Source organism: Pseudophryne corroboree, chromosome 6 (genome assembly GCF_028390025.1).
Source record: "Pseudophryne corroboree isolate aPseCor3 chromosome 6, aPseCor3.hap2, whole genome shotgun sequence".
Taxonomy (NCBI): Eukaryota; Metazoa; Chordata; class Amphibia; order Anura; family Myobatrachidae; genus Pseudophryne; species Pseudophryne corroboree.
In genome coordinates, this window is record NC_086449.1 from 212,657,223 (window position 1) to 212,801,401 (window position 144,179).

At 46.7% G+C, this 144,179-nt stretch overlaps 1 long non-coding RNA gene across 1 annotated transcript; it reads left to right on the forward strand.

Annotated features, from left to right (window-relative positions):
- Window positions 1–5,225: 5,225 nt before the first annotated feature.
- Window positions 5,226–102,253, forward strand: LOC134935134 (uncharacterized). Its single transcript, XR_010179923.1, has 2 exons — window positions 5,226–5,292; window positions 101,686–102,253. It is a non-coding gene; the product is annotated as an uncharacterized LOC134935134 (long non-coding RNA).
- Window positions 102,254–144,179: the final 41,926 nt, after the last annotated feature.

Below are 144,179 nucleotides of genomic sequence, written 5' to 3' on the forward strand. Positions count from 1 at the left end.
CTTAGCTTCTTAAAATTGCGACCGATGTATTCGCAATATTGCGATTACTAACTACTTAGCAGTTTCTGAGTAGCTCCAGACTTACTCTGCCTGTGCGATCATTTCAGTGCTTGTCGTTCCTGGTTGACGTCACAAACACACCCAGCGTTCGCCCAGGCACTCCCACCGTTTCCCCGGCCACTCCTGCGTTTTTTCCGGAAACGGTAGCGTTTTCAGCCACACGCCCCTGAAACGCCGTGTTTCCGCCCAGTAACACCCATTTCCTGTCAATCACATTACGATCGCCGGAGCGAAGAAAAAGCCGTGAGTAAAAATACTTTCTTCATAGTAAAGTTACTTGGCGCAGTCGCAGTGCGAACTTTGCGCATGCGTACTAAGCGGATTTTCACTGCGATGCGATGAAAAAGAACGAGCGAACAACTCGGAATGAGGGCCTGTGTGTGTAGTGGACAGGCTGTGTGTGTTTGGTCACTGGAGGGGACAGGGTGTGTGTGTGTGTGTGTTTGTGTGTTTGTGTGTGTGTTGGGGGAATAGGCTGTGTGTGTAGGAGACAGGCTCTCAGTGTAGTAACTGGAGGGGACAAGGTGTGGCTGTAACTAGGTGTGTGCCAGTGGTGCCTGGCATACAATGTATATGCAATGTGGGTACACACCACTGGCAACAACCACTGGCCTGCACCGCCGCTGCACTGTCTGGGGTCCACCCGGCCACCCGCCCACTGTGTATATCACCCACACTGCAACACATCGCCACTCAGCAGCTCGTCCACCCTGCCTCCCTGCTCTCCCTCCTCTGCCCCTGTCTTCTAGGAGAGATTACTCTCCCAGCCCGCCCCCAGCCCACCCACAGACTCTGCCTGCCATAATATGTAAAAAGGGGACTCTGCCTGTGTAATGTGTAAAAAGGGAGACTCTGCTGCCGTAATGTGTAAAAAGGGAACTCTGCCTGCCTAATGTGTAAAAAGGGGGACTCAGCTGCCGTACTGTGTAAAAAGGGGGGACTCTGCTGCGGTAATGTGTAAAAGGGGGCTCTACCTGCAGTAATGTGTAAAAGGGGACTCTACGTGCCATAATGTGTAAAAGTGAGCTCTACCTGCCGTAATGTGTAAAAGGGGACTCTACCTACCATAATGTGTAAAAGTGAGCTCTACCTGCCGTAATGTGTAAAAGGGGCTCTACCTGGCTTAACGTGTGACAGGGGCTCTACCTGCCATAATGTGTAAAAGGGTACTCTACCTGGCATAATGTGTGATAGGGGCTCTACCAGGAGTAATGTGTAAAATGGGTCTCTAACTGGCATAATGTGCTACAGGGGCTCTACCTGGTGTAATGTGCTAAAGGGGCTCTACCTGGCGTAATGTGCTACAGGGGCTCTATCTGGCGTAATTTGTAAAAGTGGCTCTATCTGGCATAATGTGTAAAATGGGCTCTACCTGGTGTAATGTGTGTAAGTGGCGCAACTGTGCGGCATAATTTGAATCATGGAGACCACTGTACAGCATAATATGAATAGGTATTTGTGAGGATACAGGGTTCTTCTAATCACCCAGACACAGAGCCGATGGTACCAAAGTGATGGTTTATTTCTCACTGCACACAGGAATAGATATCACACAGGAAACAGAGGTAAATATAGCCCAGAAACAATATGCAGGTAGCAGCCCAGATAGTAAGTCCCAGTAGAGGATTTAGGTCCACAGCAATTCCACACAGACGTTACAGATAAACAGGTCCACACAGCAAAACTATCACTGAGTCTACACAGCAGTGATAGCAGATTAGTCCACAGGAGAATATGTGTATAAGTCCATGCAGGAGTTAATACGTGTAAGTCCACACAGCACTCACTGGTGATGCGTTTCACAAGGTACCCTGGCAGAGAATCACCCTATAGCCAGAGTCCTGCAAATAACATCAGGAGCTGACCTGTGCAACCTCTTTTATTACCTTCCAAATGCCCATGATGCCGTGCTCACCTGGGGAGGATGCATAGGTTCCTGATTGGTGGGACCCCATTTCAGGTATTTCCCTACTCCCTCCCACAGCTGGCCCTCTCCTGCTGACCACATGCTGGGTCAGGATCCCAGTTGTCTGTCAGATCCCAGGGTTTAACAAAAGACAGTAAACAGAAGAAACAATGATAGGGAAATTGGTTTAAGTCCTGATTGTCCCCTGTGGAGGAGCATCTTCAGAGAGACATTACCTGGCCCTCAAATTTATTTCCTATGTGACCATATAAAGATAATAGATGGGTTAACAGGATTATCCATGATAACTTGTAACCTCGTACACAGAATGGCATCCTCCTACAATAAAATAACATGACAGCACTATGTGCCAGGTCACAGCACACCTGTATTTACCTGAGTACAATTATAGTTCAGAATATATAGGCTAATGAATGAACACACACATGGGGTAATAGTGACACAAGCCAGATAGATAATGGAACAAAAGGAATAAAAAGTACTTCAAATGCTATAAAGATTGAAACACCATAAATACAGTTTTACCCCCTGTCTCATATCTTTACAGTATTATTTCATGGCCACGCCCCTTCCCCATGAAGCCACGCCCCTAAATTTTGCCGCTTGCCTACAGCGCGCACTGGACCTATTTTAAATATGGGGGGGCACCAATGCTGTTTCTTGCACACAGCGCTAACATGTCTAGTTATGGCACTGACACTATGTGAAGAAGGTAAGCAGGCATTGTTCAGCCAGTAAACCTTGAGTTCTGGTATTCATGTGGATGTAATTTTGTGGATGTAATTTTGACATGTGCCACCTACCTACACATTGTTGCAAACCAAGTACACACTAAATAGCACCAGTATTTCCTGATAGCAGTGGCCTCTTTCAGTAAAATAATGCGCCCTGCCACACTGCAAAAAAAGTTGAGGAATGGTTTGAGGAACATGACAAAGAGTTTAAGGTGTTGACCTGATCTCAAAATTCCTCATATCTCCATCCAATTGAGCATCTGTGGGATGAGCTGGAAAAATTATGAATGTTACGGCTGATGGGTGTATAACTATCTATCTATCTATCTATCTATCTATCTATCTATCTATCTATCTATCTATCTATCTATCTATCTATCTATCTATCTATCTATCCATCCAAACAATCGTGTGCTCCACAGTAAATAGAAAGACATCCTAAGTACTCAAGAATAAATATAAATTAACTGAACATATATTTAAATATTACTACCCTGAGAGAACAGCGTGAGAACAACACATATTAAAATAAGATAAAAAAAGACAAAAAAGCTGGTCACTTCTGGGCTAAAAAAAGCACAAAATAATGATCTCAATTTTTTTTTATAATTGTTATTCTCATTTAACTCACGTGGAGAAATTGTATCGAGTACATAAATCCATCTCGCCTCTCGCTTCCTCAATTCATGCACCCGATAACCACCTCTGGCATTTGGTGGTATGTGGTCAATTAACATACACTTTAGGCTGGCTATAGAGTGACCAGCCAATTCAAAATGCTTGGCCACTGTCTCAATGGCGGCCCTGATAGTGGACCTATGGTTGGCCATCCGGTCTCTGAAGTTCCTTTTAGTCATGCCAACATAGGTTAAACCACAGGGGCAGAGTAGCATATATATAACGTGGTCCATCTGGCAATGCAATCGAAATTTAATGTGTATCTTCTTGCCACTGTGCGGGTGGGAAAATGAAGAACCAGTCAGCATCGACCTGCAAGTAGTACAGTCTGTACATTTGAAGCAGCCCAATCTCTTGCTGTGCAGCCACATATTTTGTACCTTGCTCGGTTGTAAGAGAGGGTGCATCAATAGATCTTTCAAATTTGGACCCCTCCAATAAGCGCATAAAGGAGTTATCTGTTTAATACTCGGTAATGACATGTCGCTGGAAACAATTGGCCAATGGCGAGTAATCGCTCTCTTTACCTGGTGGGAAGCGCTATCAAAGGTACTCGTAAAAATCACTCGCTGAGGGTCAATAGAACTACCCTGCTGGTTATTGGTCTGTAACAATGTAGAATGTGCCTTTTACAAACAATGTTTGATCACTTTTGGGGAATAAGCCCTTTCAAGAAAACGAGAGGACATCTCCATAATCTGTTTTTCCGCCAATTCTTTTGTAGAGTTAATTCTCAATATACGAAGGAATTGTGAAATAGGAAGTCCTTCCTTAAGTAAACTTGGATGTTGGCTATTGGCAAATAGTAATGGATTTCGGTCCATGTTCTTCCGAAACACAGTTGTAGACAATCCATTACCTGTCCGAAATATTTTAACATCCAAGGAATTAATTTCGGTTAACAAACACACAGCAGTTTATAGCACATCTATGAAACACTGCCACAGTGTATTGGGGTACATTGCACAAACAGTACAAACAATAGAACTATATATGTATTTTTTTAATTTTCTCTTTTAAACTTACAACTTGGTTTAAACTGTGTGGAGTCACAGAGCGTAAAACAAAGGGCACTAGGGTAAAGCACACCAAAAAGTACAAACAAGAGATCAATATATTTTTATTGCTCAGTATTTAACTTGCAGCTCGGTTCAAACTGTGGGATTACAGGGTTTATAGATGGACGTAACCAAAGCGCACTAGGATTAAGTGCACCAAACAGTACAAACTATATATATATATATATATATATATATATTTATTTATTTTCTTTTCTTTTTTTCTTTTCTATTTTTCAACTTGCAGCTAGGTTCAAACTGCATGGAATTACAGATCTTATAGATGCACGTGAACAAAGAGCACTAGGGTTATGTGCTCAAAATAGTAAAATTTACAGCAGAGTTCAGCTCAGCATACAGCAGTGTGCAGCCTGCCCCCTATACACTGTAGTCACTGTATAAGACCAATTGTGACATTTGCAATATACTTATACATATTAAGGTCCTAGTTCGTCAACTCTGCATGACCCTCAGAAGGAAAATCTTTTTGCAGAATGTTAAGTAAAGAACAGACTTTTGACTTTTTTCCGAATGGTCATCAAACAAAGAAGTGAATGATCTGTCAGCATATTTAGAAATATTTACAGCGCATTGTTTTTTTCCATAAAACTTGCTAAAATGTTAGAAATACATGCCATTCATGTGAATTGGCTGTATAGAGCCTTTTAGAGTTGAAAGGTGTTTTATAGCAGATAACTGTCATTGCCTATATGTTTTGTAACAGCTATTTACTTCCAGGTAAAATGATGCTTGCTTTCCAAATCTCCAGCACAGGTGTGTCCATCAGTGAATATACATCAATCAAGGAAATTCACTTTTGTGAGTGCCTAGAAAAGTGAGTGTACTAAGGGCTTTATTTATTGATCTGTGCTCCAGGGGTGTTGAAATGTTCAAATAATACAAGTCAAACACTGCTCTCTACTTTAACCTGTTCCTCTCCTTATCCCTATCTTGAGTATTATTCTACTTAGTTTTTATAGCAATTCACAGGTCTTGTTGCATCAGAGGGGATTTTGCCATTTGCAAAGTGAGTATTACATGATAATTTCCTGATTTTTGTAATGATATGCATACTTCACGCTGACTGATTAATCTCAATGACATTAGCACCATGAGCTATGGACGTAATATTTAATGAACTCATAGTGCCAGTCAGAGGCGTCACTAGGGTTGGTGTCACCCGGTGTTGTAACTCATGGTGTCACCCCCCCAAATGGACCTACTCTCATATCAGTCCATACAGAAACCCTGAGAGCAGGGGCCAGTGCTAGGGTGTTCAGTGCCCCCTGCAAATGACAAATTTGCGCCCTCCCTCCATGCGCAATGAAGGGACAGTGTATGCCGAAGGCACACACAGGAAAAAAGGGGTTGTGGTCTAACAAGATAGGGGCGTGACCACCAACGGTACCCCCCCAATTCAAATTACGCCACACAGTAAGTAGCACAATCTTATTCACATTACACTGCACGTAGTGCCCATGATTCATATTGCACCATATGTTACAACACACAATAGTGCCCCTTATAGACAATACCCACAGTAGTGTCCCTTATACACATAATAACCACAGTCAGGGCTGGCAACAGAAATCTTGGGGCCCCGTACATTGATATCTCTAGGACCCCCCACCCCCTAAAACTCTACCCCCCCCCCTCCCAGGAGCAAACGCAGGATTTATAGGGGGGATTCCAGATATGTACCTTATACACATTTAGATAGATAGATAGATAGATAGATAGATAGATAGATAGATAGATAGATAGATAGATAGATATGTATATAAATTGATTACACCAAACACAGAATGGCGGCACTCATAGTCTGTGTAGTAGCAAAAAAAGTGAGTTTATTCCTCCTTCACCTCCTACCTTTTGGAACAGAACCCGTCATAAGGGACCGGATACAATGATACAAAGTAGCATTTATAGATACAAATACAAAGACATAATTACCTGATACAGTGCAGCTATGATCTTCCGCCGTCAGACACTAACTGAGACATGTCGACTAGCAACCCTGTCAGACTCCCAGTGGCATCATCAGGTCGGATCCCCCAGCGGTGTCTGTCAGGTAAAATAGCAACGGGTTCAGACTAGTGATGAGCGGGTTCGGTTTCTCGGAAACCGAACCCCCCCGAACTTCAGCCTTTTTACACGGGTCCGAGGCAGACTCGGATCTTCCCGCCTTGCTCGGTTAACCCGAGCGCGCCCGAACGTCATCATCCCGCTGTCGGATTCTCGCGAGGCTCGGATTCTATCGCGAGACTCGGATTCTATATAAGGAGCCGCGCGTCGCCGCCATTTTCACACGTGCATTGAGATTGATAGGGAGAGGACGTGGCTGGCGTCCTCTCCGTTTAGATAGAGAGTGAGACACTTGATTTACTGGAGCATTAGGAGTACTCAGAGAGTGCAGAGTTTTGCTGATAGTTATACTAGTGACCACCAGTTTTATTTATTATTTAATATAATCCGTTCTCTGCCTGAAAAAAAACGATACACAGTCACATACCATATCTGTGCTCAGCCTCAGTGTGCTGCATGATAATATCATCTATGTATATCTGACTGTGCTGAGTGCTCACTGCTCACACAGCTTAATTGTGGGGGAGACTGGGGAGCAGTTATAGCAGGAGTACATATTTAACAGTGCACACTTTTGCTGCCAGTGTGACTGACCAGTGACCACCAGTATATTGTCTGCCTGAAAAAGTTAAACACTCGTGTGGTGTTTTTTTTTTTTATTCTATAAACGCATTCTGCTGACAGTGTCCAGCAGGTCCGTCATTCATTATATTATAATATATACCTGCAGTAGTGATATATATATATATATTTTTTATATCATTATCATCCAGTCTATACTAGCAGACGCAGTACGGTAGTCCACGGCTATAGCTACCTCTGTGTCGGCAGTCGCTCGTCCATAATTGTATACCTACCTGTGGTGGGTTTTTTTTTTCTATCTTCTTCATACTAGTAGTTTAGGAGTCTGCAGTGCTGACAGTGTCCAGCAGGTCCGTCATTATATAATATATACCTGTCCTGCAGTAGTGATATATATATATATATTTTTTATATCATTATCATCCAGTCTATACTAGCAGACGCAGTACGGTAGTCCACGGCTGTAGCTACCTCTGTGTCGGCAGTCGCTCGTCCATAATTGTATACCTACCTGTGGTGGGTTTTTTTTTCTATCTTCTTCATACTAGTAGTTTAGGAGTCTGCAGTGCTGACAGTGTCCAGCAGGTCCGTCATTATATAATATATACCTGTCCTGCAGTAGTGATATATATATATTTTTTATATCATTATCATCCAGTCTATACTAGCAGACGCAGTACGGTAGCCACGGCTGTAGCTACCTCTGTGTCGGCAGTCGCTCGTCCATAATTGTATACCTACCTGTGGTGGTTTTTTTTTTTCTATCTTCTTCATACTCGTAGTTTAGGAGTCTGCAGTGCTGACAGTGTCCAGCAGGTCCGTCATTATATAATATATACCTGTCCTGCAGTAGTGATATATATATATTTTTTATATCATTATCATCCAGTCTATACTAGCAGACGCATTACGGTAGTCCACGGCTGTAGCTACCTCTGTGTCGGCAGTCGCTCGTCCATAATTGTATACCTACCTGTGGTGGTTTTTTTTTCTCTATCTTCTTCATACTAGTAGTTTAGGAGTCTGCAGTGCTGACAGTGTCCAGCAGGTCCGTCATTATATAATATATACCTGTCCTGCAGTAGTGATATATATATATTTTTTATATCATTATTATCCAGTCTATACTAGCAGATGCAGTACGGTAGTCCACGGCTGTAGCTACCTCTGTGTCGGCAGTCGCTCGTCCATAATTGTATACCTACCTGTGGTGGTTTTTTTTTTTTTCTATCTTCATACTAGTAGTTTAGGAGTCTGCAGTGCTGACAGTGTCCAGCAGGTCCGTCATTATATAATATATACCTGTCCTGCAGTAGTGATATATATATATATTTTTTATATCATTATCATCCAGTCTATACTAGCAGACGCAGTACGGTAGTCCACGGCTGTAGCTACCTCTGTGTCGGCAGTCGCTCGTCCATAATTGTATACCTACCTGTGGTGGATTTTTTTTTCTATCTTCTTCACACTAGTAGTTTAGGAGACTGCAGTGCTGACAGTGTCCAGCAGGTCCGTCATTATATAATATATACCTGTCCTGCAGTAGTGATATATATATATTTTTTATATCATTATCATCCAGTCTATACTAGCAGACGCAGTACGGTAGTCCACGGCTGTAGCTACCTCTGTGTCGGCAGTCAGTCGTCATCCATAAGTATACTAGTATTCATCCATCTCCATTGTTTACCTGAGGTGCCTTTTAGTTGTGCCTATTAAAATATGGAGAACAAAAATGTTGAGGTTCCAAAAATAGGGAAAGATCAAGATCGACTTCCACCTCGTGCTGAAGCTGCTGCCACTAGTCATGGCCGAGACGATGAAATGCCATCAACGTCGTCTGCCAAGGCCGATGCCCAATGTCATAGTACAGAGCATGTAAAATCCAAAACACCAAATATCAGTAAAAAAGGACTCAAAAATCTAAAATAAAATCGTCGGAGGAGAAGCGTAAACTTGCCAATATGCCATTTACCACACGGAGTGGCAAGGAACGGCTGAGGCCCTGTCCTATGTTCATGGCTAGTGGTTCAGCTTCACATGAGGATGGAAGCACTCAGCCTCTCGCTAGAAAAATGAAAAAACTTAAGCTGGCAAAAGCACAGCAAAGAACTGTGCGTTCTTCGAAATCACAAATCCACAAGGAGAGTCCAATTGTGTCGTTTGCGATGCCTGACCTTCCCAACACTGGACGTGAAGAGCATGCGCCTTCCACCATTTGCACGCCCCCTGCAAGTGCTGGAAGGAGCACCCGCAGTCCAGTTCCTGATAGTCAGATTGAAGATGTCAGTGTTGAAGTACACCAGGATGAGGAGGATATGGGTGTTGCTGGCGCTGGGGAGGAAATTGACCAGGAGGATTCTGATGGTGAGGTGGTTTGTTTAAGTCAGGCACCCGGGGAGACACCTGTTGTCCGTGGGAGGAATATGGCCATTGACATGCCTGGTGAAAATACAAAAAAAATCAGCTCTTCAGTGTGGAAGTATTTCAACAGAAATGCGGACAACATTTGTCAAGCCGTGTGTTGCCTTTGTCAAGCTGTAATAAGTAGGGGTAAGGACGTTAACCACCTCGGAACATCCTCCCTTATACGTCACCTGCAGCGCATTCATAATAAGTCAGTGACAAGTTCAAAAACTTTGGGTGACGGCGGAAGCAGTCCACTGACCAGTAAATCCCTTCCTCTTGTAACCAAGCTCACGCAAACCACCCCACCAACTCCCTCAGTGTCAATTTCCTCCTTCCCCAGGAATGCCAATAGTCCTGCAGGCCATGTCACTGGCAATTCTGACGAGTCCTCTCCTGCCTGGGATTCCTCCGATGCATCCTTGCGTGTAACGCCTACTGCTGCTGGCGCTGCTGTTGTTGCTGCTGGGAGTCGATGGTCATCCCAAAGGGGAAGTCGTTAGACCACTTTTACTACTTCCAACAAGCAATTGACTGTCCAACAGTCCTTTGCGAGGAAGATGAAATATCACAGCAGTCATCCTGCTGCAAAGCGGATAACTGAGGCCTTGGCATCCTGGGCGGTGAGAAACGTGGTTCCGGTATCCATCATTACTGCAGAGCCAACTATAGACTTGTTGGAGGTACTGTGTCCCCGGTACCAAATACCATCTAGGTTCCATTTCTCTAGGCAGGCGATACCGAAAATGTACACAGACCTCAGAAAAAGACTCACCAGTGTCCTAAAAAATGCAGTTGTACCCAATGTCCACTTAACCACGGACATGTGGACAAGTGGAGCAGGGCAGACTCAGGACTATATGACTGTGACAGCCCACTGGGTAGATGTATGGACTCCCGCCGCAAGAACAGCAGTGGCGGCACCAGTAGCAGCATCTCGCAAACGCCAACTCTTTCCTAGGCAGGCTACGCTTTGTATCACCGCTTTCCAGAATACGCACACAGCTGAAAACCTCTTACAGCAACTGAGGAAGATCATCGCAGAATGGCTTACCCCAATTGGACTCTCCTGTGGATTTGTGGCATCGGACAACGCCAGCAATATTGTGTGTGCATTAAATCTGGGCAAATTCCAGCACGTCCCATGTTTTGCACATACCTTGAATTTGGTGGTGCAGAATTATTTAAAAAACGACAGGGGCGTGCAAGAGATGCTGTCGGTGGCCAGAAGAATTGCGGCACACTTTCGGCGTACAGGCACCACGTACAGAAGACTGGAGCACCACCAAAAACGCCTGAACCTGCCCTGCCATCATCTGAAGCAAGAAGTGGTAACGAGGTGGAATTCAACCCTCTATATGCTTCAGAGGTTGGAGGAGCAGCAAAAGGCCATTCAAGCCTATACAACTGAGCACGATATAGGAGGTGGAATGCACCTGTCTCAAGCGCAGTGGAGAATGATTTCAACGTTGTGCAAGGTTCTGCTGCCCTTTGAACTTGCCACACGTGAAGTCAGTTCAGACACTGCCAGCCTGTGTCAGGTCATTCCCCTCATCAGGCTTTTGCAGAAGAAGCTGGAGACATTGAAGGAGGAGCTAACACAGAGCGATTCCGCTAGGCATGTGGGACTTATGGATGGAGCCCTTAATTTGCTTAACAAGGATTCACGGGTGGTCAATCTGTTGAAATCAGAGCACTACATTTTGGCCACCGTGCACGATCCTAGATTTAAAACCTACCTTGGATCTCTAGTTCCGGCAGACACAAGTCTGCAGGGGTTCAAAGAACTGCTGGTGAGAAAATTGTCAAGTCAAGCGGAACGCGACCTGTCAACATCTCCTCCTTCACATTCTCCCGCAACTGGGGGTGCGAGGAAAAGGCTCAGAATTCCGAGCCCACCCGCTGGCGGTGATGCAGGGCAGTCTGGAGCGACTGCTGATGCTGACATCTGGTCCGGACTGAAGGACCTGACAACGATTACGGACATGTCGTCTACTGTCACTGCATATGATTCTCTCCCCATTGAAAGAATGGTGGAGGATTATATGAGTGACCGCATCCAAGTGGGCACGTCAGACAGTCCGTACTTATACTGGCAGGAAAAAGAGGCAATTTGGAGGCCCTTGCACAAACTGGCTTTATTCTACCTAAGTTGCCCTCCCACAAGTGTGTACTCCGAAAGAGTGTTTAGTGCCGCCGCTCACCTTGTCAGCAATCGGCGTACGAGGTTACATCCAGAAAATGTGGAGAAGATGATGTTCATTAAAATGAATTATAATCAATTCCTCCGTGGAGACATTCACCAGCAGCAATTGCCTCCACAAAGTATACAGGGAGCTGAGATGGTGGATTCCAGTGGGTACGAATTGATAATCTGTGAGGAGGGGGATGTACACGGTGATATATCGGAGGATGATGATGAGGTGGACATCTTGCCTCTGTAGAGCCAGTTTGTGCAAGGAGAGATTAATTGCTTCTTTTTTGGTGGGGGTCCAAACCAACCCGTCATTTCAGTCACAGTCGTGTGGCAGACCCTGTCACTGAAATGATGGGTTGGTTAAAGTGTGCATGTCCTGTTTATACAACATAAGGGTGGGTGGGAGGGCCCAAGGACAATTCCATCTTGCACCTCTTTTTTCTTTCATTTTTCTTTGCGTCATGTGCTGTTTGGGGAGTAGTTTTTTGAAAGGCCAGCCTGCGTGACACTGCAGTGCCACTCCTAGATGGGCCAGGTGTTTGTGTCGGCCACTAGGGTCGCTTAGCTTACTCACACAGCTACCTCATTGCGCCTCTTTTTTTTCTTCTTTGCGTCATGTGCTGTTTGGGGAGTGTTTTTTGGAAGGGCCATCCTGCGTGACACTGCAGTGCCACTCCTATATGGGCCAGGTGTTTGTGTCGGCCACTTGGGTCGCTTATCTTAGTCACACAGCTACCTCATTGCGCCTCTTTTTTTCTTTGCGTCATGTGCTGTTTGGGGGGTGTTTTTTGGAAGGGCCATCCTGCGTGACACTGCAGTGCCACTCCTAGATGGGCCAGGTGTTTGTGTCGGCCACTTGGGTCGCTTATCTTAGTCACACAGCTACCTCATTGCGCCTCTTTTTTTCTTTGCGTCATGTGCTGTTTGGGGGGTGTTTTTTGGAAGGGCCATCCTGGGTGACACTGCAGTGCCACTCCTAGATGGGCCAGATGTTTGTGTCGGCCACTTGGGTCGCTGAGCTTAGTCATCCAGCGACCTCGGTGCAAATTTTAGGACTAAAAATAATATTGTGAGGTGTGAGGTGTTCAGAATAGACTGAAAATGAGTGGAAATTATGGTTATTGAGGTTAATAATACTTTGGGATCAAAATGACCCCCAAATTCTATGATTTAAGCTGTTTTTTAGGTTTTTTTGAAAAAAACACCCGAATCCAAAACACACCCGAATCCGACAAAAAAAATTCGGTGAGGTTTTGCCAAAACGCGTTCGAACCCAAAACACGGCCGCGGAACCGAACCCAAAACCAAAACACAAAACCCGAAAAATTTCCGGTGCTCATCACTAGTTCAGACCTGAAACTTAAGAGGAATAAACATACTTTTTATGCTTCTACACAGACTGTCAGTGCTGCCATTCTGTATTTGGTATATTGGGGGTATATTACCCCATGAAGGGCACAGGAGCAAGATACTCCTTTATGGTTAGGAAAAAGTGCAAGATATATATATATATATATATATATACACACACACAGTAAGTATATATATATATATATATATATATATATAGAGTCACTGAGCCTGCGCCGGTTGTTATGCAGAGGCAGCAGCTCTGTGACAATGGCACGCTGGGGGGCAGGTGTAGTAGCGTTTAAAAGGTGCAGCGGGAGTGCGTTCTGTCAGCTGAGGGGGGTAGACTCAGAGTGCGGAAATGAGTACAGCACTTGGTGTCACCCAAAAGGAGGAGGACACCCGAGGTGCGCACTTCACTGCAGTACAGCCAGGTCCTTCATCTGGTAACGCAGCAGCAAGCATGTCTCCTCCCATTTTTCCTTCCCAGAATGGCATGCGGTGACGGCGTGCGTGATGACATCACGATGAGTGACGTACAGCACCCGGCATCATTTCCTGAGATATTGGATATACGGACCCCAGGGGCAAACGCAGGATTTCTGCAGGGAGGTTGCCAGATAGAGGCTGTAACATTATATATATATATATATATATATACACTGTTCAAAAAAATAAAGGGAACACTATAATAACACATCCTAGATCTGAATGAATTAAATATTCTTATTAAATACTTTGTTCTTTACATAGTTGAAAGTGCTGACAACAAAATCACACAAAAATTAATAATGGAGATCAAATGTATTAACCCATGGCGGTCTGGATTTGGAGTCACACTCAAAATTAAAGTGGAAAAACACACTACAGGCTGATCCAACTTTGATGTAAAGTCTTTAAAACAAGTCAAAATGAGGCTCAGTAGTGTGTGTGGCCTCCACATGCCTGAATGACCTCCCTACAATTCCTGGGCATGCTCCTGATGAGGTGGCGGATGGACTCCTGAGGGATCTCCTCCCAGACCTGGACTAAAGCATCCGCCAACTCCTGGACAGTCTGTGGGGCAACGTGGTGGATGGAGCGAGACATGATGTCCCAGATGTGCTCAATTGGATTCAGGTCTGGGGAACGGACGGGCCAGTCCATAGCATCAATGCCTTCGTCTTGCAGGAACTGCTGACACACTCCAGCCACATGAGGTATAGCATTGTCTTGCATTAGGAGGAACCCAGGGCCAACCGCACCAGCATGTGGTCTCACAAGGGGTCTGAGGATCTCATCTCGCTACCTAATGGCAGTCAGACTACCTCTGGTGAGCACATGGAGGGCTGTGCGGCCCCCAAAAGAAATGCCACCCCACACCATTACTGACCCACTGCCAAACCGGTCATGCTGGAGGATGTTGCAGGCAGCAGAACGTTCTCCTTGGCGTCTCCAGACTCTGTCACGTCTGTCACATGTGCTCAGTGAGAACCTGCTTTCATCTGTGAAGAGCACAGGGCGCCAGTGGCGAATTTGCCAATCTTGGTGTTCTCTGGCAAATGCCAAACATCCTGTACGGTGTTGGGCTGTAAGCACAACCCCCACCTGTGGACGTCGGGCCCTCATACCACCCTCATGGAGTCTGTTTCTGATCATTTGAGTAGACACATGCATATTTGTGGCTTGCTGGAGGTCATTTTGCAGGGCTCTGGCAGTCCTCCTCCTGTTCCTCCTTGCACAAAGGTGAATGTAGCGGTCCTGCTGCTGGGTTGTTGCCCTCCTACAGCCTCATCCACGTCTCCTGATGTACTGGCCTGTCTCCTGGTAGCGCCTCCATGCTCTGGACACTACGCTGACAGACACAGCAAACCTTCTTGCCACAGCTCACATTGATGTGCCATCCTGGATGAGCTGCACTACCTGAGCCACTTGTGTGGGTTGTAGACTCCGTCTCATGCTGCCACTAGAGTGAAAGCACCGCCAGCTTTCAAAAGTGACCAAAACATCAGCCAGAAAGCATAGGAGCTGAGAAGTGGTCTGTGGTCACCACCTACAGAACAACTCCTTTATTGGGGGTGTCTTGCTAATTGCCTATAATTTCCACCTGTTGTCTATTCCATTTGCACAACAGCATGTGAAATTGATTCTCAATCAGTGTTGCTTCCTAAGTGGACAGTTTGATTTCACAGAAGTGTGATTGACTTGGAGTTACATTGTGTTGTTTAAGTGTTCCCTTTATTTTTTTGAGCAGTGTATATATACATGTGTGTATATATATATATATATATATATATATATATATATATACACTGCTCAAAAAAATAAAGGGAACACTTAAACAACACAATGTAACTCCAAGTCAATCACACTTCTGTGAAATCAAACTGTCCACTTAGGAAGCAACACTTATTGAGAATCAATTTCACATGCTGTTGTGCAAATGGAATAGACAACAGGTGGAAATTATAGGCAATTAGCAAGACACCCCCAATAAAGAAGTTGTTCTGTAGGTGGTGACCACAGACCACTTCTCAGCTCCTATGCTTTTTGGCTGATGTTTTGGTCACTTTTGAAAGCTGGCGGTGCTTTCACTCTAGTGGCAGCATGAGACGGAGTCTACAACCCACACAAGTGGCTCAGGTAGTGCAGCTCATCCAGCATGGCACATCAATGCGAGCTGTGGCAAGAAGGTTTGCTGTGTCTGTCAGCGTAGTGTCCAGAGCATGGAGGCGCTATCAGGAGACAGGCCAGTACATCAGGAGACGTGGATGAGGCTGTAGGAGGGCAACAACCCAGCAGCAGAACCGCTACCTTCACCTTTGTGCAAGGAGGAACAGGAGGAGCACTGCCAGAGCCCTGCAAAATGACCTCCAGCAAGCCACAAATGTGCATGTGTCTACTCAAACGATCAGAAACAGACTCCATGAGGGTGGTATGAGGGCCCGACGTCTACAGTTGCTCGTGCCTGCTTTCCCCGCCATTGCCGATGCCTGCCTCTCCAGGAGCATCAGCCGCTGCCGGTGTCTGTATATCCCCAGCAGCACCAACCACTGCCGAACACCCGCAGCCGCAGCTATCAGTGTCTGCTTCCCTAGCTGCTGCCAGTACGTGCTGAGCTCCCGCCACTGCCGCGATCCTGAATCCACCGCTTTTGCAGAGAGCCAGCCTCACCTGCAAGTGCAGAGTGCCCTCAGCTTCTGAGTGCCCTCTACAGCTTCCCTCGGCCATCTGCTGAGGACATAGATGTGAAGTGAACCCTGAGGCACTACAAAGGAAATTTACTGGCTAGTGTTTGAATTGCTCTGGTTTGCAATTCCGTTTTGATTGTGAAGTCCAATTGGATACATTAAAAAGTAAACATTCACAGCAATTCCATACATTGTGTATATTGATACATATTGGTGAAACTAAATTGATAACTTACCCATTTGAATATTGTTACGGCTCTGTCTGGATGGGACATTGAGATTTGCAAATGCTGTTATTTGATGATAACCCCTGATGAAGTCCTAACGGACGCAAAGCGTTGGGTTTCTACGAATTTGTGAATAGATCTTGCATTTGAATTCGGGTTGAAGAACACTTCACCTAACAGATAACATCAAATGACTATATAACAGATTATTGCAAATGAATGTATTATTCAATTAACATGTATGATCCATCTATTCATGTTATGGAAGTTGTTATGACAATATTTTAATATATTGTTTTTTTTTAAATAAATGATAATTTTTTATCATATGTTTTAGATATTTGCGGTGGTTAAGCTCCCAAGAGAATACTTTTCTTTTTTCTATTCTATGTTTAACAGGAGGTATTTCTCAGTGGTTTGAGCTCATTGGTTATAGTGCAAGTTAGGGTCTTAATTGTTTTCTACATATATATATATATATATATATATATATATATACAGTATGTGTATATATATATATAAACGGTAAAGAAGAGGCGGCACTCGGAGACTTTAAGGTGCAAACAGTATATTCAGCAAATAAACCAACGTTTCGGGGTCAGATGCACCCCTTTGTCAAGGTGAATAAAAGTGTACAGTGTAGTTAACATACCTTAAATAGAGAGACATCCCTCCGTGAATCACGCCCGCCCGGCCACGCTGCGTATGACTCTGGAGAAGAATTACTTTCTTTTTAACGGTAAGTTTTACCGCCAGAAGACTGGGTGCGCGATGGGGAGCAACGTCTCCCCTTCGTTCGCCAACATCTTTATGTTTAAGGAGGAATTTGAGTCTTTTTTCAAGAACAAGTCCATGGCAGCCCACATCCTCCTGTTCACACGATTTATAGATGACCTCTTCATCTTGTGGACAGGGGGGGTGGACCAATTTAATTCACTGATGCTTACTATCAACTCCAGGGCCTCTAGCATCAAGTACACCTATCAGACAAGCACAAGCACCTTAAATTATCTGGATGTTCAAGTTACCATCCGGGATGGAACCCTGCACACGAGCCTATTCTGTAAGCCCACCGATAGGAACACCCTGCTTAAAGCAAGCAGTCATAACCCTAAGGCTCTGAAAGAAGGATAACCCCGATCACAGATGATCAGGGTATCGCGGATTATTAGTGATCGCCGCAATCTGGAACAAGAACTAGACCACATGGTTGCAAAATTCTTGAAGAGGGGATATGATTATCAACTGCTACTAAAACATAAAGAAGAAGTCATGCAGATCCCCAGGGAAGCCTTGTTAACCCCTAAGAATCCAGTGCAGAAACCAGTTATCATTTTTCCGACCAAATACAATACATCTAGCCCGGTGGTACAGAGGGCCACTAAAGCCTTGTGGCCACTAGTGGCCTCAGATCAAGCCCTTCATTCTCTTCGCAATAAAAGACCTATGATTTGTTACCAACGGGGCAGGAATATCAAAGATAGAGTGGTCCACTCGGATGTCACTGGTTTTCAAGCTGAAGCAAACAGGCATAGTCGACCTCAAGGTGCCTTTCTAGAAAAGAAACCTGGCTGCTACAAATGCATTAAATGCACAACATGTGAGTACATGATCACAGGCTCAAACTTTAAGCACCCCCACAGCGAAAGGATCTTTAGCATTAAATACGTATTAACATGCACCACCACCCATATTATTTATACCATCAAATGCCCCTGTAACCTCCATTATGTGGGGAAATCTATTAGATCCTTTCGGGAAAGAATGGCTCTTCATCGTTCAGCCATTAAACAAGCGCTACAGGGTAAAGAATCGGAACAACCAGTAGCGAGACACTTCGCAACAGCTGGACATACCATGAAGGATCTACGCTACCTGATTATTGATCATGTCCCCAAACATGTTAGAGGAGGAGACAGGGATGGTAGACTGTTGCAGTTGGAAACTCGGTGGATCTTTAAGTTGGGGACCACTAATCCAAATGGCCTCAACGAGAAATTGAGCTTTAACATCTTTTAATAACATTGCTGTTAGCACCTCTTTCTTTTGCTATTACAAGTAGTTTTTTTACATTTCTTTATCCTTAGTCTAGAGTTATCTCCACAAGTTGCTGTAGGCAAATTGTAAACTTTATGGAAGGAGGAGTCACTGTGTGATCTAAGGTTCTCCTTCTGTGACTATTCATAGGTAGTCCCCTTGGGATATTAGTAGGGATTTAGCGGTCCAGACCCGCTACCCCTTCTGATCCCCCTATGCTGATCTGTGATATCCCAGCTCCTTTAGTTTAGCAGCAGGGTATGCAATGTAACAGTTGAGTATAGCTGATCACATTTAGAATTTGTGGAGATCTCTCTTATGGCTTGCTCCGTTAGTGGTGATAGGGTACTGTTTTATTTTATTTTTTCACTCATCACTTTTTTCTGCTTCTTTATCATCACATAGCGCCGCAGCCCGGCCGCTCTGTATGCCTGGTTACCATAACAACCAGACGTGACCACGTAAGATCTAACAACCGGAAGCCAGCAGAGAGGACGGACTGTATCCCTGGTTGCTACGGCGACCACATGCGACAGCGCTGACGTCAGACACAGGCAGCCGGAAATGGTGTGGGAGGCAGCGTGGCCGGGCGGGCGTGATTCACGGAGGGATGTCTCTCTATTTAAGGTATGTTAACTACACTGTACACTTTTATTCACCTTGACAAAGGGGTGCATCTGACCCCGAAACGTTGGTTTATTTGCTGAATATACTGTTTGCACCTTAAAGTCTCCGAGTGCCGCCTCTTCTTTACCGTTTATGTGGATCTTCTTGGAGGGCACCGGAGCTATTCTAGCAAGCGGAGGAGGGAGTGCCGGTCCGTGGGGAACATATATATATATATATATACTGTATTCATGTACAGTACATAAAAATAGAAGCATAATGCATCTGCAAGTTTATGCCTCTCCCACAGTTGCTCGTGCCTGCTTTCCCTGCCGTTGCCGATGCCTGCCTCTCCAGCTGCATCAGCCGCTGCCCATGTCTGTATATCCCCAGCAGCACCAACCACTGCCGAACACCCGCAGTCGCAGCTACCAGTGTCTGCTTCCCCAGCTGCTGCCAGTACGTGCTGAGCTCCCGCCACTGCCGCGATCCTGAATCCCCCGCTGCTGCAGAGAGCCAGCCTCACCTGCAAGTGCCGAGTGCCCTCAGCTTCTGAGTGCCCTCTACAGCTTTCCCCAACCATCTGCTGAGGACAAGCATGGCGCGCGCAGCAGTGTGTAAAGAGCTGCCTTTGGCCAGAAACTCCAGTGCGTGCGTTACTGGACCCGGTGGCGCTGCAGCGGTGTACAAGCAGGTGGGGTTGCGGGGGCTTGGTGCCATGGACATGTCTGTGGTTGGGATGGGGTGTGTGTGTGCAGCTCTTTTTGGTGTCACCCGATTGAAGGGTGACATACGGGTGTAGTCCGCACCCCCTGCACTCCCCTCATGACTCCACTGATGCCAGTGCAATAAAAATGTTTCTACATGCAACTGAATGGAGGTAACTAGTGTAGGCGGTAGCAGGGCATTCACCAGTAGGCAAAGTTGAGTCAGGGTGTGTTGTGATGTCGTGGGCGTGTAGGCGGAATTGCTGGCTTTGCAGGGTTTTGTGTATACAGAGGTCCGTCTGATTGCAAACAGATCTCTAGCATCAGGTATAGAGCTGGTGTAAGTGAACCTTAGGTTATGATGACTGCTATTTGAAGAAGCACATTAATAAGGATGGTACGGCTGCAGAGATGTGTACAACTTCAATAGTTGCATTTAGTTCTGTGCATGCCATGTGAGTGTAATTGTGGCCCTGATGCAGCCCCTAAGTGAACATTACTGTCACGATCCGGGTATCTGGACGCCATTACTTACCCTTCAGATGCCTCCTGAGGCTGGCTCAGCGTTCCAGGACCGGATCCCATCCGTTACACTGATGTCCACATTCCTGCCTCCTCTCCTGTCACTCTGAGACGCGGTCACCGCGGCGCCATGTTACATCTGGAATGGCGTTCCCCGCGGCCTCCACCGCTGTCCCTGAGTTCCTGCATGCAGAGTGTCAGAGTGGCGATTACGTCAGCCGCGGCCTCCGCTGTGCCCGCGTGGTTTAGATGTGCAATCATCAGTCTGGCGTCTCCTGTCTCCTGTGGCCGGCGCCGCCATTGCTGTTTCAATTCTCACATGGATTACAAACCAAACTTCCCTCCAAGTGTCTGCATGGGCGCAGCCATCTTGGATTTTGTCATCTGATCATTTCCACCAATCTGCTGCCTGTATTGTTAATCTGCATAATTGCCTAGCCAACCCCTTCCTTGCTGCAGGTATAAATATGCTGTGCCTGAGCAAGGAAGGCGTCAGTGCTATGGTTGTCAAACCTAGTTCCAGTTTGTCTCTCTCCTGTGGTTGTTTTCCAGGTTCCAGTTCCTATCTCCAAACCTCCACTAAAGAGACCTGCACCAGCATTCCACCTGCGGTGTAGCCTGACTCTCCTATCCTCATTGGATTCATCTGCTTCCAGCTACAGAACCACCTGCTTTCAGCATCCAGCTTCCAGCAGAGGTCAGCTCTTCTTAAAGTGCCGGTACCCTTTTCTGCATATTATCATTTATCACCGGCATTATAATTTCACCGCTCTCAATCTCCAAACTTCATTCCATATTTCATCGCTCTCAAGTTACATTTATTATTTAACTGGTTCCAGCCAGTATTCACTCCGTGTCAACATCAGTCTGGTTCCAGCCAGTACCCACAGCAGCCGTTTTACCCACAGCAGCCCAGCTTTTCCTGGAACACCAGCTGGTACGATCCTGGGCTATTTCCATTGCTACAGTCGGGCCTGGTAAGGACTTTCCACCTAGAAGATTATAAGAACTATCTCACACTACCAGAGCCCTGTGGCCCTTGCCACCCTGTAGTACCCAGGAACTGTATTTATTCTCTGCTGATTTTTATGTTTTCTTTTTACTACTGCTGTGTTACGGAGTTTTGTCATAAATAAACATCATTGACTTTTATCCTGGTTGTCGTGGTCACGCCTTCGGGCAATTCTGTTACATGTTACTTACATGTCTAGGGGTCTGATACAACCTCCCAGGTTCCACTATACCTCAGCCCCTACAACTGAGGCTGCCTCCTGTCAGCTCAGGCCCTCAGTTGTGACAGTAAGCACTGACCATATGAATCCAGCCGGAGACCAGGATCAAGCGGCCAGGCCGATGCAAGAACTGGCAGCCCGACTTGAACATCAGGAGGCTGCACAGGGCCACATCATCCGCTGTCTCCAGGATCTCTCTACTCGGCTGGATGGGATTCAGACAACCCTCCGTGGATCAGACGCGTCCGGTGCGTCAACCACAGTGACTCCAGCTATAACCCCACCCACCTTACCCATTTCTGCTCCACGTCTTCATCTTCCAACGCCAGCAAAATTTGACGGATCTCCAAGATTCTGCAGGGGATTTCTCAACCAGTGTGAGATTCAGTTTGAGCTACAACCTGGCAATTTTCCCAGTGACCGTACAAAAATTGCCTACATTATCTCTCTTCTCAGTGGCTCAGCCCTTGATTGGGCATCACCGTTATGGGAGAGGTCTGACACCCTGCTATCCTCCTACACTGCATTCGTGTCAACATTCAGGCGTATCTTCGACGAGCCAGGCCGGGTAACTTCAGCTTCATCTGAGATTCTCCGTTTACGCCAGGGATCACGTACTGTAGGACAATATCTTATACTGTTCCAGATCCTGGCATCCGAACTGGCATGGAACGACGAGGCCCTGTATGCTGCATTCTGGCATGGCTTATCTGAGCGTATTAAAGATGAGTTAGCTACCAGAGACTTACCTTCCAAGTTAGATGAGCTAATCTCACTCTGCACGAAAGTTGATTTACGTTTCAGAGAGAGAGCAACTGAGCGTGGAAGATCATCTGCTCCAAAATCTTCTGCTCCTCCTCCTCGCCAACTGTCACCATCTAAAGATGAGCCCATGCAAATTGGCCGTTCCCGTTTAACTCCTGCTGAGCGCCGAAGACGTCTCTTTGAGTCTCTTTGTCTTTACTGTGCAGCTCCGTCTCACACCATCAATGCCTGTCCCGAACGTCCGGGAAAACTCCAAACCCTAGCTCGCCCAGGAGAGGGCCGGCTAGGAGTAATGATCTCCTCTCCATCTCCTCATGATTGTAATCTCCCAGTCTCGCTTCAAGTTGCTCAACGTTATCGGAACATCATTGCCCTCCTTGATTCCGGAGCAGCTGGGAACTTTATTACCGAAGCCTATGTTAAACGGTGGTCCCTACCCACCGAAAGACTTCCTTCATCCATCTCCTTAACTGCCGTGGATGGCAGCAAGATTTTTGATACAGTTATTTCTCTAAGGACTCTACCAGTTCGTCTGAGAGTGGGAGTTCTTCATTCCGAACTTATTTCTTTTTTAGTGATTCCAAGAGCCACACATCCTGTGGTCCTGGGCCTTCCATGGCTCCGTCTTCACAATCCTACAATTGATTGGACGACTACGCAAATTCTGGCATGGGGTTCCTCCTGTGCTGAGACATGTTTGTTTAAAGTATTGCCTGTCTGTTCTTCCTCCCCCAGGTCGTCTGATGTTCCACCTCCTCCATATCAAGATTTCACGGATGTGTTCAGTAAAGCTTCTGCTGATATCCTTCCTCCTCATAGAGAATGGGACTGCCCGATTGATCTCGTTCCAGGGAAGGTTCCACCTCGAGGCCGAACTTATCCGTTGTCTCTGCCTGAGACGCATTCTATGGAGGAATACATTAAAGAGAACCTAGCAAAGGGGTTCATTCGACCTTCTTCTTCTCCAGCCGGCGCAGGCTTCTTTTTTGTAAAGAAGAAAGATGGTGGTCTGCGGCCGTGCATCGACTATAGAGGTTTGAACGACATTACCATCAAGAACCGCTATCCTTTACCCCTGATTACTGAGCTCTTTGATAGAGTTAGCGGAGCTACCATCTTCACAAAGCTGGACTTGAGAGGTGCGTACAATCTCATCCGGATCCGTGAGGGTGACGAGTGGAAGACCGCCTTTAACACCCGTGACGGACATTATGAGTACCTCGTCATGCCCTTCGGATTGAGCAATGCTCCAGCTGTCTTCCAGCATTTTGTCAATGAGATCTTCAGAGACATTCTATACCATCATGTCGTGGTCTATCTAGACGATATCCTCATTATTGCCAACGATTTAGAGGAACATCGTTTTTGGGTTAAAGAGGTTCTGTCCCGTCTCCGTGTCAATCATCTCTATTGCAAATTAGAGAAATGCGTCTTTGAAGTCAAGTCCATTCCGTTTCTAGGGTACATTGTGTCCGGTTCCGGACTAGAGATGGATCCTGAGAAACTACAAGCAATCCAAAATTGGCCGGTACCCTTAAACCTCAAAGGGGTCCAGAGGTTCTTAGGGTTCGCCAACTATTACCGAAAGTTTATACGAGACTTTTCCACCATTGTGGCGCCTATTACTGCTTTCACTAAGAAGGGTGCTAACCCGTCCAAGTGGTCTGAAGAAGCCATGCAAGCATTTCATCTTTTAAAACAAAGATTCATCTCTGCGCCTGTTCTGAAACAGCCTGACATCGACTCTCCTTTCATCTTAGAGGTGGATGCCTCCTCCGTTGGAGTAGGAGCGGTGTTATCTCAGAGGGCTAAAGATGGCCATTTACACCCTTGCAGTTTCTTCTCCCGGAAGTTCTCCCCAGCTGAGCGCAACTATGCCATTGGCAACCAGGAGTTGCTAGCCATCAAGCTCGCTCTAGAAGAGTGGAGGTATCTGTTGGAGGGAGCTTCTCATTCAATCACCATACTTACAGACCACAAGAACCTTTTATATCTGAAAGGCGCACAATGTCTCAACCCTCGTCAGGCCAGATGGGCACTTTTCTTTTCCAGGTTCGACTTTAAACTCCAGTTCTGTCCGGGCTCTCAGAATCGCAAGGCCGATGCCCTTTCCCGCTCATGGGAGCAAGAAAATGAGTCAGAGTCTTCAGACAAGCATCCTATTATAAATCCGTTGGCATTCTCCACGGTAGGGATGGACTCTACGCCCCCACCAGGGAAAAGTTTTGTGAAGCCGATGCTAAGGAAGAAGCTCATGCATTGGGCCCATGCTTCCCGTTTTGCCGGACATACAGGTATCCAAAAAACCCTGGAGTTTATCTCTAGGTCCTATTGGTGGCCAACTCTGAAAAAGGACGTCATGGAGTTTATTGCATCTTGCCCAAAGTGTGCCCAACATAAGGTATCCCGCCAGTCGCCTGCGGGGCAACTGGTTCCTCTATCCGTTCCCCGTCGACCATGGACCCATTTGTCGATGGATTTCATTACAGACTTACCCATGTGCAACAAGTTCAACACCATCTGGGTGGTAGTTGACCGGTTCACCAAGATGGCGCACTTCATTCCTCTCACCGGTCTTCCGTCAGCTTCCAAGTTGGCTCAAGTATTCATACAAGAGATCTTCCGACTCCACGGTCTTCCTGAAGAAATTATCTCAGATCGAGGAGTTCAATTCACAGCCAAATTCTGGCGAAGTTTATGTCAAGTCCTCCAAGTCAAACTAAAGTTTTCCACGGCTTACCATCCTCAGACCAATGGTCAAACTGAGAGGGTGAATCAGGACTTGGAGGCCTTCCTCCGCATCTATGTGTCTTCCTCTCAAGATGACTGGGTTCAATTACTTCCCTGGGCCGAGTTCTGTCATAACAACCAGTATCATTCCTCATCTTCTTCAACACCATTCTTCACTAACTTTGGATTCCACCCTAAAGTCCCTGAGTTCCAACCGCTTCCAGCAACTTCTGTTCCAGCAGTGGATATCACCTTGCATCAGTTTGCAAATAACTGGAAGAGCGTACGATCAGCTCTGCTCAAGGCATCGTTCAGGTACAAGAAGTTTGCGGATAAGAAGCGTAGAGCAGTTCCTGCTCTCAAGGTGGGTGATCGGGTATGGTTATCCACGAAGAATTTGAGGTTAAGAGTTCCCAGTATGAAGTTTGCACCTCGCTACATCGGTCCTTTTAAAATTGAACAAGTCATCAATCCTGTTGCTTACAGACTCCAGTTGCCTCCCTTCTTAAAAATACCCAGGACATTCCATGTTTCCCTGTTGAAACCGCTGATCCTGAATCGGTTTCATTCCTCACTTCCTCCAACTCCGAAAGTCCAAACTCAACGAGGCGTTGAGTATGAAGTGGCCAAGATCCTGGACTCACGTCACCGTTACGGTCAACTACAGTATCTTATTGACTGGAAGGGTTACGGCCCTGAGGAACGCTCATGGACCAATGCTTCTGATGTCCATGCTCCTGCCTTGGTCCGGAGATTCCATTCCAAGTTTCCTCAAAAGCCAAAGAAGTGTCCTGGGGCCACTCCTAAATGGGGGGGTGCTGTCACGATCCGGGTATCTGGACGCCATTACTTACCCTTCAGATGCCTCCTGAGGCTGGCTCAGCGTTCCAGGACCGGATCCCATCCGTTACACTGATGTCCACATTCCTGCCTCCTCTCCTGTCACTCTGAGACGCGGTCACCGCGGCGCCATGTTACATCTGGAATGGCGTTCCCCGCGGCCTCCACCGCTGTCCCTGAGTTCCTGCATGCAGAGTGTCAGAGTGGCGATTACGTCAGCCGCGGCCTCCGCTGTGCCCGCGTGGTTTAGATGTGCAATCATCAGTCTGGCGTCTCCTGTCTCCTGTGGCCGGCGCCGCCATTGCTGTTTCAATTCTCACATGGATTACAAACCAAACTTCCCTCCAAGTGTCTGCATGGGCGCAGCCATCTTGGATTTTGTCATCTGATCATTTCCACCAATCTGCTGCCTGTATTGTTAATCTGCATAATTGCCTAGCCAACCCCTTCCTTGCTGCAGGTATAAATATGCTGTGCCTGAGCAAGGAAGGCGTCAGTGCTTTGGTTGTCAAACCTAGTTCCAGTTTGTCTCTCTCCTGTGGTTGTTTTCCAGGTTCCAGTTCCTATCTCCAAACCTCCACTAAAGAGACCTGCACCAGCATTCCACCTGCGGTGTAGCCTGACTCTCCTATCCTCATTGGATTCATCTGCTTCCAGCTACAGAACCACCTGCTTTCAGCATCCAGCTTCCAGCAGAGGTCAGCTCTTCTTAAAGTGCCGGTACCCTTTTCTGCATATTATCATTTATCACCGGCATTATAATTTCACCGCTCTCAATCTCCAAACTTCATTCCACATTTCATCGCTCTCAAGTTACATTTATTATTTAACTGGTTCCAGCCAGTATTCACTCCGTGTCAACATCAGTCTGGTTCCAGCCAGTACCCACAGCAGCCGTTTTACCCACAGCAGCCCAGCTTTTCCTGGAACACCAGCTGGTACGATCCTGGGCTATTTCCATTGCTACAGTCGGGCCTGGTAAGGACTTTCCACCTAGAAGATTATAAGAACTATCTCACACTACCAGAGCCCTGTGGCCCTTGCCACCCTGTAGTACCCAGGAACTGTATTTATTCTCTGCTGATTTTTATGTTTTCTTTTTACTACTGCTGTGTTACGGAGTTTTGTCATAAATAAACATCATTGACTTTTATCCTGGTTGTCGTGGTCACGCCTTCGGGCAATTCTGTTACATGTTACTTACATGTCTAGGGGTCTGATACAACCTCCCAGGTTCCACTATACCTCAGCCCCTACAACTGAGGCTGCCTCCTGTCAGCTCAGGCCCTCAGTTGTGACAATTACCTTATATGAAAGATACTGTGTTCCCTTTATTTAGCTTCAAAATATTGTGTTTAGAATGGATTTAATACATTATAAGAATGTAAGATAATATAAAAAGTGCATTCTAGCCCTTATTATGTATTTATGTAAGTCAGTCACAGCTTTGATGTACAGGAAAAATGTAAAACTTTGTTTTTCAGACCAAGGGTCTGATTCGGCCGATTTTCACAGTTGAGCGATTATTGGTGGTCTGCATATGTGTCTGATGCTGGGTACACAGTGGACGATATATCGGCTTTTCAATTGAAGGCAGTCGCAGAATGGATTATTTTGCAAAATGATTGACAGTTAGTCAGAGACCATTTGGGGGAGGTAATGGTGGAGTGGTGGCAAAAACGCAGGTCTGTTGGGACTTTTTGGAGGGCGTTTTACTGCTTGCGATGTAACAATATGGCCACTTAAAGCAGATAAAAAGGCACTGTGGTCTCTGCCTGTGATAGAAAGCTTCTGATAACTGGCCAGTCTTATCCACTCAAGTTCATTAATATTGCATAACTCGTAGTTTAACCTCCCATTCCCGCAGCCTAAACCTAGCCCTCCCCAAGGGTGCCTAAACCCCTCTCCACTTCCTGCAGCCTAACTCTCCATTTCTTGGAGCAAATCCCTATCCCTTCCCCTGCAGCTTAAACCTAATACCCCCTTCCCCTGCGGCTTACCTGTTCACTGCCCCGGCAAACCCTCATTCGGGATCCCGGCGGTCGGGTTTCTGGCACTGGGATTCCGATCCTTGTTGAGATGCCAGCATTCTGAGCAGTGTTGGGATTCCGGCGTCGATATTTCAACTGCCGGGATCCCAACCATACATGGGACGTTCCTTTCAATAAAAACATATTGCATTTGGGTTTGAGGAGACTTTATTGCAGGTGTTTATTGCAGACCTTTATTGCAGGTGAGGGAGGTTTTGATCCAAGGTATTTCACTTTGAACAGTTCATTCCCCCCAAGGCCTGCCAGGTTTTCCCATGATATTTAACAAATAATTGCTCCAGTGGCAGAACTTGTGAGAGTTGGAGCCAGGTGCAAAAATATGTGTTAAGCCCTCCTTCACCGGTCCATCCCAATTTTACAATATGCAACACAGCAGTGAGTGACCGAAAGATGCAGAGGACGAGTGGCAGGGAAAGGGAGAGTGTGGCAGGGAAAGGGAGAAGGTGACATAGAGAGGCAGAGGATGATGGGGAGTGGGTGACAGGTAGAAAGAGTGGGTGACAGGGAGAGGCAGTGGGTGGTAATGTGAAGTAGGTGAGGGGTAGAGGCAGATGGTGACATGGAGTGGGTGGCAGGGAGAGGCAGTGAGTGACAGGGAGTGGGTGACAGTGAGGCAGAGAGTGACAAGAGAGGCAATGGGTTTACAGGGAGAGGTGACAGGGAGAGCCAGTGGGTGATGTGAAGTAGGTGAGGGGGAGAGTGGGAAAGAGAGAGACAGAAGATGGCTTACTCAGCCATTTACCTCACCGCACGTCACTGCCGCAGACTGCAGTATTCTGCCATGACCTTACTGGGGACTTGGCAACAGGTGGTGCAGTGACTGGCAGTGGCATATAATGAGTCAGTGTGACTCATTGTAAAGCCACCAGCTGCAGACCTCTTCACTGTTACTGGCCCTGGTGCAATGCACCGACTGCACCGCCAAAAGTTTTGCCTCTGAATTGTTCATAATGTGACTGGCAGCGGCATATAATGAGTCAGTGTGACTCATTGTAAAGCCACCAGCTGCAGACCTCTTCACTGCGACGGGCCCTGGTGCAATGCACCGACTGCACCGCCAAAAGTTTTGCATCTGAATTGCTCATAATAAACATTTAAACATAAAAAAGAGAGAGACAGAAGATGGCCTACTCAAAATGGCAACTTCAAAATAGGTTCATTGGTGTGAAGTAGGTGCAGAAGATCACAAAGCAGGATGAGCACAGCTGTATATGTTTTATATTATATGTAACTCTCTATAGGCTGTGTGTAACTACTGACCTACTTATGTGTAGATGAACCATGATTTTTTTTTTCATCCAAAGCACAATTTTAGTGTTCCTTTGTTAAAGTTAGTCCTGTTTATATAATAGTGTTTTTTACCATTACATTTTGTACAATATGTTGAATAGATGTTTCCGTTCCAAGCAATAAACTCACGGAGAGTGTACAAAACACCAGAATCATGTAAGGTGATGTAAGCGGTGAAATAAAATTGGACCAGCAGTGAAGGAGTGGAGAGGTGATACATACTGTGACTGCTGTGTTCACAGTACACTGCTTCAGAGATTTCTTACTTACTATGTGTGAAACTCCAGCTCACTATCCATGTAAATTTATAAAGTGTGGAATTTATAAGTGTTCACGAAGAATGCCAGTAATGGTGGCAATGAGATTCTTCCTTTGTTTTTATGTCCTGCCCTGTGATTTTAATCTCTCTGATTTACTAAAACATAGCTTGCCAGTGTCTTATGTAACAGACAATGGGGACGATGTACTAAGCTTTGTTGAGAGATAAGTCCCAAACAACCAGCTTGAAACTGTCATTTTTCAAACGCACCCTATAACATGACAGTTAGGAGCTGATTGACTGGCACTTTCAAATCTCTGTCCACTTTGGGGGGCATGTACTAAGCAGTGAAAAAAGTGGAAAAGTGAGCCAGTGGAGAAGTTGCCCATGGCAACCAATCAGCTGCTCTGTACACTTTTATAGTATGCAAATTAAAAATGTTACATCAACGCTGATTGGTTGCCATGGGCAACTACTCCACTGGCTCACTTCTCCACTTTTATCACTGCTTAGTACATCTCCCCCTAAATCTCTCTCCGAGGCGTAGTACATAAATCCCGATGGCGCACACTTATACTGTTCATTTAACTGTTTTTTTTTTTTTTTTTTTTTTAATTAGGCAATTTCAAGATAATTTTTTCAGTTTACCACTTTGCCTGTTGGTAAATGTCCTGCTCTCTTTGAGCAACATATCAGAATTTTATAGATCAGTAATGTCTATAGAACCACTTATACTAATGGGCAAATTTATAAATGATTGGGTTTTAGAGTCGATAATTATAATTTCCTGTCGCTACTTATCACTACAATAAAAATCTTAAGGTCCGCTGGTGTGTAGAAAAAATCACACCCAGGGATAGCATCAGGACATGCATGTGTAAGTGGCCATTGCCAGGGAGGGGTCCTATGGATGCCTCTATCGTTAAATTATGCGATCTGCAGCCCATAGACTACAATGGCTTATGCCATCTGAAGATACGTTAGCTACCAGGGCGGAGCTTGGTAAGTTCAGTATTTTAGCAGGCCCCAATAGAAAGTTGAAACATACTGTATAAGGGCTGCTTTTGTGATCTAAAACAAATACAGTACATGCATGTGATTTACCCCAATATTCCTTAACATAGTTTTAAAATATTAGGAAGTGTGCAAGAACTTGTCTTCTTTACAAGAAAAATAACTGAAAAAGGAGAAGTGGTTTGTTATCTACTGTGCCATATATACCGTATCTTTCTGCAATATATAATCCTTATGGAAATCCTATTGTATAGAAAAGGAGCACATGTGAAAGCAGCAAATTAAAAAGTAATGACATACCTTGATTAGAATACAATTTATCCTCATTAACATTGCATCCTTGACAGGGGAACTCTCCACACAGCTTATTATTTACATAGAAAGTCATTACAGACCTCCCAATTCTCTGCTTTCAGAGCTGTGTAATGAAGGTGAAATGCTGACTGGTTATTTACCAGTGGAGAATGCCAGTTACACATCAGACCACTGAACCGTTATTGGGCCATTCAAACAACTTCTGTGACTATTGCCTATAAATCTCTTCCTCTGTCATGTTTAACTAAAACCCAATACCCATTCAACACGATATCCATCAATGCTCTACGGCAAACAATGACAAAGTACTTGTCTTCTGTGATCAGTATAAAGCAAATAATTTGGCTAATCAACAAGAAAATAGGAGGAATCTGTTTAGATGAGATGTGATTCATTCATTTTAGGCTAATGGTAGGAAAGTATATGATAGTACGTTGCAATAATTGTATTTGATTACATTACTAATTTCATCTTTGTAGTTTACAAAAATGGATTGAAAATAAAAGAGTCAGTTGTATAAAATGTATTTGAGTAGGAAAACACATGAGAATTAGCTATTAAATACATTTTCACTGCTATATGGAGAAAAAATAATCCCGTTGTTGGGTCTTTCAATTTAATTGGAATAAACAAAACACAGTTGTATCTGACGGGCACTCTTGGCTTTAAATTTGCCCCAGTTTACAACAAAGTCACTGATAATTACAATGTTCTACTTTCCTGTCACGATGATATGAAATGTTCCTATAAATCCTGTTTCTCGGGAGCTTATTGGCAGTCACTTTTTTATCCAGTTGTGACCAATGCTATTCTCATATGCATTCTTTTTAGAGTGTAGTAAATAAATATGCTACTGTGCATGCCATAGCCAACAATACAGAGCATCATTTAAATTAATATTGTTTAAAGAAGTTATTATTCTTAAGATTATTCAAACTAGTTGACTGTAACGGTCAACTTTTAATCTTTACTTAATAAATACCCTTATTTGTTGCTTACCTCTATGCCTTTCACACTGTCTTTTATATCATCAGTTAGACCAACTTATTATTGTTGTCTCGGTGATAGGACACAAGGGTAGTCTATGTACCCATTGTAGAGAACTCAACAGAGCTGTTATTGCCCATTGCGAATCAAATGAACTATTCTGTCTGAAGATATAAATATACAGAACAGTCCGAACTGAGAAAGGCAAAGCATTTTCGGAAAAGGTGCTAGTACAAGTCAAAAGAATAAAAGTTATCCAAATGTGGAGGACCTATTGAAAACCAGCACACTGGTAATAATGGTTCAGTATGTTTCAGAACTCTTTCTTTTAATAAATATATCTCTATCTATCTATCTATCTATCTATCTATCTATCTATCTATCTATCTATCTATATGGAACAAAGGACTTAATTTAACCATTTTTTGAAGTCTGTGGAGTGACGCCTTATTTCTTCTACTATATATAAGGAAACAAAGCTGGCACTCCGGATACTTTGCTGTATTTGCCCTGGTGCCTTCAATTATCTGTGTTGCAGCAGACAATGTAGGAGTCCAAAAGGAGCGGCACTCAGCGGGTCTTCAGTATAAGAAGAATAAATACACGGCGGAGTAACGCCGTGTATTTATTCATCTTATACTGAAGACCCGCTGAGTGCCGCTCCTTTTGGACCTCTACTATATATATATATATATATATATATATACATATATATATATATATATCCTTCTAAATGGCACAATAAATTTGGGTGGGGTGTGATCAAACTGAAATATAATCTGCAGTGTAAAAATAAAGTTGTCTATTTGTGGGCTACATGCAAAAAAGAGTATTTATGCTGCACAGAAAAAATATAAATGCATTACAACATGGTTTATTCCAGACACAAAATCACTTGCTTTGCATTACTTACAAACATAAATCAGGCCTCTATTTTCTGCAAATTTGGTTGAATATTTTAAGTAGAAAAAAAAAACATTTTAAAAAAGAATGTTGCTGGCAAATTTTACAAAAGGTCTTGGAAATTAGGAAAGGAATTTTCATATGAACGGCTCTTCTTTTTCCCCAGCCGCTACGTTGAACTCTATCCAATTACTGTTTGCACGTGTGCAAATAAAGCCCAATCAGTTTTACAGATTGGCCCACAGCAGTAGCTCATTTGGCCTCCTTATTGTTGTAGTTTTTACATTTCTGTACATACAGTATTTATGAAAGTGCACGTACAAATGCTATAATGGGAATCTTCCATGCTTGCACACAGTGATACCTTTAAGCAGGGGTTAAAGTGGGGAGGAACGAGGTAGAACTGAGTTTCACCTCCTGTAATGGTAGGGGGAACTAGTTCCGCCATCTCTATTGCCCTGCACAGTAATTCCAACAGAAAACCCTGCCCCATCACCTACATCAATAGATGATGCAGGCGGTGTTATTGTTACTGATGAGCTGCAGCCACCTCCTTCCTCAGGTCCTGGTAGCTCCATGGTCTTCCTTAATTTACAGCCCATCCCTCCTGGTACTCACACATACTGTGTCTGTTGAACAGCATTCATCCCCTCATCAGGTCCATGTGGCTTAATTTTCCAGCACAATGTATGTTATGTCATGCTGTCACCACTGCTGAAGTGAAGAGTAGCAGGCTCTGTGCATCTTGAAGACAAGATGAGAGGGGGCCAGAGGGAAAAGAGAGGTGGGAGAGGGGAAAGCTGCTGGAGTGACAGAGGCAGATATGTGTATAAGGGGCACTACTGTGGGCAATATGTGTATAAGTGGCACTACTGTGGTCACTATGTGTAAGGGGCACTACTATTGTGGGCATTATGTGTAAGGGGCACTACAACTGTAGGCATTATTGTGTAAAGGGCACACATACAGTGGGAATTGTGTATAAGGGGCAATACTGTGTGGCATAACATGTATAGAGGGTACCATTGTGTAGTGCAATGTGAATAAAGGGAACTATTAAGTGACGTAACCTGAATAAGGGGCATTACTATGTGGTGTAATATGAATCAGGGGCACTACATGCGGTGTAACGTGGATAAGATTGTGCCGCTGTGTGGTGTAATTGTAGGAATTGGGGGGACTATTTTGTGACAATGCTGCTTCTTTGTGAGATTAATGTCCCTTCATAAAGTATATGAAGTAGGGTGCTACTGTAATTTACAGTTTGCAGGGGGGTGCCGAAAACACTAGCACTGTCTCTGGCTCCACTTAATGTAGGGGGGGGAGGGGAGGGGTCTGGTATCTGGGTAGATGAGTTCCACCAACTCTCCAGGACCACTTTAAGCACTGCCTTTAAGTTGTAGTAATAAATAAGAGTTCTTGAGTTTATTGAGCCTGACTGGTTGGTTTATTGTCCATTTGGATAAGTTTGTTGTACACTTTATGTGGCCTCATGTCTTCTTGCAATTGGAAGTAATTGTTAATCATCCTAATTAACTTTTCTCGTTAAGCTGCAGGTATTCCGCATTATAGGAGCATGAGTCATTAATATTTAGATGACTTCCCAACAGGTGTATTCTTTTAAATTTGACTGATATTTGTAAGAATGCAGACAAATACTGCACTGTATATTAGTTGAATGTTTTGTTGGATATTTATTTTAATCTAACTATACTATTTAGAAATGAACTCTAGAGATACAGCATCTCAAGGCCAAATTTATCTGCTAGGCATCAAGCCTCCCGTCCAAGCTAATCTTTAAATCATTGGCGTATATCTGTTTTTTTAAGGCATATTATACAGAACCTAGTTTGTCATGTCAGCCATACAAAGCTCCACCAACCGTCTGTACAAACTCATTAACTACAATGTGATATTTGGCCAGCTTTTTGGGGCAAAAAAATAAATAAATACCATTCTCTCTTAATTTCTGTCTCTTCTTCCAGCCATATACGATGGAAAATGCTGTCCGTTCCCAATACTTGCTTCTAGCTTGACTTGTTTCGTTATTTGTAGTGACTTCAATAAAAAAAAGTGACATTTAAAGAAGAGCTACAAGGTTATGCTACCATAGCTTGTATTTTCTTTCTATAGTATGTGATGTCACAAGAATTCTTAACATTGTATTAGGAACCTTGAGAAACATTTTGCTTAAGAGTATTTTTTTTTTAAATTGGATGGATGACCTTGCTTGTGTTTCTTTTACTTTTTCATCTGTTTTGTTTTGTTTATTCTTTTCACATAATTTTTATCGTTTTATTGAAAGTTGTCCCTGTGAGCATAATATACTTTTGTATTTATAATTTAAAATGTGTGTGTAAAGGGGTTAATGTGTTGATTCATCAAGGTTACATCTGGACATATGATATTTAATTTAAAAAAAAATAATAATTTGAAGTTCTGTTTTCATTGTAATTTCCAGTTGTAATTGTTGCTAGTTTTTCGTTAAATCACAATGGATATATAAGTAAAAAGTGCTTGTAACTTGCAAATGGTGTACAGTGATTTATTGATGCTATAATTCAGGATTTGTTCTCCTGCTGTGTTTCTGCTGTGCAACAGGGAATCTCAAGGAGGGTGCATGTGGCCGTAGCCTAGTACTGTAGTTCTGTTCCTTCAATCTATAAATTCTAGGCTTTCAGCTGCTGTACACTGGGGCAGATTTATTAAGCCTGGAGACAGCATAAGGAAGTGATAAACCAGTGATAAGTGGAAAGTGATAACGCACCAGCCAAACAGCTCCTAACTGTTAATGCACCAGCCAATCAGCTCCAATATGTAAATGATCACGTTGCACTTATCACTGGTTTATCACTTCCTTATGCCTTCTACAGGTTAATACATCTGCACCATTGTCCTTGCTTATTTCAGACAGCTGTAAGAAGAGGTAATGGGGCAGATGTATTAACCTGGCACAAGGAAGGGATAAAGCAGTGATAACCGCAAGGTGATAACTAGAGATGAGCGGGTTCGGTTTCTTTGAATCCGAACCCGCACGAACTTCACTTTTTTTTTCACGGGTCCGAGCGACTCGGATCTTCCCGCCTTGCTCGGTTAACCCGAGCGCGCCCGAACGTCATCATGACGCTGTCGGATTCTCGCGAGACTCGGATTCTATATAAGGAGCCGCGCGTCGCCGCCATTTTCACACGTGCATTGAGATTGATAGGGAGAGGACGTGGCTGGCGTCCTCTCCATTTAGATTAGATTTAGAAGAGAGAGAGAGAGAGAGAGATTGCTGTGATACTGTAGATTAGAAGAGAGTGCAGACAGAGTTTAGTGACTGACGACCACAGTGACCAGTGACCACCAGAGACAGTGCAGTTGTTTGTTTTATTTAATATATCCGTTCTCTGCCTGAAAAAAACGATACACAGTCACACAGTGACTCAGTCTGTGTGCACTGCTCAGCCCAGTGTGCTGCACATCAATGTATTGTATATAAAGCTTATAATTGTGGGGGAGACTGGGGAGCACTGCAGGTTGTTATAGCAGGAGCCAGGAGTACATGATAAATAATATTATATTAAAATTAAACAGTGCACACTTTTGCTGCAGGAGTGCCACTGCCAGTGTGACTAGTGGTGACCAGTGCCTGACCACCAGTATATTAGTAGTATTGTATACTATCTCTTTATCAACCAGTCTATATTAGCAGCAGACACAGTACAGTGCGGTAGTTCACGGCTGTGGCTACCTCTGTGTCGGCACTCGGCAGGCAGTCCGTCCATCCATAATTGTATTATAATATATACCACCTAACCGTGGTTTTTTTTTCATTCTTTATACCGTCGTCATACTAGTTGTTACGAGTATACTACTATCTCTTTATCAACCAGTGTACAGTGCGGTAGTTCACGGCTGTGGCTACCTCTGTGTCGGCACTCGGCAGGCAGTCCGTCCAACCATAATTGTATTATAATATATACCACCTAACCGTGGTTTTTTTTTCATTCTTTATACCGTCGTCATACTAGTTGTTACGAGTATACTACTATCTCTTTATCAACCAGTGTACAGTGCGGTAGTTCACGGCTGTGGCTACCTCTGTGTCGGCACTCGGCAGGCAGTCCGTCCATCCATAATTGTATTATAATATATACCACCTAACCGTGGTTTTTTTTTCATTCTTTATACCGTCGTCATACTAGTTGTTACGAGTATACTACTATCTCTTTATCAACCAGTGTACAGTGCGGTAGTTCACGGCTGTGGCTACCTCTGTGTCGGCACTCGGCAGGCAGTCCGTCCAACCATAATTGTATTATAATATATACCACCTAACCGTGGTTTTTTTTTCATTCTTTATACCGTCGTCATACTAGTTGTTACGAGTATACTACTATCTCTTTATCAACCAGTGTACAGTGCGGTAGTTCACGGCTGTGGCTACCTCTGTGTCGGCACTCGGCAGGCAGTCCGTCCATCCATAATTGTATTATAATATATACCACCTAACCGTGGTTTTTTTTTCATTCTTTATACCGTCGTCATACTAGTTGTTACGAGTATACTACTATCTCTTTATCAACCAGTGTACAGTGCGGTAGTTCACGGCTGTGGCTACCTCTGTGTCGGCACTCGGCAGGCAGTCCGTCCAACCATAATTGTATTATAATATATACCACCTAACCGTGGTTTTTTTTTCATTCTTTATACCGTCGTCATACTAGTTGTTACGAGTATACTACTATCTCTTTATCAACCAGTGTACAGTGCGGTAGTTCACGGCTGTGGCTACCTCTGTGTCGGCACTCGGCAGGCAGTCCGTCCAACCATAATTGTATTATAATATATACCACCTAACCGTGGTTTTTTTTTCATTCTTTATACCGTCGTCATACTAGTTGTTACGAGTATACTACTATCTCTTTATCAACCAGTGTACAGTGCGGTAGTTCACGGCTGTGGCTACCTCTGTGTCGGCACTCGGCAGGCAGTCCGTCCATCCATAATTGTATTATATACCACCTAACCGTGGTTTTTTTATACCACCTAACCGTGGCAGTCCGTCCATAATTGTATACTAGTATCCAATCCATCCATCTCCATTGTTTACCTGAGGTGCCTTTTAGTTCTGCCTATAAAATATGGAGAACAAAAAAGTTGAGGTTCCAAAATTAGGGAAAGATCAAGATCCACTTCCACCTCGTGCTGAAGCTGCTGCCACTAGTCATGGCCGAGACGATGAAATGCCAGCAACGTCGTCTGCCAAGGCCGATGCCCAATGTCATAGTACAGAGCATGTCAAATCCAAAACACCAAATATCAGAAAAAAAAGGACTCCAAAACCTAAAATAAAATTGTCGGAGGAGAAGCGTAAACTTGCCAATATGCCATTTACCACACGGAGTGGCAAGGAACGGCTGAGGCCCTGGCCTATGTTCATGGCTAGTGGTTCAGCTTCACATGAGGATGGAAGCACTCAGCCTCTCGCTAGAAAACTGAAAAGACTCAAGCTGGCAAAAGCACCGCAAAGAACTGTGCGTTCTTTGAAATCCCAAATCCACAAGGAGAGTCCAATTGTGTCGGTTGCGATGCCTGACCTTCCCAACACTGGACGTGAAGAGCATGCGCCTTCCACCATTTGCACGCCCCCTGCAAGTGCTGGAAGGAGCACCCGCAGTCCAGTTCCTGATAGTCAGATTGAAGATGTCAGTGTTGAAGTACACCAGGATGAGGAGGATATGGGTGTTGCTGGCACTGGGGAGGAAATTGACCAGGAGGATTCTGATGGTGAGGTGGTTTGTTTAAGTCAGGCACCCGGGGAGACACCTGTTGTCCGTGGGAGGAATATGGCCGTTGACATGCCAGGTGAAAATACCAAAAAAATCAGCTCTTCGGTGTGGAGGTATTTCACCAGAAATGCGGACAACCGGTGTCAAGCCGTGTGTTCCCTTTGTCAAGCTGTAATAAGTAGGGGTAAGGACGTTAACCACCTCGGAACATCCTCCCTTATACGTCACCTGCAGCGCATTCATAATAAGTCAGTGACAAGTTCAAAAACTTTGGGTGACAGCGGAAGCAGTCCACTGACCAGTAAATCCCTTCCTCTTGTAACCAAGCTCACGCAAACCACCCCACCAACTCCCTCAGTGTCAATTTCCTCCTTCCCCAGGAATGCCAATAGTCCTGCAGGCCATGTCACTGGCAAGTCTGACGAGTCCTCTCCTGCCTGGGATTCCTCCGATGCATCCTTGCGTGTAACGCCTACTGCTGCTGGCGCTGCTGTTGTTGCCGCTGGGAGTCGATGGTCATCCCAGAGGGGAAGTCGTAAGCCCACTTGTACTACTTCCAGTAAGCAATTGACTGTTCAACAGTCCTTTGCGAGGAAGATGAAATATCACAGCAGTCATCCTACTGCAAAGCGGATAACTGAGTCCTTGACAACTATGTTGGTGTTAGACGTGCGTCCGGTATCCGCCGTTAGTTCACAGGGAACTAGACAATTTATTGAGGCAGTGTGCCCCCGTTACCAAATACCATCTAGGTTCCACTTCTCTAGGCAGGCGATACCGAGAATGTACACGGACGTCAGAAAAAGACTCACCAGTGTCCTAAAAAATGCAGTTGTACCCAATGTCCACTTAACCACGGACATGTGGACAAGTGGAGCAGGGCAGGGTCAGGACTATATGACTGTGACAGCCCACTGGGTAGATGTATGGACTCCCGCCGCAAGAACAGCAGCGGCGGCACCAGTAGCAGCATCTCGCAAACGCCAACTCTTTCCTAGGCAGGCTACGCTTTGTATCACCGCTTTCCAGAATACGCACACAGCTGAAAACCTCTTACGGCAACTGAGGAAGATCATCGCGGAATGGCTTACCCCAATTGGACTCTCCTGTGGATTTGTGGCATCAGACAACGCCAGCAATATTGTGTGTGCATTAAATATGGGCAAATTCCAGCACGTCCCATGTTTTGCACATACCTTGAATTTGGTGGTGCAGAATTTTTTAAAAAACGACAGGGGCGTGCAAGAGATGCTGTCGGTGGCCAGAAAAATTGCGGGACACTTTCGGCGTACAGGCACCACGTACAGAAGACTGGAGCACCACCAAAAACTACTGAACCTGCCCTGCCATCATCTGAAGCAAGAAGTGGTAACGAGGTGGAATTCAACCCTCTATATGCTTCAGAGGTTGGAGGAGCAGCAAAAGGCCATTCAAGCCTATACAATTGAGCACGATATAGGAGATGGAATGCACCTGTCTCAAGTGCAGTGGAGAATGATTTCAACGTTGTGCAAGGTTCTGATGCCCTTTGAACTTGCCACACGTGAAGTCAGTTCAGACACTGCCAGCCTGAGTCAGGTCATTCCCCTCATCAGGCTTTTGCAGAAGAAGCTGGAGGCATTGAAGAAGGAGCTAACACGGAGCGATTCCGCTAGGCATGTGGGACTTGTGGATGCAGCCCTTAATTCGCTTAACAAGGATTCACGGGTGGTCAATCTGTTGAAATCAGAGCACTACATTTTGGCCACCGTGCTCGATCCTAGATTTAAAGCCTACCTTGGATCTCTCTTTCCGGCAGACACAGGTCTGCTGGGCTTGAAAGACCTGCTGGTGACAAAATTGTCAAGTCAAGCGGAACGCGACCTGTCAACATCTCCTCCTTCACATTCTCCCGCAACTGGGGGTGCGAGGAAAAGGCTCAGAATTCCGAGCCCACCCCCTGGCGGTGATGCAGGGCAGTCTGGAGCGACTGCTGATGCTGACATCTGGTCCGGACTGAAGGACCTGACAACGATTACGGACATGTCGTCTACTGTCACTGCATATGATTCTCTCAACATTGATAGAATGGTGGAGGATTATATGAGTGACCGCATCCAAGTAGGCACGTCACACAGTCCGTACTTATACTGGCAGGAAAAAGAGGCAATTTGGAGGCCCTTGCACAAACTGGCTTTATTCTACCTAAGTTGCCCTCCCACAAGTGTGTACTCCGAAAGAGTGTTTAGTGCCGCCGCTCACCTTGTCAGCAATCGGCGTACGAGGTTACATCCAGAAACTGTGGAGAAGATGATGTTCATTAAAATGAATTATAATCAATTCCTCCGCGGAGACATTGACCAGCAGCAATTGCCTCCACAAAGTACACAGGGAGCTGAGATGGTGGATTCCAGTGGGGACGAATTGATAATCTGTGAGGAGGGGGATGTACACGGTGATATATCGGAGGGTGAAGATGAGGTGGACATCTTGCCTCTGTAGAGCCAGTTTGTGCAAGGAGAGATTAATTGCTTCTTTTTTGGGGGGGGTCCAAACCAACCCGTCATATCAGTCACAGTCGTGTGGCAGACCCTGTCACTGAAATGATGGGTTGGTTAAAGTGTGCATGTCCTGTTTTGTTTATACAACATAAGGGTGGGTGGGAGGGCCCAAGGATAATTCCATCTTGCACCTCTTTTTTCTTTTCTTTTTCTTTGCATCATGTGCTGATTGGGGAGGGTTTTTTGGAAGGGACATCCTGCGTGACACTGCAGTGCCACTCCTAGATGGGCCCGGTGTTTGTGTCGGCCACTAGGGTCGCTAATCTTACTCACACAGCTACCTCATTGCGCCTCTTTTTTTCTTTGCGTCATGTGCTGTTTGGGGAGGGTTTTTTGGAAGGGACATCCTGCGTGACACTGCAGTGCCACTCCTAGATGTGCCCGGTGTTTGTGTCGGCCACTAGGGTCGCTAATCTTACTCACACAGCTACCTCATTGCGCCTCTTTTTTTCTTTGCGTCATGTGCTGTTTGGGGAGGGTTTTTTGGAAGGGACATCCTGCGTGACACTGCAGTGCCACTCCTAGATGTGCCCGGTGTTTGTGTCGGCCACTAGGGTCGCTAATCTTACTCACACAGTCAGCTACCTCATTGAGCCTCTTTTTTTCTTTGCGTCATGTGCTGTTTGGGGAGGGTTTTTTGGAAGGGCCATCCTGCGTGACACTGCAGTGCCACTCCTAGATGGGCCCGGTGTTTGTGTCGGCCACTAGGGTCGCTAATCTTACTCACACAGCTACCTCATTGCGCCTCTTTTTTTCTTTGCGTCATGTGCTGTTTGGGGAGGGTTTTTTGGAAGGGACATCCTGCGTGACACTGCAGTGCCACTCCTAAATGGGCCCGGTGTTTGTGTCGGCCACTAGGGTCGCTTATCTTACTCACACAGCGACCTCGGTGCAAATTTTAGGACTAAAAATAATATTGTGAGGTGTGAGGTATTCAGAATAGACTGAAAATGAGTGTAAATTATGGTTTTTGAGGTTAATAATACTTTGGGATCAAAATGACCCCCAAATTCTATGATTTAAGCTGTTTTTTAGTGTTTTTGGAAAAAAACACCCGAATCCAAAACACACCCGAATCCGACAAAAATAATTCGGTGAGGTTTTGCCAAAACGCGTTCGAACCCAAAACACGGCCGCGGAACCGAACCCAAAACCAAAACACAAAACCCGAAAAATTTCAGGCGCTCATCTCTAGTGATAACGCACCAGCCAATCAGCTCCAATATGTAAATTAACAGTTAGGATCTGATTGGATGGTGCATTATCACCGTGGATGTATCACTGGTTTATCACTTCCTTATGCCTTCTCCAGGTTAATACATCTACCCCAATGGGGCAGATGTATTAACCTGGAGATGGCATAAGGAAGTGATAAACCAGTGATATGTGCAAGGTGATAAAGGCACCAACCAATCAGCTCCAATATGTAAATTAACAGTTAGGATCTGATTGGCTGGTGCCTTTATCACCTTGCACATATCACTGGTTTATCACTTCCTTATGCCTTCTCCAGGTTAATACATCTGCCCCATTGGGGTAGATGTATTAACCTGGAGAAGGCATAAGGAAGTGATAAACCAGTGATATGTGCAAGGTGATAAAGGCACCAGCCAATCAGTTCCAATATGTAAATGAACAGTTAGGATCTGATTGGCTGGTGCCTTTATCACCTTGCACATATCACTGGTTTATCACTTCCTTATGCCTTCTCCAGGTTAATACATCTGCCCCACTGTTTGCTAGCCAGTCCTGTTCCCTTCACTCCACCAGCCAGGGCGACAGGGGGATCGTCCTGGGGCCCACACACATTAGGGACCGCCACACAGTGCTGCATGAAATGGAGGAGTCCTCCGGTGACTCAAGCAGCCACTGAGGAGCTCCTGTGTCTATAGTGAGTCTCACGGGATAAGGCGGTACAATCCCGCGAGACACTGAGCGAGATCCAGCTGGGTATATTGGGGCAGATGTGTTAACCTGGAGATGGCATAAGGAAGTGATAAAGCAGAGAAAAATGCAAGGTGATAAACGCACCAGCCAATCAACTCCGAACTGTTAATTTATATATTTGAGCTATCTGGTGCATTTATCACTGGTTTATTACATCCTTTAGCCTTCTCCAGGTTAATACATCTGCTCCAATAAGTGGTGCAGCGCCCGGACAGCCGAGGCTGCAGTGTGCAGGTACCTGCGGGGGTTTGGGTTAGAGAGAGTGTCCCATCACTTTACTAGTGGGCTCCCACAGCTTTGTTGCCCCGGGGCCCCAACCAGCCTTAATCCAACCATGCTGCCGGCTCACACAGGCCACTGCATTAGAGAAACTCCTGAGGTTAACCTGGAAACTACAATGACACACTGCTTCAGCAAGCTAAACAGTGACAGGAACAGCTTTACCTTTATTTGGGATGACTGAGGTAACCTCCAGCAGGCTAGGGCAGTGCTTAAGTAAGGTGCCCAGTGTCTGGGTAGCCGCATAATAGAGAGGAAGCCCAGCAGCTATGTGATGTGTTGGAGGAGAAGTTGGCTGCAGGAGGTAGAGCATTGGCAGCCGTAATGGAGGGGTCATGTTTTTAAATGGAAAATGGGTTATCTGAGGCTCAGGTGGGCGCTTAAGAACTACAAATAATGGAAAAGACAATACAGACAATAAATGGTTTGGAGAACGAATTGACAGAATAGGAGAGGAGTGGGTTAAACCTCAGCTAGTCTGGGGGCAGGACGGTAAGGCATTAAGGGAGTTTTATGGTTAGCCAATAGGAATGAATAGGGGGTAGGTGGAATGGCTTCTTAAGCCTGGGAAAGGGGCTGGGTAAGCCTCTTCTGCTTTTGTCGTCTTGAGGGTGAGTGCTTTCCCCCCTTTGTCTCTTGCTGTGCTGCTGCCATCTGAATTTTGGAGTGCTGCTGCTGTGACAGAGTGCTGTGTTCTGTGCCCCCTCTGTCCCCATTACCTGGGATTACATTGTGGCCTGCCTTGCCCCGACCCCGCTGCTCTTCTGCCCCCCCCTGCCCGCTACCTTGATGCGGCCCCTACTCGGGAGCCGGCGTCCGGTGCCCCGGGCCGGAGCGCTCTGCTCGCGGCCGAGACTGTGCCTGCTGGCGCTGCTGCGGGCGCCCATTATCGCGCATGCGCGTCGGCGCGTGCGTCCGCCCCTTAGCCGGCTAGGCCGCGGCCGCCGGGGGATTCCTCTGGTGCGGCTGTGGCTGGCGTGGGACAAGGCGGCGGACGTGAGTGGAATGGAGAGGGCAGCCGGCGGGGGGAGCCAGCTGGGGTGCTCGCTGGTGTGAATCCCCCACCAGCTGCTGCGGCGCGGGGACGCGCGCACGCGCGTTCCCTGCACCCTCCACCGCTGAGAGTCACCGGAGGCTCCCCGGAGTATGAGGGGATTGCCTCTATAGAGGGGTACTGTGATTCTTACACGGGCCGTCCCGTGGGGCAGGAACATTCCGGATCGCGGGGGCGCGCGCACGCCCGTGGGGCAGCTGGACTCCCTGGGCGCTCTCTCCGCTCTGGCGGGGGGGGGGGGCTCCCGGGGTCCTCTGGTGGTGACGGCGGGGGGCCGGAGGGGGGGTGATATCTTGTGGCGGAGGACAGCGGGTTCTCCCGAAAGGCAGGGCCAGTGGGGGCCGGAGCGGCTCTGTGGCTCGAGATGCACCGCAGGAGGGAACAGGGGTGATTGGGGCGGCTAGTGCCGGTCCCCGGCGGGGGGCTTCGGCTCCAGGGGCGGCTGTCCCTTCTTTTTCAGGTGCGGATCCGGATAGCGATCGGGACGAGGAGCCAGTCGTGGCCAACGTATCGCCTTCCGGAAGTGGGCCCGCCAGTGAGTGGGACGCCGATACTGTTGCTATGTCGCTGGGGTCCTCTTCTTCCTCGTACGGCAGTACGTCGAGTAGATCTTCCTCTTCTTCGTCGTGCCAGTCTAGGGTTAGAAGCACCGCAAAGGCTAGGAAGAGGGCTATCAAGTATGCGCGGCGTGAGGCGCGGCACCACGATAAGCGGTCTTGGAAGAGTAGTAGTAGTTCTCGCCAGGAAAGGAAGAGGCGTAATTTGCCGGGCGTGGTTCGCTGCGAGTACATGGCAGTCTTGCGAGGATTGCGGGAGAGTTGCAGGAGGAAGATTAGATGGGGTAAAACGCCGACCTCTTTACGTTGACAGAGGACACCAAGAGGGAAGGGAAGGAAGCGCTCGCGAAGGGTGGTATTGGGACGGAGGCCTTTCGCTCGTATGACAACTGGTTGGCGGGTTTCTGTGTTTTCGCTGCGTGCTACTTGGAGGATCGCCCTGATGAACACATGAACGTCATCAGGTATATTCACCTCGTGCATGACATGCAGCATCAGTCTAAGGATGATTCGTGGCTGCATTACGACAAGCAGTTCCGTCAGAAGCACGATTGCCTGCACGTCATTGACTTCGGATGCAAATATGTGGAGGTATGGCTTCGGGTCACGCGAGCGCAGGATGTGAAGATGGTGGCTAAGGGGGCGTCGGTGGCGCAGGCCGCAACGGCAAGTCAGTTTCGGCCAGCGGTTGAGGCTCCGCCGCGCGGCCCTTGGAACGCGGCCCTTGGAACGCGGCCCGTTCTCCGCAGCAGACGCCGGCGAAGGGGAAGTGTTTCACGTTCAACAATGCCACGTGCCCCCTTGGGCAACGGTGTCGTTTTTGACACCTTTGCTTACGATGTAACGGATCCCACCCTGCTTCCAATTGCTTCCGCGCGGGGCGACCGGGTGTCAGGGCGGCCGCGGGCCCAGCCGGAAAAGCAACGGGGGGGCTTGCTGCTAGTTAGGGCGCCGACCCCGGTTCGTTTGGGGGCCATGCTAAAATTGTTGGGATGGTACCCAAACACGCAAGATTTCTGCGGGAGGGTTTTGCGTCGGGTTTTCGTTTGCCTGTGGTGGGGGAAGTTTTAGTTCGGGCCGCCAGGAACCTGCAGTCTGCCTGGGATTTAACCGACGTGCTTTGAGAAAAAGTGGAACAGGAGGTTCGCCTGGGGAGAATGGCGGGCCCCTTTGCGCTGCCGCCTATCGAGGATTTGATTATTTCCCCGGTGGGGGTTGTGCCCAAAAAGGCTCCGGGTAAGTTTCGGCTCATTCAGCATTTGTGTTATCCATCTGGGTCCTCGGTGAACGATGCAATTTCGCCGGAATATTGTTCGGTGGTGTATCAGTCCTTTGAGGATGCTCTGGGCTTGGTCCGGGGGTGTGGCCCCGGGGCCCTCATGGCTAAGCTGGATGTTGAATCGGCTTTTCGCTTGCTCCCTTTGCACCCGGAGTTGTTTCGATTCATGGGTTTCCGCGTTGGGGAGGAATACTTTGTAGACAAGTGTCTGCCTATGGGGTGTTCCGTTTCGTGTGCCTTTTTCGAAAAGTTCAGCACCTTTTTACATTGGTGTGTGGAGTTTTCTTGCGGAGGTAGCGGGATTGCACATTACCTGGATGATATTTTGTGCATGGGTCCCGCGCATTCTCCTCGCTGCGGTTTCCTGCTGTTCTCGCTGCGTGCCTTGTTGGGGCATTTTGGCGTCCCGGTGGCCGAGGATAAGACGGAGGGGCCCCTCTCCTGCTTGTCCTTTCTAGGTATCGAGATCGATACGGTCGCGGGGACGTGCCGGCTGCCTCAGGACAAGGTCGTGAAGCTTCGGGAGTCCATTGCGCAGTGCTCGGAGCGACGTAAGGTGACGTTGCGGGAGGCTCAGTCCCTCTTAGGTCGGTTGAACTTTGCCTGTCAGGTGATTCCCATGGGCAGGGTTTTTTGCCGGAAGTTGGAACGGTCCACGGCCGGGGTGTCCAGGCCGCACCATTTTGTCAGTTTCTCGGCGGAGATTAGGCGGGACCTCGCTATGTGGGTTTAGTTCCTGGCGGATTTCAATGGTGTGCTGATCTGGATGGTCCCGCTCGTTGACAGTTTCGAACTGCAGTTGTTTACGGATGCGGCAGGCTCTTCGGGGTTCGGTTGTTATCTAGGGGTGTGGTTCATCAAATCGACAGTATCTAGGTCGACAATGTTTAGGTCGACCACTATAGGTCGACAGTCACTAGGTCGACATGGATGGAAGGTCGACAGGGTTTCTAGGTCGACATGTGCTAGGTCGACAGGTCTAAAGGTCGACATGAGGAATTTTTTTTTGTGTGTCATTTTCTTCGTAGAGTGACCGGGATCCCAAATTAGTGCACCGCGTCCCCTCGCATGGCTCGCTTCGCTCGCCATGCTTCGGGCATGGTGCCTTCGCTCCGCTACCGCTTCGCTCGGCACACTTTACCGTTCCAATCGTAGTCCACGTGGATCGTTAAATATGAAAAATTTCAGAAAAAGAAAAAAAAAGTGAAAAACTCATGTCGACCTTTAGACCTGTCGACCTAGCACATGTCGACCTAGAAACCCTGTTGACCTTCCATCCATGTCGACCTAGTGACTGTCGACCTATAGTGGTCGGCCTAAACATTGTCGACCTAGATACTGCCGATCTTCAGACCGGATCCCGTTATCTAGACGGGGCTTGGTGCGCGGCCTCTTGGCCGGAGTCTTGGTCGAGTGAGGGGCTGACCGGCGACCTGTTGTTGCTGGAGCTTTTTCCCATCATGGTGGCCTTGGAGGTTTGGGGGGAGCGACTGCGCGATCGCAGTATTCTCTTCCACTGCGATAACTTAGGGGTAGTGCACGCGGTTAACAACCAAAGGGCTAAGGCCCTCCGGGTCCTCTGAGTGTTGGCACGGCTCGTGCTAACCTGTCTGCGCTGCAATATTCTGTTTCGGGCACAACACATCCCCGGGGTCGATAATGCGTTGTCCAGGGGGCAGTGGGATAGGTTCCGTTTGTTGGCCCCGGAGGCTGATTCGGCAGGTTTGCCCTGCCCTTCTTATGTTTGGCAGGTCATCATGGCGGATTGGAAGGGCTAGCAGAGCTGTCTTTGGCTCCGTCCACTCTCGCTGGATACCGTCGGGCCTGGAAGGAGTGGGAAGACTTTTCCCGTGACCAAGGGCCTAGAGGTAAGAGGGGTCAGAGCTTGTTTCTAGACTTCGTTTGGCAACTCTTCGTAACGGGGAGATCAAGGGCCGTGGTGTCTCGGTACCTCGCCGGGATATCATTTCATTCTAAATTGACGGGTATGCCGGATTTTACGAAGGGTTTCCGGCTGGCAAGGGCGCTTAGGGGTTGGGTGCGCTCGGCACCGGTGCCTCCCGATGGCCGGCGCCCTATTGATGCGTCCCTGCTGTCTTCCCTCTTAGGGGCGGTGGCGGGGGTGGCGGACTCCCGTTTTGAAACGCTCCTGTTTCAGCTGGCTTTTTCCATGGCTTTCCATGGCGCGTTTAGGGTTTCTGAGCTTGTTGCGGCTTCTAAGAAATCCGAGGCCATTATGCGGCGCTCGGATGTTGTCGTGGGTGGGGGGTCCGTGCTGTGCAGGCTGCGCCACTCCAAAACTGATCAGATGGGTAGAGGTCATTGGATCACTTTGACACCATCGGGTGGTGGGGACTGTTGTCCGGTGGCATTGGCTGGTCGGTATGCGGAGGTCAGGCCCTCGTCTGAGGGGTCTTGGCTCCTGCATTCCGATGGGTCGCCATTGACGAAGTACCAATTTACATTGATGATGCGCCGCTGCCTGTCCAGTTTGGGCCTCTCGCCTAGGGACTTTGGTTCCCATTCCTTTAGAATCGGGGCCGCCACTTCCGCAGCATCTGCAGGGCACGCTGTGGACGAAATTAAGGCTTTGGGCCGCTGGAAGTCGGCGGCTTATAAGCGTTACATTCGGCCCGTTGTTGCGTAAGCGAGTTTGTTTCTACTAACATGTTGTTCGTTTACTGCATTGTGTGTTTCAGTTCAGTGTGTTCATGCTGTATTGTTTGTCTCCCCTGTCCTCCCTTCTCGGATGGCTAGCTACTCGCCACTGCTGGCAGTGGGGGTCTGGAGTGCTTCGCGATTTTTTGCCTGAACTGACTCACTGATTTGGCTTAATTCATTCAATTCGGCTAATTGGCATCTAATTTCAAGTTCCTCAGCAGGTTTTTACGTTTCACCTCCAGCCGAGTTATTCTGTGTGTCCCTACACCCCCTCACCCCCCACCCAGCTCTAACCTCCCTCCCCCCTTTTTGTTATTTTGTTTTTCCTTTTGTTTCTCTCTGTTGCTTCGATTGGCCTGAAGCTTGTCCAAGAGGAAAGTTATAGTCCTCTATTCAATTTTTCTTTTTGGCAGATCCTTGTTCTGGTAGTTGGTTCCTGTTCTGGGCTGGGTTTGGTTTTATCTCACATATTCACATTTGTTTATCTGTTTTTCCCCTTATAGGTTGGCGGGAGGATGTGTGTGGTGTGTGGGTGATTGGCCATTCCTATGTTTATTGGGCAGCCAAATTTTTGGCTAAGGAAGGGGCTCCTTGCTTTGTTGGATCGAATGGCGTACGGTGGATAGGTGTTCGGGGTATGCTTTGGCATGACCTGAAAGCGAGGCTTATGGAGCAGGTTCGGCGGTTTGGCATCCCCAAACTTTTGGTGATTCACTTAGGAGGGAACGACCTAGGTAAGAGGAAGGCGGTGAATCTTCGATTGGCCATTATTCAGGATTTGCAAGTGATTACGGGCGCTTGGCCAGGCTGTAGGCTTATCTGGTCTTGTATAGTGTCACGGTTGTGTTGGCGTGGAGTGGTGGATTGTCGGGCGATCGATGTGGCTCGCCGGAAGGTGAATGCTGCGGTGGCTAAGTTTGTGGTGGCCCATGGCGGTGCTGTGGTTTGGCACCAGCGGATCAAGTTTCGGTATTTCTACTTGTTTAGACCTGATGGGGTGCACTTGACCGGACAGGGACTGTCTATATTTTTGGAGGATCTGTTTTCGGTGGTTGGTTCGGTAGGTTAGGGGTATGGTGGCGGTGCGTAGTTTCTGTGGAACAGAACTTCGCTGATGGCGGGAAAGAACGGCAAGTTAAAATTTGTTGTATTAAAGAGCGGATTGGAGGTCGTTTGGTGGTTGATTTTTAGGTGCGATCTCCTTCGCTGACTGGTTTTACATCTGCTGGACCGCCTTCTCGGGTGGCAGCCTCATCACCTTCACGGGTGGGTAGTCAGGATGGAGGTTGAGCGGATACCTATTGTTTGTTGGAAGGTTTACGTCAGTTCTTTTTTATAAGATAGTTTGTTTATGGGATAGGGTTGTTTAGCCGTTCTATCTGGCCACCATACTTTAGTTTAATTATTCACAGTTAATGGTTCACTTAAATAAATAGCTAACATTTTCTGCCAAATTCAAGTCTCCGTGTCTTTATTTATTATAATTAAGTGTTAAGATGTTATGGTTTATGTTACGGACAATCCTCAGACTATATTAGGTTTAGGAGAACGAATTGACAGAATAGGAGAGGAGTGGGTTAAACCTCAGCTAGTCTGGGGGCAGGACGGTAAGGCATTGTGGGAGTTTTATGGTTAGCCAATAGGAATGAATGTTGGGGGTAGGTGGAATGGGTTCTTAAGCCTGGGAAAGGGGCTGGGTCAGCCTCTTCTGCTTTTGTCATCCCACCCTCCCTCCTTACTGGTGGTGTTTGTTTTATGCTGTTGCGTTGGCTATTTTCGTGCTGTGGGTTGTCACGGTTTGTTTGTGGCGGGAAAGAACGGCAAGTTAACATTTGTTGTATTAAAGAGTGGATTGGAGGTCGTTTGGTGGTTGATTTTTAGGTGCGCTCTCCTTCGCTGACTGGTTTTACATCTGCTGGACCGCCTTCTCGGGTGGCAGCCTCATCACCTTCACGGGTGGGTAGTCAGGATGGAGGTTGAGCGGATACCTATTGTTTTTTGGAAGGTTTACGTCAGTTCTTTTTTATAAGATAGTTTGTTTATGGGATAGGGTTGTTTAGCCGTTCTTTCTGGCCACCATACTTTAGTTTAATTATTCACAGTTAATGGTTCACTTAAATAAATAGCTAACATTTTCTGCCAAATTCAAGTCTCCGTGTCTTTATTTATTATAATTAAGTGTTAAGATATTATGGTTTATCTTACGGACAATCCTCAGACTATATGAGGTTTATGTACTCCCCTGGTTCTTTAATAGCCCTTAATGTTTCCAGTGTCACTTTGTCATTGTTGACATATAAAGAAAGTAAAAATACAAAGCGGAAGTATCCTCGGTGTGCTCACCACGCTGCTGGCTTGATGGCAACCACATGTTCTGTTCCTACTCTATGGGTGTCATGGACACCCTCGAGTGGGAATAGTCCCTGCTAGTCGGCATGCCTACTGTTGGAATTGTCAGGGAGCGGGATGTAGTTGGAGGTATTGTGACCAGAGGTCTCCTGACCGCCGGTCACATAACTGCATCCCCTGCAAACCTATGCATCCCAGCTGTAACTAAAGTACATTTGCAGAAATTAAGGGGAACAGTGCATCCAAAGCTGGGTTTGTGCTGCGGGCAGACATTTTGCTCTTAAAATGTCTCCAGTGTGGGTTCAGGAAGCAAGTCTGCCAGCCTATGAGTCACTGTCTGTCTATATAGTTTTTGAAGCAGCCATCCTCTAGCACAGCAACGTGTTTGAGAGGAGTGGTATGTATGTATGTATGTATATTACACACGCACGCACGCACACACACACACACACACACACACACACACACACACACTTAAAGCAGAGTATCTGTTACTCTGCCATTGCAGTCCAAGTTATAAAGACATCCATGCATGGATATTCCTAAAACCTGGACTGTAATGGCGGAGTTTGGGAAACTCTGATATAAATAGACGTGTACGCCGGCCCAATATTTAGTTTTTATGTTTTGGATCTGTATCTCCTTCTTGTTTTGGATCTGTTTTGGTTTTGCCCTAACCGCCCTTGTGGGTTTTGGTTTTGGATCTGTATTTTCTTAGAAAAAAATCCTAAAAACAACTGGGTGAATTTGAACACGCCCCATGTTTTTCCCACATTATAAACCTGGAGGTTCAGATTTTTTTTTTAAGTTACAGGGATGTGCAGGAGATGCTGTCTGTGGTCATGGGTGGATTTAGGGGTGAGGGCGCCCCTGGGCACATCTGTACTGGCTGCCCCCCCTCCTGCCTAATTTTATTATTTTCATTGATTGGTTACAATACCTCATTTGATGATAGTCCATTTAATAGAATTATAAAAAAGCCACCAAGAATGATTTTTTTTTTGTAATTTTTAATTATGTATACATATTTACTAAGTAGGACAGCTTACGGGGGCAGTATGTGCATGTCCTACCCATTTACCCTCCATTCATAATGGCACATGGTACAGTACAGTGAAAATAATTTACGTTACTGGTACTTTTGGGTTGACAGTACCAACACAAGCATCCAAGTGCCTCCCCCAAACAAGTGCCACCCCTAGGCACCTGCCTCACATGCCTAATGGGAAATTCACCACTGTCTGTGGTCCAAAAAGTTTCATTCAGCAGCTGCATGTAGAATATTGCAGCAGCTGCAAGAACAGTCCCATTTGCATACCACCAACTCAAGCAAGATGTAGTGTATAGCTTTTGCACCCTTTAAATGCTTCAGTGAATAGAGGAACAGCAACAAGCCTATACAAGAAGCTATAACATAGGTAGAGGAGGGGGAATGCACCTTACTCCAGCATACTGGAGAATACTCTGTTTTATGCAAGCTACAGTACAATGCAACAAAATACAGAGACTTCTGTAATGGTGGATTCCAGTATTGGCAATTTTATATTTTTTGCCAATAAACTTTGCCTTTATTAGAGGTGATGTATTTTTCTTTACCATTATAAACTATTGTTTTGATTTCAGATGCCTTTTCTTAAACCCTCTATGCCCTTGAGCACCTGCTTTAGTAGATGATGAAGTACTAATATAACGATCACCATGACTGTCAGCAGCCACAGCACTAGTAAGTACTTGATTGCTGCTCCTGCTCTTCCATCGACTGATGATGATCCAGTGGCACAACCCTGAACACACACAAGTTTTTTTTAAATAACTTTTTTCTGTTTTATAACAACTTCACTGCATTTATATTACTGACGCGGTGGCATGGTTTGGCTCTGAACACACACAAGTTTATTTATTTATTTTTTCACACTGATGCGAATCACTGCGCTTATATTATTAACACAGATGCACGGCTTTGCCCTGGACACACACACACACACAAGTTTTACAGAGAAAAACCTAAACCTAGACATTTTGGTGCCCCCCCAACAGCTATACCATGGACAGTGCGTGCACAAAGGCACGGCACAAAAATATAGAGGCTTTATATAATGATGCACAGTAGTCACCCTTATTCAAAATGACGCGACACAGTAGTACCACTTATATACATTACGTCAGCTAGAGTCCCCTTTTACATATTGCACCAGGTAGAGCCAGTCACACATTATTCCAGGTAGAGTCCACTTTTACACATTGCGCAAGGTTTAGTCTCCTTTTTACAATGCCAGGTAGAGCCCACTTTTACACATTGTGCCAGGTAGATCCCATTTTACAATGCCAGGTAGAGCCAGCCACACATTATTCCAGGTAGAGCACCCTTTTACACATTGCGCCAGGTAGAGTTCCCTTTTACACTTTGCACCAGGTAGAGTATCCTTTTACACATTGCGTCAGGTAGAGTTCCCTTTTACACTTTGCACCAGGTAGAGTATCCTTTTACACATTGTGCCAGGTAGAGTTCTCTTTTACACTTTGCGCCAGGTAAAGCACCCTTTTACACATGCCATTTCCCCCAGCACACATTACTATGAGCCCCACTCCACAGCACACATTAATATACCCCCCCTTTCCAAGCACACATTAATAGGCACACATTGTTAATTTGACACTCCCCAGCACATTAATATGACACAACCACCAGCACACACACCCCCTCCCCAGCACACATTAATGACACCACCTAGCACACATTAATGACACCCCCCTCCCCCGCACACATTAATGGCAACTCCCTCCCCAGCACACATTAATGATCCCCCCTCCCCAGCACACATTAATGACACCCCCAGCACACATTAATGCCCCCCCCACCCCAGCACACATTAATTACACACACCCCCTGCACACATTAATGACCCACCGCCCAGCACACATAAATGGCAACCCCCTCTCCAGCACACATTAATGACACCCCCAGCACACATTAACGACACCCCCCAGCACACATTAATGACCCCCATCCCCAGCACGCATAAATGAACCCCCCCTCCCCAGCACACATTAACTACACCCCCCAGCACACATTAATGATCCCCCTCCCCAGCACACAAAAATGACCCCCTCCCCAGAACACATTAATGAACCCACTCCCCAGCACAAATTAATTTGACACTTCCCCCAGAACACCTGAGTCTCTGCTCTTCCCTCAGTGTAGCTGGCTGCTCCTCAAGTCTGCTGGCTCCTCCAGACCAGTGCACGTGCCTTTCTGTGTATTGGAGGAAGTGCCCTCCCCCTGACTTCACGACCGCGTCACAGTGGAGGGAGGGGCGACACTGCTGCCTGTCTCTCTGTTTGACATGTGCAGTGGGAGGAGCAAGGGGGAGAGGGAAGGGCTCTGACTCAGACAGGATATCATTATCAGCACACACACAGATGGAACAGAAGTTAAAATGTTCAGTAACTACATGCTGCTGCTGCTGCCTGACAGTGTGACAGGCGCAGGCTGCAGCAGACGTCCCTGCCAGTATCACTGCCCATCAGTAAGGTAGCAGAGCAGGAGGAGCGCCTGTCTAGACCAGCGCCTCCCTGCTTTGCAGACCTTGCTGAGTGGGTAGCACCGGGCCTGATTGTATTGTCTAAGTGTGTCACACTGGTGCTGTACTTAACTGAGCATTAACCCTTGGTGCAAATGCACACTGGTGTTGTTTTTTTGTCACTACCCTCAGTGCAGCCCAGAGCTCATAATATATATAATACAGGGCAGCATTAACATTTGGTGCACACTGGTGTTGTTTGTCAGTGCCTGCAGCATTCTCCAGAGCTCCTAATACAGGGCAGCATTAACCCTTTACTGGTGCACACTGGTGCCGTAACTGCCCGCAGTGCAGCCCAGAGCTCCTAATACAGGGGCAGCATTACACCTTGGTGCACATTGGTTTTTTTTGCCACAGCCTGACAGGTAAGGCTGCAGACATGGTGCCCGGAGTGACTGTTACATAGGTGGCCTAGCTGCTACCATGCAGTGCGGGCTGAGGAGGGGATCATCCTGTCCAAACAGGACCCCACTGATCAGTGGAGTATCTATAATGGGTGCAGTGTGTGCGGTACACATGGGCCCCTTGGTCCAGAGGGGCTCACACACAGTGCCAGAGTCTACAATGCTTGCGCAGGTCTACGGAAAAATCTCACCACGCCATTTTTCCAGACACCTGCGCAAGCGCTGTTGTTTCCAGCACTGTGCCAGAGTCTATATGCTCAGAGCGCTAATAGCACTGCCGGCTACAGAAGAGGAGAGGGTCCACACACGGGACTGCACATGGGTCCCCTCCTCTGTAGATACGTCCCTGCCACTGATAGACATCACAGAGTGCCCAGGGATCTCCCAGGCTATCTGTGTGCAGTGGAGGCACAACCTCAGCCTGCGGTCTCTACTGCTGCTTTCTCCCTGGATCCTATGTGCTTTGGCCATACGGCCATTTCCTCACCACACAATCACCGGATCTCCCCACATAACATGACTCCCAGCAGGTCAAATAAATACTATGTAATACCTTAATAGTGTTTTCCTTTAATGATGCATTAATGGTAGTCTTAGCAGTACTTTCTCATATCATCTTCTAGTTTTAATGATCCTTCATAGACTCAGTCCTTGTGCTATCATTAAACAAACCTGTGATGCTGATGGATAGGGGGCACATTGAACATTCAGTGTTTTTAATGCCCCTGAGGCACCCGCTGACATGAAGAAATATCAGCCATCAGCTTCTTACATGAGAGTGTTATGCTGGGAGTGTGGTGCTTGCAGTAGCGCCACACTCCCTAAGTAGCAGAGGATGCTCCCTCTCCCGCATGCTAAGGTAAGAAGCAGTCAGGTGGGGGTAGCACTTCTGAGTAGGGGGTGGGTTCTTGCTTATGCTGCCACCAGGGCTTGCTCTAATGTAAAAGCTTGTTAGCTGAAGGTGATCTAAAACGAACTATTAGAATAAAGGATATAGAAGAATTAGCTAACGAGGACAGAGTAGCTGATAACTAGAGATGTGCACCGGACATTTTTCGGGTTTTGTGTTTTGGTTTTGGATTCAGTTCCGCGGCCGTGTTTTGGATTCGGACGCGTTTTGGCAAAACCTCCCTGAAATTTTTTTTATCGGATTCGGGTGTGTTTTGGATTCGGGTGTTTTTTTAAAAAAAAACCTCAAAAACAGCTTAAATCATAGAATTTGGGGGTCATTTTGATCCCATAGTATTATTAACCTCAATAACCATAATTTACACTAATTTCCAGTCTATTCTGAACACCTCAAACCTCACAATATTATTTTTAGTCCTAAAATTTGCACCAAGGTCGCTGGATGACTAAGCTAAGACAAACACCTGGCCCATCTAGGAGTGGCACTGCAGTGTCAGACAGGATGGCACTTAAAAAAATTAGCCCCAAACATCACATGATGCAGAGATAAAAAAAAGAGGTGCAAGATGGAATTGTCCTTGGGCCCTCCTACTCACCCTAATGTTGTATAAACAGGACATGCACACTTTAACAAACCCATCATTTCAGTGACAGGGTCTGCCACACAACTGTGGCTGAAATGACTGGTTGGTTTGGGCCCCCACCAAAAAAGAAGCAATCAATCTCTCCTTGCACAAACTGGCTCTGCAGAGGCAAGATGTCCACCTCCTCCTCATTGTCCGATTCCTCACCCCTTTCACTGTGTACACCCCCCTCCTCACAGATTATTAATTCGTCCCCACTGGAATCCACCATCTCAGGTCCCTGTGTACTTTCTGGAGGCAATTGCTGGTGAATGTCTCCACGGAGGAATTAATTATAATTCATTTTGATGAACATCATCTTCTCCACATTTTCTGGAAGTAACCTTGTACGCCGATTGCTGACAAGGTGAGCGGCTGCACTAAACACTCTTTCGGAGTACACACTGGAGGGGGGGCAACTTAGGTAAAATAAAGCCAGTTTGTGCAAGGGCCTCCAAATTGCCTCTTTTTCCTGCCAGTATACGTACTGACTGTCTGACGTGCCTACTTGGATGCGGTCACTCATATAATCCTCCACCATTCTTTCAATGGTGACAGAATCATATGCAGTGACAGTAGATGACATGTCAGTAATCGTTGGCAGGTCCTTCAGTCCGGACCAGATGTCAGCACTCGCTCCAGACTGCCCTGCATCACCGCCAGTGGGTGGGCTCGGAAATCTTAGCCTTTTCCTCGCACCCCCAGTTGTGGGAGAATGTGAAGGAGGAGCTGTTGACGGGTCACGTTCCGCTTGACTTGACAAGTGTCTCACCAGCAGGTCTTTGCACCTCTGCACACTTGTGTCTGCCGGAAAGAGAGCTACAACATAGGCTTTAAACCTAGGATCGAGCACGTTGGCCAAAATGTAGTGCTCTGATTTCAACAGATTGACCACCCGTGAATCCTGGTTAAGCGAATGAAGGTCTCCATCCACAAGTTACACATGTCTAGCAGAATCGCTCTGTTATAGCTCCTCCTTCAATCTCTCCAGCTTCTAATGCAAAAGCCTGATGAGGGGAATGACCTGACTCAGGCTGACAGTGTCTGAACTTACTTCACGTGTGGCAAGTTCAAAGGGTTGCAGAACCTTGCACAACTTTGAAATCATTCTCCACTGCGCTTGAGTCAGGTGCATTCCCCCTTCTTTGCCTATATATTAGGCAGATGTATAGGCTTGAATGGCCCTTTGCTGCTCCTCCATCCTCTGAAGCATATAGAGCGTTGAATTCCACCTCGTTACCACCTCTTGCTTCAGATGATGGCGGGGCAGGTTCAGGAGTGTTTGCTGGTGCTCCAGTCTTCGGCACGCGGTGGCTGAATGCCGAAAGTGGCCCGCAATTCTTCGGGCCACCGACAGCATCTCTTGCACGCCCCTGTCGTTTTTAAAAAAATTCTGCACCACCAAATTCAATGTATGTGCAAAATATGGGACGTGCTGGAATTTGCCCACATGTAATGCACACACAATATTGGTGGCGTTGTCCGATGTCACAAATCCCCAGGAGTCCAATTGGGGTAAGCCATTCTGCGATGATGTTCCTCAGTTGCCGTAAGAGGTTGTCTGCTGTGTGCCTCTAATGGAAAGCGGTGATACAAAGCGTAGCCTGCCTAGGAACGAGTTGGCGTTTGTGAGATGCTGCTACTGGTGCCGCCGCTGCTGTTCTTGCTGCGGGAGGCAATACATCTACCCAGTGGGCTGTCACAGTCATATAGTCCTGAGTCTGCCCTGCTCCACTTGTCCACATGTCCGTGGTTAAGTGGACATTGGGTACAACTGCATTTTTTTAGGACACTGGTGACTCTTTTTCTAATGTCTGTGTACATTCTCGGTATCGCATGCCTAGAAAATTGGAACCTAGATGGTATTTGGTACCGGGGACACAGTACCTCAATCAAGTCTCTAATTCCCTGTGAATTAACGGTGGATACTGGACACACGTTTAACACCACCGCAGCTGCCAAGACCTGAGTTATCCGCTTTGCAGCAGGATGACGGCTGCGATATTTCGTCTTCCTTGCAAAGGACTGTTGGACAGTCAATTGCTTACTGGAAGTAGTACAAGTGGTCTTCCGACTTCCCCTCTGGGATGACGATCGACTCCCAGCAGCAACAACAGCAGCGCCAGCAGCAGTAGGCGTTACACTCAAGGATCCATCGGAGGAATCCCAGTTAGGAGAGGACTCGTCAGACTTGCCAGTGACATGGCCTGCAGGATTATTGGCATTCTGTCTAAGGAGGAAATTGACACTGAGGGAGTTGGTGGTGTGGTTTGCAGGAGTTTGGGTACAAGAGGAAGGGATTTAGTTGTCAGTGGACTGCTTGCGCTGTCACCCAAAGTTTTTGAACTTGTCAATGACTTCTGATGATTGTGCTCCAGGTAACGTATAAGGGAGGCTGTTCTTAGGTGGTTAACGTCCTTACCCCTACTTATTACAGCTTGACAAAGGCAACACACGGCTTGACACCTGTTGTCCGCATTTCTGTTGAAATAATTCCACACCGAAGAGGTGATTTTTTTTGTAATTTGACCAGGCATGTCAATGGCCATATTCGTCCTACAGACAACAGGTGTCTCCCCGGGTGCCTGACTTAAACAAGCCACCTCACCATCAGAATCCTCCTTGTCAATTTCCTCCTCAGCGCCAGCAACACCCATATCCTCATCCTGGTGTACTTCAACAGTGACATCTTCAATTTGACTATCAGGAACTGGACTGCGGGTGCTCCTTCCAGCACTTGCAGGGGGCGTGCAAATGGTGGAAGGTGCCACCTCTTCCCGTCCAGTGTTGGGAAGGTCAGGCATCGCAACCGACACAATTGGACTCTCCTTGGGGATTTGTGATTTAGAAGAATGTACAGTTCTTTGCTGTGCTTTTGCCAGCTTAAGTCTTTTCATTATTCTAGCGGGAGGATGAGTGCTTCCATCCTCATGTGAAGCTGAACCACTAGCCATGAACACAGGACAGGGCCTCAGCCGTTCCTTGCCACTCCGTGTCGTAAATGGCATATTGGCAAGTTTACGCTTCTCATCAGAAGCTTTTAATTTTGATTTTTATTGGGTCATTTATTGAACTTTTGTTTTTTGGATTTTACATGCTCTCTACTATGACATTGGGCATCGGCCTTGGCAGACGATGTTGATGGCATTTCATCATCTCGGCCATGACTAGTGGCAGCAGCTTCAGCACGAGGTGGAATGGATCTTGATCTTTCCCTATTTTACCCTCCACATTTTTGTTCTCCATTTTTTAATGTGTGGAATTATATGCCAGTAATATATCAATAGCAATGGCCTACTGTACTGTACTATATATGTATACTGTTGGTCACCAAATGCTGCACTGTAATACTAGAAGCTATAGAAAAGTATATATATTATTGTATATATATCAGTACAGAGCATTGTAACTGTGACACATGTGTCCTGACAAGCAGTATAGAAGCTATAGAAAAGTGTATATATTACTGTATATCAGTAGTAGTACAGAGCGGTGTAACTGTGACACATGTGTGTCCTGACAAGCAGTATAGAAGCTATAGAAAATGATTTAAAATTATTGTATATATCAGTACAGAGTGGTGTAACTGTGACACATGTGTCCTGACAAGCAATATAGAAGCTATAGAAAAGTATATATATTACTGTATATCAGTAGTAGTACAGAGCGGTGTAACTATGACACATGTGTGTCCTGACAAGCAGTATAGAAGCTATAGAAAATTATTTAAAATTATTGTATATATCAGTACAGAGCGGTGTAACTGTGACACATGTGTGTCCTGACAAGCAGTATAGAAGCTATAGAAAATGATTTAAAATTATTGTATATATATTATCAGTGCAGAGCGGTGTAACTGTGACCCATGTGTCCTGACAAGCAGTAAAGAAGCTATAGAAAAGTATATATATTACTGTTTATCAGTAGTAGTACAGAGCGGTGTAACTGTGACACATGTGTCCTGACAAGCAGTATAGAAGCTATAGAAAATTATTTCAAATTATTATATATATCAGTACAGAGCGGTGTAACTGTGACACATGTGTCCTGACAAGCAGTAAAGATGTACACTTCAACTTAGTTGGTAGCTGTCTCTTCCCACTGGTGAATACAGTATTACCTTGTAGTAGCTGTACCTTTCCATAGCCTTCTTGGGTTTCACAGAGAGGGGAGGTTAAAAATAGACTTTGCAACTATTGGTGGTGAACCAAACAATTTGCTTTATTTTTCTCAATGTTAGGGCTTAGACGCGCCTTAAACAACATTTATTAACAGAAATATCAATATCCGTGTCAATTTAACTAGTACTATATTATAATAGTATTCACTAATAAACTTAGACACATCAATAAAGCGTTAATTGTACTGCAATCGCTGCTCTCACTCCTTAAGGAAAAGAAGGTTTAAAGTGCATATAACAATATTACTCATATTAACTGTCAAGTTAAAAAAATATATGGTAACGCTGGTATACCATCTAACTTCTTATTAATTGTTAACTCAGATACTATTAATTATACTTTTATAATAACTTTACTGCGCAATAAACTATGGCCATTCTGTTGGTGCACATGAAGTCTTTAGGTGTTAATATGTCCCAGACTAGAAATAATGCCAACACAATATTGTTGTTCCCTGCAGAGCTAGTCAATAACAAATATTTTGTAATCCTTGGTAAATATCCAGAATTAATGTTCCATATACTGTGTCGACTTATCTGTGGTAAAGCTGTGCTGACTGTCCCTGTAATCCTATTCTTTTAGATGCAACGGCAACTGATGTCAATCTTCTTATTCACTATAGGTGACTATAACTTGTGAGGCGAGTTTTCTGCAATTGACTTCTGCTGACATACTAACAGGCTGAAAGGTGACGCTAGCAACCAGTCTCTGTATTTGCACTGCGGTAGTGGTAAATATATTTCTATTTGCAGTTATATATATATTTAACTGTTCTTTTGCTGACTAGCTTGTAATTCTAAACACGGTATGAGATAGTCAGGCCTGACAGATATTGGATTGAGAGTACTCTCTGTTTGACTTTTTACACTGAATAGCTGCAATCTCCTGTAGTATTGTATTGCAATTAATTCCCCTTCAATATAAGGCCCTCCTCCTTCATACTCAGGGGCAGATGTATTAACTAGAGATGAGCGCCTGAAATTTTTCGGGTTTTGTGTTTTGGTTTTGGGTTCGGTTCCGCGGCCGTGTTTTGGGTTCGAACGCGTTTTGGCAAAACCTCACCGAATTATTTTTGTCGGATTCGGGTGTGTTTTGGATTCGGGTGTTTTTTTCCAAAAACACTAAAAAACAGCTTAAATCATAGAATTTGGGGGTCATTTTGATCCCAAAGTATTATTAACCTCAAAAACCATAATTTACACTCATTTTCAGTCTATTCTGAATACCTCACACCTCACAATATTATTTTTAGTCCTAAAATTTGCACCGAGGTCGCTGTGTGAGTAAGATAAGCGACCCTAGTGGCCGACACAAACACCGGGCCCATCTAGGAGTGGCACTGCAGTGTCACGCAGGATGTCCCTTCCAAAAAACCCTCCCCAAACAGCACATGACGCAAAGAAAAAAAGAGGCGCAATGAGGTAGCTGTGTGAGTAAGATTAGCGACCCTAGTGGCCGACACAAACACCGGGCCCATCTAGGAGTGGCACTGCAGTGTCACGCAGGATGGCCCTTCCAAAAAACCCTCCCCAAACAGCACATGACGCAAAGAAAAAAAGAGGCGCAATGAGGTAGCTGTGTGAGTAAGATTAGCGACCCTAGTGGCCGACACAAACACCGGGCCCATCTAGGAGTGGCACTGCAGTGTCACGCAGGATGGCCCTTCCAAAAAACCCTCCCCAAACAGCACATGACGCAAAGAAAAAAAGAGGCGCAATGAGGTAGCTGACTGTGTGAGTAAGATTAGCGACCCTAGTGGCCGACACAAACACCGGGCCCATCTAGGAGTGGCACTGCAGTGTCACGCAGGATGTCCCTTCCAAAAAACCCTCCCCAAACAGCACATGACGCAAAGAAAAAAAGAGGCGCAATGAGGTAGCTGTGTGAGTAAGATTAGCGACCCTAGTGGCCGACACAAACACCGGGCACATCTAGGAGTGGCACTGCAGTGTCACGCAGGATGTCCCTTCCAAAAAACCCTCCCCAAACAGCACATGACGCAAAGAAAAAAAGAGGCGCAATGAGGTAGCTGTGTGAGTAAGATTAGCGACCCTAGTGGCCGACACAAACACCGGGCCCATCTAGGAGTGGCACTGCAGTGTCACGCAGGATGTCCCTTCCAAAAAACCCTCCCCAATCAGCACATGATGCAAAGAAAAAGAAAAGAAAAAAGAGGTGCAAGATGGAATTATCCTTGGGCCCTCCCACCCACCCTTATGTTGTATAAACAAAACAGGACATGCACACTTTAACCAACCCATCATTTCAGTGACAGGGTCTGCCACACGACTGTGACTGATATGACGGGTTGGTTTGGACCCCCCCCAAAAAAGAAGCAATTAATCTCTCCTTGCACAAACTGGCTCTACAGAGGCAAGATGTCCACCTAATCTTCACCCTCCGATATATCACCGTGTACATCCCCCTCCTCACAGATTATCAATTCGTCCCCACTGGAATCCACCATCTCAGCTCCCTGTGTACTTTGTGGAGGCAATTGCTGCTGGTCAATGTCTCCGCGGAGGAATTGATTATAATTCATTTTAATGAACATCATCTTCTCCACATTTTCTGGATGTAACCTCGTACGCCGATTGCTGACAAGGTGAGCGGCGACACTAAACACTCTTTCGGAGTACACACTTGTGGGAGGGCAACTTAGGTAGAATAAAGCCAGTTTGTGCAAGGGCCTCCAAATTGCCTCTTTTTCCTGCCAGTATAAGTACGGACTGTGTGACGTGCCTACTTGGATGCGGTCACTCATATAATCCTCCACCATTCTATCAATGTTGAGAGAATCATATGCAGTGACAGTAGACGACATGTCCGTAATCGTTGTCAGGTCCTTCAGTCCGGACCAGATGTCAGCATCAGCAGTCGCTCCAGACTGCCCTGCATCACCGCCAGCGGGTGGGCTCGGAATTCTGAGCCTTTTCCTCGCACCCCCAGTTGCGGGAGAATGTGAAGGAGGAGATGTTGACAGGTCGCGTTCCGCTTGACTTGACAATTTTGTCACCAGCAGGTCTTTCAACCCCAGCAGACCTGTGTCTGCCGGAAAGAGAGATCCAAGGTAGGCTTTAAATCTAGGATCGAGCACGGTGGCCAAAATGTAGTGCTCTGATTTCAACAGATTGACCACCCGTGAATCCTTGTTAAGCGAATTAAGGGCTGCATCCACAAGTCCCACATGCCTAGCGGAATCGCTCCCTTTTAGCTCCTTCTTCAATGCCTCCAGCTTCTTCTGCAAAAGCCTGATGAGGGGAATGACCTGACTCAGGCTGGCAGTGTCTGAACTGACTTCACGTGTGGCAAGTTCAAAGGGCATCAGAACCTTGCACAACGTTGAAATCATTCTCCACTGCACTTGAGACAGGTGCATTCCATCTCCTATATCGTGCTCAATTGTATAGGCTTGAATGGCCTTTTGCTGCTCCTCCAACCTCTGAAGCATATAGAGGGTTGAATTCCACCTCGTTACCACTTCTTGCTTCAGATGATGGCAGGGCAGGTTCAGTAGTTTTTGGTGGTGCTCCAGTCTTCTGTACGTGGTGCCTGTACGCCGAAAGTGTCCCGCAATTTTTCTGGCCACCGACAGCATCTCTTGCACGCCCCTGTCGTTTTTAAAAAAATTCTGCACCACCAAATTCAAGGTATGTGCAAAACATGGGACGTGCTGGAATTTGCCCATATTTAATGCACACACAATATTGCTGGCGTTGTCCGATGCCACAAATCCACAGGAGAGTCCAATTGGGGTAAGCCATTCCGCGATGATCTTCCTCAGTTGCCGTAAGAGGTTTTCAGCTGTGTGCGTATTCTGGAAAGCGGTGATACAAAGCGTAGCCTGCCTAGGAAAGAGTTGGCGTTTGCGAGATGCTGCTACTGGTGCCGCCGCTGCTGTTCTTGTGGCGGGAGTCCATACATCTACCCAGTGGGCTGTCACAGTCATATAGTCCTGACCCTGCCCTGCTCCACTTGTCCACATGTCCGTGGTTAAGTGGACATTGGGTACAACTGCATTTTTTAGGAGACTGGTGAGTCTTTTTCTGACGTCCGTGTACATTCTCGGTATCGCCTGCCTAGAGAAGTGGAACCTAGATGGTATTTGGTAACGGGGGCACACTGCCTCAATAAATTGTCTAGTTCCCTGTGAACTAACGGCGGATACCGGACGCACGTCTAACACCAACATAGTTGTCAAGGACTCAGTTATCCGCTTTGCAGTAGGATGACTGCTGTGATATTTCATCTTCCTCGCAAAGGACTGTTGAACAGTCAATTGCTTACTGGAAGTAGTACAAGTGGGCTTACGACTTCCCCTCTGGGATGACCATCGACTCCCAGCGGCAACAACAGCAGCGCCAGCAGCAGTAGGCGTTACACGCAAGGATGCATCGGAGGAATCCCAGGCAGGAGAGGACTCGTCAGACTTGCCAGTGACATGGCCTGCAGGACTATTGGCATTCCTGGGGAAGGAGGAAATTGACACTGAGGGAGTTGGTGGGGTGGTTTGCGTGAGCTTGGTTACAAGAGGAAGGGATTTACTGGTCAGTGGACTGCTTCCGCTGTCACCCAAAGTTTTTGAACTTGTCACTGACTTATTATGAATGTGCTGCAGGTGACGTATAAGGGAGGATGTTCCGAGGTGGTTAACGTCCTTACCCCTACTTATTACAGCTTGACAAAGGGAACACACGGCTTGACACCTGTTGTCCGCATTTCTGGTGAAATACCTCCACACCGAAGAGCTGATTTTTTTGGTATTTTCACCTGGCATGTCAACGGCCATATTCCTCCCACGGACAACAGGTGTCTCCCCGGGTGCCTGACTTAAACAAACCACCTCACCATCAGAATCCTCCTGGTCAATTTCCTCCCCAGCGCCAGCAACACCCATATCCTCCTCATCCTGGTGTACTTCAACACTGACATCTTCAATCTGACTATCAGGAACTGGACTGCGGGTGCTCCTTCCAGCACTTGCAGGGGGCGTGCAAATGGTGGAAGGCGCATGCTCTTCACGTCCAGTGTTGGGAAGGTCAGGCATCGCAACCGACACAATTGGACTCTCCTTGTGGATTTGGGATTTCAAAGAACGCACAGTTCTTTGCGGTGCTTTTGCCAGCTTGAGTCTTTTCAGTTTTCTAGCGAGAGGCTGAGTGCTTCCATCCTCATGTGAAGCTGAACCACTAGCCATGAACATAGGCCAGGGCCTCAGCCGTTCCTTGCCACTCCGTGTGGTAAATGGCATATTGGCAAGTTTACGCTTCTCCTCCGACAATTTTATTTTAGGTTTTGGAGTCCTTTTTTTTCTGATATTTGGTGTTTTGGATTTGACATGCTCTGTACTATGACATTGGGCATCGGCCTTGGCAGACGACGTTGCTGGCATTTCATCGTCTCGGCCATGACTAGTGGCAGCAGCTTCAGCACGAGGTGGAAGTGGATCTTGATCTTTCCCTAATTTTGGAACCTCAACTTTTTTGTTCTCCATATTTTATAGGCAGAACTAAAAGGCACCTCAGGTAAACAATGGAGATGGATGGATTGGATACTAGTATACAATTATGGACGGACTGCCACGGTTAGGTGGTATAAAAAAACCACGGTTAGGTGGTATATAATACAATTATGGATGGACGGACTGCCTGCCGAGTGCCGACACAGAGGTAGCCACAGCCGTGAACTACCGCACTGTACACTGGTTGATAAAGAGATAGTAGTATACTCGTAACAACTAGTATGACGACGGTATAAAGAATGAAAAAAAAACCACGGTTAGGTGGTATATATTATAATACAATTATGGTTGGACGGACTGCCTGCCGAGTGCCGACACAGAGGTAGCCACAGCCGTGAACTACCGCACTGTACACTGGTTGATAAAGAGATAGTAGTATACTCGTAACAACTAGTATGACGACGGTATAAAGAATGAAAAAAAAACCACGGTTAGGTGGTATATATTATAATACAATTATGGATGGACGGACTGCCTGCCGAGTGCCGACACAGAGGTAGCCACAGCCGTGAACTACCGCACTGTACACTGGTTGATAAAGAGATAGTAGTATACTCGTAACAACTAGTATGACGACGGTATAAAAAATGAAAAAAAAACCACGGTTAGGTGGTATATAATACAATTATGGTTGGACGGACTGCCTGCCGAGTGCCGACACAGAGGTAGCCACAGCCGTGAACTACCGCACTGTACACTGGTTGATAAAGAGATCGTAGTATACTCGTAACAACTAGTATGACGACGGTATAAAGAATGAAAAAAAAACCACGGTTAGGTGGTATATAATACAATTATGGTTGGACGGACTGCCTGCCGAGTGCCGACACAGAGGTAGCCACAGCCGTGAACTACCGCACTGTACACTGGTTGATAAAGAGATAGTAGTATACTCGTAACAACTAGTATGACGACGGTATAAAGAATGAAAAAAAAACCACGGTTAGGTGGTATATATTATAATACAATTATGGATGGACGGACTGCCTGCCGAGTGCCGACACAGAGGTAGCCACAGCCGTGAACTACCGCACTGTACACTGGTTGATAAAGAGATAGTAGTATACTCGTAACAACTAGTATGACGACGGTATAAAGAATGAAAAAAAAACCACGGTTAGGTGGTATATAATACAATTATGGTTGGACGGACTGCCTGCCGAGTGCCGACACAGAGGTAGCCACAGCCGTGAACTACCGCACTGTACACTGGTTGATAAAGAGATAGTAGTATACTCGTAACAACTAGTATGACGACGGTATAAAGAATGAAAAAAAAACCACGGTTAGGTGGTATATAATACAATTATGGTTGGACGGACTGCCTGCCGAGTGCCGACACAGAGGTAGCCACAGCCGTGAACTACCGCACTGTACACTGGTTGATAAAGAGATAGTAGTATACTCGTAACAACTAGTATGACGACGGTATAAAGAATGAAAAAAAAACCACGGTTAGGTGAAATATAATACAATTATGGTTGGACGGACTGCCTGCCGAGTGCCGACACAGAGGTAGCCACAGCCGTGAACTACCGCACTGTACACTGGTTGATAAAGAGATAGTAGTATACTCGTAACAACTAGTATGACGACGGTATAAAGAATGAAAAAAAAACCACGGTTAGGTGGTATATATTATAATACAATTATGGATGGACGGACTGCCTGCCGAGTGCCGACACAGAGGTAGCCACAGCCGTGAACTACCGCACTGTACACTGGTTGATAAAGAGATAGTAGTATACTCGTAACAACTAGTATGACGACGGTATAAAGAATGAAAAAAAAAACCACGGTTAGGTGGTATATAATACAATTATGGTTGGACGGACTGCCTGCCGAGTGCCGACACAGAGGTAGCCACAGCCGTGAACTACCGCACTGTACACTGGTTGATAAAGAGATAGTAGTATACTCGTAACAACTAGTATGACGACGGTATAAAGAATGAAAAAAAAACCACGGTTAGGTGGTATATAATACAATTATGGTTGGACGGACTGCCTGCCGAGTGCCGACACAGAGGTAGCCACAGCCGTGAACTACCGCACTGTACACTGGTTGATAAAGAGATAGTAGTATACTCGTAACAACTAGTATGACGACGGTATAAAGAATGAAAAAAAAACCACGGTTAGGTGGTATATATTATAATACAATTATGGTTGGACGGACTGCCTGCCGAGTGCCGACACAGAGGTAGCCACAGCCGTGAACTACCGCACTGTACACTGGTTGATAAAGAGATAGTAGTATACTCGTAACAACTAGTATGACGACGGTATAAAGAATGAAAAAAAACCCACGGTTAGGTGGTATATATTATAATACAATTATGGATGGACGGACTGCCTGCCGAGTGCCGACACAGAGGTAGCCACAGCCGTGAACTACCGCACTGTACACTGGTTGATAAAGAGATAGTAGTATACTCGTAACAACTAGTATGACGACGGTATAAAGAATGAAAAAAAAACCACGGTTAGGTGGTATATAATACAATTATGGTTGGACGGACTGCCTGCCGAGTGCCGACACAGAGGTAGCCACAGCCGTGAACTACCGCACTGTACACTGGTTGATAAAGAGATAGTAGTATACTCGTAACAACTAGTATGACGACGGTATAAAGAATGAAAAAAAAAACACGGTTAGGTGGTATATATTATAATACAATTATGGATGGACGGACTGCCTGCCGAGTGCCGACACAGAGGTAGCCACAGCCGTGAACTACCGCACTGTACTGTGTCTGCTGCTAATATAGACTGGTTGATAAAGAGATAGTATACAATACTACTAATATACTGGTGGTCAGGCACTGGTCACCACTAGTCACACTGGCAGTGGCACTCCTGCAGCAAAAGTGTGCACTGTTTAATTTTAATATAATATTATTTATCATGTACTCCTGGCTCCTGCTATAACAACCTGCAGTGCTCCCCAGTCTCCCCCACAATTATAAGCTTTATATACAATACATTGATGTGCAGCACACTGGGCTGAGCAGTGCACACAGACTGAGTCACTGTGTGACTGTGTATCGTTTTTTTCAGGCAGAGAACGGATATATTAAATAAAACAAACAACTGCACTGTCTCTGGTGGTCACTGGTCACTGTGGTCGTCAGTCACTAAACTCTGTCTGCACTCTCTTCTAATCTACAGTATCACAGCAATCTCTCTCTCTCTCTCTCTTCTAAATCTAATCTAAATGGAGAGGACGCCAGCCACGTCCTCTCCCTATCAATCTCAATGCACGTGTGAAAATGGCGGCGACGCGCGGCTCCTTATATAGAATCCGAGTCTCGCGAGAATCCGACAGCGTCATGATGACGTTCGGGCGCGCTCGGGTTAACCGAGCAAGGCGGGAAGATCCGAGTCGCTCGGACCCGTGAAAAAAAAAGTGAAGTTCGTGCGGGTTCGGATTCAAAGAAACCGAACCCGCTCATCTCTAGTATTAACCCGGAGAAGGCATAAGGAAGTGATAAACCAGTGATATGTTCATGGTGATAAAGGCACCAGCCAATCAGATCCTAACTGTTAATTTACATATTGGAGCTGATTGGCTGGTGCCTTTATCACCTTGCACATATCACTGGTTTATCAATTCCTTATGCCTTCTCCAGGTTAATACATCTGCCCCTCAGTCTCTAAGATGCTGCTGTAATAAAGTCCCTTCAGCTGGAGGCCCCTTTTCTTACTGTTGTGTAGCACAGCCCCACCCCGACCTTATATGGAGTGTCAGTGGTTCTATCCCCTTGTAACACTCACAGTATTGATGTCTCTCGGTTGGTTGGAGAGGCTTGTTCACCTCCCGGAGGGCGTCGACAGTGGAGAACCTCTGCACCTCAGCTCCACTCCTCCTTCTCGCATCACCGCTACTGATTATGCCGCCGACGACGGCTTCTCCTTCACACCACAGAAGCACCGGGGATCGGATGAAGTAGGTGGCGGTTTTTAGCTTCCTCCGGCTCCGTCCCAATCTATTACTCCCCCTGCTCCCGTCCACTCTCGCAGCGCAGCTCCGCCATCTAGTCAGCTCTCCTCAGGGACTGCCTAACGGTTTTTCTCCTCTCCTTTTTATCACCTCTTCCCCGGGCCCCGGATCGGTCCCGCTCCTTGCTTTACCCACGCGCCAACTCCGATCCTCCTATTGGCGCTCCGATTAACCCCCACCAGCTTGCCAGTGCACCAGTCTTGGGGCCACGAGCCCATAAACTTCCTGGGACATTAATTGTTTGGCTCAGACCATTTACCCTCCGTGAGGGTGACATGCTTGTTATTTATATAAAATTTTACCCTCTATGAGGGTATATACAGTTTAACAACTTTTACCACTAAGTGGTATTTTTAATAAATGAAACCCCATAAACTTTTACTTTAATCACTATATATATATATATATATATATATATATATATATATATGTGACCATTTTTAGCATTGCATTACCGATGCAGGGTTTTACATAGAAGCTATAGAAAATGATTTAAAATTATTGTATATATCAGTACAGAGCGGTGCAACTGTGACACATGTGTCCTGACAAGCAGTATAGAGGCTATAGAAAAGTATATATATTATTGTATATATCAGTACAGAGTGGTGTAACTGTGACCATGTGTCCTGACAAGCAGTATAGAAGCTATAGAAAAGTATATATATTATATACTGGTGGTCCCCAGTCCCCACAATGCAGCACACTGATCAGATATTTGCAGCACACTGAGCACAGATTATTTGCAGCACACTGAGCACAGATATTTTCAGCACACTGCGCACAGATTACGGAGCTTTTCAGGGAGAGAACGCAGCCACGTCCTCTCCGTTCAATCTCCAAAGCACGAGTGAAAATGGCGGCGACACGCAGCTCCTTATATAGAATACGAATCTCGCGAGAATCCAACAGCTGGATGATGACATTCGGGCGCGTTCTGGTTAACCGAGCAAGGCGGGAAGATCTGAGGCTGCCTCGGAACCGTGTAAAATAGGTGAAGTTCGGGGGGGGGTCGGATCCCGAGGAACCGAACCCGCTCATCTCTACTAGACATAAATGAAAAAGATTTACCAAGTGTGAAATTTGGGCATACATCATAAGGAAAGACTTGAAAGGTTTCTGAGACTTATCCATCGCATCAGTATATAATGCATGAGTAGTATGTGCTTGACTTTAGTGATGCACAGCATAGTTAGCAGGTAAAAGCTTCCGGGTTCACCCAGGGAAAACACAGAATTCCAAAATAGTGGCATTAATTGAACGCTGTTTACAAAGCTGAAATATCTTATTCTGTATATTTAGTTCTTCTTCATAAATTTCCACAACTGCATATAGGGGTTGATTCTGAGTTGACCACTTATGCTGCCCCCAGTGCTGTTTGCCTCAGCAAACTGTGCATGCACAGAGGCTGCATTGTGGCTGCACAACCCAACATATTGCGGCATATCATGAAGAATGCGTCCGCAATGTGATTGATAGCGGTGGGCATTCGCGGGGCGGTGACGCAGCTTTGGGGGGGGGGGGGGGGCAAACGGGGGCACCCTGTGATGTCACGTGCAGTCGCTCCAATCAAAAAAATGGTGGCTGACCACCTGACATCACAACCAGGTTGCGCTGCCAGGGATCAACCTTAGTTTGATGTGTTCGTATTCTCATTGCGGATGCATAGAATGCCGGCCCGTCACACGTGCTGGGTGGCCTTGGCCTGTGTTGGGTGTCCCCCAGCATGTGAGGAGATGAACGCAGAACTGGCTGGGTATGTAGCGATCTGCGTCCATCTCTGAATCAGCCCCATGATGTGCAAGATAGCAAAGACAAAAAAGCATCGGTAGTCATTTGGTGGACAGATTATGTAATGTAGGAAGCGTCAACTATTTTCATCTTGCCCTGACAATACTAGGACTTATTGCCTTATGGTAAATATGTCTTAATATGTCTCTGTTTGTCATCAAGCATGTATGGGCTTAGATATCGGTAATTGTTTTGGAAACATATGGGACAATTACTTTGCCCTTAAAACTTGTAGTGGGAGTAAGAAAATATCAAGAAGGCGGCTGCCGTCCATTTCTGTTGATTACTGCTCTCATCTCTGTATTGCAACATATTGTAAAGTACCAGAAAGTTTAAGACATATCACCAGTGCCAGCTCCAGAGGTCGGGCTGCAGCACAGTCCAAATTTCAAATAGGGGAGCCACACCAACTGCCACCAACTATCATCCCAAACTGACTCACTGGCAGTAGCTGTGTCTCCCCTATTTGAAATTGGACTGCGCTGCAGCCTCATCTCTGAAGCCCCCACTGCAAGTCACCACATCCTGGGGTCACGGTTTAACTGCTACCACACCTGATTATGCTATACCATATAAAGAAAGACCAATCAAGGTTTCATTTATGTTTATAACCTTATTTGTCAAGTCACATCCGTGCTTTGTTTAGCTTTTGCTATATAAGCTGTTAGCAGGACATGTAAGGGAGCCTATCCTGGGTGAAACACTGACTGCAGGGGTGCCAGGATGAACCACCTGTCCAGCTTATATGATAGAAGATTAGGGCTCCAGGACTGTGTATGCTGATGTGATCGCTGCATTTGAATATATCTACCTGATTGATCATCATAACTTTTTGTAAGTATTCATCCAATGTTATCGTTTATCATTATTCCTGTAAAGCATATCTGAATGCATATATTGTATTGTCTGCTTTCTTTAACTCCATGTATTCAAAGAATACAGTTCTACTGTGAACAAAGCTCTATTCTTCAAGTATTCTAATTGTGATTAGAAAGCATCAAGTCTCTTTGCCTGGGAAACAGTTATTCATCATATTCTAAATGGTGCAAGTTATTTTACAGTCTTCTGTAATGGTGTCATCCTCCTGCATAAATTGTCTAATGTTTTTAGTTGTGCTGTGAGGAAGCCCACTGCAGCGCTGCGTTAAGCTCAAAACTGTTTTTTTTTTTGTTTGTTTGTTTTTATTGAAAATACATATGTGCTTTGTCTTCTGAGATGGAAGAAGTCGTTTCCGTGGAGTCTGAGTATGAACACCCCACTGGCTGCCCATGAATTCTACACTACCATGGCCATTTAAAAAACAAAAAACAAAAGGTTGCCTGTAGGCTGGTCACCCAGTAACTTCAGATGTATTCCACGGGCATCCACAGAATATTCTGTAAGTATTATTGAGTCTCCAGTCTGATGCCGCTTGGGGGCTGGTAGTGGGCAGCAACGGCCTCCTTTTGTGAAAACGTAGGTGGGATGCCACCGTTTAGAGAGAGGGAAGAGGCCAGAGATTTCCTGGCCTCTGCGACGGGTGGCTTGCACTACTCCGTGGGTGCCTCAAAGCCAGCAGGTGGTGCCGAAGAAGATCCAATACTGCAGATATACAAAGAACAGTCTTACATGCGCTAGGGGTACAATGAGGAATTCCAGATTTCTGTAGAATGTTGTTCAGTATTCCTCACAATCGTCCATACAAAAGAAAAGCATAAAAATGGTATATAATTGTATTTTGGAGGGCCAACATCTATGTGACCTACTCTACAAATTGGTCACTCTTTGTTAAGAACAGAGTTATTCGATGGATGTACTGTAATATCCAGCAGAAAGACCCCACCATTCAGGGTAATAGATACACTTTTTTAAAAATAAGTTGGCCAATGTGAAAAACCACATTGCAATGTAAGGGGTGCAAAAGCATTTATTTATTTGCATGCAGGGTAAATACTAGCTGCTTTTGTATGTAGCCCAGAAATGCTGGACTGTACAGCTTTATTTTTGCACTGCAATATAGATTTGAGTTTGACCACCTCCTTCTCAATCTCTTTGCACAAGTTTCACCTGCCCCATCTACAGTGCAGCATAGTATTCCAAGGTGCAAACTTACTTTTTTTTTGTTTTGCTCCAAAGTTTGAAACATCCAAATTATGTGAATTTGACTTTTCTAATGGTTCTTGTACTATTTAATAGAGATGAGCGGGTTCGGTTCCTCGGAATCCGAACCCGCCCGAACTTCAGGTTTTTTTACACGGGTCCGAGCGACTCGGATCTTCCCGCCTTGCTCGGTTAACCCGAGCGCGCCCGAACGTCATCATCCCGCTGTCGGATTCTCGCGAGGCTCGGATTCTATCGCGAGACTCGGATTCTATATAAGGAGCCGCGCGTCGCCGCCATTTTCACACGTGCATTGAGATTGAAAGGGAGAGGACGTGGCTGGCGTCCTCTCCGTTTATAAAGAAGAGAGTGAGACTAGAGTAGAGAGAGACACAGTATTTACTTTAGTAATTTTGGGGAGCATTAGGAGGAGTACTACTACTTGCTGAAGTGATAGTGTGACTGTATATCTGACTTGTGGGGGAGACAGTGGGGAGCAGTTAGAGTCTGAGAGCAGGAGTACATATTTTAACGTACAGTGCACACTTTTGCTGCCAGAGTGCCACACTGCCATTGTGACCACACTGACCACCAGTATATACTGTGATTGTCTGCTTAGGAGTACTACTTGCAAGTTGCTGATAGTGTGACCAGTGACCTGACCACCAGTTTAATTAATCACCACCAGTTTAATATATATATATATATATATATAATTGTATATAATATATATATAATTGTATACCACCTAACAGTGTTTTTTTTTTTCTTTCTTCTTGATACATACTACTATAGTAGCTTACTGTAGCAGTCTGCGGTGCTGCTGAGCTGACAGTGTCCAGCACGTCCGTCATCAGTCATTACATAATAAATATATATACCTGTCCGGCTGCAGTACTAGTGATATTATTTGGATTACGCCCTCTGACACTACTTCTCCTGCTGCTCTTTCCGCTGGGGGCCTCACATTCACACACACACCCCGACCTGGGGGTCGCCATGGGGGTGGTGTTGGGGTCCTTTTACCTTCTAGTTACTCCTACCAACTCATACCACCAGAACCATCCCTTACATTCTCTACATTTGAGGTCCATGCCATACGCCTCTTCCAACCAGTCCATCTTAGAGTAGCTGTCATTTACCGGCCTCCTGGTACTGCTTCCAAATTCATCGACAACTTTGCTTCCTGGCTTCCTCACTTCCTCTCTTCTGACATTCCCTCCATTATCCTAGGCGATTTCAACATCCCTATTGACATCCCCACACAATCCCCTGCCTCTAAACTCCTTAACCTCACCTCTTCACTTGGTCTCTCCCAGTGGACCTCCTCACCCTCCCATGTGAATGGGAGCTCACTGGATCTGGTCTTCACTCACCGCTGTAATATTTCTGTTTTTTCCAACTCCCCATTTCCCCTCTCTGACCACCACCTGCTCTCCTTTAACCTATCACTCTCGACTTCCCCATCTCTACCTCCCAAGGCTACCATCACTAAGCGTAACATTGAAGCTATTGACACCACATTCCTTTCCTCCCTGTTTGAATCGCTTCTCTCTCCTATTCTCTCTCTCTCATGCCCTGAACAAGCCACTTCCACATACAATGCATCCCTTACTTCTGCTCTTGACTCTGTTGCTCCACCAACCACTATTCACCCTCGCAAATTAACACCTCAACCCTGGCACACCAAATGCACCAGATATCTGCAAAAATGCTCACGTACTGCTGAGCGACACTGGAGGAAATCACGCTCTAAGGCAGACTTCCTTCATTTCAAACTTATGCTCTCATCCTCCAGTGCTGCCCTTTCTCTTGCAAAACAGTCATACTTCAAGAACCTCATCTCCTCCCAGTCTTCCAACCCCCGGCGCCTCTTTGCCACTCTCAACTCACTCCTCTGCCCACCTCCACCTCGTCTCCCTTCCTCACTCTCTGCTCTTGACTTTGCCACTTACTTCACATCCAAAATTGACTCCATACGTCAGGACATCACATCACACCAGACCACCAGTAACCAGCTTTCTCCCATCCCTCACCATCCCTCCCCATCCCTCGCACCTACTCTGACATCTTTCTCTCATGCATCTGGAGAGGAAGTCATGGCCCTCATTCGTTCCTGTCCCCTCACCACCTCCCCACTTGACCCTATCCCCTCCCACCTCCTCCGCTACCTCTCTCCTTCTGCTTGTTCCCATCTTTCCCACCTTCTCAATCTGTCCCTCTCAGCAGGCACTGTCCCCTCTGCCTTCAAGCATGCACTCATCTCTCCTATTCTCAAAAAACCTACACTTGATCCAAACATTCTCTCCAACTACCGACCCATCTCTCTCCTCCCTTTTGCCTCCAAACTCCTTGAGCGTATTGTCTACAACCGCCTTATTTCCTTTCTATCCTCACACTCACTGCTTGACCCATTCCAGTCTGGCTTCCGTCCTCTACACTCCACTGAAACTGCCCTTACAAAAGTATGCAATGACCTCCATGCTGCTAAATCTAAGGGACACTACTCTATACTTATTCTACTTGATCTCTCTGCTGCTTTTGACACTGTGGACCATCCTCTCCTACTGCAAATTCTTCACTCTATTGGTCTGCGTGACACTGCCCTCTCTTGGCTGTCTTCCTACCTCTCTGACCGTTCATTCTCTGTCTCTTCTCATGACTCCACCTCCCCCTCACTTCCACTAACTGTAGGTGTACCCCAAGGTTCTGTCCTTGGTCCTCTTCTCTTCTCTCTCTACACGTCCTCACTAGGTAAGCTCATTAGTTCTTTTGGTTTCCAATATCATCTCTATGCTGATGACACCCAAATCTATCTTTCCTCTCCAGACCTCTCCCCTGCTCTCCTCACTCGCATCTCCAGCTGTCTCTCTGCTACCTCTTCCTGGATGTCCCAGCGCTTTCTTAGACTTAACATGTCTAAGACAGAGCTGATCATCTTTCCTCCCTCTCGCATTACCTCACCTCCTACAATCTCACTATCTATTGATGGCACTACTATCTCCTCTAGCCCACAAGTGCGCTGTCTTGGAGTAATCCTTGACTCCTCCCTCTCCTTCAAACCACACATTCAGCACCTCTCACAAACCTGCCGTTTTCATCTAAAAAATATTTCCAGGATCAGACCCTTTCTGACCCAGGATGCTACTAAGACTCTTATCCACTCACTGGTCATCTCAAGACTGGACTACTGTAATCTGCTCCTGACTGGCATTCCTGACAAATACCTCTCTCCACTCCAATCTATCCTCAATGCTGCTGCCCGGCTCATCTTCCTCACCAAACGCACTACGTCCACCTCTCCTCTCTTACTAGACCTTCACTGGCTTCCCTTCCCTTTCAGAATCCATTTCAAACTTCTCACACTCGCTTACAAAGCCCTCACCCACTCCTCTCCCATCTACATCACTGATCTTATCTCGCTTTACACTCCCACCCGTCCTCTTCGCTCTGCTAATGCACGCCGACTCTCCTGCCTACGGATTACTTCCTCCCACTCCTACCTCCAAGATTTTTCACGTGCTGCACCACTTCTTTGGAATTCCCTACCTCTCCCCCTAAGACTCTCCACCTCTCTACAAAACTTCAAACGATCTCTCAAGACCCACTTCTTCACCAAACCCAGCCAAATCTCATCCTAACCCTCTGTCCTACACTCTCTATGTACCCCATCTGTGTCACCCCTGTCTGTCTACCCCTCCCCTTTAGAATGTAAGCTCTCACGAGCAGGGCCCTCTTCCCTCATGTGCTTATTCTCTCTTAATTTAATAATCTTCAACTGCACCACATCCAGCAGTCTTCTGCCACCTGATACTTATTCCAGTGTCATCTGCTGATGTAACTATGTTTATTTACCCTGTACTTGTCCTATACTGTCATCAACTGTAAGTTACTGTTTTCCTGTTTGATTTTTTGTTTATGTATTCTGTAATTGGGCGCTGCGGAACCCTTGTGGCGCCATATAAATAAAGGATAATAATAATAATAATAATAATTATATATATATATATATATATATATATATATATATATAAATTTCATCTCATTATCATCCAGTCTATATTAGCAGCAGACACAGTACGGTAGTCCACGGCTGTAGCTACCTCTGTGTCGGCAGTCGCTCGTCCATCCATAATTGTATACCACCTACCCGTGGTTTTTTTTTTCTTTCTTCTTGATACATACTACTATAGTAGCTTACTGTAGCAGTCTGCGGTGCTGCTGAGCTGACAGTGTCCAGCAGGTCCGTCATCAGTCATTACATAATAAATATATATACCTGTCCGGCTGCAGTACTAGTGATATTATATATATATATATATATATATATATTAATTTCATCTCATTATCATCCAGTCTATATTAGCAGCAGACACAGTACGGTAGTCCACGGCTGTAGCTACCTCTGTGTCGGCAGTCGCTCGTCCATCCATAATTGTATACCACCTACCCGTGGTTTTTTTTTTTCTTTCTTCTTGATACATACTACTATAGTAGCTTACTGTAGCAGTCTGCGGTGCTGCTGAGCTGACAGTGTCCAGCAGGTCCGTCATCAGTCATTACATAATAAATATATATACCTGTCCGGCTGCAGTACTAGTGATATTATATATATATATATATTAATTTCATCTCATTATCATCCAGTCTATATTAGCAGCAGACACAGTACGGTAGTCCACGGCTGTAGCTACCTCTGTGTCGGCAGTCACTCGTCCATCCATAATTGTATACCACCTACCCGTGGTTTTTTTTTTTCTTTCTTCTTGATACATACTACTATAGTAGCTTACTGTAGCAGTCTGCGGTGCTGCTGAGCTGACAGTGTCCAGCAGGTCCGTCATCAGTCATTACATAATAAATATATATACCTGTCCGGCTGCAGTACTAGTGATATTATATATATATATATATATATATTAATTTCATCTCATTATCATCCAGTCTATATTAGCAGCAGACACAGTACGGTAGTCCACGGCTGTAGCTACCTCTGTGTCGGCAGTCGCTCGTCCATCCATAATTGTATACCACCTACCCATGGTTTTTTTTTTCTTTCTTCTTGATACATACTACTATAGTAGCTTACTGTAGCAGTCTGCGGTGCTGCTGAGCTGACAGTGTCCAGCAGGTCCGTCATCAGTCATTACATAATAAATATATATACCTGTCCGGCTGCAGTACTAGTGATATTATATATATATATATATTAATTTCATCTCATTATCATCCAGTCTATATTAGCAGCAGACACAGTACGGTAGTCCACGGCTGTAGCTACCTCTGTGTCGGCAGTCGCTCGTCCATCCATAATTGTATACCACCTACCCGTGGTTTTTTTTTTTCTTTCTTCTTGATACATACTACTATAGTAGCTTACTGTAGCAGTCTGCGGTGCTGCTGAGCTGACAGTGTCCAGCAGGTCCGTCATCAGTCATTACATAATAAATATATATACCTGTCCGGCTGCAGTACTAGTAATATTATATATATATATATATTAATTTCATCTCATTATCATCCAGTCTATATTAGCAGCAGACACAGTACGGTAGTCCACGGCTGTAGCTACCTCTGTGTCGGCAGTCGCTCGTCCATCCATAATTGTATACCACCTACCCGTGGTTTTTTTTTTTTCTTTCTTCTTGATACATACTACTATAGTAGCTTACTGTAGCAGTCTGCGGTGCTGCTGAGCTGACAGTGTCCAGCAGGTCCGTCATCAGTCATTACATAATAAATATATATACCTGTCCGGCTGCAGTACTAGTGATATTATATATATATATATTAATTTCATCTCATTATCATCCAGTCTATATTAGCAGCAGACACAGTACGGTAGTCCACGGCTGTAGCTACCTCTGTGTCGGCAGTCGCTCGTCCATCCATAATTGTATACCACCTACCCGTGTTTTTTTTTTTTTCTTTCTTCTTGATACATACTACTATAGTAGCTTACTGTAGCAGTCTGCGGTGCTGCTGAGCTGACAGTGTCCAGCAGGTCCGTCATCAGTCATTACATAATAAATATATATACCTGTCCGGCTGCAGTACTAGTGATATTATATATATATATATATTAATTTCATCTCATTATCATCCAGTCTATATTAGCAGCAGACACAGTACGGTAGTCCACGGCTGTAGCTACCTCTGTGTCGGCAGTCGCTCGTCCATCCATAATTGTATACCACCTACCCGTGGTTTTTTTTTTTCTTTCTTCTTGATACATACTACTATAGTAGCTTACTGTAGCAGTCTGCGGTGCTGCTGAGCTGAGAGTGTCCAGCAGGTCCGTCATCAGTCATTACATAATAAATATATATACCTGTACGGCTGCAGTACTAGTGATATTATATATATATATATTAATTTAATCTCATTATCATCCAGTCTATATTAGCAGCAGACACAGTACGGTAGTCCACGGCTGTAGCTACCTCTGTGTCGGCAGTCGCTCGTCCATCCATAATTGTATACCACCTACCCGTGTTTTTTTTTTTCTTTCTTCTTGATACATACTACTATAGTAGCTTACTGTAGCAGTCTGCGGTGCTGCTGAGCTGACAGTGTCCAGCAGGTCCGTCATCAGTCATTACATAATAAATATATATACCTGTCCGGCTGCAGTACTAGTGATATTATATATATATATATTAATTTCATCTCATTATCATCCAGTCTATATTAGCAGCAGACACAGTACGGTAGTCCACGGCTGTAGCTACCTCTGTGTCGGCAGTCGCTCGTCCATCCATAATTGTATACCACCTACCCGTGGTTTTTTTTTTTTTTTTCTTGATACATACTACTATAGTAGCTTACTGTAGCAGTCTGCGGTGCTGCTGAGCTGACAGTGTCCAGCAGGTCCGTCATCAGTCATTACATAATAAATATATATACCTGTCCGGCTGCAGTACTAGTGATATTATATTTATATATATATATTAATTTCATCTCATTATCATCTAGTCTATATTAGCAGCAGACACAGTACGGTAGTCCACGGCTGTAGCTACCTCTGTGTCGGCAGTCGCTCGTCCATCCATAATTGTATACCACCTACCCGTGGTTTTTTTTCTTTTCTTTCTTCTTGATACATACTACTATAGTAGCTTACTGTAGCAGTCTGCGGTGCTGCTGAGCTGACAGTGTCCAGCAGGTCCGTCATCAGTCATTACATAATAAATATATATACCTGTCCGGCTGCAGTACTAGTGATATTATATATATATATATATATATATTAATTTCATCTCATTATCATCCAGTCTATATTAGCAGCAGACACAGTACGGTAGTCCACGGCTGTAGCTACCTCTGTGTCGGCAGTCGCTCGTCCATCCATAATTGTATACCACCTACCCGTGGTTTTTTTTTTCTTTCTTCTTGATACATACTACTATAGTAGCTTACTGTAGCAGTCTGCGGTGCTGCTGAGCTGACAGTGTCCAGCAGGTCCGTCATCAGTCATTACATAATAAATATATATACCTGTCCGGCTGCAGTACTAGTGATATTATATATATATATATATTAATTTCATCTCATTATCATCCAGTCTATATTAGCAGCAGACACAGTACGGTAGTCCACGGCTGTAGCTACCTCTGTGTCGGCAGTCGCTCGTCCATCCATAATTGTATACCACCTACCCGTGGTTTTTTTTTTCTTTCTTCTTGATACATACTACTATAGTAGCTTACTGTAGCAGTCTGCGGTGCTGCTGAGCTGACAGTGTCCAGCAGGTCCGTCATCAGTCATTACATAATAAATATATACACCTGTCCGGCTGCAGTACTAGTGACATTATATATATATATATTAATTTCATCTCATTATCATCCAGTCTATATTAGCAGCAGACACAGTACGGTAGTCCACGGCTGTAGCTACCTCTGTGTCGGCAGTCGCTCGTCCATCCATAATTGTATACCACCTACCCGTGTTTTTTTTTTTCTTTCTTCTTGATACATACTACTATAGTAGCTTACTGTAGCAGTCTGCGGTGCTGCTGAGCTGACAGTGTCCAGCAGGTCCGTCATCAGTCATTACATAATAAATATATATACCTGTCCGGCTGCAGTACTAGTGATATTATATATATATATATTAATTTCATCTCATTATCATCCAGTCTATATTAGCAGCAGACACAGTACGGTAGTCCACGGCTGTAGCTACCTCTGTGTCGGCAGTCGCTCGTCCATCCATAATTGTATACCACCTACCCGTGGTTTTTTTTTTTTCTTTCTTCTTGATACATACTACTATAGTAGCTTACTGTAGCAGTCTGCGGTGCTGCTGAGCTGACAGTGTCCAGCAGGTCCGTCATCAGTCATTACATAATAAATATATATACCTGTCCGGCTGCAGTACTAGTGATATTATATATATATATATATATTAATTTCATCTCATTATCATCCAGTCTATATTAGCAGCAGACACAGTACGGTAGTCCACGGCTGTAGCTACCTCTGTGTCGGCAGTCGCTCGTCCATCCATAATTGTATACCACCTACCCGTGGTTTTTTTTTTCTTTCTTCTTGATACATACTACTATAGTAGCTTACTGTAGCAGTCTGCGGTGCTGCTGAGCTGACAGTGTCCAGCAGGTCCGTCATCAGTCATTACATAATAAATATATATACCTGTCCGGCTGCAGTACTAGTGATATTATATATATATATATATTAATTTCATCTCATTATCATCCAGTCTATATTAGCAGCAGACACAGTACGGTAGTCCACGGCTGTAGCTACCTCTGTGTCGGCAGTCGCTCGTCCATCCATAATTGTATACCACCTACCCGTGGTTTTTTTTTTTTCTTTCTTCTTGATACATACTACTATAGTAGCTTACTGTAGCAGTCTGCAGTGCTGCTGAGCTGACAGTGTCCAGCAGGTCCGTCATCAGTCATTACATAATAAATATATATACCTGTCCGGCTGCAGTACTAGTGATATTATATATATATATATATTAATTTCATCTCATTATCATCCAGTCTATATTAGCAGCAGACACAGTACGGTAGTCCACGGCTGTAGCTACCTCTGTGTCGGCAGTCGCTCATCCATCCATAAGTATACTAGTATCCATCCATCTCCATTGTTTACCTGAGGTGCCTTTTAGTTGTGCCTATTAAAATATGGAGAACAAAAATGTTGAGGTTCCAAAATTAGGGAAAGATCAAGATTCACTTCCACCTCGTGCTGAAGCTGCTGCCACTAGTCATGGCCGAGACGATGAAATGCCAGCAACGTCGTCTGCTAAGGCCGATGCCCAATGTCATAGTACAGAGCATGTAAAATCCAAAACACCAAATATCAGTAAAAAAAGGACTCCAAAATCTAAAATAAAATTGTCGAAGGAGAAGCGTAAACTTGCCAATATGCCATTTACCACACGGAGTGGCAAGGAACGGCTGAGGCCCTGGCCTATGTTCATGGCTAGTGGTTCAGCTTCACATGAGGATGGAAGCACTCAGCCTCTTGCTAGAAAAATGAAACGACTCAAGCTGGCAAAAGCACCGCAAAGAACTGTGCGTTCTTCGAAATCCCAAATCCACAAGGAGAGTCCAATTGTGTCGGTTGCGATGCCTGACCTTCCCAACACTGGACGTGAAGAGCATGTGCCTTCCACCATTTGCACGCCCCCTGCAAGTGCTGGAAGGAGCACCCGCAGTCCAGTTCCTGATAGTCAGATTGAAGATGTCAGTGTTGAAGTACACCAGGATGAGGAGGATATGGGTGTTGCTGGCGCTGGGGAGGAAATTGACAAGGAGGATTCTGATGGTGAGGTGGTTTGTTTAAGTCAGGCACCCGGGGAGACACCTGTTGTCCGTGGGAGGAATAGGGCTGTTGACATGCCTGGTGAAAATACCAAAAAAATCAGCTCTTCGGTGTGGAAGTATTTCAACAGAAATGCGGACAACATTTGTCAAGCCGTGTGTTGCCTTTGTCAAGCTGTAATAAGTAGGGGTAATGACGTTAACCACCTCGGAACATCCTCCCTTATACGTCACCTGCAGCGCATTCATAATAAGTCAGTGACAAGTTCAAAAACTTTGGGCGACAGCGGAAGCAGTCCACTGACCAGTAAATCCCTTCCTCTTGTAACCAAGCTTACGCAAACCACCCCACCAACTCCCTCAGTGTCAATTTCCTCCTTCCCCAGGAATGCCAATAGTCCTGCTGGCCATGTCACTGGCAATTCTGACGAGTCCTCTCCTGCCTGGGATTCCTCCGATGCATCCTTGCGTGTAACGCCTACTGCTGCTGGCGCTGCTGTTGTTGCTGCTGGGAGTCGATGGTCATCCGAGAGGGGAAGTCGTAAGCCCACTTTTACTACTTCCACCAAGCAATTGACTGTCCAACAGTCCTTTGCGAGGAAGATGAAATATCACAGCAGTCATCCTGTTGCAAAGCGGATAACTGAGGCCTTGACAACTATGTTGGTGTTAGACGTGCGTCCGGTATCCGCCGTTAGTTCACAGGGAACTAGACAATTTCTTGAGGTAGTGTGCCCCCGTTACCAAATACCATCTAGGTTCCACTTCTCTAGGCAGGCGATACCGAGAATGTACACGGACGTCAGAAAAAGACTCACCAGTGTCCTAAAAAATGCAGTTGTACCCAATGTCCACTTAACCACGGACATGTGGACAAGTGGAGCAGGGCAGGGTCAGGACTATATGACTGTGACAGCCCACTGGGTAGATGTATGGACTCCCGCCGCAAGAACAGCAGCGGCGGCACCAGTAGCAGCATCTCGCAAACGCCAACTCTTTCCTAGGCAGGCTACGCTTTGTATCACCGGTTTCCAGAATACGCACACAGCTGAAAACCTCTTACGGCAACTGAGGAAGATCATCGCGGAATGGCTTACCCCAATTGGACTCTCCTGTGGATTTGTGGCATCGGACAACGCCAGCAATATTGTGTATGCATTAAATATGGGCAAATTCCAGCACGTCCCATGTTTTGCACATACCTTGAATTTGGTGGTGCAGAATTTTTTTAAAAATGACAGGGGCGTGCAAGAGATGCTGTCGGTGGCCAGAAGAATTGCGGGACACTTTCGGCGTACAGGCACCACGTACAGAAGACTGGAGCACCACCAAAAACGCCTGAACCTGCCCTGCCATCATCTGAAGCAAGAAGTGGTAACGAGGTGGAATTCAACCCTATATATGCTTCAGAGGTTGGAGGAGCAGCAAAAGGCCATTCAAGCCTATACAATTGAGCACGATATAGGAGGTGGAATGTACCTGTCTCAAGCGCAGTGGAGAATGATTTCAACGTTGTGCAAGGTTCTGCAACCTTTTGAACTTGCCACACGTGAAGTCAGTTCAGACACTGCCAGCCTGAGTCAGGTCATTCCCCTCATCAGGCTTTTGCAGAAGAAGCTGGAGGCATTGAAGGAGGAGCTAGGCATGTGGGACTTGTGGATGGAGCCCTTAATTCGCTTAACAAGGATTCACGGGTGGTCAATCTGTTGAAATCAGAGCACTACATTTTGGCCACCGTGCTCGATCCTAGATTTAAAACCTACCTTGGATCTCTCTTTCCGGCAGACACAAGTCTGCTGGGGTTCAAAGACCTGCTGGTGACAAAATTGTCAAGTCAAGCGGAACGCGACCTGTCAAGATCTCCTCCTTCACATTCTCCCGCAACTGGGGGTGCGAGGAAAAGGCTCAGAATTCCGAGCCCACCCGCTGGCGGTGATGCAGGGCAGTCTGGAGCGACTGCTGATGCTGACATCTGGTCCGGACTGAAGGACCTGACAACGATTACGGACATGTCGTCTACTGTCACTGCATATGATTCTCTCACCATTGAAAGAATGGTGGAGGATTATATGAGTGACCGCATCCAAGTAGGCACGTCAGACAGTCCGTACTTATACTGGCAGGAAAAAGAGGCAATTTGGAGGCCCTTGCACAAACTGGCTTTATTCTACCTAAGTTGCCCTCCCACAAGTGTGTACTCCGAAAGAGTGTTTAGTGCCGCCGCTCACCTTGTCAGCAATCGGCGTACGAGGTTACTTCCAGAAAATGTGGAGAAGATGATGTTCATTAAAATGAATTATAATCAATTCCTCCGTGGAGACATTGACCAGAAGCAATTGCCTCCACAAAGTACACAGGGAGCTGAGATGGTGGATTCCAGTGGGGACGAATTGATAATCTGTGAGGAGCGGGATGTACACGGTGATATATCGGAGGATGATGATGAGGTGGACATCTTGCCTCTGTAGAGCCAGTTTGTGCAAGGAGAGATTAATTGCTTCTTTTTCGGTGGGGGTCCAAACCAACCCGTCATTTCAGTCACAGTCGTGTGGCAGACCCTGTCACTGAAATGATGGGTTGGTTAAAGTGTGCATGTCCTGTTTATACAACATAAGGGTGGGTGGGAGGGCCCAAGGACAATTCCATCTTGCACCTCTTTTTTCTTTCATTTTTATTTGCGTCATGTGCTGTTTGGGGAGTGTTTTTTGGAAGGGCCATCCTGCGTGACACTGCAGTGCCACTCCTAGATGGGCCAGGTGTTTGTGTCGGCCACTAGGGTCGCTTAGCTTACTCACACAGCTACCTCATTGCGCCTCTTTTTTTCTTCTTTGCGTCATGTGCTGTTTGGGGAGTGTTTTTTGGAAGGGCCATCCTGCGTGACACTGCAGTGCCACTCCTAGATGGGCCAGGTGTTTGTGTCGGCCACTAGGGTCGCTTAGCTTACTCACACAGCTACCTCATTGCGCCTCTTTTTTTCTTTGCGTCATGTGATGTTTGGGGAGTGTTTTTTGGAAGGGCCATCCTGCGTGACACTGCAGTGCCACTCCTAGATGGGCCAGGTGTTTGTGTCGGCCACTAGGGTCGCTTATCTTACTCACACAGCTACCTCATTGCGCCTCTTTTTTTCTTTGCATCATGTGCTGTTTGGGGAGTGTTTTTTGGAAGGGCCATCCTGCGTGACACTGCAGTGCCACTCCTAGATGGGCCAGGTGTTTGTGTCGGCCACTAGGGTCGCTTATCTTACTCACACAGCTACCTCATTGCGCCTCTTTTTTTCTTTGCGTCATGTGCTGTTTGGGGAGTGTTTTTTGGAAGGGCCATCCTGCGTGACACTGCAGAGCCACTCCTAGATGGGCCAAGTGTTTGTGTCGGCCACTAGGGTCGCTTATCTTACTCACACAGCTACTTCATTGCGCCTCTTTTTTTCTTTGCGTCATGTGCTGTTTGGGGAGTGTTTTTTGGAAGGGCCATCCTGCGTGACACTGCAGTGCCACTCCTAGATGGGCCAGGTGTTTGTGTCGGCCACTAGGGTCGCTTAGCTTACGCACACAGCTACCTCATTGCGCCTCTTTTTTTCTTCTTTGCGTCATGTGCTGTTTGGGGAGTGTTTTTTGGAAGGGCCATCCTGCGTGACACTGCAGTGCCACTCCTAGATGGGCCAGGTGTTTGTGTCGGCCACTAGGGTCGCTTAGCTTACTCACACAGCTACCTCATTGCGCCTCTTTTTTTCTTTGCGTCATGTGCTGTTTGGGGAGTGTTTTTTGGAAGGGCCATCCTGCGTGACACTGCAGTGCCACTCCTAGATGGGCCAGGTGTTTGTGTCGGCCACTAGGGTCGCTTATCTTACTCACACAGCTACCTCATTGCGCCTCTTTTTTTCTTTGCGTCATGTGCTGTTTGGGGAGTGTTTTTTGGAAGGGCCATCCTGCGTGACACTGCAGTGCCACTCCTAGATGGGCCAGGTGTTTGTGTCGGCCACTTGGGTCGCTTATCTTACTCACACAGCTACCTCATTGCGCCTCTTTTTTTCTTTGCGTCATGTGCTGTTTGGGGTGTGTTTTTTGGAAGGGCCATCCTGCGTGACACTGCAGTGACACTCCTAGATGGGCCAAGTGTTTGTGTCGGCCACTAGGGTCGCTTATCTTACTCACACAGCTACCTCATTGCGCCTCTTTTTTTCTTTGCGTCATGTGCTGTTTGGGGAGTGTTTTTTGGAAGGGCCATCCTGCGTGACACTGCAGTGCCACTCCTAGATGGGCCAGGTGTTTGTGTCGGCCACTAGGGTCGCTTAGCTTACTCACACAGCTACCTCATTGCGCCTCTTTTTTTCTTTGCGTCATGTGCTGTTTGGGGAGTGTTTTTTGGAAGGGCCATCCTGCGTGACACTGCAGTGCCACTCCTAGATGGGCCAGGTGTTTGTGTCGGCCACTAGGGTCGCTTATCTTACTCACACAGCTACCTCATTGCGCCTCTTTTTTTCTTTGCGTCATGTGCTGTTTGGGGAGTGTTTTTTGGAAGGGCCATCCTGCGTGACACTGCAGTGCCACTCCTAGATGGGCCAGGTGTTTGTGTCGGCCACTAGGGTCGCTTATCTTACTCACACAGCTACCTCATTGCGCCTCTTTTTTTCTTTGCGTCATGTGCTGTTTGGGGAGTGTTTTTTGGAAGGGCCATCCTGCGTGACACTGCAGTGCCACTCCTAGATGGGCCAGGTGTTTGTGTCGGCCACTAGGGTCGCTTAGCTTAGTCATCCAGCGACCTCGGTGCAAATTTTAGGACTAAAAATAATATTGTGAGGTGTGAGGTATTCAGAATAGACTGAAAATGAGTGGAAATTATGGTTTTTGAGGTTAATAATACTTTGGGGTCAAAATGACCCCCAAATTCTATGATTTAAGCTGTTTTTTAGTGTTTTTTGAAAAAAACACCCGAATCCAGAACACACCCGAATCCGACAAAAAAAAATCGGTGAGGTTTTGCCAAAACGCGGTCGAACCCAAAACACGGCCGCGGAACCGAACCCAAAACCAAAACACAAAACCCGAAAAATTTCAAGTGCACATCTCTACTATTTAGTAATATTTTGCTAGAATTCATAAATATCTAATTAAAAAATAAAGTAATATCATCAAATACTTGATGCTCATTTATGTTTCTGGCTGTTATCCATCAATCAATACATTTCTTGTGACCAACTAGCTTATTATTAGTTCCATATGGGTTTAACCAAATTTCTGTAATCCAATAACCATAAACATTGAATTGATGATGTAATTACTGTTGATTATACTTCACACTTGTACATTGAAGCAATGACGGGACATCGACACCCCATGTTAATAAATGAATCAATTGACCATTACTGCTCTGCTAAGCACAAGCTACATATTGTAATTAAATTGATGGAATTGACTAAAAACTTAAGTTTCTTTAAAGGTTTGGGGTCAGAAAATGTGATATACAGCCAAGAGTTCCTTTTATGCAAAGTAGTATTGGATTTTCCTGCATTACCCAAAGCACACTGTGCTTTGTCCAGCCTGACACTGCCGTAATCCATATTCACTTTTTGATATATGTTGCTTAATTAACCAGTTCATTTTTCATTTGTATAGTTATTTTCTTATTGCATAGTTACTTTGCCCATCTGTATATTTCTGTACGATATACAAATAAGTACACACAGCATGTAAAGCACCCATTCTGTCATCTTCTGGAACTTAATATATTTGATGCCTGCAAAATCCTGGCTGAATAATTTTCTTTTGTACTTTTAACCTCTGGTGGCGGCACTGTCTCTTGAGATATGACAACTTATTTATTTCTTTTGTCTTTTAAATCAAACCTTTTGCAAAAGATGAGAGAAGAGGTTTGGCTTTGATCTATTTTGGCACATGATCGGCCCACAAACTAATATGCAAATCCCTTTAAATCAGCACAATTTGAACTAACCAGAATGGCTGCAGATCTCACTGTAACTTCTATTTAGCCTGTTTCCATTTACAATTTTATTACAGACATTGGACAGTGAAAAACTGTAATACTGTAAATATACACGGTGCACTAATTGGGGTTCCCCGTCACTTTACGAAGAAAACAACACTAAAAAAAGTTAAAAAAGTAATGTCAACTTTTTTCCAAGTCGACCTTGTTCGTGTCGACCTAATGACCATGTTGACCTAGTGACCATGTCGACCTAATGACTGTTGACCTAAGTTTGGTTGACCTAATGACCCATACCCTATGCATTGGTGGTCAATGCAGCATATGCCCCATATTCATGCTCAGCAGCTGGAGGTTAGTAGGCCCTATGCTAAAAGTTACACACTCTTCCTGACCCATCTTGGGTGGTCATTCCAAGTTGATCGCTAGCTGCATTCGTTTGCTGTGCAATGATGAGGCAAAAAAAGGCACTTCTACGCATGCGTATGCGGCGCAATGCGCACACGCGAAGTAATATTACAACGAACGATGTAGTTTCTCACAAGGTCTAGCGAAGCTTTTCAGTCGCACTGCTGGCCGCAGAGTGATTGACATGAAGTGGACATTTCTGGGTGTTAACTGACCATTTTCAGGGAGTGTTTGAAAAAACGCAGGCGTGCCATGAAAAACGCAGGCGTGGCTGGGCGAACGTAGGGGGTGTTTGAGATGTCAAAACAGGAACTGAACAGTCTGAAGTCATTGAAAGCGTTGAGTAGGTATTGAGCTACTCTAAAACTGCACAAAAAATATATGCCGCCGCTCTGCGATCCTTTCATTCGCACTTCTGCTAAGCTAAAATACACTCCCAGTGGGAGGCGGCATAGCGTTTGCACGGCTGCTAAAAACTGCTAGCGAGCGAACAACTCGGAATGACCACCTTGGGCTGTTAGACTGGGATAATGTCATGTATAGAAATATCAGAGTAATTCTCACAGGGCCTAGACAAAGAACAGTGCTGCTGAGACCTTGAAAAGAAGAGCTGAAGCTGCTATTATGCTGATACATCATGTGTAGAGAGTTATTATTGTACATATACTGTATAACTTGTTTATGCTGGAACATTAATACCCGTTAGAACCAAATACCATGGGCAGTAGCTTTGTAAGAAGAAGGTATATTAGAAGAGCACCTTCCCTGTGTCCGTAGGAATTCAACTAAGACGGTGCAACATTCAACATGTACCCATGCTTAGGTCTGCGTTGGTCTTTCCTCAGATGACCTGAAGATATAAAGGACATACAGTATATTTAAAAGCTGAGTATTTCTTATCACGTTCAATTAATTCTTGCTTAATTATTCTATTAAATAGTTTTTCTTATCATCAATTATATGCACCAATAAACTGTATTTCTATATCGGTATGATAAACTGAGGCTTGTTGTATATTTACTAGTGATGAGCGGGTTCGGTTTCTCGGAAACCGAACCCCCCCGAACTTCAGCCTTTTTACACGGGTCCGAGCCGTGCTCGGATTCTCCCGTGTGGCTCGGGTAAACTGAGCGCGCCCGAACGTCATCATCCCGCTGTCGGATTCTCGCGAGATTCGGATTCTATATAAGCAGCCGCACGTCGCCGCCATTTTCACACGTGCATTGAGATTGATAGGGAGAGGACGTGGCTGGCGTCCTCTCCGTTATAGTCATAATAGAAAAGACTAAGAGTGACATTGTTATAATTGTGGGGAGGATTGGGGACGGGGAGCAGCTGTTAGGAGTACAGTGCAGAGTTTTGCTGATAGTAGTGAGTGTGACCACCAGTTTAATCCGTTCTCTGCCTGAAAAAAACGCTCCATACCATATCTGTGCTCAGTGTGCTGCTTAATATCTGTGCTGAGCGCACTGCTCACACTGCTTATTTGTGGGGACTGGGGAGCAGTTATAGCAGGAGTACAGTGCACAGTTTTGCTGACAGTGACCACCAGTCCAGTATACGTTTGTCTGCCTGAAAAACACTCCTGTGGTGGCTTTTTTTCTTTATACTAGTAGTTTAGCAGTCTGCTGACAGTGTCCACCAGGTCCATTTATTATACAGTATATTATATATATAGCAGTACGGTAGGCCACGGCTGTACCTACCTCTGTGTCGTCACTCGTCGTCCATAAGTAATAATAGTATACTATCCATCCATCTACATTGTATACCTGTGGTGGCTTTTTTTTCTTCATACTAGTTTAGCAGTCTGCTGACAGTGTCCACCAGGTCCGTTATTATTATTCTGTATATATTATATATATAGCAGTACGGTAGGCCACGGCTGTACCTACCTCTGTGTCGTCACTCGTCGTCCATAAGTAATTATAGTATACTATCCATCCATCTACATTGTATACCTGTGGTGGCTTTTTTTTCTTCATACTAGTTTAGCAGTCTGCTGACAGTGTCCACCAGGTCCGTTATTATTATTCTGTATATATTATATATATAGCAGTACGGTAGGCCACGGCTGTACCAACCTCTGTGTCGTCACTCGTCGTCCATAAGTAATAATACTATACTATTCATCCATCTACATTGTATACCTGTGGTGGCTTTTAGTTGTGCGCAAAATATGGACAACAAAAATGTGGAGGTTAAAAAAATAGGGAAAGATCAAGATCCACTTCCACCTCGTGCTGAAGCTGCTGCCACTAGTCAAGGCCGAGACGATGAAATTCCATCAACGTCGCATGCCAAGGCCGATGCCCAATGTCATAGTACAGAGCATGTAAAATCCAAAACACAAAAGATCAGTAAAAAAATGACCCAAAAATCAAAATTAAAATCGTCGGAGGAGAAGCGTAAACTTGCCAATATGCCATTTACGACACGGAGTGTTCATGGCTAGTGGTTCAGCTTCACATGAGGATGGAAGCACTCAGCCTCTCGCTAGAAAAATGAAAAAACTTAAGCTGGCAAAAGCACAGCAAAGAACTGTGCATTCTTCTAAATCACAAATCCCCAAGGAGAGTCCAATTGTGTCGGTTGCGATGCCTGACCTTCCCAACACTGGACGGGAAGAGCTTGCGCCTTCCACCATTTGCATGCCCCCTGCAAGTGCTGGAAGGAGCACCCGCAGTCCAGTTCCTGATAGTCAAATTGAAGATGTCAGTGTTGAAGTACACCAGGATGAGGATATGGGTGTTGCTGGCGCTGGGGAGGAAATTGACAAGGAGGATTCTGATGGTGAGGTGGTTTGTTTAAGTCAGGCACCCGGGGAGACACCTGTTGTCCGTGGGAGGAATATGGCCATTGACATGCCTGGTCAAAATACAAAAAAAATCATCTCTTCGGTGTGGAATTATTACATAACAAATGCGGACAACAGGTGTCAAGCCGTGTGTTGCCTTTGTCAAGCTGTAATAAGTAGGGGTAAGGACGTTAACCACCTCGGAACATCCTCCCTTATACGTCACCTGCAGCGCATTCATCATAAGTCAGTGACAAGTTCAAAAACTTTGGGCGACAGCGGAAGCAGTCCACTGACCAGTAAATCCCTTCCTCTTGTAACCAAGCTCACGCAAACCACACCACCAACTCCCTCAGTGTCAATTTCCTCCTTACCCAGGAAAGCCAATAGTCCTGCAGGCCATGTCACTGGCAAGTCTGACGAGTCCTCTCCTGCCTGGGATTCCTCCGATGCATCCTTGAGTGTAACGCCTACTGCTGCTGGCGCTGCTGTTGTTGCTGCTGGGAGTTGATGGTCATCCCAGAGGGGAAGTCGGAAGACCACTTGTACTACTTCCAGTAAGCAATTGACTGTCCAACAGTCCTTTGCGAGGAAGATGAAATATCACAGCAGTCATCCTGCTGCAAAGCGGATAACTGAGGCCTTGGCAGCCTGGGCGGTGAGAAACGTGGTTCCGGTATCCATCGTTACTTCAGAGCCAACTATAGACTTGATTGAGGTACTGTGTCCCCGGTACCAAATACCATCTAGGTTCCATTTCTCTAGGCAGGCGATACCGAGAATGTACACAGATGTCAGAAAAAGAGTCACCAGTGTCCTAAAAAATGCAGTTGTACCCAATGTCCACTTAACCACGGACATGTGGACAAGTGGAGCAGGGCAGACTCAGGACTATATGACTGTGACAGCCCACTGGGTAGATGTATTGCCTCCCGCTGCAAGAACAGCAGCGGCGGCACCAGTAGCAGCATCTTGCAAACGCCAACTCGTTCCTAGGCAGGCTACGCTTTGTATCACCGCTTTCCAGAATACGCACACAGCTGAAAACCTCTTACGGCAACTGAGGAACATCATCGCAGAATGGCTTACCCCAATTGGACTCTCCTGGGGATTTGTGGCATCGGACAACGCCAGCAATATTGTGCGTGCATTACATCTGGGCAAATTCCAGCACGTCCCATGTTTTGCACATACCTTGAATTTGGTGGTGCAGAATTATTTAAAAAACGACAGAGGTGTGCAAGAGATGCGGGCCACTTTCGGCGTACAGGCACCGCGTACAGAAGACTGGAGCACCACCAAAAACACCTGAACCTGCCCTGCCATCATCTGAAGCAAGAGGTGGTAACGAGGTGGAATTCAACCCTCTATATGCTTCAGAGGATGGAGGAGCAGCAAAAGGCCATTCAAGCCTATACATCTGGCCACGATATAGGCAAAGGAGGTGGAATGCACCTGTCTCAAGCGCAGTGGAGAATGATTTCAACGTTGTGCAAGGTTCTGCAACCTTTTGAACTTGCCACACGTGAAGTCAGTTCAGACATTGCCAGCCTGAGTCAGGTCATTCCCCTCATCAGGCTTTTGCAGAAGAAGCTGGAGGCATTGAAGGAGGAGCTAAAACAGAGCGATTCCGCTAGGCATGTTGGACTTGTGGATGGAGCCCTTCATTCGCTTAACCAGGATTCACGGGTGGTCAATCTGTTGAAATCAGATCACTACATTTTGGCCACCGTGCTTGATCCTAGATTTAAAACCTACGTTGTATCTCTTTTTCCGGCAGACACAAGTCTGCAGAGGTTCAAAGACCTGCTGGTGAGAAAATTGTCAAGCCAAGCGGAACGCGACCCGTCAACAGCTCCTCCTTCACATTCTCCTGCAACTGGGGGTGCGAGGAAAAGGCTAAGAATTCCGAGCCCACCCGCTGGCGGTGATGCAGGGCTGTCTGGAGCGAGTGCTGACATCTGGTCCGGACTGAAGGACCTGCCAACGATTACTGACATGTCGTCTACTGTCACTGCATATTATTCTGTCACCATTGAAAGAATGGTGGAGGATTATATGAGTGACCGCATCCAAGCAGGCATGTCAGACAGTCCGTACGTATACTGGCAGGAAAAAGAGGCAATTTGGAGGCCCTTGCAGAAACTGGCTTTATTCTACCTAAGTTGCACTCCCTCCAGTGTGTACTCCGAAAGAGTGTTTAGTGCCGCCGCTCACCTTGTCAGCAATCGGCGTACGAGGTTACTTCCAGAAAATGTGGAGAAGATGATGTTCATTAAAATGAATTATAATCAATTCCTCCGTGGAGACATTCACCAGTAGCAATTGCCTCCAGAAAGTACACGGGGACCTGAGATGATGGATTCCAGTGGGGACGAATTAATAATCTGTGAGGAGGGGGATGTACACAGTGAAAGGGGTGATGAATCGGACGATGATGATGAGGTGGACATCTTGCCTCCGTAGAGCCAGTTTGTGCTTGATTGATTGCTTCTTTTTTGGTGGGGGCCCAAATCCAACCAGTCATTTCAGTCACAGTCGTGTGGCAGACCCTGTCGCTGAAATGATGGGTTCGTTAAAGTGTGCATGTCCTGTTTATACAACATAAGGGTGGGTGGGAGGGCCCAAGGACAATTACATCTTGCACCTCTTTTTTCTTTCATTTTTCTTTGTGTCATGTGCTGTTTGGGGAGTATTTTTTTGAAGGGCCCTCCTGCGTGACACTGCAGTGCCACTCCTAGATGGGCCAGGTGTTTGGGTCGGCCACTAGGGTCGCTTAGCTTAGTCACACAGCTACCTCATTGCGCCTCTTTTTTTCTTTGCGTCATGTGCTGTTTGGGGAGTATTTTTTTGAAGGGCCATCCTGCGTGACACTGCAGTGCCACTCCTAGATGGGCCAGGTGTTTGTGTCGGCCACTAGGGTCGCTTAGCTTAGTCACACAGCTACCTCATTGCGCCTCTTTTTTTCTTTGCATCATGTGCTTTTTGGGGAGTATTTTTTGGAAGGGCCATCCTGCGTGACACTGCAGTGCCACTCCTAGATGGGCCAGGTGTATGTGTCGTCCACTTGGGTCGCTTATCTTAGTCACACAGCTACCTCATTGCGCCTCTTTTTTTCTTTGCGTCATGTGCTGTTTGGGGAGTATTTTTTTGAAGGGCCATCCTGCGTGACACTGCAGTGCCACTCCTAGATGGGCCAGGTGTTTGTGTCGGCCACTAGGGTCGCTTAGCTTAGTCACACAACTACCTCATTGCGCCTCTTTTTTTCTTTGCGTCATGTGCTGTTTGGGGAGTGTTTTTTGGAAGGGCCATCCTGCGTGACACTGCAGTGCCACTCCTAGATGGGCCAGGTGTTTGTGTCGGCCACTAGGGTCACTTAGCTTAGTCACACAGCTACCTCATTGCGCCTCTTTTTTTCTTTGCGTCATGTGCTGTTTGGGGAGTATTTTTTTGAAGGGCCATCCTGCGTGACACTGCAGTGCCACTCCTAGATGGGCCAAGTGTTTGTGTCGGCCACTTGGGTCGCTTATCTTAGTCGCACAGCTACCTCGTTTGTGTCGGCCACTAGGGTCGCTTTGCTTAGTCACACAGCTACCTCATTGCGCCTCTTTTTTTCTTTGCATCATGTGCTTTTTGGGGAGTATTTTTTGGAAGGGCCATCCTGCGTGACACTGCAGTGCCACTCCTAGATGGGCCAGGTGTATGTGTCGTCCACTTGGGTCGCTTATCTTAGTCACACAACTACCTCATTGCGCCTCTTTTTTTCTTTGCGTCATGTGCTGTTTGGGGAGTATTTTTTTGAAGGGCCATCCTGCGTGACACTGCAGTGCCACTCCTAGATGGGCCAGGTGTTTGTGTCGGCCACTAGGGTCACTTAGCTTAGTCACACAGCTACCTCATTGCGCCTCTTTTTTTCTTTGCGTCATGTGCTGTTTGGGGAGTATTTTTTTGAAGGGCCATCCTGCGTGACACTGCAGTGCCACTCCTAGATGGGCCAAGTGTTTGTGTCGGCCACTTGGGTCGCTTATCTTAGTCGCACAGCTACCTCGTTTGTGTCGGCCACTAGGGTCGCTTTGCTTAGTCACACAGCTACCTCATTGCGCCTCTTTTTTTCTTTGCATCATGTGCTTTTTGGGGAGTATTTTTTGGAAGGGCCATCCTGCGTGACACTGCAGTGCCACTCCTAGATGGGCCAGGTGTATGTGTCGTCCACTTGGGTCGCTTATCTTAGTCACACAGCTACCTCATTGCGCCTCTTTTTTTCTTTGCGTCATGTGCTGTTTGGGGAGTATTTTTTTGAAGGGCCATCCTACGTGACACTGCAGTGCCACTCCTAGATGGGCCAGGTGTTTGTGTCGGCCACTAGGGTCGCTTAGCTTAGTCACACAACTACCTCATTGCACCTCTTTTTTTCTTTGCGTCATGTGCTGTTTGGGGAGTATTTTTTTGAAGGGCCATCCTGCGTGACACTGCAGTGCCACTCCTAGATGGGCCAGGTGTTTGTGTCGGCCACTAGGGTCACTTAGCTTAGTCACACAGCTACCTCATTGCGCCTCTTTTTTTCTTTGCGTCATGTGCTGTTTGGGGAGTATTTTTTTGAAGGGCCATCCTGCGTGAAACTGCAGTGCCACTCCTAGATGGGCCAAGTGTTTGTGTCGGCCACTTGGGTCGCTTATCTTAGTCGCACAGCTACCTCATAATATTGTGAGGTGTTCAGAATAGACTGAAAATGAGTGTAAATTATGGTTATTGAGGTTAATAATACTATGGGATCAAAATGACCCCCAAATTCTATGATTTAAGCTGTTTTTTAAGGTTTTTTGAAAAAAAACACCCGAATCCAAAACACACCCGAATCCGACAAAAAAAATTCGGTGAGGTTTTGCCAAAACGCGTTCGAACCCAAAACACGGCCGCGGAACCGAACCCAAAACCAAAACCCGAAAAATTGCCGGTGCACATCACTAATATTTACTAACTGACATACACTCATTTGACTGACACTTGTCAAAAAAGTGGTGAAAGATTACATATGGTAATAAGGATGGGTTGTCACTCGGTTTGTTTTGGTCATTATTGGGATATGGTTTACAACTTGCAACAGTGTATGCAAAGGTGATAATTGCATTGTTTAGCAAAAATTCTACCAGGCAGATGATCAGATTGGATTGATAAATTCATTGATTGATGCAATGCAGACAGCTGATAGATATGCAATATTTCCGGACCATTTTGGCATCTCACTTCATGTTGATACATGTACTAATTTGGTTCATACCTTTGAAAAAGCTGTCCCTGGTGACAGCGAAACGCGTCAGGACGGACATTAGAGACCTCTAAAAGGACTTTATTCGGGACATCCAGAACATCGGAAAGTGGACCTGTAGCCTGGGATTCAACACATGGTGTGCGATCCAGCTGTTGACTATCCACCTTTCTTCCCTCTAAATTTTGGCGTTGGAGCCTGTGCCATCTGGACCACCGCTAAGGGAACCATCCATCTCCAAAGAGTGGTAATTATTGTGGAACATTTTATCCCACACAAAAGGCTGTAACATCGTCTGGTCCACTGACCACTGGACATTACTGTATAGTCCCGCAAGTCCTAATTTACCAGAGACTGGTTTTTATGAATTCTATATGAATAGCTCCTATTTTTTACATTGTGGTTTAATTTCATATTCACATTGGTTTTATTGAATAATTTAAGTCCAATAAATTTGATGATCATTTACACCTGTCTGCCTATACCTTTCATAGCGCTATATATTTGTGTATATTTATGTACTAATTTGGTTAACCCTGATCCAACTTCCATTGAGTTGAAGTCTCTATTGCTATTGGTGCTGAAGTTTTTTAATTGCATGGAATGAGTGCTTTTATGATAAAAGTATCCTATATTTTTTTCTGTCTCCACGCTACAGAAAAAAAAAATATAGGATCCTGTTTGAGTTGCAACAAATACAGGAGTTGCTTTTACCGGTGGGAAAGCAAATTTTGGAAAAGAAGCATAAAAGAAATGCTGATTTGGGGATTCTTATTCAGCATGGAAATTGCCCTGATTGTTTACAAACAAAAGAAGATGATAATAACTGAGGTGCAGATTTATTAAGCCATGCGGAGCGGACTAGCCCTGTGCTGGGCGCCCCCCGCATATCAGGGTGGCTGATCGTAGCCGTGTAAAATTTAGCACGGCTACAATCAGGTCTGAATTAGCCCCTAAATTGCAGTGTAAAATTAAAACCGTCCAGCATTTGTGGGCTACATGCAAAACCAGGCAGCAGTTCCCTGCATGAGACAAAATGTATTTTCACCCTTGGAATTACAGTGTGGTTTGTCTGGGTGTGGATTAAAAGATGGACAGTCAAAAGGTCTACAGTCAATACATTGACATCATATGGTCGCCCGTCAGTAGATCAACAGTTACAAAAGGTTGATAGGGTCAAAAAGGTTGACACAAAAAAGGTTGACACGCTTTTTTTTTTTGGGAGGGGGTGCTATTTTGTATATTTAACCATATATGAACAAAATTAATAGAAACGCATCTCCTCAAGGGCTCTCTTCACTCACTACAAGGTTACTAAAGGTAGTAGTCTGTGTCAAGGATAGTAAATTCAGCAAAAGTTCTAAAAACACAAAAAAAGTGTTGACCATATGTGTGTCGACCATTATCATGTCAACCATTTGTATCTGTCAACTTATTGACTGTCTATCTATCATCCACCCATTTGTCTTAGTTTTTTTTGCTTTACCCTCAACTCAGAAGCAGCCCCAAAATGTCTCCAGCAGCACTGAGAGCAGCAGCTAAACATACCTGGGGTGTTTCCTCTTATGAATATTCATGAATATTTACAGATGCCAACTTCAAGCTGGGATGTGACAATGTAAATACAGAAACAACTATAGAATATAACTCAAACTAAATCTAACATGTTCATTTACATGTTGTCTGTTCAGGTATCAGTCTAATGTGCAGATGTGTGTAGGTGACAGGCATATTTTAAGCATAGAAATAGCCACATGATTGACACAACACATAAAAAAAAAATCCCCACATCTTTCACCCTTGGAATTGATTGATTCTTCTTCATATCATGATCCCTAAACTAACTTTCCCTCAGACCATGACCTGTTTGGCTCTTGCCCCAGAACAGCTATTGGTGAGGTTAGATTGTACACAGCTCTGTGATTGGTAGTGAGTCTGAAAGTAACATTTGGCGACTATATTCTGATATAAAACTAGATTGCTGAAATGAATAATTATTTCAGGACCCACCAGAAGCCTTGTCCTGAGTGAGGTGGCACCTGATATCGCAGTATTGTGTGATGGCTACATTGGAACCTGCAATAAAGGACAATACCTGGTTAGTCCTGCTAAAAAACATTCTTCAGACATCTATGAAAAAGCCCTGGGGGCAGTAACTATGTTTAACTGTTTATTGAATAGTAACTACTTGACACCAGGCTGCTGACATACAACAGAAAACCGTTTTGGGAGACCAATATGGGTGTTATCTGAAAAACATTTCAGACTGAGATTTGCTGAAGAACAACATAGACTCCAACAGAACTGCAAGGGGTGAACGCTGCTCTGTTTACTCATCCTTGCTATATCTTTTCTATTTTGTGCTAAATAATTTGATATTATAAACTTTTAATAAGTGGCTCAATAATTGCTTATTTATTTCCATGTATCCACTTTATCCAGATGCGAGGCAAGAACATTTGGAGAGTTATAGTAATATCATGGCAGAACAGAAAAGATGAGCTAGAGGGACACAAAATGTAAATCAGGCCCTGGCTGTCCATTAAGTGGACTGACTTATTATTAGGCACTATGGGGGTGATTCCGAGTTGTTCGCTCGTTTTTTTCATCCACTACGGAGCGATTAGTCGCAAACTGCGCATGCGCAATGTATGCAGTGCGCCTGCACCAAGTAAATTAGCACAAAAGTTTGGTAATTTACTCACGGCGTAACAACGTTTTTTCATCGCTCTGCTGTGATTGACAGGAAGTGGATGTTTCTGGGTGGAAACTGGCCGTTTTATGGGAGTGTGCGGAAAAACACAGGCGTTCGAGTTGCAAAACGCAGGAGTGGCTGGAGAAACGGGGGAGTGGTTGGGCAAACGCTGGGTGTGTTTGTGACATCAAACCAGGAACGAAAAGGACTGAGCTGGTCGCAATGGCTGAGTAAGTCTGGAGCTACTCAGAAACTGCAGGGTAATCGTTACGAGAAAATTAGCGAAGCTTTCGTTAGCAAATCTGCTAAACTAAGATACACTCCCAGTAGGCGTAGGCTTAGCGTGTGCAATGCTGCTAAAAGCAGCTAACGAGCGAACAACTCGGAATGACCCCCTATGTGCAATAGATGTGTCCAATGAAAGAGAGCAGATGGGGTAGATTTGAGGTGAATGCTATTTGTATTCAGTTGGCTGATGTTTTTGTTCTTGGCTGATGTTTTGTTTTAGGATTATTTGGATGTCCGATAGACCACCTGATATTTCTGATGGTGATCTAATGCCGCATCTTTCTACGCAAGCAGTGGATCTGTGAAGCCAGCGGTGGGCATCTCACTTCAAAATCGATCACTGCTGCATCCGCCCCAAAATCAGGTCCAGAGTCTAATCCAATATGAGAAAATGTAAACAATCATGAATTTAGAAAAAACCTTCACAGAATTACCCTTAACTAAACATTTATGTGCCATGTAGAGTTGGAGATATGTGTGTTATGTATTTCCATATTGGGCATTGCCCCCAAAAAACTTATACATGCATTCATGTAGATTCGGCCACATTTAACCCTTATGACAATCCTTACAGAGGAGGAACTTGGATGGAAAGGGGCAGACATGCCTAGACTTGGGTACATAAATCACTGGTGTCGTCTCTATTGTGCAAAGGATATGCGCCCATCTATTTACATTACTTCATTGATATTTGAATTCAGACCATAGCAGTTAAGTATATTCCCTTTTGATTTTAAAGGTAAAGATAATAGATGTTTGTATTTATTTGAAATGAATGACTATTGTTATCTTGTATGTCTGTGTTATATTACTTTACATGGTAAATACAACTTACACATACTGTATATTAATAACACTATTCAGTATATTATTAACACTATTCAGAAACTTTATTACAGGCATTATATGCTATACCAGCACTGTCAGTTCACATCTCTATGCTTTTGTTACACCTTGCACAAACCAAGTTCATATGCTACTGTTTTCAAATAGTGTAAACCTGGGAACAGCATTCGGATTAAGGGCCTAATTCAGACCTGAACGTTAGCAGGCGATTTTTGCAGTGCTGCAATCAGATAGTCGGCGCCCATAGGGGAGTGTATTTTAGCTGTACAAGTGTGCGAACGCATGTGTAGCAGAGCTGTACAAACAGATTTTGTGCAGTCTCTGTGCAGCCCAGAACTTACTCAGCCGCTGCGATCATATCAGCCTGTCCGGGACCGGAATTGACGTCAGGAACCCTCCCTGCAAATGCATGGACACGCCTGCATTTTTCCAGACACTCCCTGAAAACGGTCAATTGACACCCACAAACGCCTTCTTCCTGTCAATCTCCTTGCGATCATCCATGTGAACGGATCCATCGCACACACCCATTGCTGAGCGGCGATCCGCTTTGTACCCGTGCGAAGTGCCTGAGCATTACAGTGCATACGCATGCGCAGTTTGGACCTGATCACTCGCTGTGCGAAAACACACAGCAGCAATCAGGTCTCAATTACCCCCTAAAAGTTCATGCAGTGTGTAAATAGATAGTCAATAGGTCGACACCAGATGGTCGACAGTCAGTATGTCCAAAGGATGACATGTAGATACAAAAAAGTCGACACATTTTTTGTTTTATTTTAACCCTAAACCTAACCCTCCCCTAGTGCTTAACCCTATCCCTCCCCCTAGTGCCTAACCCTAACACTCCACCAAGTGCCTAACCCTAACTCCAACCCAGTGGTTCCCAAACTTGGTCCTCATCAGTTCACATTTTCCAGGTCTCCTCCTCACAGAATCACAAGTGAAATAATTAGCTCCACCTGTGGACCTCTTAAAATGTATTAGTGATGTGCACCTGAAATTTTTCGGGTTTTGTGTTTTGGTTTTGGGTTCGGTTCCGTGGCCGTGTTTTGGGTTCGGACGCGTTTTAGCAAAACCTCACCGAATTTTTTTTGTCGGATTCGGGTGTGTTTTGGATTTGGGTGTTTTTTTCAAAAGACCCTAAAAAACAGCTTAAATCATAGAATTTGGGGGTCATTTTGATCCCATAGTATTATTAACCTCAATAACCATAATTTCCACTAATTTCAGTCTATTCTGAACACCTCACAATATTATTTTTAGTCCTAAAATTTGCACCGAGGTCGCTGGATGGCTAAGCTAAGCGACCCTAGTGGCCGACACAAACACCTGGCCCATCTAGGAGTGGCACTGCAGTGTCACGCAGGATGGCCCTTCAACAAAATACTCCACAAACAGCACATGACGCAAAGAAAAATGAAAGAAAAAAGAGGTGCAAGATGGAATTGTCCTTGGGCCCTCCCACCCACCCTTATGTTGTAAAAACAGGACATGCACACTTTAACGAACCCATCATTTCAGCGACAGGGTCTGCCACACGACTGTGACTGAAATGACTGGTTGGTTTGGGCCCCCACCAAAAAAGAAGCAATCAATCTCTCCTTGCACAAACTGGCTCTACGGAGGCAAGATGTCCACCTCATCATCATCGTCCGATTCATCACCCCTTTCACTGTGTACATCCCCCTCCTCACAGATTATTAATTCGTCCCCACTGGAATCCACCATCTCAGGTCCTCGTGTACTTTCTGGAGGCAATTGCTGCTGGTGAATGTCTCCATGGAGGAATTGATTATAATTCATTTTAATAAACATCATCTTCTCCACATTTTCTGTTGCTGACAAGGTGAGCGGCGGCACTAAACACTCTTTCGGAGTACACACTGGAGGGAGGGCAACTTAGGTAGAATAAAGCCAGTTTGTGCAAGGGCCTCCAAATTGCCTCTTTTTCCTGCCAGTATACGTAAGGACTGTCTGACGTGCCTACTTGGATGCGGTCACTCATATAATCCTCCACCATTCTTTCAATGGTGAGAGAATCATATGCAGTGACAGTAGACGACTTGTCAGTAATCGTTGGCAGGTCCTTCAGTCCGGACCAGATGTCAGCATCAGCAGTCGCTCCAGACTGCCCTGCATCACCGCCAGTGGGTGGGCTCGGAATTCGTAGCCTTTTCCTCGCACCCCCAGTTGCGGGAGAATGTGAAGGAGGAGATGTTGACGGGTCGCGTTCCGCTTGACTTGACAATTTTGTCACCAGCAGGTCTTTGAACCTCTGCAGACTTGTGTCTGCCGTAAAGAGAGATCCAAGGTAGGTTTTAAATCTAGGATCGAGCACGGTGGCCAAAATGTAGTGCTCTGATTTCAACAGATTGACCACACGTGAATCCTGGTTAAGCGAATGAAGGGCTCCATCCACAAGTCCCACATGCCTAGCGGAATCGCTCTGTTTTAGCTCCTCCTTCAATGCCTCCAGCTTCTTCTGCAAAAGCCTGATGAGGGGAATGACCTGACTCAGGCTGGCAGTGTCTGAACTGACTTCACGTGTGGCAAGTTCAAAAGGTTGCAGAACCTTGCACAACGTTGAAATCATTCTCCACTGCGCTTGAGACAGGTGCATTCCACCTCCTTTGCCTATATCATGGCCAGATGTATAGGCTTGAATGGCCTTTTGCTGCTCCTCCATCCTCTGAAGCATATAGAGGGTTGAATTCCACCTCGTTACCACCTCTTGCTTCAGATGATGGCAGGGCAGGTTCAGTTGTTTTTGGTGGTGCTCCAGTCTTCTGTGCGCGGTGCCTGTACGCCGAAAGTGGCCCGCAATTCTTCTGGCCACCGACAGCATCTCTTGCACGCCCCTGTCATTTTTTAAATAATTCTGCACCACCAAATTCAAGGTATGTGCAAAACATGGGACGTGCTGGAATTTGCCCAGTTGTAATGCACTCACAATATTGCTGGCATTGTCCGATGTCACAAATCCCCAGGAGAGTCCAATTGGGGTAAGCCATTCTGCGATGATCTTCCTCAGTTGCCGTAAGAGGTTTTCAGCTGTGTGCCTATTCTGGAAAGCGGTGATACAAAGCGTAGCCTGCCTAGGAACGAGTTGGCGTTTGCGAGATGCTGCTACTGGTGCCGCCGCTGCTGTTCTTGCAGCGGGAGGCAATACATCTACCCAGTGGGCTGTCACAGTCATGTAGTCCTGAGTCTGCCCTGCTCCACTTGTCCACATGTCCGTGGTTAAGTGGACATTGGGTACAACTGCATTTTTTAGGACACTGGTGAGTCTTTTTCTGACGTCCGTGTACATTCTCGGTATCGCCTGCCTAGAGAAGTGGAACCTAGATGGTATTTGGTAACGGGGGCACACAATACCTCAAGAAATTGTCTAGTTCCATGTGAACTAACGGCGGATACCGGACGCACGTCTAACACCAACATAGTTGTCAAGGCCTCAGTTATCCGCTTTGCAACAGGATGACTGCTGTGATATTTCATCTTCCTCGCAAAGGACTGTTGGACACTCAATTGCTTACTGGAAGTAGTACAAGTGGTCTTCTGACTTCCCCTCTGGGAAGACGATCGACTCCCAGCAGCAACAACAGCAGCGCCAGCAGCAGTAGGCGTTACACTCAAGGATGCATCGGAGGAATCCCAGGCAGGAGAGGACTCGTCAGACTTGCCAGTGACATGGCCTGCAGGACTATTGGCTTTCCTGGGTAAGGAGGAAATTGACACTGAGGGAGTTGGTGGTGTGGTTTGCGCGAGCTTGGTTACAAGAGGAAGGGATTTACTGGTCAGTGGACTGCTTCCGCTGTCGCCCAAAGTTTTTGAACTTGTCACTGACTTATTATGAATGTGCTGCAGGTGACGTATAAGGGAGGATGTTCCGAGGTGGTTAACGTCCTTACCCCTACTTATTACAGCTTTACAAAGGCAACACACGGCTTGACACCTGTTGTCCGCATTTCTGTTGAAATACTTCCACACTGAAGAGCTGATTTTTTTGGTATTTTCACCAGGCATGTCAATGGCCATATTCCTCCCACGGACAACAGGTGTCTCCCCGGGTGCCTGACTTAAACAAACCACCTCACCATCAGAATCCTCCTTGTCAATTTCCTCCCCAGCACCAGCAACACCCATATCCTCATCCTGGTGTACTTCAACACTGACATCTTCAATTTCACTATCAGGAACTGGACTGCGGGTGCTCCTTTCAACACTTGCAGGGGGGCGTGCAAATGGTGGAAGGCGCAAGCTCTTCCCGTCCAGTGTTGGGAAGGTCAGGCTTTGCAACCGACACAATTGGACTCTCCTTTGGGATTTGTGATTTCGAAGAACGCACAGTTCTTTGCTGTGCTTTTGCCGCAAGTCTTCTTTTTTCTAGCGAGAGGATGAGTGCTTCCATCCTCATGTGAAGCTGAACCACTAGCCATGAACATAGGCCAGGGCCTCAGCCGTTCCTTGCCACTCCGTGTCGTAAATGGCATATTGGCAAGTTTACGCTTCTCCTCAGACGCTTTTAATTTTGATTTTTGGGTCATTTTTTTACTGATCTTTTGTGTTTTGGATTTTACATGCTCTGTACTATGACATTGGGCATCGGCCTTGGCAGACGACGTTGATGGCATTTCATCGTCTAGGCCATGACTAGTGGCAGCAGCTTCAGCATGAGGTGGAAGTGGATCTTGATCTTTCCCTATTTTTTTAACCTCCACATTTTTTTTCTCCATATTTTGCGCACAACTAAAAGCCACCACAGGTATACAATGTAGATGGATGGATAGTATTACTTATACTTATGGACGACGAGTGACGACACAGAGGTAGGTACAGCCGTGGCCTACCGTACTGCTGCTTAGTGCTTATATATAAATATAATATACTGTATAAAGGACCTGGTGGACAGTGTCAGCAGACTGCTAAACTAGTATGAAGAAAGAAAAAAACCCCACCACAGGTATACAATGTAGATGGATGGATAGTATAGTATTACTTATACTTATGGACGACGAGTGCACTGACGACACAGAGGTAGGTACAGCCGTGGCCTACCGTACTGCTGCTTAGTGCTTATAAATAAATATAATATACTGTGTGTATAACGGACCTGGTGGACAGTGTCAGCAGACTGCTAAACTAGTATGAAGAAAGAAAAAAAAAACACCACAGGTATACAATGTAGATGGATGGATAGTATAGTATTACTTATACTTATGGACGAGTGACGACACAGAGGTAGGTACAGCCGTGGCCTACCGTACTGCTGCTTAGTGCTTATATATAAATATAATATACTGTATAACGGACCTGGTGGACAGTGTCAGCAGCAGACTGCTAAACTAGTATGAAGAAAGAAAAAAAAAAAAAAACACCACAGGTATACAATGTAGATGGATGGATAGTATTACTTATACTTATGGACGACGAGTGACGAGTCGACACAGAGGTAGGTACAGTCGTGGCCTACCGTACTGCTGCTTAGTGCTTAATTATATATATAATATACTGTATAACGGACCTGGTGGACACTGCAGTGTCAGCAGACTGCTAAACAAACTAGCATGAAGAAAGAAAAACCACCACAGTGTTTTTCAGGCAGACAAACGTATACTGGACTGGTGGTCACTGTCAGCAAAACTGTGCACTGTACTCCTGCTATAACTGCTCCCCAGTCCCCACAATTAGGCAGTGTGAGCAGTGCACTCAGCACAGATATATCATGCAGCAGTGCAGCACACTGAGTGAGCACAGATATGGTGGAGCGTTTTTTTTCAGGCAGAGAAACGGATTAAACTCAAAACCCTGCACTGTACTCCCTAACAGCTGCTCCCCGTCCCCAATCCTCCCCACAATTCTAACTAACTAAGTTCTAATATAATACAACGGACTCGGAGAGGACGCCAGCCACGTCCTCTCCCTATCAATCTCAATGCTCGTGTGAAAATGGCGGCGACGCGCGGCTCCTTATATAGAATCCGAGTCTCGCGAGAATCCGACAGCGGGATGATGACGTTCGGGCGCGCTCGGGTTAACCGAGCAAGGCGGGAGGATCCGAGTCGCTCGGACCCGTGTAAAAAAAAGGTGAAGTTCGGGCGGGTCGGATTCCGAGGATCCGAACCCGCTCATCACTAAAATGTATCAGTGAGTAATGACTACAACTGTGCACCTGCTAGGTGACTTGGAAAACATGAGCTGTTGGGGGTCCTTGAGGACAGAATTTAGGAACCACTGCCCTAAACTCTGACCATAAAAATCCTAAAAAGTCCTGAAAACCCATGTGTTGACCTTTTTTGTATTGTCCATTTGCATGACAACCTTTTGAGTCTGTCGACCTATTGATTGTCTACTGTTTATTGCTACCTTTTACCTGCATTTCTGACATAAAACTCTACATGAGCCCCTGAATTAAAACAATGCACAAAAATAAGAATTTACTTACCGATAATTCTATTTCTCATAGTCCGTAGTGGATGCTGGGGACTCCGTAAGGACCATGGGGAATAGCGGCTCCGCAGGAGACTGGGCACATCTAAAGAAAGCTTTAGGACTAACTGGTGTGCACTGGCTCCTCCCCCTATGACCCTCCTCCAAGCCTCAGTTAGGATACTGTGCCCGGACGAGCGTACACAATAAGGAAGGATTTTGAATCCCGGGTAAGACTCATACCAGCCACACCAATCACACCGTATAACTTGTGATCTGAACCCAGTTAACAGTATGATAACAGAGGAGCCTCTGAAAAGATGGCTCCCAACAATAATAACCCGATTTTTGTAACAATAACTATGTACAAGTATTGCAGACAATCCGCACTTGGGATGGGCGCCCAGCATCCACTACGGACTATGAGAAATAGAATTATCGGTAAGTAAATTCTTATTTTCTCTAACGTCCTAAGTGGATGCTGGGGACTCCGTAAGGACCATGGGGATTATACCAAAGCTCCCAAACGGGCGGGAGAGTGCGGATGACTCTGCAGCACCGAATGAGAGAACTCCAGGTCCTCCTCAGCCAGGGTATCAAATTTGTAGAATTTAGCAAACGTGTTTGCCCCTGACCAAGTAGCTGCTCGGCAAAGTTGTAAAGCCGAGACCCCTCGGGCAGCCGCCCAAGATGAGCCCACTTTCCTTGTGGAACGGGCTTTTACAGATTTTAGCTGTGGCAGGCCTGCCACAGAATGTGCAAGCTGAATTGTACTACAAATCCAACGAGCAATAGTCTGCTTAGAAGCAGGAGCACCCAGCTTGTTGGGTGCATACAGGATAAACAGCGAGTCAGATTTCCTGACTCCAGCCGTCCTGGAAATATTTTCAGGGCCCTGACAACATCCAGCAACTTGGATTCCTCCAAGTCCCTAGTAGCCGCAGGCACCACAATAGGTTGGTTCAGGTGAAAACGCTGGAACCACCTTAGGGAGAAACTGAGGACGAGTCCTCAATTCCGCCCTGTCCGAATGGAAAATCAGATAAGGGCTTTTACAGGATAAAGCCGCCAATTCTGACACGCGCCTGGCCCAGGCCCGGGCCAACAGCATGACCACTTTCCATGTGAGATATTTTAACTCCACAGATTTAAGTGGTTCAAACCAATGTGACTTTTGGAACCCAAACTACATTGAGATCCCAAATTGCCACTGGAGGCACAAAAGGAGGCTGTATATGCAGTACCTCTTTTACAAACGTCTAAACTTCAGGGACTGAAGCTAGTTCTTTTTTGGAAGAAAATTGACAGGGCCGAAATCTGAACCTTAATGGACCCCAATTTCAGGCCCATAGACACTCCTGTTTGCAGGAAATGTAGGAATCGACCCAGTTGAATTTCCTCCGTCGGGCCTTACTGGCCTCGCACTACGCAACATATTTTTGCCAATTGCGGTGATAATGTTTTTGCGGTTACATCCTTCCTGGCTTTAGATCAGGATATGGATGACTTCATCCGGAATGCCTTTTTTCTCTTCAGGATCCGGTGTTCAACCTGCATGCCGTCAAACGCAGCCGCGGTAAGTCTTGGAACAGACAGGGTCCTTGCTGGAGCAGGTCCCTTCTTAGAGGTAGAGGCCACGGATCCTCCGTGAGCATCTCTTGAAGTTCCGGTTACCAAGTCCTTCTTGGCCAATCCGGAGCCACGAATATAGTGCTTTCTCCTCTCCATCTTATCAATCTCAGTACCTAGGGTATGAGAGGCAGAGGAGGGAACACATACACTGACTGGTACACCCACGGTGCTACCAGAGCGTCTACAACTATTGCCTGAGGGTCTCTTGACCTGGCGCAATACCTGTCGAGTTTTTTAATCATGTGGACGACTTCTGGGTGAAGTCCCCACTCTCCCGGGTGGAGGTCGTGCTGAGGAAGTCTGCTTCCCAGTTGTCCACTCCCGGAATGAATACTGTTGACAGTGCTATCACATGATTTTCCGCCCAGCGAAGAATCCCTGCAGCTTCTGCCATTGCCCTCCTGCTTCTTGTGCCACCCTGTCTGTTTACGTGGGTGACTGCCATGATGTTGTCCGACTGGATCAACACCGGCTGACCTTGAAGCAGAGGTCTTGCTAAGCTTAGAGCATTGTAAATGGCCCTTAGCTTCAGGATATTTATGTGAAGTGATGTATCCAGGCTTGACCCTAAGCCCTGGATATTCCTTCCCTGTGTGACTGCTCCCCAGCCTCGCAGGCTGGCATCCGTGGTCACCAGGACCCAGTCCTGAATGCCGAATCTGCGGCCCTCTAGAAGATGAGCACTCTGCAACCACCACAGGATGGATACCCTTGTCCTTGGTGACAGGGTTATCCGCTGATGCATCTGAAAATGCGACCCGGACCATTTGTCCAGTAGGTTCCACTGGAAAGTTCTTGCGTGGAATCTAACGAATGGGATTGCTTCGTAGGAAGCCACCATTTTTACCCAGAACCCTTGTGCATTTTTGGTTCGGTTTTAGGAGGTTCCTGACTAGCTTGGATAACTCCCTGGCTTTCTCTTCCGGGAGAAACACCTTTTTTCTGGACTGTGTCCAGGAACATCCCTAGGAAACAGAAGACAAGTCGTCGGAACCAGCTGCGATTTTGGAATATTGAGAATCCAATCGTGCTGCCGCAACACTACCTGAGATAGTGCTACACCGACTTCCAACTGTTCCCTGGATCTTACCCTTATCAGGGAATCGTCCAAGTAAGGGATAACTAAAATTTCCTTCCTTCGAAGGGATATCATTTCGGCTATTACCTTGGTAAAGACCCGGGGGTGCCGTGGACCATCCCTACGGCAGCGTCTGAACTGATAGTGACAGTTCTGTATCATAACCTGAGGTATCCTTGGTGAGAAGGGTAAATTTTGACATGAAGGTAAGCATCCTTGATGTCCCGAGACATCATGTAGTCCCCTTCTTCCAGGTTCGCAATCACTGCTCTGAGTGACTCAATCTTGAATTTGAACCTCTGTATGTAAGTGTTCAAAGATTTTAGATTTTAGATTTAGAATCGGTCTCACCGAGCCGTCTGGCTTCGGTACCACAATAGTGTGGAATAATACCCCGTTCCCTGTTGCAGGAGGGGTACCTTGATTATCACCTGCTGGGAATACAGCTTGTGAATGGCTTCCAAAACTGCCTCCCTGTCAGAGGGGGACGTCGGTAAAGCCGACTTTTGGAAACGGCGAGGGGGAGACGTCTCGAATTCCAATATGTACCCTTGAGATATTACCTGAAGGATCCAGGGGTCTACTTGCGAGTGAGCCCACTGCGCACTGAAATTCATTGAGAACGGGCCCCCACCGTGCCTGAGCTTGTAAGGCCCTAGCGTCATACTGAGGGCTTGGCAGAGGCGGGAAAGGGTTTCTGTTCCTGGGAACTGGCTAATCTCTTCAGCCTTTTTCCTCTTCCTCTGTCACGAGCAGAAAAGAGGAACCTTTTGTCCGCTTGCAAACAAAGGACTGCGCCTGATAATACGGCGTCTTATTTTGAGAGGCGACCTGGGGTACAAACGTGGATTTCCCTGTTGTTGCCGTGGCCACCAGGTCTAAAAGACCGACCCCAAATGTCCCTTTTCAAAGGCAATACTTCCAAATGCCGTTTGGAATCCGCATCACCTAACCATTTATTTTACTGGTAGAATTGGACAAACGCACTTATACTTGATGCCAGTCGGCAAATATTCCGCTGTGCATCATGCATATATAGAAATGCATCTTTTAAATGCTCTATAGGCAATAATATACTATCCTTATCTAGGATATTAATATTTCCAGTCAGGGAATCCGACCATGCCAACCCAGCACTGCACCTCCAGGCTGAGGCGATTGCTGGTCGCAGTATAACACCAGTATGTGTGTGAATACATTTTTGGATACCCTCCTGCTTTCTATCAGCAGGATCCTTAAGGGCGGCCATCTCATGAGAGGGTAGAGCCCTTGTTCTTACAAGCGTGTGAGCGCCTTATCCCCCCTAGGGGGTGTTTCCCAACGCACCCTAACCTCTGGCGGGAAGGGTATACAGCCAATACTTTTTAAGAAATTATCAATTGTTATCGGGGGGAAACCCACGCATCATCACACACCTCATTTTATTTCTCAGATTCAGGAAAACTACAGGTAGTTTTTCCCTCACCGAACATAATACCCCTTTTTGGTGGTACTCGTATTATCAGACATGTATAAAACATTTTCCATTGTCTCAATCATGTAACGTGTGGCCCTACTGGAAATCACGGTTGTCTCTTCACCGTCGACACAGGAGTCAGTATCCGTGTCGGCGTCTGTATCTGCCATCTGAGGTAACGGGCGCTTTAGAGCCCCTGACGGCCTATGAGACGTCTGGACAGGCACAAGCTGAGTAGCCGGCTATCTCATGTCAACCACTGTTTTTTTATACAGAGCTGACACTGTCACGTAATTTTCAACAGTACATCCACTAAGGTGTCGACCCCCTAGGTGGTGACATCACTGTTACAGACACTCTGCTCCGTCTCCGCATCATTTTTCTCCTCATACATGTCGACACAAACGTACCGACACACAGCACACACATAGGGAATGCTCTGATAGAGGACAGGACCCCACTAGCCCTTTGGGGAGACAGAGGGAGAGTATGCCAGCACACACCAGAGCGCTATATATATATACAGGGATAACCTTATATAAGTGTTTTTCCCCTTATAGCTGCTGTATGTTTTAATACTGCGCCTAATTAGTGCCCCCCTCTCTTTTTTTAACCCTTTCTGTAGTGTAGTGACTGCAGGGAAGAGACCGGGAGCTTCCCTCCAACTGAGCTGTGAGGGAAAATGGCGCCAGTGTGCTGAGGAGATAGGCTCCGCCCCCTTTTCGGCGGCCTTATCACCCGTTTTTCTGTATATTTTTGGCAGGGGTTAAATGCATCCATATAGCCCAGGAGCTATATGTGATGCATTTTTTGCCATGTAAGGTATTTTTATCCTGTTTTATTGCGTCTCAGGGCGCCCCCCCCAGCGCCCTGCACCCTCGGTGACCGGAGTATGAAGTGTGCTGAGAGCAATGGCGCACAGCTGCAGTGCTGTGCGCTACCTTATTGAAGACAGGAACGTCTTCTGCCGCCGATTTTTCCGGACCTCTTCGCTCTTCTGGCTCTGTAAGGGGGCCGGCGGCGCGGCTCCGGGACCCATCCAGGCTGGGCCTGTGATCGTCCCTCTGGAGCTAATGTCCAGTAGCCAAGAAGCCCAATCCACTCTGCACTCAGGTGAGTTCGCTTCTTCTCCCCTTAGTCCCTCGATGCAGTGAGCCTGTTGCCAGCAGGTCTCACTGAAAATAACAAACCTAAACTAAAACTTTCACTAAGAAGCTCAGGAGAGCCCCTAGTGTGCACCCTTCTCGTCGGGCACAGAAATCTAACTGGGGCTTGGAGGAGGGTCATAGGGGGAGGAGCCAGTGCACACCAGTTAGTCCTAAAGCTTTCTTTAGATGTGCCCAGTCTCCTGCGGAGCCGCTATTCCCCATGGTCCTTACGGAGTCCCCAGCATCCACTTAGGACGTTAGAGAAATAAAAATATCAATAAACAAAAATATGTATTGGCATAAACAATTCAATAAATAGAAAAAGCGCAGGCCACAAACTGTTTTAATACAGCTTTATCTGTGGTCGTAGCGTCACTGGCCGCTGTGCATGCTGTAACATAGAGGGTGATTCAGAGATGGACGCAGGTAGCATTGCAGTAACAAAGTAAAAAATGCTAATGTCACAGAAGGCGCCTGAAGAAAAGAGACCCCTCTTGCCAGCATCACAAATCCGACTGCAGCGTCTGAAGATGCAGCATCAGATCAACATTGTGACCATCGGTTGCAGACATTAACCATCTGAGTATGCCTAAGCTTACTCATAATGACAGCCAAAACTCCTATGCTGGGGGCCAGGAAATCTTTCTAGGCACACCTACAAAAAGGGGATGACACCCCCTCATTTCTCAAACTGTCCCCTTCACGACTCCCCTTTGTAATGTCTATGACTTAAAGTTAAAACCCCAAAAGTCAGAAGGATTGTAAGGCTCCGTATTCTTACTGGAAATCAAGATCAGGCAAGTTTTTGCCCTTCAATCATGCTACGGGATGGGGTCACTGTGAGTGACAAAGCAGGATCCGTTCTGCAAATGCACAGAATGGGTCCTGAGTATGTGAAGTCCACCTGCCATCGGGGTAGTACACAAATCATCAGACTTGCGTACTACTCTGAATCAGGGAAACAGACCCACAGCGCATACTATGCCAGTTCTTAGATCTGTATCTTCATGAAAAGTAATATTGCTTACAGCACTTTGTTCAATCAGTTAAGGTATATACCAGAAAAGTTTCATACATGGTCAATATACCAGGTGCATGTCAATGTGTCTCTCCCGCTGCAAGTGTCCTCTATTAGTGAGGGGCAGCTGTACTTTGTCTTCTCAAACCTGGGTGCAGGCTCAAGTTGTGTTAATGAATGAAGCACATTAAATCCCACTCTTTCTACCGGTTGCTCTTGATCCTTCACTGTCTTGTTTATCCAAAACCAATATCTATCTCGCTGTGCATCAATCAATGTGATCCAGAGAATGATGACAAAAGAGTTCCAATTCTCTTTCTTAACAACTTATTCAACACCCATTGTCTCCTGAGACCTTTTAATATCTACTTTTCCTCACTTCACAGCAACCAATCTTCCGAGACAGCCTGATGGGTCATTATAGTCTGGATTACTTTCCTATTTGCTCACGTGCCTCTACGTCAACATTTTCAGGAAACTAAGATGAATGAGAAAAAAAAATGTTTCCCTCCATCTCCATTCCATTTAATTCCATGGCTCTATCCGTAAACTATTAATACAAACCTATGACTACTTTAACTAATGGCAGGGGATTGTAGGCTTCTATTTATCCTTGTTTGGAAGTTACAAAATAAATTGCATGATATTAGCCAGCTGATTAGAATTGAAATATGAACTTTTGGAACCAAACAGAAAATATTGCAAATAAAATGTAAGTGGCTTTCTACTGTACATCTCTTTTCTTTTATTAGAATTAGTGATGAGCGGGTTCGGATCCTCGGGATCCGAACTTCACCTTTTTTTTCACGGGTCCGAGCAACTCGGATTCTCCCGCCTTGCTCGGTTAACCCGAGCGCGCCTGAACGTCATCATCCCGCGGTCGGATTCTCGCGAGATTCGGATTCTATATAAGGAGCCGCGCGTCGCCGCCATTTTTCACTCGTGCATTGGAGATGATCGTGAGAGGACGTGGGTGGCGTCCTCTCAGTTTCTATGTTCAGTGGGCTGCAAATTGTGCTGCAAATATCTGTGCTCAGTGTGCTGCAAATATCTGTGCTCAGTGTACTGCAAGTGCAAATATCTACGTTCTCTTCCTGAAAAACGCTCCATATCTGACTGTGCTCAGTGTGCTGCAAATATCTGTGCTCAGTGTGCTAATTGCTTTATTGTGGGGACTGGGGACCAGCAGTATTATATAGTAGGAGGACAGTGCAGAGTTTTGCTGATCAGTGACCAGTGACCACCAGTATTATACGTTCTCTGCCTGAAAAACGCTGTGCTGCATTGTAGTATATAGTAGGAGGACAGTGCAGAATTTTGCTGACCACCAGTATAACTATATATATAGCAGTACGGTACAGTAGTCCACTGCTCTACCTACTTCTGTGTCGTCAAGTATACTATCCATCCATACCTGTGGTCAGGGCCGTTTCTAGCCAATTTGTCTCCCAGTGCGAGATTTCAAAATGCGCCCCCCCTCCCATTGCTATAAAAAAAGTTGCGTGTCCCCCCCACATAGCTATAAAAAGAAAAAGCATGCGTGTGCGCCGAAGGCGCGCGCTCCCGACAAGGGTGTGTGGCCTGATTAAAATGGGCGTGGTCTCATTAAAGTGGGAATGGCCTTATCTGATTTCTTCACGCCCACCACAGGGGAAAAAAAAAAAAAGTCCCCATTTTACACATTACAGCAGGCAAGTGTCCCCATTTTACACAGCACGGCAGGCAGGTGTCCCCATTTTACACAGTACGGCAGGCAGGTGTCCCCATTTTACAAAGTGCGGCAGGCAGGTGTCCCCATTTTACAAAGTGCGGCAGGCAGGTGTCCCCATTTTACAAAGTGCGGCAGGCAGATATCCCCATTTTACATAGCACGGCAGGCAGGTGTCCCCATTTTACACAGCACGGCAGGCAGGTGTCCCCATTTTACAAAGTGTGGCAGGCAGGTGTCCCCATTTTACAAAGTGCGGCAGGCAGGTGTCCCCATTTTACAAAGTGCGGCAGGCAGGTGTCCCTATTTTACACAGTGCGGCAGGCAGGTGTCCCCATTTTACAAAGTGCGGCAGGCAGGTATCCCCATTTTACACAGTGCGGCAGGCAGGTGTCAAGTGGGGGGGAAGGAAGGGAGGGGGAGAGAGAGAGATAGAGATACTACTTACATCTTCCCGCTCTTCGGGTCTGGCTGCCTCACGTCCCTCGCGCCGGCCGCCTCCTTTTTCCAGGCTTATCTCCTCTCCTCCCTCTTCTCAAGCACTCCTGCTCGGGGGGCGGAGTTTCATGGAATGACACGTTTGCATCGTGATGTCAAGACGCAAACGCGTCATTCCGCGAAACTCCACTCCCCGAGCAGGAGCGCTCGGGAAGAGGGAGAAGAGGAGATAATAACACACAAAGTGCCGCGGCGGGCGCCCCGTGCGGTTGCACGGCTCGCCCGCCGCTAGAAACAGCACTGCCTGTGGTGCATTTCAGTTTTGCACAGTTTGCTGACCACCAGTATATACTATATAGCAGTACGGTACAGAAGGCCACTGCTCTACATACCTCTGTGTTGTCAAGTATACTATCCATCCATACCTGTGGTGCATTTCAGTTTTGCACAGTTAGCTGACCACCAGTATATACTATATAGCAGTACGGTACAGAAGGCCACTGCTCTACCTACCTCTGTGTCATCAAGTATACTATCCATCCATACCTGTGGTGCATTTCAGTTTTGCACAGTTAGCTGACCACCAGTATAACTATATAGCAGTACGGTACAGAAGGCCACTGCTCTACCTACCTCTGTGTCGTCAAGTATACTATCCATCCATACCTGTGGTGCATTTCAGTTTTGCACAGTTTGCTGACCACCAGTATATACTATATAGCAGTACGGTACAGAAGGCCACTGCTCTACCTACCTCTGTGTCGTCAAGTATACTATCCATCCATACCTGTGGTGCATTTCAGTTTTGCACAGTTTGCTGACCACCAGTATATACTATATAGCAGTACGGTACAGTAGGCCACTGCTCTACCTACCTCTGTGTCGTCAAGTATACTATCCATCCATACCTGTGGTGCATTTCAGTTTTGCACAGTTTGCTGACCACCAGTATATACTATATAGCAGTACGGTACAGAAGGCCACTGCTCTACCTACCTCTGTGTCGTCAAGTATACTATCCATCCATACCTGTGGTGCATTTCAGTTTTGCACAGTTTGCTGACCACCAGTATATAAAATATAGCAGTACGGTACAGTAGGCCACTGCTCTACCTACCTCTTTGTCATCAAGTATACTATCCATCCATACCTGTGGTGCATTTCAGTTGTGCGCAGTATATATAGTAGTAGGCCATTGCTATTGATATATTACTGGCATACAATTCCACACATTAAAAAATGGAGAACAAAAATGAGGAGGGTAAAATAGGGAAAGATCAAGATCCACTTCCACCTCGTGCTGAAGCTGCTGCCACTAGTCATGGCCGAGACGATGAAATGCCATCAACGTCGTCTGCCAAGGCCGATGCCCAATGTCATAGTAGAGAGCATGTAAAATCCAAAAAAATAAAGCTCAGTAAAATGACCCAAAAATCTAAATCAAAATCGTCTGAGGAGAAGCGTAAACTTGCCAATGTGCCATTTACGACACGGAGTGGCAAGGAACGGCTGAGGCCCTGGCCTATGTTCAAGGCTAGTGGTTCAGTTTCACCTGAGGATGGAAACACTCATCCTCCTGCTATAAAACTTAAAAGAGTTAAGGTGGCAAAAGCACAGCAAAGAACTGTGCGTTCTTCTAAATCACAAATCCCCAAGGAGAGTCCAATTGTGTCGGTTGTGATGCCTGACCTTCCCAACACTGGATGGAAAGAGGTTGTGCCTTCCACCATTTGCACGCCCCCTGCAAGTGCTGGAAGGAGCACCCGCAGTCCAGTTCCTGATAGTCAAATTGAAGATGTCACTGTTAAAGTACACCAGGATGAGGATATGGGTGTTGCTGGCGTTGGGGAGGAAATTGACATGGAGGATTCTGATGGTGAGGTGGTTTGTTTAAGTCAGGCACCAGGGGAGACACCTGTTGTCCGTGGCACGAATATGGCCATTGACATGCCTGGTCAAAATACAAAAAAAAATCACCTCTTCGGTGTGGAATTATTTCAAAAGAAATGCGGACAACTGGTGTCAAGACATGTGTTGCATTTGTCAAGCTGTAATAAGTAGGGGTAAGGACGTTAACCACCTAGGAACATCCTCCCTTATACGTCACCTGGACCGCATTCATCAGAAGTCAGTGACAAGTTCAAAAACTTTGGATGACAGCAGAAGCAGTCCACTGACCACTAAATTCCTTCCTCTTGTAACCAAGCTCCTGCAAACCAAACCACCAACTCCCTCAGTGTCAATTTCCTCCTTACACAGGAAAGCCAATAGTCCTGCAGGCCATGTCACTGTCAAGTCTGACGAGTCCTCTCCTGCCTCGGATTCCTCCGATGCATCCTTGAGTGTAACGCCTACTGCTGCTGGCGCTGCTGTTGTTGCTGCTGGGAGTCGATCGTCATCCCAGAGGGGAAGTTGGAAGACCACTTGTACTACTTCCAGTAAGCAATTGACTGTCCAACAGTCCTTTGCAAAGAAGATGAAATATCACAGCAGTCATCCTGCTGCAAAGCGGATAACTCAGGCCTTGGCAGCCTGGATGGTGAGAAACGTGTTTCCGGTATCCACCGTTAATTCACAGGGAACTAAAGACTTGATTGAGGTACTGTGTCCCCGGTACCAAATACCATCTAGGTTCCATTTCTCTAGGCAGGCGATACCGAAAATGTACACAGACATCAGAAAAAGAGTCACCAGTGTTCTAAAAAATGTAGTTGTACCCAATGTCCACTTAACCACGGACATGTGGACAAGTGGAGCAGGGCAGACTCAGGACTATATGACTATGACAGCCCACTGGTTAGATGTATTGCCTCCCGCAGCAAGAACAGCAGCGGCGGCACCAGTAGCAGCATCTCGCAAACGCCAACTCGTTCCTAGGCAGGCTACGCTTTGTATCAACCCTTTCCATAAGAGGCACACAGCTGACAACCTCTTACGGAAACTGAGGAACATCATCGCAGAATGGCTTACCCCAATTGGACTCTCCTGGGGATTTGTGACATCGGACAACGCCACCAATATTGTGCGTGCATTACATCTAGGCAAATTCCAGCATGTCCCATGTTTTTCACATACATTGAATTTGGTGGTGCAGAATTATTTAAAAAATGACAGGGGCGTGCAAGAGATGCTGTCGGTGGCCCGAAAAATTGCGGGCCACTTTCGGCATTCAGCCACCGCGTGCCGAAGACTGGAGCACCAGCAAACAGTCCTGAACCTGCCCTGCCATCATCTGAAGCAAGAGGTGGTAACGAGGTGGAATTCAATCCTCTATATGCTTCAGAGGATGGAGGAGCAGCAAAAGGCCATTCAAGCCTGTACATCTGCCTATGATATAGGCAAAGGAGGGGGAATGCACCTGACTCAAGCGCAGTGGAGAATGATTTCAACGTTGTACAAGGTTCTGCAACCCTTTGAACTTGCCACACGTGAAGTCAGTTCAGACACTGCCAGCCTGAGTCAGGTCATTCCCCTCATCAGGCTTTTGCAGAAGAAGCTGGAGACATTGAAGGAGGAGCTAAAACAGAGCGATTCCGCTAGGCATGTGGGACTTGTGGATGGAGCCCTTAATTCGCTTAACCAGGATTCACGGGTGGTCAATCTGTTGAAATCAGAGCACTACATTTTGGCCACCGTGCTCGATCCTAGATTTAAAACCTACGTTGTATCTCTCTTTCCGGCAGACACAAGTCTGCAGAGGTTCAAAGACCTACTGGTGAGAAAATTGTCAAGTCAAGCGGAACGTGACCTGTCAACAGCTCCTCCTTCACATTCTCCCGCAACTGGGGGTGCAAGGAAAAGGCTAAGAATTCCGAGCCCACCCACTGGCGGTGATGCAGGGAAGTCTGGAGCGAGTGCTGACATCTGGTCCGGACTGAAGGACCTGCCAATGATTACTGACATGTCGTCTACTGTCACTGCATATGATTCTGTCACCATTAAAGAATGGTGGAGGATTATATGAGTGACCGCATCCAAGTAGGCACGTCAGACAGTCCGTATGTATACTGGCAGGAAAAAGAGGCAATTTGGAGGCCCTTGCAGAAACTGGCTTTATTTTACCTAAGTTGCCCCCCCTCCAGTGTGTACTCCGAAAGAGTGTTTAGTGCAGCCGCTCACCTTGTCAGCAATCGGCATACGAGGTTACTTCCAGGAAATGTGGAGAAGATGATGTTCATCAAAATTAATTATAATCAATTACTCCGTGGAGACATTCACCAGCAATTGCCTCCAGAAAGTACACAGGGACCTGAGATGGTGGATTCCAGTGGGGACGAATTAATAATCTGTGAGGAAGGGGATGTACACAGTGAAAGGGGTGAGGAATCGGAGGATGAGGAGGAGGTGGACATCTTGCCTCTGTAGAGCCAGTTTGTGCAAGTAGAGATTGATTGCTTCTTTTTTGGTGGGGGCCCAAACCAACCAGTCATTTCAGTCACAGTCGTGTGGCAGACCCTGTCGCTGAAATGATGGGTTTGTTAAAGTGTGCATGTCCTGTTTATACAACATAAGGGTGGGTGGGAGGGCCCAAGGACAATTCCATCTTGCACCTCTTTTTTCTTTCATTTTTCTTTGCATTATGTTCTGTTTGGGGACTATTTTTTTGAAGTGCCATCCTGCCTGACACTGCAGTGCCACTCCTAGATGGACCAGGTGTTTGTGTCGGCCTCTTGTGTCGCTTAGCTTAGCCATCCAGCGACCTTGGTGCACCTCTTATTTCTTTGCATCATGTGCTGTTTGGGGACTATTTTTTAAATCTGCCATCCTGTCTGAAACTGCAGTGCCACTCCTAGATGGGCCAGGTGTTTGTGTCGGCCACTTGGGTCGCTTAGCTTAGTCACACAGCTACCTCATTGCGCCTCTTTTTTTCTTTGCATCATGTGCTGTTTGGGGACTATTTTTTAAATCTGACATCCTGTCTGACACTGCAGTGCCACTCCTAGATGGGCCAGGTGTTTGTGTCGGCCACTTGGGTCGCTTAGCTTAGTAACACAGCTACCTCATTGCGCCTCTTTTTTTCTTTGCATCATGTGCTGTTTGGGGACTATTTTTTTGAAGTGCCATCCTGTCTGACACTGCAGTGCCACTCCTAGATGGGCCAGGTGTTTGTGTCGGCCACTTGGGTCGCTTAGCTTAGTCATCCAGCGACCTCGGTGCAAATTTTAGGACTAAAAATAATATTGTGTGGTGTGAGGTGTTCAGAATAGACTGAAAATTAGTGGAAATTATGGTTATTGAGGTTAATAATACTATGGGATCAAAATGACCCCCAAATTCTATGATTTAAGCTGTGTTTGAGGGTTTTTTGTAAAAAAAACACCTGAATCCAAAACACACCCGAATCCGACAAAAAAATTTCAGGGAGGTTTTGCCAAAACGCGTCCGAATCCAAAACACGGCCTCGGAACAGAATCCAAAACCAAAACACAAACCCCGAAAAATTTCAGGTGCACATCACTAATTAGAATTGATCTTTTCAGACAAAGTTGGTACATAGATCCCTCTCAAGGGACGGGGGACCCCTCATTTGTGTGTCTGCAGACAGAGTTACTGTGCAGGCACTACTCTTCCTAGATCATTGTTGCAGGAAATGATATATAAGTTGTTGTTAATTTGAGTATCCACAGATCTATCTAATGTATGTATACAGCGGTAAATCATAAAACAAAACATGGCGCCGGGGACATGCACAAAGATTTTTTTTTAAATATAGCACTGGCACCATATTTTGCATTTTCTCTGGAAATATAGTGTCGTCATAATTTTTCAGAAAAAATCACCAGCAATATGGTGCTACAGATCATTGAATGGAAATAACACAACATTGTAACCAGCTATCCTTAAAGAGAACACTTGTGAACAGTTTTGTTATCTCTACACTGTACCCTAATAATAACAACACTCCAAATGCTTTGGCAGTCAGGGGGCTCCAACATAAAGATACATGATGTGGGGCGACCAATAATGTTGTGCCTAGGGGCGGCCAGACCTCCAAATTCATCCCTCCATATGGATTGGTCGGTTGGTCACATGTACATACAGGCAGATGTACCGATATATATCTATATCTACCGTGCTACAGGGCCGACAAGATATGTCTGTGAGCAACGTTGTTCGCAGACATCAGCTGTACACACAAGCCAAAGCACTTAGCGATATATATTGTTTGCCAGCTGTACGAACAACAAATTGCATAGCAGAGGCGTCACAAGGGGGTGTGATGCGCACCTATGTCATACTTGCATACTTTTGTAAAAGCATTTCAGGGAGATTGTGAAAGTAACACCTATCAGCGCGGACGTGTACTGCTACATCTTAGAGGTACGTCATGAAAATGACTTACTGTACATCCAAATGTAAGTGAGACCCAAAGTTAGTAAGATCTACTTGTTGAAGAAAAGACACTGATATTTTGCAGGATTTGTTTGTGTATTGTGTTTTACAAGAGGCTCCATATGCTGTAATGGCCACGAGAAACCTTATTTAAAATGCATGTAGCCATAGGGATCATTGTTCCTTATAACCAATACAGGTAAATGGCTCTGATGATCCCATTTCAATGTATTAGAGATGTGCGGGTTCGGTTTTACTCGGATTTACTCGGGTCTCAAAACGGCATCTTATTGGCTCACGGATGTCACGCGTTTTGGATAGCCAATAAGAAAAACCCGAGTAAATCTGAGTAAAACCGAACCTGCACATCTCTAGAATGTATATATCTCTGATTTCTTCCCCCCCCCCCAAAAAAAAATGTAACAGCTACATAATGGGGATAAGTGTAATCAGGGAGACTGATGTACTATTCAGGGAGTGAGGGAGATTGCTGCTATTTCAGGGAGTCTCCTGCAGAATGAGGGAGGGTAGGCAACTATGACCTATGTGTCACCCTTCCAATGGGTGACACCAAAATGCTGACTCCTCCGCAGTGACAGGAGCTGGTGCTACAGTGTGACATTACATGCAGGACTCTGCTTATGTCACTGAGAAGGAGCTGGCAGTGTAGCCACAGTCTCCGGGGACAGCCCGCACACCACCGGAGTGAGGCATAAGGGGTTTTCCCATGATGCCTAGCCCCCTTTAGTGATGTCAGTGGGGCCAGGGCCTGCGACAGGGGGGGTCAAAGGGGACACTTGTACCCGGCCCCAAGGATCAGAGGGGCACCAAGGAAATGCTGCTTAGTGCCTGGCAGGGATGTGAGCCGTCTTGTCCAAATAGGGCAGCAAGCTGTAGGCGGTGTGGGCACAGTCTCACAGTGACGGGAGCCTCTCAAACAAAGTGACTGTGTGGCACGAGTGTGCGCCCGCTCTTCCGGGTCCAGCTCTGTTGGAGGCAGTTACAGGACATGGCAGCAGCTCCACTGCCCAGGATTCCTGTGCCCTGCACTGACCTCTTCTGGTGGGCTGTGAGAGCCACATGGTACCTGCTATGCAGTGTTTGGGGTCTGGGTACTGGGAAGTGCAGCACAATCTCTGCCCAGGGTAAGAGTGGATTGGTGAGGGGATACAGGGCTTTGGGTTGGGGTGGGGGAGCTGGGGATGCAGCATGGAGTCATTGGGGAGAGTCGGACTGTGGAGTGTGTGGGAGGAAGGAGAGAGGGAGACACAGACTGGTGTGTGTGGGGGTGGAAGGGGAGATATACATATTTATGTGTATAGATAATAAATGCCCTTTAACACATATATATATATATATATATATATATATTCCATAGACAAAAAACCTTACGGTTTCACATGTCCCATTAAGGCTTCTTAGACATGATCGAAATTTCAGAAACCTGTTGTAACTCTTCCACTCAAACTCCAAAAAGCAATGAAATTCCGATCATTAAGGCTGACGCCTTAATGGACGTGTTCCTTGCGCAATACAGATATGGTATGCCATCACAGCCTGTGGGTAAGTGCAGATTCAGCACTCTCACAGAGTGAGATTGCTGTCACTCACACAATGGTGGAGCTGCTAATTCACAGATTTGTGTGCTCATTGGAATACACACATGCAGTCTATGCAACTGAAGGTCTGAGCAGAAGACAAAGCTGCTCAGATGAGGTATGAGTGTTGTTGATTGGAGGGAGGAGAGCGGTGTGGATGGGGGAACAGAAGTGTGTGGATAGAGGGAACACTAAGCAGCACTGATGGGGGGGACAAAGAAACACAGGGGGTAATTCAGACCGCAGCAGCAGCGATCGCAGTCTGAATTAGTTTGTGAGGTGCGCACGTGCAATGGCCGCACTGCGCGTGCGTACCCCAGGAGCCCAGTGAGATGCTATCAGCATCTCACTGGCTGCGATCACCCTGCCTGATTGATAGGCAGAGGTGGTTGCGGGGAAGGAGGGGGGCGTGCAAACAGGGGGGGCGTGCAAACAGCATTAGAATGCCATTGGCAGGGCATGGTCTGCACAACGGAGGCGTTTACAGACCACTGGGGGGTGGGCTGTGGCGGTTATCCCCCTGCCAAGAGCACAGGACCCACTAAATTTACCTTCAGGATGTCGGCTACATGAATGGGGTAAGAGTGGTGTGGATAGGGGGTAGATTAAGTAGCAAGTATGGGAAGGGAGACAGAGCGGTGCAGATGGGGGAAATGGTGCAGATGGGTTGAAAACACTGGCATGGATGGGTAGAAAACTGGTGCAGATGGGAGAGAAGACAGTGTGCCATGACCTGGAGGAGACAGAGTGACGTTGAAGAGGGAAACACTGAGCAGCACAGAGAGAAGGAAACGGTGATACAGACAAGGCACAGGTGCGGAAAGACAGATGGTGCAGATAAGTTAGTACAGACTAGCACAGATGGGAGAACACAGCAATAGGGATTGGGGAAGACAGCAGCACGGAGGTGTATAGGGGAAGCAAGTGTAGATGCATAGACAGTAGATGGGGTATTATAGTTTTAGCAATTAACCAAGATATTTTGAGGGAGCTAAATGTGTATACTAAGTGAGATGGATGTATGGAGTGTGAAGCTGTTGTAACAAGGTGGGATTGTTGTGGTGACCGAATGGGATGGTTGTGGGCACTGTGTGGGATGGGAGCACCACAAAACTGCTCAGACCTTCAGTTGCATAGACTGCATGTGTGTATTCCAATGAGCACACAAATCTGTGAATTAGCAGCTCCACCATTGTGTGACAGCAATCTCACTCTGTGAGAGTGCTGAATCTGCACTTACCCACAGGCTGTGATGGCATACCATATCTGTATTGCGCAAGGAACACGTCCATTAAGGCGTCAGCCTTAATGATCGGAATTTCATTGCTTTTTGGAGTTTGAGTGGAAGAGTTACAACAGGTTTCTGATATTTCGATCATGTCTAAGAAGCCTTAATGGGACATGTGAAACCGTAAGGTTTTTTGTCTATGGAATTTCATCGCTTTTTAAAAAAAAAAAATTTTTATTCAGAAATGTAAAATTTCACTGTAAGAATAAACATTTGATTTTTTAAATGTTTAATGAAAATGTTCGTATAACATCACTGTTCTGTGCAAAATAATTTTATTTACCAAACCGAATTGTTTAAGGTCCGTACACACTTAACGATTTAATGAGCGACGTCGCTCATTTTCCCCCTCCTTGAGCGACGTCGCTCGTTTTATCGTTAAGTGTATATGCCGCCAGCGAAGAAACGATGCGCGGCCCCGCGGGTCGGCAACAATCGTCGCTGTCGGTAGGGCATGCATGAAAGATGTGGACTGTCGTCCACGACCTTCATGCAGGGCTGGCGGAGGCGTGACGTCACTGAGCGATATGAGCGGTCATACCGCTCAGTGTGTACAGTCGGCCGCCGGCCCGGGAGGGGGAAACATTAGACGATGTCGCTCACAGAGCGACATCGTTTAATGTGTATGGGCTTTAGACTTTGGTCAAAATATTTTGCTGCCTTTGCAGCTGATGCAGGGAGGGGGGTAGGCGGCAGCAGCATGTAACTGAGGCTGGAGGTAGGCGTGAAATGCATTGCTTGTACGTGTGAGTGCGTGGTGTCAGGTGCTGCGCGTGTATATGTGTGTGTGTCAGGTGCTGCCTGTGTATGTGTGTCAGGTCCTGTGTGTGTGTGTGTATGTGTGTGTCAGGTGCTGCGTGTATATATGAGTGTGTCTGATGGTGCGTGTGTATGCGTCAGCTGCCGCACGTGTGTGTGTGTCAGGTGTTGCGGGTGTATATGTGTGTGAGTTTCATGTGCTCCGCGTGTGTACAAGTGTATGTCTGGTGCTGCGCATGAATACGTATGTCTGTGTCAGGTGCTGCGCGTGTACATTAGTGTGCGTCAGGTGCTGCGCGTGTACATGAGTGTGTATTAGGTGCTGTGCGTGTACATGAGTGTGCGTCAGGTGCTGCGTGTGTACATGAGTGTGCATTAGGTGCTGCGCGTGTACATGAGTGTGCGTCAGGTGCTGCGCGTGTACATGTGTGTGCGTCAGGTGCTGCACGTGTCTATGTGTGTGTGAGTAAGGTGCTGCGTGTCTATGTGTGTGTCAGGTGCTGCATGTGTATATTAGTGTGTCTGATGGTGTGCGTGTATATGTATGTGTCAGGTGCTGCGTGTATATGTATGTGTCAGGTGCTGCGTGTATATGCATGTGTCAGGTGCTGCATGTTTATTTTATTGTGTCTGATGCTACGTGTGTGTGTCAGGTGCCGCATGTGTATATGTGTGTGTGTCAGGTGTTGCGCGTGTATGTGTGTGTCAGGTGCTGCATGTTTATTTTATTGTGTCTGATGCTACGTGTGTGTGTGTCAGGTGCCGCACGTGTATGTGTGTGTGTGTCAGGTGTTGCGCGTGTATGTGTATGTCAAGTGCCGTTCCCCTTCTTCTCATCCCAGCTCTCTCTGTAGAATACAGCTCTGCACCCAGGGAGAGGGAAAGACCAGGGGGCTGATCACTGCACTGCTCACTTTTTGGTCATGAGTTCGGCCTCCTGTTTCTTCCAGTGCTGTGTTCCTGCAGCCCATCCCTCCCTGTTGTGCCAGAGAATCAGCCCTTCCTTCCCCTGCCAGAGAGAGAGAGCCCGAGGCAGAGACACTCTTCCCGTAGCTGGCCTACCCCCAGTACTTCAGCACTGACCATGCGTCAGTCAACAAAGGAGACCAGCAGGGGGTTCTGGCAGCATCAGCAGTGGCCGCAGCTGGATCGGGGAGGCCTGCAGTGTCTGAGGTGGGCAGCACTTCCTCCGCCGCTGTCACCTTCCCCTGCCGGAGAGAAAGCCAGAGACATACCCTTGCCACAGCTGGGCTACCCCTAGTACCTCAGCGCTGGCCAGGCAGAAGTCTATGGAGGGGACCGGCAGGGGTTTCGGGCCGCAGCAGCGGCCGAAGCCAGATCAGGGAGGCCTGCAGGGTCAGAGCTGGGCAGCACTTCCACCAACACTGTCATCTCTGTGCTGGGCATGTACACCAGTCCGTACGGACGGAGGTGTCCACAACAGGCAGCAGTATAATGAGTCAGACAAACTCATTACACGCTGCCCACTGCTGCGCCGCATGCCCTCGATGGAGGAAGCCTAGATGCGGTCCCCAGCTGCAGCGAGGGAGAAGGGTGATCACATCACCCTTCAACCCGGCACCTCACAATCAGCTGGGGATCTGCAGTAGCTTCATCTCTCTCTTCCTCTCCCTCTCTGACAGCACAGCAGCCCCTCTGGGTCCCATGTAGCTCTGCCCCCCTGCTCACAGTTCACTCGGCCTCTCCTGATTAAAAAGAAAATAAGAGCCTGACCTGCTGCTCAGATGCGAGTAGGGGACGGGCGGTAGGTCCTCTGTGAGTGCACTACACAGTCAAAATTAACTCTGACTCCTCACAACAGTGTGGACTTCGGGCGACGTCAGACGCCAATTTGGGTGTGCTTGCCGCACTACCTGCCCATCAAGCCCAACGTGGTGCCATGGTGCCAGCCCCGCCCACTATACGGATTCCATTTTGTATTAGGAATCCTATAACAGCATTCCGACATCCCTCCCTATGACGCTGCCATCCATACACTGCCGCTCTCATACATCCGTACACCGCCACTCTCATACATCCGCACACTGCAGCTCTCACACAACTGTACACTGCTGCTCTCATACATCCGTACAACCCCGCTCTCATACATCCGCACACTGCCGCTCTCATACATCCGCACACTGCCGCACTCTTACATCCGCACACTGCCGCACTCTTACAGCCGCACACTGCCGCACTCTTACAGCCGCACACTGCCGCACTCTTACAGCCGCACACTGCCGCACTCTTACAGCCGCACACTGCCGCACTCATACAGCCGCACACTGCCGCTCTCATACATCCACACACCGCCGCACACCACCACACGCATACAGCCGCACACCATCGCACTCATACAGCCGCACACCGACGCAGTTATACAGCCGTACATTGCCGCTCTCATACATCCGCACACTGCCGCTCTCATACATCCGCACACTGCCGCTCTCATACATCCGCACACTGCCGCTCTCATACATCCAACCACTTCCGCTCACATCTATACATACATAGCCTCCATACATCTACACATCCAATCCCCGCGCAAGGGAACACTGAAATCACTATCACTTTTCCCCGGGGTGTGACCACAGCCAGCCACTACTCCGGCCACCTTCTTGTGACACCAAAATGCATCTTACCTATCATCAGGGTGGTGCTGCTGCTGGGGGCGGGTTGCTGCCTCAGTCTCCTGGTTGGTGCTGCGATTGGAGGGGGTACTGCTTCCCTGTGCTGCCACTGTCTCCCGGATCATCGTGCCGCTGGCTGAATTGCAGCTTGACACTACTGCTGCCGGGAGTAACAGCTTCCTGACTGTTGTTGCTGGTGGCTGCCTACTGCTCATTGCCACCGGAACACTGATCGGCTCGGCAGTGATGCTGGCGGAGGAGTAGTGGCGGTGGGGTGGGGGGGTGCCTGCTCCCTTCCCTCAAGCATGCCGCAGTGCAAAAAAATAAATAATAATAAGAATTTACTTACCGATAATTCTATTTCTCGTAGTCCGTAGTGGATGCTGGGGACTCCGTAAGGACCATGGGGAATAGCGGCTCCGCAGGAGTCTGGGCACATCTAAAGAAAGCTTTAGGGTTATCTGGTGTGCACTGGCCCCTCCCCCTATGACCCTCCTCCAAGCCTCAGTTAGGATACTGTGCCCGGACGAGCGTACACAATAAGGAAGGATCTTGAATCCCGGGTAAGACTCATACCAGCCACACCAATCACACCGTACAACTTGTGATCTGAACCCAGTTAACAGCATGATAACAGAGGAGCCTCTAGAAAAGATGGCTCACTACAGCAATAACCCGATTTTTTTGGTAACAATAACTATGTACCAGTATTGCAGACAATCCGCACTTGGGATGGGCGCCCAGCATCCACTACGGACTACGAGAAATAGAATTATCGGTAAGTAAATTCTTATTTTCTCTAACGTCCTAAGTGGATGCTGGGGACTCCGTAAGGACCATGGGGATTATACCAAAGCTCCCAAACGGGCGGGAGAGTGCGGATGACTCTGCAGCACCAAATGAGAGAACTCCAGGTCCTCCTCAGCCAGGGTATCAATTTTGTAGAATTTTACAAACGTATTTGCTCCTGACCAAGTAGCTGCTCGGCAAAGTTGTAAAGCCGAGACCCCTCGGGCAGCCGCCCAAGATGAGCCCACCTTCCTTGTGGAGTGGGCATTTACAGATTTTTGGCTGTGGCAGGCCTGCCACCGAATGTGCAAGCTGAATTGTACTACAAATCCAACGAGCAATAGTCTGCTTAGAAGCAGGAGCACCCAGCTTGTTGGATGCATACAGGATAAACAGCGAGTCAGATTTTCTGACACCAGCCATCCTGGAAACATATATTTTCAGGGCCCTGACAACGTCTAGCAACTTGGAGTCCTCCAAGTCCCTAGTAGCCACAGGCACCACAATAGGTTGGTTCAGGTGAAACGCTGAAAACCACCTTAGGGAGAAACTGAGGACGAGTCCTCAATTCCGCCCTGTCCGAATGGAAAATCAGATAAGGGCTTTTACAGGATAAAGCCGCCAATTCTGACACGCGCCTGGCCCAGGCCAGGGCCAACAGCATGACCACTTTCCCTGTGAAATATTTTAACTCCACAGATTTAAGTGGTTCAAACCAATGTGACTTTTGGAACCCAAAAACTACATTAAGATCCCAAAGTGCCACTGGAGGCACAAAAGGAGACTGTATATGCAGTACCCCTTTTACAAACGTCTGAACTTCAGGGACTGAAGCTAGTTCTTTTTGGAAGAAAATTGACAGGGCCGAAATTTGAACCTTAATGGACCCCAATTTCAGGCCCATAGACACTCCTGTTTGCAGGAAATGTAGGAATCGACCCAGTTGAATTTCCTCCGTCGGGCCTTACTGGCCTCGCACCACGCAACATATTTTCGCCAAATGCGGTGATAATGTTTTGCAGTTACATCCTTCCTGGCTTTGATCAGGATAGGGATGACTTCATCCGGAATGCCTTTTTTCCTTCAGGATCCGGCGTTCAACCGCCATGCCGTCAAACGCAGCCGCGGTAAGTCTTGGAACAGACAGGGTCCTTGCTGGAGCAGGTCCCTTCTTAGAGGTAGAGGCCACGGATCCTCCGTGAGCATCTCTTGAAGTTCCGGTTACCAAGTCCTTCTTGGCCAATCCGGAGCCACGAATATAGTGCTTACTCCTCTCCATCTTATCAATCTCAGTACCTTGGGTATGAGAGGCAGAGGAGGGAACACATACACTGACTGGTACACCCACGGTGTTACCAGAGCGTCTACAGCTATTGCCTGAGGGTCCCTTGACCTGGCGCAATACCTGTCGAGTTTTTCCCAACGGTTTATAAACATGTGGAAGACTTCTGGGTGAAGTCCCCACTCTCCCGGGTGGAGGTCGTGCTGAGGAAGTCTGCTTCCCAGTTGTCCACTCCCGGAATGAATACTGCTGACAGTGCTATCACATGATTTTCCGACCAGCGAAGAATCCTTGCAGCTTCTGCCATTGCCCTCCTGCTTCTTGTGCCACCCTGTCTGTTTACGTGGGTGACTGCCGTGATGTTGTCCGACTGGATCAACACCGGCTGACCTTGAAGCAGAGGTCTTGCTAAGCTTAGAGCATTGTAAATGGCCCTTAGCTTCAGGATATTTATGTGAAGTGATGTCTCCAGGCTTGACCATAAGCCCTGGATATTCCTTCCCTGTGTGACTGCTCCCCAGCCTCGCAGGCTGGCATCCGTGGTCACCAGGACCCAGTCCTGAATGCCGAATCTGCGGCCCTCTAGAAGATGAGCACTCTGCAACCACCACAGGAGGGACACCCTTGTCCTTGGTGACAGGGTTATCCGCTGATGCATCTGAAGATGCGACCCGGACCATTTGTCCAGCAGGTCCCACTGGAAAGTTCTTGCGTGGAATCTGCCGAATGGGATTGCTTCGTAGGAAGCCACCATTTTACCCAGAACCCTTGTGCATTGATGCACTGAGACTTGGCTCGGTTTTAGGAGGTTCCTGACTAGCTCGGATAACTCCCTGGCTTTCTCCTCCGGGAGAAACACCTTTTTCTGGACTGTGTCCAGGATCATCCCTAGGAACAGAAGACAAGTCGTCGGAACCAGCTGCGATTTTGGAATATTGAGAATCCAATCGTGCTGCCGCAACACTACCTGAGATAGTGCTACACCGACCTCCAACTGTTCCCTGGATCTTACCCTTATCAGGGAATCGTCCAAGTAAAGGATAACTAAAATTCCCTTCCTTCGAAGGAATATCATCATTTCGGCCATTACCTTGGTAAAGACCCGGGGTGCCGTGGACCATCCATACGGCAGCGTCTGAACTGATAGTGACAGTTCTGTACCATAAACCTGAGGTACCCTTGATGAGAAGGGTAAATTTTGACATGAAGGTAAGCATCCTTGATGTCCCGAGACATCATGTAGTCCCCTTCTTCCAGGTTCGCAATCACTGCTCTGAGTGACTCAATCTTGAATTTGAACCTCTGTATGTAAGTGTTCAAAGATTTTAGATTTAGAATCGGTCTCACCGAGCCGTCCGGCTTCGGTACCACAACAGTGTGGAATAATACCCCGTTCCCTGTTGCAGGAGGGGTACCTTGATTATCACCTGCTGGGAATACAGCTTGTGAATGGCTTCCAAAACTGTCTCCCTGTCAGAAGGAGACATCGGTAAAGCCGACTTTAGGAAACGGCGAGGGGGAGACGTCTCGAATTCTAATTTGTACCCCTGAGATATCACCTGAAGGATCCAGGGGTCTACTTGCGAGTGAGCCCACTGCGCGCTGAAATTCATTGAGATGGGCCCCCCACCGTGCCTGATTCTGCTTGTAAAGCCCCAGCGTCATACTGAGGGCTTGGCAGAGGCGGGAGAGGGTTTCTGTTCCTGGGAACTGGCTGATTTCTGCAGCCTTTTTCCTCTCCCTCTGTCACGGGGCAGAAATGAGGAACCTTTTGCCCGCTTGTCCACGAAAAGACTGCGCCTGATAATACGGCGTCTTCTCATGTTGAGAGGCGACCTGGGGTACAAACGTGGATTTCCCAGCTGTTGCCGTGGCCACCAGGTCTGAAAGACCGACCCCAAATAACTCCTCCCTTTTATAAGGCAATACTACCAAATGCCGTTTGGAATACGCCTCACCTGACCACTGACGTGTCCATAACCCTCTACTGGTAGAAATGGACAACGCACTTAGACTTGATGCCAGTCGGCAAATATTCCGCTGTGCATCACGCATATATAGAAATGCATCTTTTAAATGCTCTATAGGCAAAAATATACTGTCCCTATCTAGGGTATCAATATTTTCAGTCAGGGAATCCGACCACGCCAACCCAGCACTGCACATCCAGGCTGAGGCGATTGCTGGTCGCAGTATAACACCAGTATGTGTGTAAATACATTTTATGATACCCTCCTGCTTTCTATCAGCAGGATCCTTAAGGGCGGCCATCTCAGGAGAGGGTAGAGCCCTTACAAGCGTGTGAGCGCTTTATCCACCCTAGGGGGTGTTTCCCAACGCACCCTAACCTCTGGCGGGAAAGGATATAATGCCAATAACATTTTAGAAATTATCAGTTGTTATCGGGGGAAAACCACGCATCATCACACACCTCATTTAATTTCTCAGATTCAGGAAAACTACAGGTAGTTTTTCCTCACCGAACATAATACCCCCTTTTTTTTGGTGGTACTCGTATTATCAGAAATGTGTAAAACATTTTTCATTGCCTCAATCATGTAACGTGTGGCCCTACTGGAAGTCACATTTGTCTCTTCACCGTCGACACTGGAGTCAGTATCCGTGTCGGCGTCTATATCTGCCATCTGAGGTAACGGGCGCTTTAGAGCCCCTGACGGCCTATGAGACGTCTGGACAGGCACAAGCTGAGTAGCCGGCTGTCTCATGTCAACCACTGTCTTTTATACAGAGCTGACACTGTCACGTAATTCCTTCCAACAGTTCATCCACTCAGGTGTCGACCCCCTAGAGGGTGACATCACTATTACAGGCAATCTGCTCCGTCTCCACATCATTTTTCTCCTCATACATGTCGACACAAACGTACCGACATACAGCACACACACAGGGAATGCTCTGATAGAGGACAGGACCCCACTAGCCCTTTGGGGAGACAGAGGGAGAGTTTGCCAGCACACCCCAGAGCGCTATATATATACAGGGATAACCTTATATAAGTGTTTTTCCCCTTATAGCTGCTGTATCTTTAATACTACGCGTAATTAGTGCCCCCCCTCTCTTTTTTAACCCTTTCTGTAGTGTAGTGACTGCAGGGGAGAGACAGGGAGCTTCCCTCCAACTGAGCTGTGAGGGAAAATGGCGCCAGTGTGCTGAGGAGATAGGCCCCGCCCCCTTATCGGCGGCCTTATCTCCCGTTTTTTTATGTATTTTGGCAGGGGTTAAATGCATCCATATAGCCCAGGAGCTATATGTGATGCATTTTTTGCCATCCAAGGTGTTTTTTATTGCGTCTCAGGGCGCCCCCCCCCAGCGCCCTGCACCCTCAGTGACCGGAGTGTGAAGTGTGCTGAGAGCAATGGCGCACAGCTGCAGTGCTGTGCGCTACCTTGTTGAAGACAGGACGTCTTCTGCCGCCGATTTTCCGGACCTCTTCTGCCTTCTGGCTCTGTAAGGGGGCCGGCGGCGCGGCTCTGGGACCCATCCAGGCTGGGCCTGTGATCGTCCCTCTGGAGCTAATGTCCAGTAGCCTAAGAAGCCCAATCCACTCTGCACGCAGGTGAGTTCGCTTCTTCTCCCCTTAGTCCCTCGATGCAGTGAGCCTGTTGCCAGCAGGTCTCACTGAAAATAAAAAGCCTAAACTAAAACTTTCACTAAGAAGCTCAGGAGAGCCCCTAGTGTGCACCCTTCTCGTTCGGGCACAAAGATCTAACTGAGGCTTGGAGGAGGGTCATAGGGGGAGGGGCCAGTGCACACCAGATAATCCTAAAGCTTTCTTTAGATGTGCCCAGACTCCTGCGGAGCCGCTATTCCCCATGGTCCTTACGGAGTCCCCAGCATCCACTTAGGACGTTAGAGAAAAATAGAGAGCATACCAGGGTGAGAGTCTGTGTGGATCACAGTGATTACACGGGGCACAGCATAAGGACACCTTGCTGTGAGGGGCTCTGCCCACACAGATTGCTGCACCCTCTCTGATGTCAGCCGCTGCCCTCTCGTTCTCTGGGCGGCCAGTTCCAGTGTGAGGTAGGAGTAGAAGAGAACACACAAGAGAGCAGCCCTGATATATAACAGAGGTGGAAGTTCTATAGGCAGCAGAGACGGAGACCAGCCAGCCAGTCTCCCAGTGCCCTGATCACTACACGCCGCCAGCACAGCATTACAGGAGGGTCCTATAGTGCTGCCCTGAGCTAACAGGTGTGTGTACCAAGTGTACCCCATACAGTGTGCTGCGCCCTGGTGTCTCTGAGAGGGGTGAGGTCACCGTGCCGCTTTAGTATATGGCTTTTCCTTAGTACTGTACGTTACAGCCCTGCACTAGTAGTGGCAACTCTGCCCTATGTGAACCTGTGAGGTTATTTTCCTATTTACAGAATAACCGGGGAGAAGGCGGCCATATTGCAGATCTCAAGTGAAGGCCCTCTAGTACACCCCCTGCTGGCGGCCACTGCGCAGGCGCAACAAATTGAAATGCCCTATCTCTATAATGGGGCATATTTCTCTTAATTAAAAAAAACCTGTAACTTTCTGAAAAACCACAACCCCAAAAGGCACTTCACTGGGACATGCTCTATCTAATAAAACAAACCCCAAGTCTTATTTTTATACATATATATATATATATATATATATATAAAATAAGAATTTACTTACCGATAATTCTATTTCTCGTAGTCCGTAGTGGATGCTGGGGACTCCGTCAGGACCATGGGGGGAATAGCGGCTCCGCAGGAGACAGGGCACAAAAGTAAAAGCTTTAGGATAAGGTGGTGTGCACTGGCTCCTCCCCCTATGACCCTCCTCCAAGCCTCAGTTAGGATACTGTGCCCGGACGAGCGTACACAATAAGGAAGGATTTTGAATCCCGGGTAAGACTCATACCAGCCACACCAATCACACTGTACAACCTGTGATCTGAACCCAGTTAACAGCATGATAACAGCGGAGCCTCTGAAAAGATGGCTCACAACAATAATAACCCGATTTTTGTAACAATAACTATGTACAAGTATTGCAGACAATCCGCACTTGGGATGGGCGCCCAGCATCCACTACGGACTACGAGAAATAGAATTATCGGTAAGTAAATTCTTATTATCTCTGACGTCCTAAGTGGATGCTGGGGACTCCGTCAGGACCATGGGGATTATACCAAAGCTCCCAAACGGGCGGGAGAGTGCGGATGACTCTGCAGCACCGAGTGAGAGAACTCCAGGTCCTCCTCAGCCAGGGTGTGCCCCTGACCAAGTAGCAGCTCGGCAAAGTTGTAAAGCCGAGACCCCTCGGGCAGCCGCCCAAGATGAGCCCACCTTCCTTGTGGAATGGGCATTTACATATTTTGGCTGTGGCAGGCCTGCCACAGAATGTGCAAGCTGAATTGTACTACACATCCAACTAGCAATCGTCTGCTTAGAAGCAAGAGCACCCAGTTTTTTTTGGGTGCATACAGTATAACAGCAAGTCAGTTTTCCTGACTCCAGCCGTCCTGGAAACCTATATTTTCAGGGCCCTGACAACATCTAGCAACTTGGAGTCCTCCAAGTCCCTAGTAGCCGCAGGTACCACAATAAGCTGGTTCAGGTGAAACGCTGACACCACCTTAGGGAGAAACTGGGGACGAGTCCGCAGCTCTGCCCTGTCCGAATGGACAATCAGATATGGGCTTTTGTGAGACAAAGCCGCCAATTCTGACACTCGCCTGGCCGAGGCCAGGGCCAACATCATGATCATCTTTCCATGTGACATATTTCAAATCCACAGATTTGAGCGGTTTAAACCAATGTGATTTGAGGAATCCCAGAACTACGTTGAGATCCCACAGTGCCACTGGAGGCACAAAAGGGGGTTGTATATGCAGTACTCCCTTGACAAACTTCTGGACTTCAGGAACTGAAGCCAATTCTTTCTGGAAGAAAATCGACAGGGCCGAAATTTGAACCTTAATGGACCCCCAATTTGAGGCCCATAGACACTCCTGTTTGCAGGAAATGCAGGAATCGACCGAGTTGAAATTTCTTCGTGGGGCCTTCCTGGCCTCACACCACGCAACATATTTTCGCCACATGTGGTGATAATGTTGTGCGGTCACCTCCTTCCTGGCTTTGACCAGGGTAGGAATGACCTCTTCCGAAATGCCTTTTTCCCTTAGGATCCGGCGTTCAACCGCCATGCCGTCAAACGCAGCGGCGGTAAGTCTTGGAACAGACCTGGTACTTGCTGAAGCAAGTCCCTTCTTAGCGGCAGAGGCCATGAGTCCTCTGTGAGCATCTCTTGAAGTTCCGGGTACCAAGTCCTTCTTGGCCAATCCGGAGCCACGAGTATAGTTCTTACTCCTCTACGTCTTATAATTCTCAGTACCTTAGGTATGAGAAGCAGAGGAGGGAACACATACACCGACTGGTACACCCACGGTGTTACCAGAACGTCCACAGCTATTGCCTGAGGGTCTCTTGACCTGGCGCAATACCTGTCCAGTTTTTTGTTCAGGCGGGACGCCATCATGTCCACCTTTGGTCTTTCCCAACGGTTCACAATCATGTGGAAGACTTCCCGATGAAGTCCCCACTCTCCCGGGTGGAGGTCGTGCTGAGGAAGTCTGCTTCCCAGTTGTCCACTCCCGGAATGAACACTGCTGACAGTGCTATCACATGATTTTCCGCCCAGCGAAGAATCCTTGCAGTTTCTGCCATTGCCCTCCTGCTTCTTGTGCCGCCCTGTCTGTTTACGTGGGCGACTGCCGTGATGTTGTCCCACTGGATCAATACCGGCTGACCTTGAAGCAGAGGTCTTGCTAAGCTTAGAGCATTGTAAATTGCTCTTAGCTCCAGTATATTTATGTGGAGAGAAGTCTCCAGACTTGATCACACTCCCTGGAAATTTTTTCCTTGTGTGACTGCTCCCCAGCCTTTCAGGCTGGCATCCGTGGTCACCAGGACCCAGTCCTGAATGCCGAATCTGTGGCCCTTTAGTAGATGAGCACTCTGCAGCCACCACAGAAGAGACACCCTTGTCCTTGGAGACAGGGTTATCCGCTGATGCATCTGAAGATGCGATCCGGACCATTTTTCCAGCAGATCCCACTGAAAAGTTCTTGCGTGAAATCTGACGAATGGAATCGCTTCGTAAGAAGCCACCATTTTTCCCAGGACCCTTGTGCAATGATGCACTGACACTTTTCCTGGTTTTAGGAGGTTCCTGACTAGCTCGGATAACTCCCTGGCTTTCTCCTCCGGGAGAAACACCTTTTTCTGGACTGTGTCCAGAATCATCCCTAGGAACAGCAGACGTGTCGTCGGAGACAGCTGCGATTTTGGAATATTTAGAATCCACCCGTGCTGTCGTAGAACTACTTGAGATAGTGCTACTCCGACCTCCAACTGTTCTCTGGACCTTGCCCTTATCAGGAGATCGTCCAAGTAAGGGATAATTAAGACGCCTTTTCTTTGAAGAAGAATCATCATTTCGGCCATTACCTTGGTAAAGACCCGGGGTGCCGTGGACAATCCAAACGGCAGCGTCTGAAACTGTAAGTGACAGTTTTGTACCACGAACCTGAGGTACCCTTGGTGAGAAGGGCAAATTGGGACATGGAGGTAAGCATCCTTGATGTCCAGGGACACCATATAGTCCCCTTCTTCCTGGTTCGCTATCACTGCTCTGAGTGACTCCATCTTGATTTGAACCTTTGTATGTAAGTGTTCAAATATTTCAGATTTAGAATAGGTCTCACCGAGCCGTCTGGCTTCAGTACCACAATATAGTGTGGAATAATACCCCTTTCCTTGTTGTAGGAGGGGTACTTTGATTATCACCTGCTGGGAATACAGCTTGTGAATTGTTTCCAATACTGCCTCCCTGTCGGAGGGAGACGTTGGTAAAGCAGACTTCAGGAACCTGCGAGGGGGAGACGTCTCGAATTTCCAATCTGTACCCCTGGGATACTACTTGTAGGATCCAGGGGTCCACTTGCGAGTGAGCCCACTGCGCGCTGAAACTCTTGAGACGACCCCCCACCGCACCTGAGTCCGCTTGTACGGCCCCAGCGTCATGCTGAGGACTTGGCAAAAGCGGTGGAGGGCTTCTGTTCCTGGGAATGGGCTGCCTGCTGCAGTCTTCTTCCCTTTCCTCTATCCCAGGGCAGATATGACTGGCCTTTTTCCTGCTTGCCCTTATGGGGACGAAAGGACTGAGGCTGAAAAGACGGTGTCTTTTTCTGCTGAGATGTGACTTGGGGTAAAAAAGGTGGATTTTCCAGCTGTTGCCGTGGCCACCAGGTCCGATGGACCGACCCCAAATAACTCCTCCCCTTTATACGGCAATACTTCCATGTGCCGTTTGGAATCTGCATCACCTGACCACTGTCGTGTCCATAAACATCTTCTGGCAGATATGGACATCGCACTTACTCTTGATGCCAGAGTGCAAATATCCCTCTGTGCATCTCGCATATATAGAAATGCATCCTTTAAATGCTCTATAGTCAATAAAATACTGTCCCTGTCAAGGGTATCAATATTTTCAGTCAGGGAATCCGACCAAGCCACCCCAGCGCTGCACATCCAGGCTGAGGCGATCGCTGGTCGCAGTATAACACCAGTATGTGTGTATATACTTTTTAGGATATTTTCCAGCCTCCTATCAGCTGGCTCCTTGAGGGCGGCCGTATCTGGAGACGGTAACGCCACTTGTTTTGATAAGCGTGTGAGCGCCTTATCCACCCTAAGGGGTGTTTCCCAACGCGCCCTAACTTCTGGCGGGAAAGGGTATAACGCCAATAATTTTCTATCGGGGGAACCCACGCATCATCACACACTTCATTTAATTTATCTGATTCAGGAAAAACTACAGGTAGTTTTTTCACACCCCACATAATACCCTCTTTTGTGGTACTTGTAGTATCAGAAATATGTAACACCTCCTTCATTGCCCTTAACATGTAACGTGTGGCCCAAATGGAAAATACGTTTGTTTCTTCACCGTCGACACTGGAGTCAGTGTCCGTGTCTGTGTCGACCGACTGAGGTAAATGGGCGTTTTAAAGCCCCTGACGGTGTTTGAGACGCCTGGACAGGTACTAATTGGTTTGCCGGCCGTCTCATGTCGTCAACCGACCTTGCAGCGTGTTGACATTATCACGTAATTCCCTAAATAAGCCATCCATTCCGGTGTCGACTCCCTAGAGAGTGACATCACCATTACAGGCAATTGCTCCGCCTCCTCACCAACATCGTCCTCATACATGTCGACACACACGTACCGACACACAGCACACACACAGGGAATGCTCTGATAGAGGACAGGACCCCACTAGCCCTTTGGGGAGACAGAGGGAGAGTTTGCCAGCACACACCAAAACGCTATATTATACAGGGACAACCTTATATAAGTGTTTTCCCTTATAGCATCTTAATATATAATAATAATATCGCCAAATAAGTGCCCCCCCTCTCTGTTTTAACCCTGTTTCTGTAGTGCAGTGCAGGGGAGAGCCTGGGAGCCTTCCTAGCAGCGGAGCTGTGTAGGAAAATGGCGCTGTGTGCTGAGGAGAATAGGCCCCGCCCCCTTTTCGGCGGGCTTCTTCTCCCGTTTTTCTGACAACCTGGCAGGGGTTAAATACATCCATATAGCCCCAGGGGCTATATGTGATGTATTTTTAGCCAGCATAGGTACTTTCATTGCTGCCCAGGGCGCCCCCCCAAGCGCCCTGCACCCTCAGTGACCGTTGGTGTGAAGTGTGCTGAGAGCAATGGCGCACAGCTGCAGTGCTGTGCGCTACCTCATGAAGACTGAGAAGTCTTCAGCCGCCGATTTCTGGACCTCTTCTCTCTTCAGCATCTGCAAGGGGGTCGGCGGCGCGGCTCCGGTGACCCATCCAGGCTGTACCTGTGATCGTCCCTCTGGAGCTAGTGTCCAGTAGCCTAAGAAGCCAATCCATCCTGCACGCAGGTGAGTTCACTTCTTCTCCCCTAAGTCCCTCGTTGCAGTGAGCCTGTTGCCAGCAGGACTCACTGAAAATAAAAAACCTAACAAAACTTTTACTCTAAGCAGCTCTTTAGGAGAGCCACCTAGATTGCACCCTTCTCGGCCGGGCACAAAAACCTAACTGAGGCTTGGAGGAGGGTCATAGGGGGAGGAGCCAGTGCACACCACCTGATCCTAAAGCTTTTACTTTTGTGCCCTGTCTCCTGCGGAGCCGCTATTCCCCCCATGGTCCTGACGGAGTCCCCAGCATCCACTTAGGACGTCAGAGAAATATATATATATGCACACACACTCATGTATATACATGCATATACATGTATACACAAATACACGTATGTACATGTTTATGTATGTATAATACACTGATAGAGTACATTATATTTATGAATTAATTGCTTCCCGATTCTGCAGCAGCATCATCAGCACCACCAGTGTTACTCACAGTCACTTCACACTGACTGCTGCACAACACATCACTTAATTTCCGGGCCGCCCGCCACCTGGTGAAGAGACATGGGAGATGAAGGACCAGCAGTGCCACGTTGAGCGGAAGTATTGTGAATTAGTTACCCACACACTCCTTGTGACACCTGCTCCCCGCCTGCCGTCCGGAACCCGCACTGACAAGTAAGTCTCAGCAGAATGTGTCTGCCAGCGGCTCCCAGTCCCCAGTGGTGTGGCGGCCGTGGCACACTAGGACTGAGAGACCGCAGCAGGAGGAAAGCACAGGTGGGCGGGAGGAGAGCATGGGCGGACATCACCACGTCACATTGCAAGGTGACGCCAGTCCCCCCAGTGAGGCCGCCGACGAATGCACTCAGCATAGTATTAGCAGCAGGCAGAGGGGGGGCGGGTGCAGCGGTGGTGGGAGGTACGGAAATGAGCTGCAGGCTAGGCTCCACCGATCACACACTCAGCGATCACTGTGCTACAGCAAGTGTGGCGTGCAGCGGTGCTGGACATTAGGGAGTGCCTGTGCGCACCAGGCACCCCCTGTACGCACGCCTATGCGCTACCACCCCCCATATGCCACACTACATCACTATGCTACAGCCCTCCCATATGCTGCACTTCATAATTACACTATACCCCCCATACAACATACTACATCACCACACTACACTACTCACAATAAAATTAAAACATCCCAGTTCCTCATTCTTAATGAGCTCACGTGAGTTCTCTCCCCAACGGAGCTCCAGACCAAGTAACAATGAAGACACCAGCAGCGTGTAGGGGGCAGGCCTGGTCCACTTGTCAGGAGAGAGCAGTCACAGGAGGGTAAGAAGGGGGCGGGGCCTAGTCCTACAGACGGGAGAGAGCACAGACAGGAGAGAGCAAGGTACAGGGGTAGAAGGGGACGGCTGATGTGAAGAAGGGGGCGGGGCCTATTCTTACAGGCTTTCAAAATTCGACTTTAAAATTCGACATTTGACAAATTCGACTTTTCTGCAATGGTACAAATGCGGCAATTCGACAAAAGTATATTCAATTGAAGTTTGTAAATTCGACAACAGTGCTTTTAAACAGTAAATTCGTCATTTTCAATCCGCAACACTTTGCTGGCGGAATCTAATAAAAAAAAATTAAAAACATGTTTTTTTTTGCTGTTTTTTTTTTTGGGTAATAGCATATCTATTATATTAGAAGGGATTAGGTACTTGGTTTGTCTTTTTTGGAGGCACAAGTATTATTTATATATTTTTTAAAATATTATTTATTTTTTAAATGGAATGTGAAAAACCCGGAAAAAAAATTGCGTGGGTCCCCCCTCCAAAGCATAACCAGCCTCGGGCTCTTCGAGCTGGTCCTGGTTCTAAAAATCCGGGGGAAAAACGGACAGGGGATCCCCCGTATTTTTAAAACCAGCACCGGGCTCTGCGCCTGGTGCTGGTGCCAAAAATACGGGGGACAAAAAGAGTAGGGGTCCCCCGTATTTTTTACACCAGCATCGGGCTCCACTAGCTGGAAAGATAATGCCACAGCCGGGGGTCACTTTTATACAGTGCCCTGCGGCCGTGGCATTAAATATCCAACTAGTCACCCCTGGCCGGGGTACCCTGGGGGAGTGGGGACCCCTTCAATCAAGGGGTCCCCCCCCAGCCACCCAAGGGCCAGGGGTGAAGCCCGAGGCTGTCCCCCCCATCCAAGGGCTGCGGATGGGAGGCTGATAGCCTTGAGAAAATTTAAAGAATATTGTTTTTTCTAGTAGTACTACAAGTCCCAGCAAGCCTCCCCTGCAAGCTGGTACTTGGAGAACCACAAGTACCAGCATGCAGG